General features: G+C 40.5%; 1 protein-coding gene across 2 annotated transcripts; it reads left to right on the top strand.

Moving 5' to 3' along the window:
• The first annotated feature begins 30142 nt into the window (after nucleotides 1–30142).
• On the top strand, nucleotides 30143–140489 carry SMURF2 (SMAD specific E3 ubiquitin protein ligase 2). Of its 2 annotated transcripts, XM_055256932.2 has the most exons (19): nucleotides 30143–30679; nucleotides 84403–84441; nucleotides 92809–92917; nucleotides 98034–98167; nucleotides 100458–100523; nucleotides 102322–102406; nucleotides 105126–105209; nucleotides 107652–107854; nucleotides 110048–110132; nucleotides 116490–116648; nucleotides 122287–122482; nucleotides 123641–123744; nucleotides 127524–127638; nucleotides 129244–129422; nucleotides 130238–130375; nucleotides 134123–134243; nucleotides 138034–138235; nucleotides 139508–139583; nucleotides 139889–140489. In XM_055256932.2, the coding sequence occupies exons 1-19, from the start codon at nucleotides 30628–30630 to the stop codon at nucleotides 139986–139988; spliced, it is 2247 nt and encodes a 748-aa protein (XP_055112907.1). In that variant the 5' UTR covers nucleotides 30143–30627; the 3' UTR covers nucleotides 139989–140489. The 2 variants fall into 2 exon arrangements, with proteins under 2 accessions (XP_055112907.1, XP_055112908.1); XM_055256933.2 differs by lacking the exon at nucleotides 84403–84441 and having other exon boundaries at nucleotides 30156–30679.
• The last annotated feature ends 3690 nt before the right edge of the window (nucleotides 140490–144179 follow it).

The following is a 144179-nucleotide window of genomic DNA, read 5'->3' as shown; positions in this document are numbered from 1 at the left end:
TGACAAATATGGTGAAACCCCATCTCTACTAAAAATACAAAAATTAGCTGGGCATGGTGGTGGGTGCTTATAATCCCAGCTACTTGGGAGAAGCTGAGGTAGGAGAATTGCTTGAACCTGGGAGACAGAGGTTGCAGGGAGCCGAGATCACACCACTATACTCTAGCCTGGGCGACAGAGTGAGACTCCGTCTCCAAAAAAAAAGTTTAAATCTGCATATATAGTATATTTTTCTGTTAAGACATGAATTTATACAGTAATACTATGTCATAAAGGTTTTTTTCCACTTAACAGCATGTTGGAAGCATGTTTTAGAGAACATTTAGTGAACTGACTCTGTATGTTTTTACATTGTGAAGATTTACTCTGTAAGACTATTATTTAGAGAATTCTATTCGCCTTTATTTAGAGAAAGTCGCTTGTTTTGGCAATCTCTCTTTTGTAATGAGCATTCACATGAGCCAAGTTCCACTTTCAGAAATGCTATGGGCCAAGCTTCATGCTGTTCATGAATTAATACATAAAGACTATAAATTTCAGCCGAGGGCAATGGCTCATGCCGATAATAGCTACTCAGGAGGTTGAGGAAGGAGGATCGTTTGAGGCTAGGAATTAGAGACCAGCCCGGGTAACACAGCTAGATTCCCTCCATCTTCTCCTCTAAAAATAAATAAATAAATAAATTAGTGTGGTGGCATGTGCCTGTAATCCTAGCTACTAGGAAGCCTGAGGCGAGAAGGATGGCTTGAACCCAGGAGATCGAGGCTGCAATGACCTATGATATGCAGTTGCACCCCAGCCTTGGCAATAGAGCAAGGCCCCACTCTCTGTTTTTTAAAAAAGGCTGTAAATTTCTGAATGAACTCGTAAGATGAAATACAACTTACTTGTGCCCACTGCCTTTTCTTAGAAATTAACTCCAAAGGCCAGGCGCAGTGGCTCATGCCTGTAATCCCAGCATTTTGGGAGGCCAAGGCGGGTGGATCACCTGAGGTCAGGAGTTCGACACCAGCCTGGCCAACATGGTAAAACCCCATCTCTACTAAAAATACAAAAATTAGCCTGGCATAGTGGTGCATGCCTGTAATTGCAGCTACCCAGGAGGCTGAGGCAGGAGAATTGCTTGAACCCGGAGGCAGAGGTTTCAGTGAGCCGAGATGGCAACCCTTCACTCCAGCCTGGGCGATCAAGCAAAACTCTGAATCAAAAAAAAAAAAAAACAAAAAAGAAAGAAAAAAGAAAAGAAATTAACTCCAAAATGTAAATGCCTACATACAGTATTTAAACTGTGTTTTATTTTGTTTTGATTTTCTGAGATAGAGTCTTACTCCTGGTGGCACGATCCCAGCTCACTGCAGGCTCTACTTCCTGAGCTCTGGTGATCTCCCACCTCCACCTCCTGGAGTAGCTGGGACCACAGGTGTGCACCACCACACTCGGCTAATTTTTTGTATTTTTTGTAGAGATGGGATTTCGCCATGTTGCCTCAGCCTCCCAAAGTGCTGGGATTACAGGCATGAGCCACCACGCCCAGCCTTTAAACTGTTAGTGATAGCAGGGAATTAGTTCAAATGAATTCAGAAAAAAGACATATAGATTAGACCACAGTGTTTCTGTTTTTGTTTTGAGACGGAGTCTCACTCTGTCACCCAGGCTGGAGTGCAGTGACCGTGATCTCAGCTTACTGCAACCTACACCTCCTGGGTTCAAGCAAGTCTCTTCCTCAGCCTCCTGAGTAGCTGGATTACAGGCGCCCACCACCACGCCTGGCTAATTTTTGTATTTTTAGTAAAGACAGTGTTTCACCATCTTGGCCAGGCTGGTCTCGAGCTCCTGACCTCGTGATCTGCCCACCTCGGCCTCCCAAAGTGCTGAGGTCACAGGAGTGCGCCACTGCGCCAGGCCAGTGCCACATTTTCTACTATCCTGGTAAAGTAAATATTTGTATCAAACCCCACCAAACTCGAAATGAATGGAATGTTCTTAATTTTCAAGGTGCTAATCTTTAAAGATCTTCTCCAGAATGACTTGTGATGTCTTTATAGGGGCCAGGGGGTTTCCCCTCAATATCAGAATTTCTTTACTTACAAGATAATAATCTTGTAAGTAATTATGGAATCTTGTAAGTAATTAAAAGATTAGAATCTTGTAAGTAATTATGGAATCTTGTAATTGTAAGATTATAATCTTATGAGATTATAATCTTGTGAGTAAAGAAATTCTGATATTGAGGGTAAACTCCCTGGCCCCTATAAAGATATCACAAGTCATTCTGGAGAAGACCTTTAAAGACAGCACCTTGAAAATTAAGAACGTTCCATTCATTTCAAGTTTGGTGGGGTTTGGTACAAATATTTACTTTACCAGGATAGTAGAAAATATGGCGCTGGCCAGAAGTGGTGGCTCACGCTTGTGATCTCAGCACTTTGGGAGGCTGAGGTGGGCAGATCACCTGGGGTCAAGAGTTTGAGACCAGCCTGGGCAACATGACGAAACCCTGTCTCTTCTAAAAATACAAAAATTAGCCGGGTGTGGTGGCGTGGGCATGTAATCCCAGCTACTCAGGAGGCTGAGGCATAAGAATCGCTTGAACCCAGGAGGTGGAGGTTGCAGTGAGCAGAGAGATTGTGCTACTGCACTCCAGCCTGGGTGATAGAGTAAGACTCTGTCTCAAAACAAAACAAAACGTATTTATATGTGTATGTTTGTATATATATGCTTCGGTCTCTTGATTGCCATATGGAATGTGTTTTTTGGTTTTGGGGCAGGCACAAACAGACTGGGTGGAATCTTGTCTTAGGGTTTAAATATTTGGCTTTCAGATGCTCTCCTTTTGTGGCCCTATCCCAGTCTCAACGCATTGACCATGGTGCTGCTTTCCACCTCTCTGTACTGAATCCATGTCCTATTTCTTAGCCTCATCTTCTAGCTCTGGTTAAGAGTACTTGTCCCTGAGGAGCCTAGGTGTTGTTGGCTGTGAAACAGACCAATCTATTGAACACCTCCCTGAACTGAGAACATGGGAATGGGGCATTTAACATTGTTGCATCTGTCTTTCTGTAGAATGAGAGAATAAAATTCTTTTTTAGTTCAGTCCTTATTTGAAAAGTAATTTTTCCTAGCTCCAAACAAGGCCTCAAGAGGCCTTAGGCATTTCTTTTTTTTTTTACTTTTGAAGTAGAATCTGGCTCTGTCGCCCAGGCTGGAGTGCAGTAGTGTGATCTCAGCTCACTGCAACCTCCGCCTCCCGGGTTCAAGCGATTCTCCTGCCTCAGCCTTCTGAGTAGCTGGGATTACAGGCCCGCATCACCATGCCTGGCTAATTTTTGTATTTTTAGTAGAGATGGGGTTTCACCATGTTGGCCAGGCTGGTCTCGAACACCTGACCTCACATGATCTGCCCTCCTTGGCCTCCCAATGTGTTGGGATTATAGGTGTGAACCACCATGTCTGGCTGCCTTAGGTATTTCTCTCCCACTCTTGGCACCCTGCCCAGCCTCCATATGCACAAGCACAGCCTAACCTGCTGACGGGTGACAGACCATGTGGAACCAGCCCAGGTGTCCACCAGGGGCTACCTTAGACCAGCCAGTCCCTAGCCGACCAAAGATGCATGAGTGAGTCCAGCTGAGACCAGAAGCCCAGCCCAAATTGCTGAGCCATATAATTGTAAGCTAAAGGAATTATCGTGCTTTTACTCGCTCCATTATGGGGTTGTTTGTTCTACAACAAACCTAAACGATACACCCTGCTAGGGAGGCTTGGTGACATCACAGGATTTTTGTTTGTTTGTTTTTATTTTTTATTTTCGAGACAGGGTTTCACTCTGTCACTAAGGTTGGAGTGCGGTGGTGATTATAGCTCACTGCAGACTTGACCTCCTTGGCTCAAGCAATCCTCCTGCCTCAGCCTCCTGAGTAGCTGGGACTACAGGTACAGATCACTATACCTGGCTAAGTTTTAATAGAGACGAGGTCTCACTATGTTGCTCAGGCTGGTCTCTATCTTCTGAGCTCAACCCATCCTTGCGCCTTGGCCTGCAAAATGCTGGGATTACAGGTGTCAGCCACTGTGCCCAGCCTATTTGTTTTTAGAGATGGGGTTTGGCCCTGCTGCCCAGGCTGGAGTGCAGTGGTGTGATCATAGCTCACTGCAGCCTCAAACTCCCGGGCTTATGTGATCCTCCCTCTTCAGCCTCCTGAGTAGCTAGGACTACAGGTGCAAGCCGCCGTGCCCAGCGACATCACAGGTTTTATAAGTGGCTCAAGTTTACCTGATTTTGAGGCAAGCTTTGGAGCTATTCTGTTCTTTCCTGACTTCAGCTTTCCCACCATAGCACTTTAGTGCAGTGGCTGAGGGAGTGGGCACTGTAGTCACAGACCTGGGCCTGAATCTAGTCTCTTCCATTTAGTAGCTTTGTGACCTTGACCTAGTCACTTTCCCCTCTCTGACTTATTTTCTCATCTCTAAAACCTGGAAACTACTATCACCTGGTCATGGTACTTGTGTTATGGTCATATCACTTGGTTGCTTATTCAATATCCATTTCTGGCCCCCATGTTTTCTTCCTACCAGAGCCCTGGCTTTATTCAGATATTCATACAGCCTCTACAGACACACCCTTCCATCCCCCATATCCTCTACATAGCCAAGATCAGGAGAGGATTCCTGATTACTCAACTAATCTTGGAAATTCCATTCCCCTTTCTAATAATTGAGAGTGAGCCCATGATCAAATTCTGACCATTAAGACATGAAAGGAGGACGGGTGTGGTGCCTCATGCCTGTAATCCCAGCACTTTGGGAAACCGAGGTGGGAGGATCGCTTGAGCCCAAAAGTTCAAGACCAGCCTAGTCAACATAGTGAAACCCTGTCTCTAAAAACAATTTTTAAAAATTGGCTGAGCATGGTGGCACATGCCTCTAGTTCCAGCTGCTTGGGAGGCTGAGGCAAGAGGATCTCTTGAGCCCAGGAGACCAAGGCTGCAGTGAGCTATGATTACACCACTGCACTCCAGCCTGGGTGACAGAGCGAGACTCTGTCTCAAAAAAAAAAAAAAAAAAAAAAACAAAACAAAAACAAAAACAACTACTTGATATGTGAGATGTTCTATGAGATGAAAGCATTCTAAATGATACATCCCTTGGCATAGCCTCTGGCACATAGTAAGCCCTCAAGAAATATGAGCGCTTCTTCTAATTATATTGGCTTCTTTCTTTCAACTATTAAATGGTTTCAGATTTTATAAATTTTGGAAAAATACTTTACTGAATCTTACTGACCCTTCCAGGTTTGGTAGTTTTCTCTTTGCTTATGGCTCTAGTTCTAGAGCAGGGGTGGGCACCATGCCAGTGAGCCAAATCTAGCCCACTGCCTGCTTTTATAAACAAAGTTTTATTAGAACACAGCCACACCCATTCATCTATGGCTGCATCTACATTACAGTACCAGAGTTGAGTAGTTGCCACAGAGACTCTATGGCACACAAAGCCTAAAATATTTACTATCTGGCCCTTTACAGAAAACGTTTGCTTTTTGGTTGTCCCTGTTCTGGAACAAATTCTTCACCTCTTCAATGCAGATTCACATGGGAGGCCAGGCACAGTGGCTCATGGCTGTAATCCCAGCACTTTGGGAGGCCCAAGGTGGGCGGATCACTTGAGGTCAGGAGTTTGAGACCAGCCTGGTCAACATGGTGAAACCCAGTCTTTACTAAAAATACAAAAATTAACAGGGTGTGGTGGTACGTGCCTGTAATCCCAGGTACTTGGGAGGCTGAGGCAGGAGAATCACTTGAACCCAGGAGGTGGAGTTTGCAGTGAGCTGAGATTGCACAATTGCACTCCAGCCTGGGTGACAAAGCAAGACTCTGTCTCAAAAAAAAAAAAAGATTCACATGGGGACCTAGTTAACAATGCAGATTGCAGCTTCCACCCAGAGACTCTGCTTCACTGGATATACTAATTAGTTCTCTCTCTGTCTCTCTCTCTCTCTCTTTTTAGACAGGGTCTTGCTCTGTCACCCAGGCTGGAGTGCAATGGTATGATCAGGCTCACTGCAGCTTCAACTTCCCATGCTCAAGGGATCCTCTTGCCTCAGCCTCCCAAGTAGCTGGGACTACAAACATGTGCTACCATGCCCCCCTAATTTTTTCTATTTCTTGTAGAGGTGGGGTCTCGCTGTGTTACCCAGGCTGGTCTTGAACTCCTGGGCTCAAGTGATCCTCCTGTCTCAGCCTCCCAAAGTACTGCGATTACAGGCATGAGCTGCTGTGTCCAGCCTAGTTGGAACTCTTATGGGCTAGTGACTGAAAACCTGACCCAAACTAGGTGGAGGCTTTATGAATGGCTTCCTACAGGGCCTCCCACTGGAAAATCAAGATCAGAGTTCACTCTCTCCATCTCTTGGCCCCTCTTGGTCTGTGTTGACGCCACTCTCAGTGTCCGCCACAGAGTACAATGACCCAGTAGTGTCCGTCCTTCTTCGTCCATGTCCAATGCGAAAGGGGTATAATTTTTGTCTCAACATATTCTTTTTGTTTTTAATTGCCTACAGTACCTGTTTCAACATTTTCAGTAAGGCTGGAGAATCACTGTGATTGACAACCTCAGCACTGAAAATGCATCCTAGAAAGCAATGGAAAATTCTCTTCTTACCTTTCGCATTTTATGTATTGTCTCTTTGTTGGTTATCTGTCTTCCTCCACTAAATTACAAGCTCTAAGAACAGCGCTCAGCAACTAGTACTTTTTTTTTTTTTTTTTTTTTAGATGGAGTCTTGCTCCGTCGACCAGCCAGGCTAGAGTGCAATGGTGCAATCTTGGCTCACTGCAACCTCCGCCTCCTGGTTTCAAGTGATTCTCATGCCTCAGCCTCCCGCCTGGGATTACGGGCGTCTCCCACCACGTCTGGCTAATTTTTTTGTATTTTTAGTAGAGACGGGGTTTTGCCATGTTGGCCAGGCTGGTCTCAAACTCCTGACCTCAGGTGATCCACCCACCTTGGTCTCCCAAAGTGCTGGGATTACGGCCATGAGCCACTGCGCCCAGTACCTAGTATATTCTTTTTTTTTTTATTTGCGTCCCTGTCTAGTCACCTGTCTGTATGTAGATCACTGATGATTACACAAATGAGGATAAGCAGTATTTATTGAGCTCTTTCTCCCTCTCATGTTTCTCATCTCTGTGGTGGAAAAAGGGAAAAAAGAGGCTCTGATGGGAAGTTGTCATCATGCCTGAGGAAGCTGAAGGCAGGGTGACTGGAAGAAGGGCATCCTATGTGACACTCCCATACCCGGGCACCCTAGGAATGCATCTCAGTTTTTTTTGGGGGGGGTGGACAGAGTCTCACTCTGTTGCCAGGCTGGAGCACAGTGGTGCAATCTCAGCTCATTGCAACCTCTGCCTCCCAGGTTCAAGCGATTCTCCTGCCTCAGCCTCACAAGTAGGTGGGATTACAGGTGCCCGCCACCACGCCCAGCTGGTTTTTGTATTTTTAGTAGACACGGGGTTTCACCATGTTGGCCAGCCTGGTCTCGATCTCTTGACCTCGTGATCTGCCCGCCTCGGCCTCCCAAAGTGCTGGGATTACAGGCGTGAGCCACCGTGCCCAGTCGCATCTCAGTTTTATAATGCTGGGGCTGCCTGTCTACCCTGTCCGTCAACCCACCCCGCCTCCACCCCCAGCAAGAAGAGCACGGTCTGGGGTGGTCCAGTCTTGTCCCATCTGGTCCACCCAGGCCATTTGGTGGAACTCTCGCTGGAGGATTTGAAAGCAGCCTCAACGCGGTTCCCCTGGGGTCACCTCTCAAAGGCCAGCCTGGGGAGGGTGGCGGGACGTAAGAGGGGACTTCCATCCAAGAGCTCCCTTGAAGGTGGCAGGCAGCCAGTGGGGGACACTGAGCCAGAGACATCTGCCAGGATATGGATCTGGGAACCTGTCAGTCCCCATGCGTCTCCCATGGCAGGGCTTGGAAATCCCAGAGCTCCTAGTATATTCTAGGATATTCTTTTTTTTTTTTTTTTTTTTGAGACGGAGTCTCGCTCTGTCGCCCAGGCTGGAGTGCAGTGGCACGATCTTGGCTCACTGCAAGCTCCGCCTCCCGGGTTCACACCATTCTCCTGCCTCAGCCTCTCCAAGTAGCTGGGACTACAGGCGCCCGCCACCACGCCCGGCTAATTTTTTGTATTTTTAGTAGAGACAGGGTTTCACTGTGGTCTCGATCTCCTGACCTTGTGATCCGCCCGCCTCGGCCTCCCAAAGTGCTGGGATTACAAGCGTGAGCCACCGCGCCCGGCGGATATTCTTAATAAACATCATTTTGAATGAATAAATGTACGGGTATATTTATTTTTAAATTGGGGTTGGGATCATTTCTCACATATATTTTAGTTTTGTAAAAAATTATATATATATATATTATTAACATTCCCTTATGTCACTGAATGAAGTATGAAAACCTGCACAGAAAGAGTACATGCCAAATTTGTGGTAGTTCTTTTCTCTAGGGAGCCTAGGAAGAGACAGAGGGAGGGGAATTCTCTTCTTATTTTTTTCATATAGAAATATGTGAAAGGCCGGGTGCAGTGGCTCATGCCTGTAATCCTAGCACTTTGGGAGGTTGAGGTGGGAGGATCACTTGCAGCCAGGAGTTTGAGACCAGCCTGGGCAACATAGTGAGAAAGAAAATTTAAAAAGTAAAATAAATAAAATTAGCCGGGCCTAGTGGCACATGCTGGGAGCCCTAGCTACTTGGGAGGCTGAGGCAGGAGGATTCCGTGAGCCCAGGAGTTCAAGGTTACAGTGACCTGTGACCATGCCAGTGTTGTCCAGCCTGGATGATGGAGCGAGATCTTGTTTCTACTAAAAAACAAACAAATAGGCCGGGCGTGGTGGCTCACGCTTGTAATCCCAGCACTTTGGGAGGCCGAGGGGGGCGGATCACGAAGTCAGGAGATCGACACCACGGTGAAACTCCGTCTCTACTAAAAATACAAAAAAAAAAAATTAGCCAGGCTTGGTGGCGGGCACCTGTAGTCCCAGCTACTTGGAGAGGCTGAGGCAGGAGAATGGCGTGAACCCGGGAGGCGGAGCTTGCAGTGAGCCAAGATTGCGCCACTGCACTCCAGCCTGGGCGACAGAGTGAGACTCCGTCTCAAAAAAAAAAAACAAACTATATATATATATATGTTTGTGTGTATATTTTATATGTATATTATATATGTATATATGTATATTATATATTATGTTATATATATAATATATACACACATATATGAAGAAAAAATGTCTTTGGGAACATTATTTTCAATGATTACATAATAGTTTTTCAGGCCGGTGCAGTGGTTCACACCTGTAATCCTAGCACTTTGGGAGGCCGAGGTGGGTGGATCACCTGAAGTCAGGATTTCGAGACCACCCTGGCCAACGTGGCGAAAACCCATCTCTACTAAATACACAAAAATTAGCTGGATGTTTTGGCATGCACCTATAATCCCAGCTACTCAGGAGGCTGAGGCAGGAGAATCGCTTGAACCCCGGGTGGGGGGCGGAGGTTGCAGTGAGCCAAAATCACGCCACTGCACTCCAGCCTGGGCAACAAGGGCGAAACTCCCTCTCAAAAAAAAAAAAAAAAAAATAGTTTTTTATACAAGTATACCATATATTTTAAAACCAATCTCCTTTTGTGCATTTAAATTGCTTTCACTTTGTTGTGCTTGTAAACAGTATTGGATGAATATCCTTGTATATGTCTGTATTAGTCTGTTCTCACACTGTTATAAAGATAGTATCCGACAGTGGGTAATTTATAAACAAAGGAAGTTTAACTGACTCACAGGTCTGCATGGCTGTGGAGGCCTCAGGAAAGTTACAGTTATGGCAGAAGGGGAAGCAGGCACCTTCTTCACAAGATGGCAGGAGAGTGTAAGTGCAGGAAAAACTGCCATTTATAAAACCATCAGATCTCATGAGAATTCACTCACCATCATGAGAACAGCATGGGGAAAATAGCCCCCAGGATCCAATCACCTCTCTCCCTCCATACGTGGGGATTACAATTCGAGACGAGATTTGGTTGAGGACACAGAGCCAAACCATATCAGTGTCTTTGTGCAGACCTCTGATGATTTCCTTAGAATAGATTCCTAGGAGTGTAACCTTACCACGTGCTTTGATATTTATTTATAAATTCCTTTCCAGTAAGGTTGAAACCAACTCAGTGGATAGGATTTTAAACACACAATGACAAGTTTTAATAAAGGAATGGCCACTGGGAGGTCTAATACCAAAAACAATTACTTAGAAATCTAGAAATTCTAGTCCGAGTGTGTTTATGCACCTCCGTAGGTAAAGGGGCCTTCTTGCTTCATAAATGTCTCCACAGTTACAGCATCAGCTTTCCCAGATAATGGATGCAATTAAATATTCTCCTCTGTCACTTGGAAAATATGAAATGACATTGCTTTGTAATGATCTTGACATTCATTGATTCGGCTGTTAGTGAATAGCAGGGGGAGTTTTCTTCTTACTCAACTCCTGAAGTTTCCTTACATGTGCAAGGATATTAATTATTGGAATACTTCTGACCTCTCACCGCCCCTTAGTTCACTCAGGCCTTGGAAAGATAGAACAACTTTCCCCACTGTGGATTTTAGAGTTTCTCTTGGTACCCAGTTGCTTACAGAGCACTTTGTCTTTTCTTTACTTCCTCCACGCCATTGGTCTTATTGGGATGAGCCTCCATGATAGAGGCGCTGGGGAAGTCTAGCCTTACCTCAGGTGAGGCCTCAAGTTTTTATCTGGAATTTGGTGGGGGGTGCTACCTTAAAGACCCTACTAATGAAAAGGGTGTATTCCAATAATTGACTTTATTGTCAGAGTCTGTGATGATCACAATTATACACACTCTAAGAGGCATCTGAGTGTCTTTTCTTTTCTTTCTTTTTTTTTTTTGAGACAGAGTCTCACTCTGTCGTCCAGGCTGGAGTGCAGTGGCACGATCTCTGCTCACTGCAAGCTTCACCTCCCAGGTTCAAGTGATTCTCGTGCCTCAGCCTCCAGAGTAGTTGGGATTACAGGCACCCACCAACATGCCCAGCTAATTTTTGTATTTTTAGTAGAGACGGGGTTTCATCATTTCAGCCAGGCTGGTCTCAAAACTCCTGACCACCCATCTCAGCTTCCCAAAGTGCGGGATTACAGGCGTGAGCCACCATGCCCTGGCCTGACTGTTTTTTTGTTTTTGTTTTTTTTGAGACGGAGTCTCGCTCTGTCGCCCAGGCTGGAGTGCAGTGGCGCCATCTTGGCTCACTGCAAGCTCCACCTCCCAGGTTCAGGCCATTCTCCTGACTCAGCCTCCCGAGTAGCTGGAACTACAGGCACCCGTCACCACACCCAGCTAATTTTTTTTTTTTTGGTATTTTTAGTAGAGACGGGGTTTCACTGTTTTAGCCAGGATGGTCTCAATCTCCTGACCTCGTGATCCGCCTGTCTCAGTCTCCCAAAGTGCTGGGATTACAGGTGTGAGCCACCATGCCTGGCTTTTTTTTTTTTTTTTTTTTTCTCTTGAGATGGAGTGTCACTCTGTCGCCCAGGCCAGAGTGCAGTGGCGCGATCTTGGCTCACTGCAACCTCCACCTTTTGGGTTCAAGCAATTATCCTGCCTCAGCCTCCCCAGTAGCTGGGATTACAGGCATACATCACCATGCTTGGCTAATTTTTGAATTTTTAGTAGAGATAGGTTTTCCCCATTTTGGCCAGGGTGGTCTTGAACTCCTGACCCCAGGTGATCCACCTGCCTCGGCCTTCCAAAGTGCTGGGATTACAGGTGAGAGCCACCGCACCCAGCCCTGTCTTTTTTTTTTTTTTTTTTTTTTGAGACGGAGTCTTGCTTTGTCGCCCAGGCTGGAGTGCAGTGGCGCTATCTCTGCTCACCGCAAGCCCCGCCTCCTGGGTTCATGCCATTCTCATGCCTCAGCCTCCCGAGTAGCTGGGACTACAGGTGCCCGCCACCACACCCGGCTCCAGCCCTGACTGTCTTTTAAGATGTTAAAAAATAATAGCCTAATTTTCTTCATCTAGAGGGAGGTGAACATGGTAGATGATCTCTGGTGGTTCTCCCTTTTAAAATTCTATCATTAATTAAAATGAATGAGGCCAGGCACGGTGGCTCATGCCTGTAATCACAGCACTTTGGGAGGCTGAGGTGTGCAGATCACCTGAGGTCAAGAGTTTGAGACCAGCCTGGCCAATATAGTGAAACCCTGACTCAACTGAAAAAAAAAAAAACCCACAAAAATCAGCCAGGTATGGTGGCAGGTACCTGTAATCCCAGCTACTTGGGAGGCTGAGGCAGGAGAATCCCTTGAGCCCAGGAGGCAGAGGTTGCAGTGAGCCAAGATCGCACCACTCCACTCCATCCTGAGCAACACAGTGACACTCTGTCTCAAAAAAAAAAAATTAAAATTAACAAAAATGACAAAACTCTAAGTAATACATTATCATACACATTCACACTACAATATAATTTATGAATCAATCAAGTAGTCAATTACATGATGTAAAATACTTATATTATATGCTTTCCTGTTTGGATAGGCCAGACAGATGGGAAAGCAGGTGCCTACTTACTGTCTGAAGGTGAGAGGAGAAACTGACCTCGATGAGACAAAAGGAACCTGAAAGATGAGTCTTGAGTTCTTTGGTACAGGCGGGACAGAGGAGGAGGAAATAAGGCTAGAGGTGGGCAGGAGCCCGGCAATGCTGGAAATGCCACACAAAGCTCTTTGGACTGGGTCCCGAGGGCAATGAGCAGCCATTGAGGAATTTTAAGCAAAGTGGTTTGACATTGACCCACAGGCTTACGAGTCATGTTGATCTCATTCTGGCCCATATTCTCTGCATTACCCATAAAGACTGCATCATACAAATATTTCCACTTCTCCGCCCATCTCGCCCTTAGAGAATTGTGTTGTAGCTACTACAGTTTGTATTTTGAGGATGATTGGATATGACTTTTTTTTTGAGCCTGTTCATGTTGCTCAGTCGTCCAAAGTAGTTGCAGTCGAATGATGTCCCAGCTCCCTTCCCCCAGGGCTGGAGCTGCTACCTCATGCTGAAAAGATGTGTTGCTTCATGCTATCGTCTTACAGCAAAACATGCATAGATAACTTTTCAAACATTTAATTGTAATACTTCCGTGCTTAAATCACCAAATTGGCTTCGGAAAATATGCAATCTCTTCAAATTACATTCTCTTTTATCTCAGAATTCACAATATAACAGGCTGGTGTGTATACTTAAAATGAGTGCATAAAATGGTCTAGATTTACATGATTTTCTATTTTTAAAAAAGTGCAGCATTATAAATGCAACAAAAAATGAAAACCTGTTGCAGAATGTGTTTTGTTATCTGTATCGTATGTGATAAAGTATGGAAAAGACTTAGAAGTATTCATTTCCCAGGGCTCCTGAGACAAAGTACCACAAATTCGGTGGTTTAAAACACAAAACAACATGGTTCTGAAGGATAGAAGTCCAAAATCAAGATGTCAGCAGGGCCATGCTCCCTCTGAGACTTTGGGTAGAATCTTAGGTTGCCTCTTCCTGGCTTCTGGTGGTGGCTGGCAATCCTTAATATTCGGTTTGCAGCTGCTTCACTCCAATCTCTGCCTCTGTCATCAAATGGCATTCCTCCTGTGTGTCTCTGTCTTCACATGGAATGTTTCTCTTCTTAAAAGGACACAGGGCCAGGCACGGTGGCTCACGCCTGTAATCCCAACACTATGGGAGGCCAAGGCAGGCAGATCACTTGAGGCCAGGAGTTTGAGACCAGCCTGGCCAACATGGTGAAACCCTGTCTCTACCAAAAATACAAAAATTAGCTGGGCGTGGTCGTGGGCGCCTGTAATCCCAGCTACTTGGGAGGCTGTGGCAGGAGAATTGCTTGAACCCAGTAGGCAGAGGTTGCAATGAGCCAAGATCGCACTACTGCACTCCAGCCTGGACAACAGGGTGAGACACTGTCAAAAAAAACAATAAAAATGAATACAGTCATATTGAATTAGGACTCACTCTAAAAGCCTCATCTTAACTTGATTACATCTCCAAAGGGCCCATTTCCAAATAATGTCACATTCACAGGTACTAGGAATTAGGACTTCCACATATCTTTTTGGAGGTCACAATTTAACCCATAACAGAGGTCATCTAGCCCACCTCTCTACTGCACACATGAATCTGCTGTACAATCTCTGTCTAGTTATAAGACTTAGGCACAGGACATGATGGTCAATGTAAGGCAAAACCGGGTAGGTGTGGTAGGGGCTGAAAGAAAATCTTAACACTAGATTGTTTCATTTTCACCACAGTGAGATAGTTGCTGTTGAACTGACCTCACCATAGGAATTAATTAGAGAGCTGGGTGGGTAAGGTAAGGCCTGAGGGGTGAGGTAGTCAAAGTCCGACGTTGGGCAGAGTGCAGAGCCAGCCAGTGGCAAATCCAGCTTATGTAAAACATTCTGGAGGTATATACGTGAATGGTCATTACCTCTAGGTTGCCACAGTCCAAAAGACATATAATGAGAGTCACATTTGTAATTTCAAATTTTCTAAATGAAATGAGCTTTAATTACTATGTGTGTATATATATATATATATATATATTTTTTTTTTTTTGAGATAGCGTCTCACTCTGCACTCTGTCACCCAGGCTGGAGTGCAGTGGCAAGATCTCGACTCACTGCAACCTCCTCCTCTCAGGTTCAAGTGATTCTCATGCCTCAGCCTCCCGTGTGGCTGGGACTACAGGCATCCACCACCACACCTGGCTAATTTTTTGTATTTTTAGTAGAGACAGGATTTCACCATGTTGTCCAGGCTAGTCTCGAACTCCTGACCTCAGGTGATCCACCCTAGGCCTCCCAAAGTGCTGGGATTACAAGTGTGAGCCACTGCACCTGGCCAATATTATATTTTATTTAACCCAATATAGATATATTCAAAATATTATTTTAACATGTCATCAATATAAAAAATATTAATAAGATATTTTACTTTTTTCTCCATACTGAGTCTTCGAAATCCACTGTGTATTTTACACTTGCAGCCCGTTTCAAGTGCACACTAGCCATATGTATTAGGCTGCTCTAGATTGTAGAAGCATGGCACCTGGGTGGTGGGATCCAAGCCATGGGCTGGGTTGCAGGTGAGAGTCCAGTTCTGGGGAAGAACATGGGCAGGAGCAAGACAGACAATCAAGGATCTTTGAGGATGAGCTTAGGACAGATCTGAAAAGGAAAAGGGGTTTCAAGTGGAGACAAAGTAAATGCAAGGAACAGGGGCCCACTTAAACCTGCTTAAGTAAGGGACAGGGTGGTTATTCACTGGGGGACCTCTTGGAAATGGAGTGTGAGAAGTACACCTGAGCCAGGAGAACTGGCAGGGAATCTGTCAATCACTCTGCTTTGTCAGTCTCTTTCTATGAATTCGTTTCCTTTTTTTTTTTTTTTTTTTTTTTTGAGACAGGGTCCTGTGATGATGTTGCCCTGATTGGTCTCGAACTCATGGCATCAAGTGATCCTCCCACCTCGCCTACCAAAGTGCTGGGATTACAGGCGTGAGCCACCATGCCTGGCCTTCAGTTCATCATTTATTTAACTACTTGAAAAGACCTGGGCCAGGTGCGGTGAAGGGTAGGAAGTCCAAAATCAAGATGATGAAATCATCCAATCACCCAATCACAGAAGCTAGGGTCACATTTCCTACCTGTGTCTCTGCAGATACGGGCTCCCCTGTGCCAGTTGCCTTCTGCCTTCTCAGGTGGTAAGAAGGTAGTCCCTACACACATCCCTTCCTCAGGAAATCTGCCCTCGCCTATAGCTCTCATACAGCGTCCTGGGCTCCATCCCTAGAGATGCTGATTCTGTAGGTTGGGGTGGGGCCCGTGAATGTACATTTCTAATGCCACTGGTGCAGAGAACCCACCTTGAGAACCACTGCCTTACAGCAGGGATAAGCCCAGGTAGCTGTGTTTGTACTAAGGGAGCTTGGCCTCCACTGACTGAGCCAAAGGTGTGTGGCTGACCAAGAAGCCAGTGAAATTTTCTCTCCTTAAAACATGAGATGGGGACACTGGGAGATTGAACTAGACATGAGGAGCTGAGTTGAGAGGTCCTAGAGTTGGCAGCTGAGAAAGCCACTTTAAGACTACAGGCCAGGCACAGTGGCTCACATCTGTAATCCCAGCACTTTGGGAGGCCGAGGCGGGCGGATCATGAGGCCAGGAGTTCAAGACCAGCCTGGCCAACATAGTGAAACCCCATCTCTACTAAAAACACAAAAATTTAGCCAGGTGTGGTGGCAGGCACCTGTAGTCCCAGCTACTTGGGAGGCTGAGGCAGAAGAATTGCTTGAACCTGGGTGTCAGAAGTTGCAGGGAGCCAAGATCTCGCCCCTGCACTCCAGCCTGGGTGACACACTGAGACTGTCTCAAAAAAAAAAAAAAAGACTACAATAAGATCTTTTCATTTTCATTTCTTCCTTTCTTTTTTTTTTTTTTTTGTGATGAAGTCTCTGTTGTCCAGGCTGGAGTGCAGTGGTAGAGTCTTGGCTCACTGCAGCCTCTGCCTCCCAGGTTCAAGTGATTCTCCTGCCTCAGCCTCCAGAGTAGCTGGGATTACAGGTGCCTGTCACCACACCTGGCTAATTTTTGTATTTTTAGTAGAGATGGGGGTTTCACCATGTTGGCCAGGCTGGTCTCAAACTCCTGGCCTCAAGCAATCTACCCACCTCGGCCACCCAAAATGCTGGGATTACAGGCATATGCCACTGCACCTGGCCAAATTAGTGATATTTTCAGAATGAAAGAAAGTTAACTTTTAAGCAGTGGTATAAATTGCTGAGCACTTAATATTAGCCTCTTCTATGGTGGATAAGCTGTATTAAATTTGAAATTTACACTACAAAAATAGCTTTGCAGGAGTACAAATATTAATATAACCTTACCTCATACAGATTTTTTATTACTGGAAACAACTCTTGTATGTAAAAATATATATTAATGGCTGGAGCAGAAGAAAAATACCAACCACAGATGGTAAGCATTTTCTTGCAGAGTCACATCAAATTTTGACATTAGCCCTGGAAAACAGAAAAATGTTTTAAACAAAAGCTTTGACATATTCTGATAACCATGTGTAGATTTTCACTTATGGTCTCGGATGCTATCATAAAGAATACAACTTTAAGTGATTAGTAAAATACATTAATGAAAAAGTTTAAAACTTTTGGTTGGCTGGGTGCAGTAGCTCACGCCTATAATCCCAGCACTGTGGGAGGCCAAAGCAGGAGGATTGCTTGAGCCCAAGAATTTGAGACCAGCCTGGCAACATAGTGAGACCCTGTCTCAAAAAAAAAAAAAAAAAAAAAAAAAATCAGCGTAGCATGTTGCCATATGCCTGTAGTCTCAGCTACTCAGGAAACTGAGGAGGTAGGATTGCTTGAGCCTGGTAGGTTGAGGCTGTAGTAACCCATGATCATGCCACTCCAGCCTGGGCAACAGAGTGAGACCCTGTCTCAAACAAACAAAAAACATTTTCTTAGAAAATGCTATTGAATGAGTTGCTGTTATAGCATTTCATTGGACAGTTATATTAAATGTCATTTATGGGAAAGGATTAATTTTATTGGTATAAAATAGGTGGTGTCACTATATTTGAGACAGATACCTAAAACAATGATTTGATAAAATGCGAACAAGTCTCCTGAAAATAAATTAGAAGTCATAAGGGAATAAAAATGATTTGAAAAGATTTTCTGCAATTTTTATACCCATCAAAGGCATGTGCATGCAAAATTTACTTTCGAAGTAGATTTCCATTTTAGGGAGAGAGTAAAGGGTGAATTCCCTAAGAATTGTTATCTCTCCCATTTTTTTTCTCAAAAATATATCTAAAAGTGTTGCTGTGATAAAGCAATTGGGTGCATTTAATGCTGAAAGTTTAGCTTTCCTTAATACTGTAATTTAGAAGAGTGCAGTTCATTTTGTTGTTGTTGTTGGCTTAGAACAACACACATTTATTTCCTTTACAGTTCTGGAGGTCAGAAGTTTGAAAATGGGCCTCACTGGGCTAACATCAAGGTGTCAGCAGGGCTGCCTTCCTTCTGGAGGTTCTAGGGTACAATCTGTTTCCTGCCTTTTCCAGTGTATAGAGGCCACCTACATTCTTTGACTCATGTCCCGTTCTTTCACCTTCAAAGTCAGCAGCATAGCATCTTAGTATCTTCCTTTTTTTTTTTTTTTTTTTGAGATGGAGTCTTGCTTTGTTCCCCAGACTGGAGGTGCACTGGTGTGATCTCAGCTCACTGCAACCTCTGCCTCCCAGGTTCAAGCAATTCTCCTGCCTCAGCCTCCGGAGTAGCTGGGATTATAGGCGCACGCCACCATGCCTGGCAAATTTTTGTATTTTTTTTAAATAGAGACAGGGTTTCACCCTGTTGGACAGGCTGGTCTTGAACTCCTAACCTCAAGTGATTTGCCCGCCTCGGCCTCCCAAAGTGCTGGGATTACAGGCATGAGCCACCGCGCCTGGCCAGGAGTGCAGTTCTTAAAGCGTGGTCCCCTGATGAGCAGCATCATCTGGGACCTTAGATACTCAATTCTAGAGCCCCACCCTAGACTGTCCCTCTGAGAAACTCTGGAGCTGGGACACAGCAATCTGTTTAACAAGCTCTCCTGGTGATTCTGATGCAGGCTGAAGTTTGAGAACCGCTGGGATAGCGGTTCCCAAACTTGGTTGTTTGTCAGAGTCCCCTCTGGAGCTTTTATAAATACTTCTCAGCCTGACCACAGAAAATTTGGATGCAGTAGGTCTGGGATGGGGCTAGGAACCTGCTTTTTCAACCACAGATGACCTGGGTTTGGGAGCCATTGGTTAAAAAGCATCATTAATGAAATTTAGTCCAGGTTGTTAATGAGTCCTTCTCCCTCCCTTCCTCTTTTCTTTTCCTTTCCCTTCCTGTCTCCCTCCTTCCCTCCCTTTCTTCCTTCTTTCTTATAAAAATTCTCTTTCACAAGACTGTCCTTTAATTATTATAATTTTTCCATCTCAGTAATCAGTAACTTCAAGGCCTAGTACAGTGCCTCAAACATAAATTAATAAATGCTAGTGCTCATGCTTGTAATCCTAGGACTTGGGGAGGCCGAGGTGGGCAGATCACCTGAGGTCAAGAGTTCGAGACTAGTCTGGCCAACATGGAGAAACCCTGTCTCTACTAAAAATACAAAAATTAGCTGGGGGTGGTGGCAGGCACCTGTAATCTCAGCTACTTGGGAGGCTGAGGCAGGAGAATCTCTTGAACCAAGGATGCGGAGTTTGCAGTGAGCCAAGATCAAGCCACTGCACTCTAGCCTGGGTGACAGAGCGAGACTCTATCTCAAAACAAAACAAAACAAATCAAAATAAAATGGTGATTGAATGAATCTCATAGTAATATTTTGATGTGTAAAGAATGGTCCTGTTTCCATGTCCAATGCTATTTTCCTTTTCTCAAAGACTTTTACACCTGAATGCATATAATTGATTTTATATAAGATTCCCATCTGTTAATTTTCTGCTTTATCTTTCCCAAGTTCCAGCTATTAATTTGGTAGTTCCCTACATGTTGTCATTATAATGTACATATATCCCCATTTGGGGACATAATCATGTCCCCAAGGGAAGAGAAACATATACACTTTTTTTCTTTTTTTAAAGATGTCTAACGCAATCATCTGAAATCTGAGCCTGGACTAGTTGAGGCCATTCACCTAAGAGAGGCCTTCAAAATTACTTTCTTATTAGCAGTATTCTCTGTGTGTGTGTGTGTGTGTGTGTGTGTGTGTGTGTGTGTGTGTGTGTTTTGAGGTAGTGTCTCACTCTGTTGCCCAGGCTGGAGTGCAGTGGCACAATAATGGCTCACAGCAGCCTTGACCTCCTGAGCTCCACAATCCTCCCACCTTGGCCATCCAAAGTGCTGAGATTACAGGCATTAACCACCACACTTAGCCCCTATTCTGTTTTATTTTTTCTTTTCTTTTACTTCATTTTATTATTTTTTTAATTTTTGAGACAGAGTTTCACTCTTGTTGCCCAGGTTGGAGTGTAATAGCTCGATCTCGGTTCACCGCAATCTCTGCCTCCTGGGTTCAATTGATTCTCCTGCCTCAGCCTCGTGAGTAGTTGGGATTACAGGCATGCGCCACCACGTCCAGCTAATTTTGTATGTTTAGTAGAGACGTGGTTTCTCCATGTTGGTCAGGCTGGTCTCAAACTCCCGACCTCAGGTGATCCGCCAGCCTCAGCCTCCCAAAGTGCTGGGATTACAGGTATGAACCACCACATCTGGCCTAATTTACTTCATTTTAAACATTTAGTTACTTAAAAAAAATGTCTACAGTCAATGTCAAATAATATTTAACATGGCAAGAAAAGATGAACATCCATGTACCTGCTTTAAAAAAAAAAAATCATTACCAGTATATTTTCTTCCTTTTTTTTTTTTTTTTTTTTGAGATGGAGTCTTGTTCTGTGGCCCAGGCTGGAGTGCAGTGGCATGATATCGGCTCACTGCAACCTCCACATCCCGGGTTCAAGCGATTCTCCTGCCTCAACCTCCTGAATAGCTGGGATTACAGGCACCTGCCACCATGCCCGGCTAATTTTTGTATTTTTAGTAGAGATGGGGTTTCACCATGTTGGCCAGGCTGGTCTTGAACTCCTGACCTCAAGTGATCTGCCTGCCTCAGCCTCCCAAAGTGCTGGGATTACAGGTGTGAGCCACTGCACCCAGCTTTCTTTCTTTTCTTTTCTTTTTTTTTTTGTTTTTGAGACAGAGTCTCAGTCTGCTGCCTAGGGTGGAATGCAGTGGCGCTGGAATGCAGTGGTATGATCACGGCTCACTGCAACCTTGACCTCCATGGACTCAGGTGATCCTCCTATCTCAGCCTGCATGTTTTGTAGACATGGGGTTTTGCCATGTTGCCCAGGCTGGTTTCAAACTCCTGGGGTCAAGTGACTCCTCTGCCTCGGCCTCCCAAAGTGCTAGGATTACAGGCATGGGTCACCATGCCCAGCCCTTGAACAGTTTTAAAGTGTTATTCTTATCTGAATATTTGTTTTAAACAACAGGATTTAAACTTACAGGAAAACCTAAATACAAACCTCTGCACGTTAACCCTATATACATTTTTCTATGCTGTCACTTACATATTTGAATGTACTGCTTTCAACTTTAAAACAAGCAGCCTCCCCTGGGTCTCCCATGACATTCTGAAATCCTAACTTCTATTACCTAATACAAGGCTACAAATTATGTTAGTTGGATGGTTGGGAACAAAGCGTGTGCCATAAAAATAAGGCAAATGTGAATGTGTACATTTGCTAAGTTTTTTGCCACTGTCTGGCCTCTTAAATTGTGGTAGCAGCTATTGTTCACATTGATATATTACATTGATATTGATATTGTTCACATCGTATGGGCGTGGGGGAAAGAGAAAGGGAGGCAAAGAGAGAAAGAGACAGAGAGAGAGAGACAGAGACAGAGAGAGAGCCAGAGAGCGCGCGAGTGCCCAGGAGGCAGGAGAGAGGTGCGTCCCATTGCCCCAGAAGGAAGCTGGGAGCTTCTAACAGAGGCTGTACCCCTCACTCACGTATATATTTGTAGTACAAGGAAGCAGTTCTAAGGGCCCTTGTTCATTGCTTTGCACAAAATAGCCACTTAATATTTGAAATCATGCAGACTGTGTTGTCCGGTCACAATGGAATCAAACTAGAAATCAGTAACAGAAAGATAGGAAAATATCAAAACACTTGGAAATTAAACAACACACTTCTAAATAATCCAGTGGTCAAGGAGGAAGCTTCAAAGAAGAGCAAAAATACAGAATTTGTGGGACATGGCTAAGGGGAGCTGAGAGGGAAATTTATAGCAATTAAGGTGTATATTAGAAATAAATAATCTAATAATAAATAATAAATAATCTAAGCTCCTGCCTCAAGAACCTAGAAAAAGAAGAAAAAAATAAATTCAAGGCAAAAAGAAAAAAGAATATAGTAAAGACAAGTGAATATATCAAATAAACTGAATATAGAACCTAATTCATAAAATCAATACAAAAATTTGATTTTTTAAAAGGATAAAATAATTGGTAAACTTCTCACAGGGAGAAAAAAAGACACAAATTACTAATGTTACAAAATAAAATGAAATGTGCTGGTGCAGTGGCTCACGCTTGTAATCCCAGCACTTTGGGAGGCTGAGGCGGGTGGATCACTTGAGGTTAGGAGTTTGAGACCAGCCTAGCCAACATAGTGAAACCCTGTCTCTACTAAAACTACAAAAATTAGCTGGGCATGGTGGCGGGCGCTAGTAATCCCAGCTACTTAGGAGGCTGAGGCAGGAGAATTGCTTGAACCTGGGAGGTAGAGGTTGCAGGGACCTGAGATTACGCCACTATATTCCAGCCTGGGTGACAGAGTGAGACACCATCTCAAAAAAAAAAAAAGAAGAAGAAATGGGGGATATATATTCTACAGACATTAAAGAGATAATTAGGAAATACTAAAACTAATTCTACATAAATTCAACAACTTAGATGAAATGGACCAATTCCTCAAAAAAATGAAAATAACCTACCACAATCTATCCAATATGTAATGGATAATAAGAACAGCCCTATGATTATTAAGAAAATTAAGTTTGTAATTAAAAAATTCACAAATAAGAAGTCTCCAGACCCAGATAATTTCACTAGAGAATTCTACCAGTTAAAAAATAATTAACACCAGCTGGGCACAGTGGCTCACGCCTGTAATCCCAGCACTTTGGGAGGCCGAGGCGGGCGGATCATGAGGTCAGGAGATCGAAACCATCTTGGCTAACATGGTGAAACCCCATCTCTACTAAAATACAAAAAAATTAGCTGGGCGTGGTGGCATGTGCCTGTAATCCCAGCTACTTGGGAGGCTAAGGCAGGGGAATCACTTGAACCTGGGAGGCGGAGGTTGCAGTGACCTGAGATCGCACCACTGCACTCCAGCCTGGAGATAGAGCAAGACTCCGTCTCAAAAAAATTAAAAAATAAATAAATAAATAAATAAATAAAAATAATTAACACTGCTGGGCGTGGTGGCTCATGCCTGTGATTCCAGAACTTTGGGAGGCGAAGGTGGGCAGATCACAAGGTCAAGAGATCGAGACCATCCTGGCCAACATGGTTAAACCCTGTCTCTACTAAAAATATAAAAATTAGCTGGGCATGCTGGCATGCGCCTATAATCCCAGCTACATGGGAGGCTGAGGCAGGGGAGGCTGAGGCAGGAGAATCACTTGAACCTAGGAGGCGGAGGTTTCAGTGAGCCGAGATCATGCCACTGCACCGTAGCCTGGGTGACAGAGCGAGACTCCATCTAAAAAAAAAAAAATTATTATTATTATTAACACCAATTCTACCTAAACTCTTTCAGAAAATAGAAGAGAACACCATTGCTCAATCATTCTAAGAAGTTAGTATTTACTCTGACACCAAAACCAAAGAAAGCACACACAAAAAAGGAGAAAACTGCCAACCAATACACATCATAAATAAAGATGCAAAATCCTTAACAAAATATTAGCAAATATAATTAATCAATATATAAGAATTACACAGCATGACAAAGTGGGGTTTATTCCAAGGATGCATAGCTCATTGATATTTGAAAATTAATCAATGTAGTCTACCATACTAAAAGGCTAAAAAAAAAAAAAAGTCAATTAATTTCAGAAAAAAAGTATTTGACAAATTTCAACACCAACTCATAATAAAATTGAGATAAAAATAGGTATATGGAGAGAATTTCCTCAATTTGATTAAAAAAAAACTGCCAAAATATTACAGTTAGCATTATAAAGTGCTGGGATTACGGGTGTGAGCCACTGCACCCGGCCTTCTTTCTTTTTTTTTTTTTGTTTTCGAGACAGAGTCTCAGTCTGCTGCCTAGGATGGAATTCAGTGGCGTGATCTGGGATCACTGCAACCTTGACCTCCATGGGCTCAGGTGATCCTCCTATCTCAGCTTTCCGAGTAGCTGGGTCTATAGGTGCATGCCACCACTCCTGGCTAATTTTTTGTAGATATGGGGTTTTGCCATGTTGCCCAGGTGGGTTTCAAACTCCTGGGCTTAAGTGATTCCTCTGCCTTGGCCTCCCAAAGTGCTAGGATTACAGGCATGAGTCACCATGCCCAGCCCTTGAATGGTTTTAAAGTGTTATTCTTATCTGAATATTTGTTTTAAACAACAGGATTTAAACTCACAGGAAAGCCTAAATACAAACATCTGCACGTTAACCCTATATACATTTTTCTATGCTGTCACTTACATTTTTGAAGATACTGCTTTAAACTTCCAAACAAGCAGCCTCTGGCTGGGCGCAGTGACTCCTGCCTGTAATCCTAGCACTTTGGGAGGCTGAGGCGGGTGGATCACAAGGTCTGGAGTTCAAGACCAGCCTGGCCAAGATGGTGAAACCCCATCTCTACTAAAAATACAAAAATTAGTTGGGCATGGTGGTGGGTGCCTGTAATCCCAGCTACTCAGGAGGCTGAGGCAGGGAATTGCTTGAACCTGGAAGGTGGAGGTTACAGTGAGCCAAGATTTCGCCACTGCACTCCAGCCTGGGCAGCAGAGCGAGACTCCGTCTGAAAAAAAAAAAAAAAGAAGCAGCCTCCCCCAGGTCTCCCATCACGTTCTGAAATCCTAATTTCTATTACCTAATACAAGGCTACAAATTATGTTAGTCGGGTGGTTGGGAACAAAGCATGTGCCATAAAAATAAGGTAAATGCTAATATGTACATCAGTTTGCTAAGTTTTTTGCCACTGTCTGGCCTCTTAAATTGTGGTAGCAGCTATTGTTCACACTGATATATTACATTGATATTGATATTGTTCACATCATATATATTTGTAATACAAGGAAGCATTTCTAAAGGATCTTGTTCATTGCTTTGCACAAAATAGCCACTTAATATTTGTTGAATGAATTGCTGGCACTATCTCTGGTGTTTTAATTTTTATATATTATGTATTTATTTTTGATATGGAGTCTCAGTCTGTCACCCAGGCTGGAGTGCAGTGGCGCCATCTCGACTCACTCAACCTCCACCTCCTAGGTTTAAGAGATTCTCCTGCCTCAGCCTCCCGAGTAGCTGGGGATACATGAATGCGCCACCATGCCTGGCTAATTTTTTTGTATTTTTTTTTTTTTTTAGTACAGACGTGGTTTCACCATGTTGGTCAGGCTGGTCTCAAACTCCTGACCTCAAATGATCTGCCCACCTCAGCCTCCCAAAAGTGCTGGAATTACAGGCATGAGCCACCGTGCCTGGCCTATCTCTGACATTTTTAGTACGATGTCAAGAACTTCATATATTTTTTGGATCACTTTAATTGTAAGGTCGTATCCAGACTGATGAAATGCTCTTGGAGGTAACTATCCTGAGAAGTGACTTCACTGATGCATTAAAAGCAGTGACTGGCATGGAATAAGGATTAAAGTATATTAATCCGAAACACGTAAAATTGCATTAATGTTATAACAACCTAAAGCAAAACTAATAAATCACATAAAAAAACTCTCACGTTATTTTCCTTAGTAGTTTACATTGTGCTAGATACTTTTGCATGTACATGCATACAACTTTTCTTCTGTTTTTAAACTTTGCATCACATATAAATTCTTCCATATTATATGATCCTCATAAAAATTGTCGGTTAAATGGCTGCATAAAAAACCATGCGGTTGGCCGGATGCAGGGGCTCATGCCTGTAATCCTAGCATTTTCGGAGGCCGAGGTGGGTGGATCACGAAGTCAAGAGATTGAGACCATCTTGGCCAACATGGTGAAACCCTGTCTCTACTAAAAATACAAAAAATTAGCTAGGCATCGTGGTGCGCGCCTGTAGTCCCAGCTACTCGGAGGCTGAGGCAGGAGAATCGCTTGAACCTGGGAGGCGGAGGTTGCAGTGAGCCGAGATGGTACCACTGTACTCCAGCCTGGCGACAGAGTGAGACTCCGTCTCAAAAAACAAACAACAACAACAATAAAACCTCAAAAGACCATGCAGTTTATGGATCATTATGCTATTCTCTCATTTCTTTTTTGTTATTAATGGAATTTAGCAAAGAATATCTTCTGTACTATTACTTATTTTTCAAGAATAGGGCCGGGCGTGGTGGCTCACGTCTGTTATCCTAGCACTTTGGGAGGCCTAGGAGGGCGGATCACCTGCGGTCAAGAGTTTGAGACCAGCCTGGCCAACATGGTGAAACCCCACCTCTACTAAAAATACAAACATTAGCTGGGGGTGGTGGCAGGCGCCTATAATCCCAGCTACTCCGGAGGCTGAGGCAGGAGAATCACGTGAACCTGGAAGGCAGAGGTTGCAGTGAGCCAAGATCGCACCACTGCACTCCAGCCTGGGTGACAGAGTGAGACTCCAACTCAAAAAATAAAATAAAATAAAGTAAAAATGGTGGTTGAACGAATCTCATAGTAATATTTTGATGTGTAAAGAATGGTCCTGCTGGGCACGGTGGCTCACGCCTGTAATCCCAGCACTTTGGGAGGCCAAGGAGGGTGGATCACAAGGTCAGGAGTTCGAGACCAGCCTGACCAACATGGTGAAACCCCCGTCTCTACTAAAAAAAAAAAAAAAAAAAAACAATTAGCCAGGCATGGTGGTGGGTGCCTGTAATCCCAGCTATTCAGGAGGCTGAGGCAGGAGAGTCACTTGAACCCAAGAGGTGGAGGTTGCAGTGAGCCGAGGTTGCACCACCGCACTCCAGCCTGGGCAACAGAGTGAGACTCCGTCTAAAAAAAAAAAAAAGAATAGTCCTGTTTTCATGTCCAATGCTATTTTCCTTTCCTCAAAGACTTTTACACCTGAATGTATATAATTGCTTTTACCTAAGATTCCCATCCCTTAATTTTCCTTCTTATCTTTCCCAAGTTCCGGCTATTAATTTGGTAATTCCCTACATGTTGTCATTATAATGTACCTATATCCCCCCTTGGGGACATAAACATATCCCCAAGGGAAGAGAAACACATAAACTTTTTTTTTTTAAACTTTCTAACCCAATCATCTCTGAAATCTGAGCCTGGACTAGATGAGGCCACTCACTTAAGAGAGGCCTTCAAAATGACTTTCCTATTACGAGTATTCTGTTTTTGTGTGTGTTTGTTTTTTTGAGGTAGGGTCTTACTCTGTTGCCCAGGCTGGAGTGCAATGGCATAATCATAGCTCACTGCAGCCTCGACCTCCTGGGCTCCAGTGATCCTCCCACCTTGGTCTCCCGAAGTGTGGGGATTACAGGTGTTAGCCACCACGCTCTGCCCCTGTTCTATTTTTTCGTTTATTTTACTTCATTTTAAACGTTTAGTTACTTTTAAAAAAATAAATGTTTACAGTCAATGTCAATATTTAACATGGCAAGGAAAACAATAAAATGAACATCCATGTACCTGCTTAAAAAAATCATTACCAGTATATTGATTTTCTTTTTATTTTTGTGATAGTCTCAGTCTGCTGCCCAGGATGGAATGCAGTAGCACTGGAATGCAGTGGTGTGATCACGGCTCACTGCAACCTTGACCTCCATAGACTGAGGTGATCCTCCTATCTCAGCCTTCTGAGTAGCTGGGCCTATAGGTGCAGGCCACCACTCCTGGCTAATGTTTTGTAGATACGGGGTTTTGCCATGTTGCCCAGGCTTCAAACTCCTGGGCTCAAGTGACTCCTCTGCCTCGGCCTCCCAAAGTGCTAGGATTACAGGCATGAGTCACCATGCCGAGTCCTTGAGCGGTTTTAAAGTGTTATTCTTATCTGAATATTTGTTTTAAACAACAGGATTTAACCTTACAGGAAAGCCTAAATACAAACATCTGCACGTTAACCCTATATACATTTTTCTATGCTGTCACTTACATTTTTGAATGTACTGCTTTCAACTTCAAAACAAGCAGCCTCCCCCAGGTCTCCCACGACGTTCTGAAATCCTAATTTCTATTACCTAACACAAGGCTACAAATTATGTTAGTTGGGTGGTTGGGAACAAAGCGTGTGCCATAAAAATAAGGGAAATGTGAATGTGTACATTAGTTTGCTAAGTTTTTTGCCACTGTCTGGCCTCTTAAATTGTGGTAGCAGCTATTGCTCACATTGATTTCTATATGTCTGTAGTACAAGGAAGCATTTCTAAAGGACCTTGTTCATTGCTTTGCACAAAATGGCCACTTAATATTTGTTGAATGAATTGTTGGCACTATCTCTCCTATTTTTATTTTTATTTATTTATGTATTTATTTTTGATATGGAGTCTCGCTCTGTCACCCGGGCTGAAGTGCAGTGGCGTGATCTCAGCTCACTGCAACCTCCCGTGTTCAAGCGATTCTCGTGCCTCAGCCTCCCTAATTGCTGGGACCACAGGCATGCGCCACCATGCCCGGCTAATTTTTTTGTAGTACAGACGGGGTTTCACCATGTTGGCCAGGCTGGTCTCAAACTCCTGACCTCAAATGATCCGTCCACCTCGGCCTCCCAAAGTGTTGGGATTACAGGCGTGAGCCACTGTGCCCGGCCTATCTGTGGTATTTTTAGTGTGATGTCTAGAACTTCATATACTTTCAATTACTTTTAATTGCAGGGCTGTATCCAAACTGATGAAATGCTCTCGGAGATAACTATCTGGAGAAGTGAGTTCACTGATGTATTAAAAGAAATCACTGGCATGGAATAAGGATTAAAATATATTAATCCAAAACATTTAAAATTGCATTAATGTTATAATAGCCTAAAGCAAAACTAATGAATCACGGAAAAAATCCCCCACGCTGTTGTCCTTAGTATTTTACATTGTGCTAGATGCTTTCGCATGTATATGCATACAACTTCTATTCTGTTTTTAAACTTTGCATTACATATACATTCTTCCATATTATATGATCTTCATAAAATGGTTATATGGCTGCATAAAGAACCACGCGGTTCCTGGACCACTATGCTGTTCTCTCATTCCGCTTTTGTTATTAATGGAATATAGCAAAGAACATCTTCTGTACGATTATTTGTCAAGAATAGGGCCGGTGCGGTGGCTCAGGCCTGTAATCCCAATACTTTGGGAGGCCGAGGCGGGCGGATCGCTTTAGGTCAGGAGTTCGTGACCAGCCTGGGCAACACGGGAAAACCTAAATGTCTCTACTAAACATGTCTCTACTAAAAATACAAAAATTAGTGGGGCGTAGTGGTGCACACTTGTGGTCCCAGCTACTCCAGAGGCTCGGGTGGGAGGATCACCTGAGCCCGGGAAGTTGAGACTGCAGTAAGCCGTGTTCGCACCACTGCACTCCAGCCTGGGCGACAGAGGGAGACCCTGTCTAAAAACAAAAAAGAAAAAATAATTTCTAGCAGTACATTTACAATGTCAAAGCATAAGGTACACATTTTTAAACTTTTCTTTCTTTCTCCTCCTGAGATAACGAAATACAGTAGCGTATGAACAACTCTTCAGATTTATCTTGTTAATCCTTTAAGACGTATCATCTCCCTATCCTTGGCTGCACCTGAAAAGAGCGGGAGTCGGCAGGTAACCCAATCTCCTCCACCAGGTGAGTCCCGGATGGAGGTGTCAACTACAAGACCAGGAGCAGAGCACTCCTGGGGCTTTGCTGGAACCATCGGCGTGGGAATGCTGTCTCTTCCCTCGCCCGAAAGACTCCAAGTTCCCGGCAGGCAGCGGACTCGGTTCTAACCTTCCTCGCCCCAGCCTCTCGGAGCGCCCTGCACGCAGTGGGCGTCTAATAAATGCAGTCGGCCCTGCTTGGACAAAAGTTCTCCCTTAAGTGGACCGGACACTAAACCCCTCCAGGTGCCACAGAGCTGCCGCGCCTGCCGCCACTTTGCTCCCTGCCTGCTCCCTCCCAGCGTTCCGCGTGGGACCCTCGGCGGCAGCTCACACCCTCCCTGACTGCCGGTGCCCGCCCGGGGCACCCTGCGCGCGCCTGCCGGCCCCGCCCCGCTCTGCTGGCCCCGCCCAGCCCCGCCCCGCCGGCCCCGCCTCCCGTCTCCTCCCCGCCCCCCGGAGCCGACGAGTGGCGGCGGCGGCCCCAGGTCCCGGGTCCCTCAGACAAGAGGGCGGGTGGAGGAGGAAGCGGCCGAGCCCAGAATCCTGCTCCGGCGCCGCCGAGCACCGCCCGCCTCAGCCGACCAGCCCCGTCGGCTACTGAGCCTCGCCGAGACGAGAGGAGGGAAAAGCCTCGGAAGCCGCGAGAAAGCGGCAGGGGCGCGGGCGGAGGCGGCGCGGGCGGCCGCGGCTGCCGCTTTGTTGTGCGGCCCGGGCCGAGGAAGGAGAAGTGGGAGGAGGGGGAGCTCGGCGTCCTGCTCCCTCCGCGGCTCATGGCGACGACTCTCGGCACATCCGGGACCCTCCGGCCGTGGCGGCCGCGGCGCCGGCTGCTCGGGCCCCAGCCCCGGCCGCTGTGGTGACTCCGCCGCGCCTCGCCGTCGCCCCCGTCCCCGTCCCGCCCGCCGCCCCCGCCGCCGGGGACATGTCTAACCCCGGAGGCCGGAGGAACGGGCCCGTCAAGCTCCGCCTGACAGGTGAGGGGGGGCGGCGGGCCGGCCTGGGCAGCCGCGGGGTGGGCGAGCTGGCGGGGGGTGCCTGTGGCCTTGGGAAGGGCCAGGGTCGCGATCAGTGGTGAGTTGGGGGTCGGAGGAGTGGGAAGGCCTAGTTCAGGGAGAGTAATTGGAAAACTACTTGCTCCGGTTTGGACATTCTTTAAAAAGCCGAGGATGACTCGGGGCGGGGGGTGGTCTTTTGTGGAGGGGAGGATACACCGGTTCGCATCGCAGGCGGATTTCAGGTCGGAAAGTCTTGGTCAAGGAGCCAGACGCTGCCTCCCAGGGCTCGGGGAGCAGTCCCTGGGCTACCGCCCAGGTGAGACCGTGAAGGGGATGAAGAGCTCCCGTGGCGAGGATTATTGAATCCGGTTGCTGACTGCGCGCAGTAAACACTCCTTAAAGATGGAGCGCTTAACGGGAGGGTGTGCGTGTGTGTTCCCGGGTTGTTACCTTACACACCCAGTTATGCCCGCATGAAAAACCTTTACTCCCCGCCGCCGGCCACCGCTGCCGGGGCCACACACCTTAAACTCACGTCTCTGAGGAGAGGAGACAGGTTGACTTTTCCGGTGTGCCTGTCTGATCCGACGGCTCGGGCTCATTGTACACTGTGTTTTGGAAGTGTCTGATTGTAGGGTGGCATGTTTGGGGTTGTTACTTTTAGGCCGCATAACTTGTGTCTAACTTCTAACTCCAGACCTGCTTTAAAAACACACTTTTTTGGGGGGAAGGGGTACATTTCTAAGTATGTGCTCATACAAACTTTCGAGCAAACTTTCTGTTACTTTCCCCACCCTCCTCCTTCCTTTTTCTAAATGGAAAAGAACGTCCGGAGGGGTTGCCAGATGGAAGACTACACTTACAAAGTGTTTATGATTCCAGGTGCATGAAATCTTTAACATTACAGGTATGTTTTGCTTACAATGCCATTTTTGGTATTCTTACATGGACCTGCCACCCCCGTTTTAGGAAAACTTGTATTTGGTTTGAAAAGGAATTGGAATCACGGCGTTATCCTACCTTCACCATTTACCCCTGATAAATTGTCCACGTTTATATTTGGGTGAGTGGTGAGAAAGATAATTTTCCCTAGAGGATTTGTGTGTGCGTGCACGTGTACGGATAAACTGTAATTATGTTTGCCCACACTAGACTTTGAGATTTATTTGGACTAATTTTGTAGTTGAATGCCTGTGTGTCACATCCCAGTCCACTGGCTGAACTTGCTAGATGAAAACTTGCAGTGAATTTGGTATTTGAGAATTTAGCTTGAATGTATGTTGGCTGCAATTTAAATAATATATTACCTTCATGACAGTTTTCCTTTCCCAAGGGAAAATTACAGGGAATCATTAACTGAGTGGTTCTTAATGGAAAACCTGGATTGGAGGATACTTGTATTCCACCCCCTCCCCACCATTCAGTGTCCTTATATTGGGAGGAGTCAGTGGAAACCTTTATAGGGGATCTTTGTTGCTTTAGAGTTTATCTGTTGCTGTTGCTATCTGGAGTCAGTGATCGTGGAAAGAACCTGTGATCCCAGGTGTGCAGAAAGCATCAGAAATAGGCTGTTTCCATTTACTTTCCTCTGGGCTATGTAGAGAAAATGAGGGAAAAAATAGGGATTTTGATTTTCTGCAGATAAGGTTAGTTGAGGTCTTTAGTATGACTCAATAGATCTTAAAGTGTTTATCTGTGGTTTCCGTACTGCCTATGATACGTTATAAAAATTTATAATTAAAGTTTATTAAGAGGAAAGATTATGCTTATATTTTAGGGGAAGGGGGAATATTGAACTACATTTATAGTGATTTTGTTTCAGGTTTTTCTGAGGAATTTTAAATACCCTGTGTCCTCTTAATAGTAAAAACAGTTTGAGGTACTCTGAGTTTCGTACAACTATTTGTCTCTGAATAGTTTTCTCTTAAAATTTGACAAATATTAAAAACATTGTCCTTCCTTCTTTGGTTACAGTGGAGTCTCTTCTGTTTTGCCAGGAAAGTTAACGTTATTTTTTTTTCCATTTTTGTTCATCATTTATAAATTAGATGGTATAGATTTTAGCAAATAGATCTCAAGAGCTGGATTCAATTAGCAGCTTTTTAGGACATAAACATTAAAGGGTTAGATGGAAAAGATTGTTTTGACTGACTGGATAAATGACAGGGCTGTGTTTGATGTGCGTCCAGGAATTGGTCTGGAGCTGGTGCCCAACTTCTCAGTCCATCTTGAGAAGCCAAATAAAATATTTAACCTAGGCCTCATTTTGTTTAAAAAAAAAAAAGTTGATTCTTTGTTAAGACCTTAAGAAATGTTTGGCATACCTTTAGACTAAGTGTTTAACAGTTCATTTAGATCTGGGTTCCCTAATAGAGGAAAAAAAATCACTTATAAAAAGATCCCACAGTGAATTTATATTTGGTTTCCAATACACTTGGGCTATAAGGTGTTTTAAAATTATTGTTCTTTGCTTTAAGTTAATACCATATTACAATTTTAAATTTATAGAGTACCTTTGATTTCAAGATGCTGTATAAACTTTAGTTACTTGATAATAATAACCTTATTGTGGAATTGCCCCTTTACTGAAAGGTATAAATATTTCTTACACGGTGACACACACACACACACACACTCACACACTCATACACACTCTTTCTTTCTGAAGAAGAGGAAATATTTGAACCATGAGATCTCTGCCCACAATTGATATTAGACCTTTCCACTTATTATTCTTAAAACCACAATCAGTGAACTGTTTGGTATTTGTCAGTGCTAAGAAGGTGGAGCTGATTTAATAATTTGATCCCAAATTTTAGATTCCTCAGGCAATTGGGGGTTAGAATCTGATTTCATCCATCAAGCTACTTCTGTTCTTTATGACACATTAACATATGATCATTGAAATGGGCTGTATGGTAACACTATCAACTTCAACTACTATTTCTATAACAAATTGATTACAAAATGTATAATGTCTATATCATTATACTTATATCTGATACAGGCTTTTCTTCCAATGATTTGGATAGAAAAATATTCTTTACAGTAAAAATTTTGGGATAATTTTTTATACCATTATTGTTTCTGAAAACCAAAGGCTGGAAAAAGTTTAGTGTAATTTCTAATATTTTAAATTCTTAGGTATGGAGAAGTAGAATAAGATTACTCCTCCAGAACATTTGTTTCAGACCTTTTTATACATTTAATGTTTTTGTATGCTGCTTCTCATATTATTAATTTCAAAGCCCTTGGCAATAAGGAGAATTAACCTTGTCTATAATGTAAGGAGATTTAACTTTAAAAATCTCCCTTTAGATATGCTAGCATCTTAATCTTGTTTCACTACGTATTTTATCGATTCAAGGCTTTAAAAATTATAGCTTAATTCTATTTCTCAGGTTTTTAAGTATGCCTATACACCATAATGACTTTATTTATCTTTTGAGTTGGAGTTTCACTCTTGACTGGAGTTGAATGGCTCAATCTCGGCCCACTGCAACCTCCACCTCCCGGGTTCAAGTGATTCTCCTGCCTCAGCCTCCCGAGTAGCTGGGATTACAGGCGCCCACCACCATGCCTGGCTGTTTTTTTTTGTATTTTTAGTAGAGACGGGTTTTGCCACGTTGGCCAGGCTGGTCTCAAACTCTGGACCTCAGGTGATCTGCCCACCTTGGCCTTCCAAGGTGCTGGGATTACAGGTGTGAGCCACGGCACCTGGCCCATAATGACTTTTATATACTAGAGGTGTTAGTGATTTGAATGTCCCCAGTTCGTTTTATTTTCTTGGTTTCTGAGGAGGAAGCCAATCTAGCTGAGCTCCTTCCTTTTCTCTTAAATTCTGTCTTCTGGTCTAACCCTCTTCAGGCAGGCAATAGAACATGCCAAGGTCCTTTTTGTAGTTTGGTATTCGTAATAAAGTCTGTGTATTTTAGTCATCACTTTTACTTTTTTCTTGTTGGTTGAGCTGTTACTATCACAACATACTAACATCTCATTTAATATAACTCAGTTTTAAAGATAAATGAAGGGTCATACTTAGGCATACAAGATTTTTATTTTAGCCCTTTTTTTTTTGAGGCAGAATCTCATTCTGTTGCCTACACTGGAGTGCAGTGGCAACAGCGTGCAGTGAGTGATCCGGCTCACTGCAGCCTTGACCTCCTGGCTCAGGTGATTTTCCCACCTTGACTTCCCAACTGGCTGGGACTACAGGTCCGCGCCACCGTGACTGACTAATTTTTTTACCTTTTTTTTTTGTTTGTTTTTCCAGTACAGATGGGGTTTCTCCAGGTTGCCCAGGCTGGTCTTGAACTTCTGTGCTCAGGAGATCCTCCTGCCTCAGCCTTCCAAAGTGCTAGGATTACAGGTGTGAGCCACCATGCCTGGCCTATTTGAGCCTTTTTTGGTGAGAGTCTTAAAGACGTAATATGTCCTCCTCTTTTCAAATAGACCATACTTAGTAGAACTTAATGTTTTATTCATGATTTCAATACAATTATGAATATAAATTATTGTTTTGTTGTAATATGTAATGTGAGGATTTCATTAGGGCCTGTAGAGAGAAGTATTTCACCCTGGCTAAATGGTGATGGGTCGTTTGTTTAACTTTGTTCTTACTAGTTTTCCTCTTTGCCTTCATTTTTGTTTACTGATAACTTTCTTTGTCTAGGAATGCTGAACTCTTGAAATACGCCGTTGTAATCAGCATTGTTATGTGTTTCTGTATGATTGACATGTATTGAAAGTTTACGTGCCAGATGCTATGTTAAGTTCATATCTATTATCACTTTTAATTTTCATAGTAGCTCTAAGTGGTAGGAGAAACTGAAAGTTGGAGAAGTACATGTCACAACCAAAGTTGTCTAGAAAGCTTATTACAAGTTTATTAGAATTTGTGTGGAAAAATAAAATTGACATACTCTGTTCACTTCGAATTGCCCTCGCCCCTAGCAATACTTGCCCATCTTTTAAGGCTCAACTCAAAGATTACTGTTATCCCTAGAACTTTCCCTGACCTGAGTTGAACTGTCCTCTGTGACTCTAAGAAGCTCTTCTTCTAGTACCAGACCTAACCCACTGGTAGGCGTTTATTGTTCCTATGCTTTAAGTGCAATGAAGCCAGGATCCTTGTGTGAGTATGGATTAAGACCTTTTTGGCATTTTATTTAATGAATGCTGGAGAGCTATAAATAGTTCCGAATAGTTCTGCATGTGTTCTTGTGTTCTTTTTTTTTTTTTTTTTTTTTTTTTTTTTTTTTTTTTTTGAGACGGAGTCTCGCTCTGTCGCCCGGGCTGGAGTGCAGTGGCGCAATCTCGGCTCACTGCAAGCTCTGCCTCCTGGGTTCACGCCATTCTCCTGCCTCAGCCTCTCCGAGTAGCTGGGACTACAGGCGCCCGCCACCATGCCCGGCTAATATTTTGTATTTTTTAGTAGAGACGGGGTTTCACCGTGGTCTCGATCTCCTGACCTCATGATCCGCCCGCCTCGGCCTCCCAAAGTGCTGGGATTACAAGCGTGAGCCACTGCGCCCGGCCGCATGTGTTCTTTATGGCTAACGCATTGGGTATGAGTGGCAAGAGGTGAGGCTCTAGACAGGGACCAACCTAGTTAGGACCTTACTGTAGTTTTCCAAGATGTTCATTTTTTTTAAGGTGGTGGGAACCATTGCAGGATTTTAAGCTTTGATATATTTGCTGTTTAGACACAATGTGGGAGCAATATGGAGGATGGACTGGAATGGGAACCGTGAAGACTGGTTTTAGGATAACTGTTAAGCAGATTCAACAGCAACCATCGTTCAGATTTTTTTGTTTGAATGTTTATTTCCAAATTTTTTATTACAAATAATTGCTGTGAACATCTTGGTGTAGGTAACTTTGATTTTCTTTTTAAGGATTTTTTTTTTTTAGAATGCTTCCATAAAAATACTGTTACTGAGTTCAAGTGTGTGGATATTTTTAAGGTTTCATGAGTAATTTTTCCTTTAGGCTGCTTCTTTAAAGAGTTGGGCCTATTTAGAGCAGCAGTAAATAAAGATGTCCCTTTTTACTATTCTGTTATAAGTATTAGCTAATTGCGTTTTACATTTTTTGCTAATTTCGTGGCATGTGCCATTTAAACATTCATGAAGCAGAATATTTTCCTGTCTGTTTACTAATGATGTTTATTTTCATTGACTTGTTTGGCCTTGTCCTAGTTACGTTAGAGCCTTAGTGTTTTTCTTATTGATCTACCTGAGACTTACAAATATATTAATCTGTTGTCATATTTGCTACAAACATTTCCGTGGTGAATTATTTGTCTTTTAACATTGGTCATTGTTTGGACATGTAGAAATGTGTTATCTTAGGAGTCAAAATCTGTCCAACTTTTGTTTTTCCTATTCTATACTTGGAAGAACTTATTCTTCAAGAAGTTTGATAAATAAGTACATTATATTTAATGTTTTTTAAAAATGGTTTAATAAACTATTTCCCCTTCAATTGCTATTTAGCCATCTTGTCATTATTTATTAACCAATTCTTCCTTTCCACAGTGATGTAGTATCTTTTCAGTTATATTAGTTATAATAGAGTCAGATATAGTTCTTGTTCAGTGCCATACTGTTTTTATTATTGTAGCTTTATAATTTAGTTTAGTATTCTCACTAGGCCAGTTTTTTTAAGAGACGGAGTCTCACTCTGTCAATCAGGCTAGAGTACAGTGGCGTGATCTTGGCTCACTGGAGCCTCTGACCCCTGGGTTCAAGTGATTCTCCTGCCTCAACCTCCCTAGTAGCTGGGATTACAGGTGCATGCCACCACTCCCAGCTAATTTTCTTTTGGGTGGAGATGGGGTTACACCATGTTGGTCAGATTGGTCTCAAACTCCTGACCTCAAGTGATCTGCCCACCTTAGCCTCCCAGTTTCTTTTTGTTTGTTTTGGTATTATTTTTTTCTTCCACATAAATTTTAAACTTGTTAAGTTTAATAAGAAATTTCACTGGGGTCGGGTGTGGTGGTCATGCTTGTAATCCTTGGACTTTGGGGAGGCTGAGGAGGGTGGATCATCTAAGGTCAGGAGTTTGAGACCAGCCTGGCCAACATGGTGAAACCCTGTCTCTACTAATAATACAAAAATTAGTTGGGCGTGGTGGCACATACTTGTAATCCCAGCTACTGGGGAGGCTGAGTCACAAGAATCACTTGAACCCGGGAGGCAGAGGTTGCAGAAGAGATCATGCCACTGCACTCCAGCCTGGGCAACAGAGTGAAACTGTGTCTCCAAAAAAAAAAAAAAAAAAAAAAAGACATTTCATTGGGATTATCATTAGAATTGCTTTACTTTGGGAAAAAGAAGTATCTAAGTTTATTTAGTTTTCTCACCCAGGAACATGCTATGTTTTTACATTTATGTAAGCTTTGGCCCATATTGTTCAGGATAGCTTTATAATTTTCTTCCTGAGTTTGAATTTAATTTCAGATAATTTATATTTGTGTGATTTACATTGTGTTTTCTAATCCTAGTTATTGCTTGTATTTAGGAATGCAGTTATATGTATTTTTGCTTGATTAGAACAATTTTGGCTGGGCGTGGTGACTCACGCCTGTTATCCCAGCACTTTGGGAGGCCAAGATGGGAGGATCACTTGAGCCCAGGAGTTCGAGGCCAGCCTGGCAACATAGTGAGACCTCATCTCTATATTTATTTATTTATTATTATTATTTTTTGATACTGAGTTTTGCTTTTGTTGCCCAGGCTGGAATGCAATGGCGCCATCTTGGCTCACTGCAACCTCTGCCTCCTGGGTTCAAGCGATTCTCCTGCCTCAGCCTCCTGAGTAGCTGGGATTACAGGCATGTGCCACCACACCCGGCTAATTCTGTATTTTTAGTAGAGATGGGATTTCTCCATGTTGGTCAGGCTGGTCTCAAACTCCTGACCTCAGGTGATCCACTTGCCTCGGCCTCCCAAAGTGCTGGGATTACAGGCATGAGCCACCGCACCCAGCTGATGGCTAGTTTTCTAGGTGTCAGTGTTTGGTACTTGTTACAGTTGAATGTTAACACTTAAAATTTTTCTTTTCTCTTGGATTTCTCTCCAACATATAAGTAGTTGAACAAAGTGAGAAATTTTATTTCATTAAAAATTTTTAAAATACGTGCACTCTTCTGAACAAGAATAGTTTCAGACCGACTTCTGTTTTAGAATAGCTTCTGATGGCATTGACTACCTTTTTTTAAAACCATATTTGATATTATATTAAAAAGTGTCAAAAGATAATCTTAAGTTTGATTGGCAGTTTGGTTTGGTTTTGTACAAAAATTGATAGCAGACATAAAGTTTAAATTTTTAAATAAAACTTGATGATTCATTTTTAGGGAGGAATTACCACATGGATGATTGCAATCATGCAATGCTCTTCCCATTTCTTCCCAAAAAGTTTTTTCCCAAAACATTTTCTCTTACCTCTTTGTAGCCAGTTGTCTTCTTCAATACCCAGAACTTGTCAACCACTGATCTGTTTTCGGTCACTATAATTTTGCCTTTTCTAGGATTTTGTGTAAATGGAATCATACTGTCTGCAGTCTTTTGGGTGAGGCTTCTTTTAGCATAATGCTTTTGAGATCCATTCATGCTGGGTATCAGTACTTTGTTCCTTTTCATTCCTGGGGAATATTGCATTGTACACCAATTTGTTTATCCGTTTATAAATATCTGCAGACATTTGTTGTTTCCAGTTTTTGGCCATTACGAATAAACATTTGAGTACATGGCTCTTTGTGAACATGTTTTTCTTGCCCTTGGGTAAATGAGTGGGATTGTTGCATCATACAGAAAGTATGCATTTTAACTTTTTAAAAATCTGCTGGGCGGATTGCTTGAGCCCAGGAGTTTGAGACCAGCCTGGGCAACATGGCAAAACTCCATCTCTACAAAAAATACAGCAATCGGTCGGGTGTGGCCTGTGCCTGTAGTATCAGCTACCCGAGAAGCTGCGGGAGGACTGATTGGGCCTGGGAAGTTAAGGCTGCAGTGAGCTGTGCTCACACCACTGCATTCTAGCACGGGTGACTCTGTCTCAAAAAAAAAAAAAAAAAAAAAAATTTTTTTTTTTTTCAAAGTTGTACCATTTTGCATTTCTACCAGCATTGTATGAGTTTCAGTAGTTCCTCATCCTAGTCAGCACTTGATACTGTCTGTCTTTGATCTTAGCCATTCTAATTGGTAGGTACAGATATTTCATTGTACTTTAATTTTTACTTCCTTAATAGCCTACAGTTTCTTTTTTTTTTTTTTTTTTTGAGACGGAGTCTTGCTCTGTCACCCAGGCTGGAGTGCAGTGGCGCAATCTCGGCTCACTGCAAGCTCCGCCTCCCGGGTTCACGCCATTCTCCTGCCTCAGCCTCTCTGAGTAGCTGGGACTACAGGCGCCCGCCACCACGCCCGGCTAATTTTTTTGTATTTTTAGTAGAGACGGGGTTTCACTGTGGTCTCGATCTCCTGACCTCGTGATCCACCCGCCTCAGCCTCCCAAAGTGCTGGGATTACAGGCGTGAGCCACCGCGCCCGGCTCAATAGCCTACAGTTTCAAGCACATTTTAATGGACTTACTCATTGTCCATATAATCTTTGGTGAATATCCAAATCTTTTGTTCATATTTTAAAATTGGATTGTTTTCTTATTGAGTTTTGAGAATTCTTTATGTATTCTGGATATAAGCCTTTTATGAGATATATACTTTGCATATATTTTCTCCCGGACTGTAGCTCCCCCGCCGCCCCCCAGATGATGTCCCAAAGAGAAGAAGTTTTGAATGCTGATGAAACCTGTTTATCAGTGTTTTTATTTTGTGGTTCATGTTTTTTGAGTCCTAAGTCTTTTTCTAACCCAGAGTTCTAAAGATTTTCTCTGTGTTTTCTTCTGCATTATTTATAATTTTAACTCATACATTTAAACTTATTTTCAAGTTAATTTTTTATTATGCTGTGAGAAGTGTCATGATTTTTTTTCATATGGATATTCTATTTTTGTAGCCCTATTTGTTGAAAATACTTTTGTTTCCACCATTGAATTGTCTTGGCACCTTGGTAGAAAATCAGTTGACAGGCTAGGTGCGGTCGCTCCTGCCTATTCTTTGGGAGGCCGAGGCAGGAGGCTCACATGAGGTCAGGAGTTCTAGACCAGCCTGACCAACATGGCGAAACCCTGTTTCTACTAAAAATAAAAAATTAGCCAGGTGTGTGGCAGGTGCCTGTAATCCCAGCTACTGGGGAGGCTGAGGCAAGAGAATCACTTGAACCCAGGAGGTGGAGGTTGCAGTGAGCCGAGATCGCGCCACTGCACTCCAGCCTGGGCGACAGAGTGAGACTCTGTCTCAAAACAAACAAACAAATCAGTTGACAGTATACATAGAATTCTATTTCTGGACTCTCTTGTGTTTTCTTTATGATTCTACCCTTTAAGTTTATTCTTTTTAACACTATGCTGTCTTGATTACTATAGCTTTAAAATAAAGCAGCTTTCAAACAAATTGAGTCTTTGATTTAGGATCTTGTAGTGCTTTGGAGCGATTGTTTAATTTGTTCAGCCAATAAGTGTTTATCATTTTTGATCTGTGACAGATATTATTTTTATTATGTGGTACCATGAATGGAGATATAAGAAATCAGAAAAAGCCTAGACTGGGCCCTGTAGTTTTCCTTTCAGAATTTCTATTATGAACCTTACATTTTAAAATTATTAGTCTTTTTCATCTCTTACTGATGTGATGAAAGAGGATTGCAACAACCATGACTTAACATAAGTTTGCCTCTTTACCAGCTATTAGTCCCCTCAAATCATTTTTGGAAAAAGGTGGAATATAAAGAATAAACATATCTAAAATGTGACCATAGAAAAGAAAGGAGGTGATTGGTGTGTTAAGTGTGGGTTGGATTATAAGTATTTGTCATTTTTACTTGTATTATTATTTTTGTGACAGGGTCTCTGTCACCCAGGCTGCATTGCAGTGGCACAATCAGAGCTCACTGCGATCTTGAACTGGGCTCAAGTGATCCTCTCCCCTCAGCCTTCTGATAGCTGGGTCTACAAACATGCATCACCGTGCCCAGCTAATTTTTTTATTTATTTTTTATTTTTTGTGGACATGGTGCCTCACCGTGTTGCCCAGGCTGGTCTTGAACTCCTGGCCTCAAGTGATCCCCTGCCTTGGCCTTCCAAAGTGCTAGGATTACAGGCCTGAGCCATTGCTGCGCCTGGCCTGTTTTTGCTTGTATTATTTTATGTGTATATTTTTTCTTTTTTCTTTTTTTTTTTTTTTTTTGAGGTAGAGTCTCGCTTTGTTGCCCAGGCTGGAATGCAGTGGCACGATCTCAGCTTACTGCAACCTCCACCTCCTGGGTTCAAGCAGTTCTTCTGCCTCGGCTTCTGGAGTAGCTGGGACTACAGGCGCGCGCCACCATGCCCGTGTAATTTTTATATTTTTAGTAGGGACAGGGTTTCACCATGTTGCCAGGCTGGTCTTGAACTCCTGACCTCAAATGATCCACCCTCCTCAGCCTCCCAAAATGCGGGATTACAGGCATGAGCCACTGCGCCCAGCTTTATGTGTGTATTTTTTCTACAAGGCAAAAGAAAGGAAGAAACTTAATTTTATTAAAATGTAAGCATATATATATTACAAAAATATATATATTTCTGAGACAGCCTTGCTATGTCGCCCAGGCTGGAGTGCAATGGCGCAATCTCAGCTCACTGCAATGTCCACCTCCTGGGTTCAAGTGATTCTCCTGCTTCACCCTCCTAAGTAGCTGGGATTACAGGCACCCACCACGATGCCTGGCTAATTTTTGTATTTTTAGTAGAGACGGGGTTTCGCTGTGCTGGCCAGGCTGTTCTTGAATTCCTGACCTCAGGTGATCAGCCCACCTCGGCCTCCCAAAGTGCTGGGATTACAGGCATGAGCTGCCGTGCCCAGCCAGCAGATTTTTTTTTTTTCTTTTTTAACCACCGTGCATTCCTAGGCACTGTCACAAAGCAGAAATCCATAATGTAGATCTCATTTTCTATGTAAGATGTACTTGGCAATTTTTTTTTTTTGAGACACAGTCTCACTCTGTTGCCCAGGCTGGAGTGCAGTGGCATGATCTCTGCTCACTGCAACCTCAGCCTCCCAGGTTCAAGCAATTCTCCTGCCTCAGCCTCCCCAGTAGCTGGGATTACAGGTGCCTGCCACTACACCCAGCTAATTTTGTATTTTTAGTAGAGACGTGGTTTGACCATATTGGTCAGGCTGGTCACGAACTCCTGACCTCAAGTGATCCGCCCACCTCGGCCTCCCAAAGTGCTGGGATTACAGGCATGAGCCACCGTGCCTGGTCATTTTATGAGAGGTCATTTTATGAGAGATAGTCAGAATGTTGTGGAGAGTATAGAATTGGAGGCAGAAAATGTGAGTTCATATCCTAGTTATGCCACGTATAAGCTTTGTACATCTAAGCAAATCACTTATTTTCTCTGTGCTTGTGCCTTTAGTTATAAATGCATGCTTAAAATGACAGCGTTAAAACCAGGTGTGAAAATACCAAAAAAAAACAAAAACAAAAAAACCCATGTGATGGTGTGTGCCTGTAATCCCAGCTATCTAGGAGGCTGAGACTGCAGGATTGCTTCAGCTCAGGAGTTCGAGACCAGCCTGGGTAACATAGTGAGACATGGTCTCAAAAAAAAAAAAAAAAAAAGACAAGTCTTATTTATTTTAGCAGTATGATGGAATAATGTACATGAAAGATACCGTTCAAGGTGTAAAGTTTTTTGTAAACATACTTTGTCATTTTTGACCACAGATTTTGTTTTAAAGAAATTAGTCAAAACCAATTATATTTTATAAGAGCAGGTACGACATTAATAATGATTAATATATATTTATTTAAATGATACATGTCTTTTAAAGTAAGCATTTTGGATTGAAATCCTAGCTAGGCAAGAACACAAAAGGCATAAATGTCTTGTATCAGCATATCATGAAGTATTCATATAATGAAATATAATTAGGTATTTATATTTCAATATTTTATTTTTGAGATGGTGTCTTGCTCTGTCACTCAGGCTGGAGTGCAGTGGTGCAATCTCAGCTCACTGCAACTTCTGCCTCCCTGGTTTAAGCAGTTCTCCTGCTTCAGCCTTCCCAGTAGCTGGGACTACAGGCACACACCACCATGCCTGGCTAATTTTTTGTATTTTTGGTACAGACAGGGTTTCACCATGTTGGCCAGGTTGTTTCTCAAACTCCTGATCTTAAGTGATACGCCTGTTCCAGCCTCCCAAAGTGCTGGGATTACAGGCATGAGCCACTGCACCCGGCCTCAATATTTTAAATATTTAAAAATATATTTTTATAAACCATTTTTATCTTAATATGGCAGCCATTTAACCGATTAACTGTACTTCTCTGTTCCTTCCATCCCCCAATGTTTGGTAAGAAGTAGAAGATGGCTGAGGATTTTGGGAGTTGGATTGTAGATGGGGGAGCTGTTTGGATGAACTCTTCATGACTTGATAAATTCCCCTGTAGCATGCTGGCGCTTTCAAAAGTAGCCTGTAGCATCACCTCTTGCCAGTAGATGGGGGTATTTCTGCACTGATAGATGTCAGGGTATGTAAAAACCTGTAAAACTGAAACCCAAAGTCTAAATGAGTGTGCTTGGAATAAATTGTGTTGAAGAGTTAGAAACTGAAAATTTGACTCCAATGTGTAATGAAAAATCATACTTAGTGTGAGCTTTCTTAGGTAAACTCTTTAAATGCTACATGTTGTAGGAGTAGATAGTAGAGTTGCAAACATTAGTAATTAGTTCTGTTTTTATTTTTGTGTCATCAGGCTTTACATATAACTTTCTTCCTCCAGTGAAGAAGAAAACACTGATTGGTTGGTAATATTATTCAGAATTATATGAATCTAATACCATAAATAAGGTTGATAGAGATTTTTTACAGTTGAACTTGGGGAATTTTGTAAAGAAAGAAGGATGGAAAAAAAACTTAAAGAAAAGTAAAACGGCATTTGATACATTCAAAATACCATCTCTAACATGGTACTGCATACGTAGTACTTCAATAAATTGTGTGTGTGTGTGTGTTTTGTTTTTTGTTTTTGTTTTTGTTTGAAACGGTCTCACTCTGTCACTCAGGCTTATGGCTCACTATAGCCTTGACCACCTGGGCTCAAGTAATCCTCCTGCCTCAGCCTTCTGAGGAGCTGAGACTACAGGTATGTGGCACCATGCTGGTGTAATTTTTAAATTTTTTTGTAGAAATGGAGTCTCATTATGTTGCCCAGGCTGGTCAAACTCCTGGCTTCAAACAGTCCTCCAGTCTTGGCCTCCGAGAATGCTGGAGTTACATGTGTGAGCCATTTGTGAATTAAAGAATGATGAAATTGAAAATAGGCTTTCGTGATCTCAGGGACCTCAGTTGAAACAAGTAAGATCTCTCTTTGTGATGTCATTATTGAATTAACTAACATTTATACCTTAGTAATTTCAACAACATTAAGTTATAAAGATATAGGACTGAAGTGTTCATTTGTTAATATTTGACTTGATGGATAGAACTGTTTTACCACACTCTGCAAATTTTGCTTCTTAACAAAATGAAGATCACTAACATTCACTGGAATAAAATCGTTGCTGGATTATCATCTAAGAAAAGTCACATGTAAGTAGTCTGTCAATGTTAGGAAGATAATTTAACATTTTTTTCAGAGTTCTATTGTTTTAAGATATTCTCATTTATTGTCTCATTTAATTACTATTGAGATCCTGTTTTGTTTTTTTTTTTAAGAAATAGGGTCTCACTGTGTTGCCCAGGCTGGAGTGCAGTGGCATGATCGTAGCTCACTTACAGCCTGGAACTCCTAGGCTCAAGCAGTCTTCCTGCTTCAGCCTCTTGAGTAGCTAGGACAATAGGCGCTCACCACTGTGCCTGGCTAATTAAGAAAAAAAGTTTTTAAGGACTGGGTCTCACTGTTGCCCATGATGGTCTTGAACTCTGGGTTTCAAGCAGTGCTCTCACCTTAGCCTCCCTGATAGCTGGAATTACAGACATGAGCCACTGTGTCTGCCAAGGTGTCTTTGTAGGTAATCTGAACCAGTGAAAGTGAAATGAGCACCTTTTATCTGACGAAATTTGTTCCCTAAATCTTTTTTCTTTTTTTAGACAGAGTCTTACTCTGTCACCCGGGCTGAAGTGCAATGGCGTGATCTCAGCTCACCACAACCTCCCCCTCCTGGGTTCAAGCGATTCGCCTTCATCAGCCTCCCGAGTAACTGGGATTACAGGTGCCTGCCACCACCACGCTTGGCTAATTGTTGTATTTTTAGCACAGACAGCGTTTCACCATGTTGGCCAGGCTGGTCTCAAGCTCCTGACCTCAGGTGATCCACCCGCTTCAGCCTCCCAGAGTGCTGGGATTACAGGCATGAGCCACTGTACCCAGCCTCTATTCCAGTTCTTTAGAAATGAGGATAGATGTGCCAAAAGTTCATTGTGATAAAATTTGAAGCTTCATATATTTTAGTTTTCTCTTTCCCAGTTTCTTCTGATTTTTTTCTTTTTTTTTTTTTTTTTAGTTTCTTCTGATTTCCAGCTTAGTTAACCCCTAATTATGTTTTTTCTAGCAAGGAAGAAGACTAAGAATAATGAAGAAATATGCTCATATTTACAATTCATTCAGTAAACATTTGCTGGGAGTCTTACATGCACCTAACACTGAGAGGTAGGCTCTAGGATTTTAAGAAGAGGTTAAGACTTTTATCTTGCTTTCAGGGAACTTGGGGGTAACCAAACAAATAAGACTTGATGGATGAAATAACCACAGTCAGTGCTAGAGTTAATGGTGTACGCAATGAGGGTGAAATAAAATAATGAAAGCCCATAGGTATTTCTAAGGGGGCTTTCTAGATTCTGCAATTGATCTGTCTTTCATATTTTCTACCTTCCACTTTACAAAGAAAGGCACATTGGCCAGACATCCCAAATAGTACATTGTGGTGAGAGGCCTTCCACCCCACCAGAGAGACAAATCAGAATGTTGGTGGGAAGGCAGTGATATCAGTGACTGGGTACCATCTTTTTATAAGTCAGGCATATTTCACTCTGTAATTTTCAACAAAATTGAAGGACTTGATCAAGTTTTAGCTGATTACTAAAAATAATTTTTATAGGGCCAGGAGTGGTGGCTCATGCCTGTAATCCCAGCACTTTGGGAGGCTGAAGGGATGGATCGCTTGAACTCATGAATTCGAGACCAGCCTGGGCAACATGGTGAAGCTCCATCTCTACAAAAGCTACAAAAATTAGCCTAGTGTGTGGTGCATACCTGTAGTCCCAACTACTTGGGAGGCTGAGGCGGGAGGATGGCTTGAGCCCAGCAGGCAGAGATTGCAGTGAGCCGAGATGGTGCCACTGCACTCTAGCCTGGGCGATAGAGCCAGACCTTGTCTCAATTTTAAAAAAAGAAAAAAAAAAGAAAAATTCCAGTGGCTCATGCCTGTAATCCCAGCACTTTGGGAGGCTGAGGCAGGCAGATCACTTGAGGTCAGGAGTTCAATACCAGCCTGGCCAACGTGGTGAAACCCTGTCTCTACTAAAAATACAAAACTTAGTTGGGCATGGTGGTGCGTGCCTGTAATCCCAGCTACTCGGGAGGCTGAGACATGAGAATTGCTTGAACCTGGGGACAGAGGTTGCAGTGAACCGAGATGGCACCACTGTACTCCAGCCCAGGCAACAGAGCAGGACTCCATCTCAAAAAAAAAAAAAAAAAAAAAAAAATTGTAAGAAATAGTGAAGTCAAATGCCATTTCCCAGAAAATTTTTAAAAATTATAGATCTTGGTAATTTTTTTTGGCATCTAACTCAAAGAATTTAATGGCATTGCTATAACAAAAATTCTTTCATTCTTATCTACCTATTTGTGTGAATAGGTTTTCTTAGCATTTATATTTATAAAATGAAAAATGGGATTAGAATTTATGTTGTACCCTCATTCCAGCAATAAGTAATAGTCATTAATAGACACATGAAGTAATTGAAAGTAAGAAAACCCCATCCATCTCATTAAGAGATGCATTTCCACCTGGGTGTGGTGGCATATGTCTGTAATCCCAGCTACTCAGAAGGCTGAGGCAGGAGGGTTGTTAAGCCTAGGAGTTTGAGACCAGCCTGGCAACATAGCGATACCCTGTCTTGAATTAAAAAACAAACAAACAAACAAACAAGCAAAAGACATGCATGTCCAATTATTCTCTTGCTTGTCTTCCTACCCACTTTTCTATTTTTCTTGATTATTATTTTTTTAGGGACAAGGTCTCACTATGTTGCCCAGGGTGATGTGTACTAGCTATTCACAGGTGTGAACATAACACATTGCAGCCTCAAACTCGTGGGCTCAACCTATCCTCCTGCCTCAACCTCCAGAGAAGCTGGGACTACAGCTGTACACCACTGTACCTGATACCCCTCTCCCTTTTTGAATAATTGGTTTGTTTAATCAGAATCCAGAAGAGGTCTACACATTGTATTGGGTTGGTATGTCTCTTAATTATCTTTTAAACTGTAGCTTTCTCCTTTCTTCCTCTGAATTTTCTTTTTCTTCAAATTTATTTATTATAGAAAACAGATTTATTAAATACCTCAGCATCTCAAAGCTCTTTATCATTTGGCCCTAGCCTTCCCATCATACCAATGTGTTCTACCACTCTGAACTCCTTGTCTTTTCTTAAATTTCATAATCTCTTGTATCTCTAAGTTTTTGACAGTGCTGTTGCCTTAGATGATGCTGTTACCCATCTTCCTCCTTCCCCACCTAGTCTTCCTGCCTAATCTACTCAGCACTTTTTTTTTTTGATACAGTCTTGCTCTTGTCATCCAGGCTGAAGTGCAGTGGTGTGATCTCGGCTCACTGCAACCTCTGCCTTCTGGGTTCAAGCGGCTCCTGCCTCAGCCTCTTGAGTAGCTGGAACTACAGGCACCTGCCACCATGCCTGGCTAATTTTTGTGTATATGTATATTTTTGGTAGAGATGGGGTTTCACCATGTTGGCTAGGCTGGTCTCAAACTCCTGACCTCAGGTGATCTGCCTGTCTCAGCCTCCCAAAGTGCTGTGATTATAGGCGTGAGCCACCATGCCCGGCTACTCAGCATTTTTTCTTTTTCCTTTTTTTTTTGAGACAGAGTCTTGCTCTTGTCACCTAGGCTGGAGTGCAGTGGTTTGATCAGGGCTTACTGAAGCCTGGACCACCCAGGCTCAAGCACTTCTCCTGCCTCAGCCTCCTGAGTAGTTGGGGCTATAGGTATGTGCCACCATACTTGGCTAAATTTTTTTTAATTTTTATTTTTAGGACAGATGAGGTTCTGATGTGTTGCCAAGGCTGGTCTCAAACTCCTGAGCTCAATTAATCTAACTGCCTTAGCCTCTTAAATTGTTGGGAGTACAGGCATGAGCCACCAAGCTTGGTCCTCCAGTTTTAAGACATAGCTGAGGCTGGGCACGGTGGCTTATGCCTGAAATCCCAGCACTTTGAAGGCTGAGTCAGGTGGATTGCCTGAGCAACATGGTGAAACTCCATCTCTACAAAAACTACAAAAATTAGCCTGGTGTGTGGTGCGTACCTGTAGTCCCAACTACTTGGGAGGCTGAGGTGGGAGGATGGCTTGAGCCCAGCAGGCAGAGGTTGCAGTGAGCCGAGATTGTGCCACTGCACTCCAGGAGTTTGAGACCAGCCTGGGCAATATGGTGAAACCCTATCTCCACTAAAAATATAAAAATTAGCCAGGCTTAGTGGCGCGCACCTATAATCCAGCAACTTAGGAGGCTGGGGCAGGAGAATTGCCTGAACCCAGGAGGCAGAGGCTGCAGTGAGCCGAGATCACACCACTGCACTCCAGCCTGGGCCACAGATTGAGACTCAGTCTCAAAAAACAAACAAACAAAAAACGTAGCTGAAGCATCATCTCCTCTGAGAATTCTTCCCAGGCTTCCCCAGGCTGAGTTAGGTGTCCCTCTCTATTAGTATCCTGATAGGAAACAAGCAACACTCTTTTTTTTTGGAGACGGAGTCTCACTCTGTCACCCAGGCTGGAGTGCAGTGGCGCGTTCTCGGCTCCCTGCAAGCTCCGCCTCCCGGGTTCACGCCATTTTCCTGCCTTAGCCTCTCCGAGTAGCTGGGACTACAGGCGCCCGCCACCACGCCCGGCTAATTTTTTGTATTTTTAGTAGAGACGGGGTTTCACCATGGTCTCAATCTCCTGACCTCGTGATCCGCCCGCCTTGGCCTCCCAAAGTGCTGGGATTACAAGCGTGAGCCACCGTGCCCGGCCACAAGTAACCCTCTTAATTAGGTCAAAGAGTGGAATGAAGGGAGTATTTACAATGGGATGGGAAGGGTTACGGTAATCCAGCAAGGAATAGTGCGGCACCTAGGGACTAGCAATGATAGGAAGTTGCACCATATTTGGCCTAGCAAGGGCAAAGGGAGAGAGTAGTTGTGGGAGTCCAGAGAGACCCTGGTTGTTGCTTCTCATTTATTGAACTCAATTTAAAGCCAGAGAACAAAGAGCCCAGTTTATGTAGTACATGACAGCAGCCTCCTAGGGCACAGGGTAAAGGATGGAGAATAGATCTGGAGGAGTAAATAGAAAACAAAACATCTAGCACATCTTTATTTATTCTCCTGTATTACTTTAGCATAATTCTCATTGTATTACTTAATATATCGATTTAAAATTCAATTTAGGCCGGGTGCAGTGGCTCATGCCTGTAATCTCAGCACTTTGGGAGGCCAATGCAGCTGGATGGCTTGAACTCAGGAGTTCGAGACCAGCCTGGACAACATGGCGAAACTCCGACTCTACCAAAAAAACAAAAATTAGCTGGGCATGGTGGCGTGCCTGTGATCCCAGCTACTTGGGAAGCTGAGATGGGAGGGTCACTGGAGCCCAGAAAGTTGAGGCTGCAGTGAACCGTGATGGCGCCACTGTACTCCAGCCCAGGTGATAGAGCGAGAACCTATCTCAAAGTAAAAAAATACAGGGTAAAATTCAACTTAAGCCTGGATAACATGGTGAAACTCCGTGTCTACAAAACATACAAAAAAATTAGCCAGGCGTGGTGGTGCATGCCTGTAGTTCCAGCCACCAGGGAGGCTGAGGTGGGAGGATCTCTTGAGCCTGGGAGGTCGACGCTGCAGTGAGCCATGAGTGTGCCACTGCACTCCAACTGGGGTGACAGAGGAAGACCCTGTCTCAAAAAATAAATAAATAAATAAAATTCAACTTAAAATTGGTTGGTTGATGTTTTCTCCATAGCACTGTGAACTTCTTTATAGCTGTAGACTCATTCATACTAATATTTGCATACACACAGTGCTTAATAGATATGTGTTAATTAAATGAATACAAGTTTTAAAAAGGGATGGCTGATAAACATAATTTATTATGTCCTTCTTAGTGGTAATATGTGATAATTCTTGGTTCAAAAGAGAGTAAACTTAATTTTGGCTTTGTTTGGCAGTTTTGATGCTTCTGCAATAAATGGCTCACTCGTTTTTTTTCAGGAGAGGCCAGGGATTAATTTAGGCCATAATAAATAACTATTATATTTAGTAGGATTATATAGTGCAAGGCTCTCAGTTGACTACTCAGTGGCCTCATAAGTATATTTAACCATTCTCTTTTGCTATAGAAGAATCATGATGCAGGTAAAGAATCTGTAGAGATTATAAGGCCAATTATGCTGACTTTAGGGAGAATGTACCTTGCTTTCTGTGAGTTATTATATTACATAGCTTTTCCAGATCCCTTGGAGATACATGGAAGCTGGAAAATGACCTGCATTGCTAGCCAAACAAATTCTTCTCCTCCTCCCAATTATTTACATGAATTATCACATATTTGCTAGAAAAGGCTTATTAGAATTGCTGCATAAAAAATGACCCTAGGGCCAGGCGTGGTGGCTCACACCTGTAATCCCAGCACTTTGGGAGGCTGAGGCGGGTGGATTGCCTGAGCTCAGGAGTTCGAGACCAGCCTGTGTAACATGGTGAAACCCTGTTTCTACTAAAATACAAAAAATTAGGCAGGCGTGGCAGCATGCACCTGTAATTCCAGCTACTCGGGAGGCTGAGGCAGGAGAATTGCTTGAATCTGGGAGGTGGAGGTTGCAGTGAGCAGAGATTGCGCGATTGCATTCCAGCTGGAGTGAGACTAATAGTTTTATTATCTCATGGTTTCTGTGGGTCTGGGATTTGGCAAGGGGCTTAATTGGGTCATTTTGGCCCAGAGTCTGTTGTGTGTTATTCAGATGGTGGCTGGAACTGGAATTGCTGGGGGGTGGCTTGGCATATCTCTCACTTCAGGTCATGTCAGAGCCTCCATGTGGTCTCTCTACATGGGCTGGTTTATGGCAGCTTTACGGCAGCTACACTGCTAACATGACTGACTCAGGGCACCAGCAGGAATTGTCCAAGGAACAAAGTGAAAGTTAAATCTCCTTTTCTGACTTAGCCTAGGAAGCCCTACCTGCATTCTATTGGTTACGAAACAAGTTAGTTACAGGCTATTCTAGATTTAGGGAGAGTGAACATAAACTCCCATATCTTGATAGAAGAAGTTTCAAAGAATTTGCAGCCATTTAAAATATTGTCACAGGTGGTGGCAGTGGCAACAGGTGCTGCTACTTTTTGTTTTTTTGGGGGGTTGGACTATTTATTCTTTATTAATCTAACAGATAAAAATTTTCAGCTTTTATAATTTATTTTGTGTTCTACCTTTGAATTTCGAGGAATTTTATTACAGAGCACTTAACAAATGGCATAAAAATTTCCAGCAGCTTCTAGAAGAGTTATGATAGCTTATTAAAGTATAAAATCCACAAATTATTTTGATAAAGGATCAAAAAGGTCATAGAGAAGCAGATTGGTAAAAAAGCAGACACTATCTGAATAAAATAATTTATATGAATATGTGAATTAACTCTCTGGAATTTTTTTTGGAATGATTTTTGTATTGAAAAAATGATAATTCAAGGTTAAGAATAAAAGGATGTTAGTGCTTCCCTATAGGGTCTACATTGATTTTCTTTTTTTGAGATGGGGTCTTGCTCTGTTGCCAAGCTGGAGTGCTGTGGCACGATCTCGGCTCACTGCAACCTCCAACTCCCTGGTTCAGATGATTCTCCTGCCTCAGCCTCCTGAGTAGCTGGGATCACAGGCACCCACCACCCGCCACCATGCCCAGCTAATTTTCGTATTTTTAGTACAGACGGGATTTCACCACGTTGGCCAGGATGATCTCGGTCTCCTGACCTCGTGATCTGACTGCCTTGGCCTCCCAAAGTGCTGGGATTACAGGTGTGAACCACTGCGCCCAGCCTCATTGTTTTTCTTTAACCCGTCTACAATCCATTCTCCACAGTATAGTTTCATGAATTAAAAAAGAAAAAAGTAAATTGGATGATTTTACTTCCTTGCTTTAACCCTCCAGTGTCTTTCCATTATACTTTGAATGAAATAGACACTATTTATCTAAGACCTTATATAATCTGCCCCTGTTGACTGGGCTTTTCTTTGCTCATTATGCATTAGTCACGTGGATTTTCTTTTAATTTCTTGAAAAGGCCAATCTCTTCCACCTCAGAGTCTTTATATATATTCTTTCTTTTGAAGGAATTTTCTTTCTCTTGTTTCTTCTTATTTTTCTGTGTCAGTTGTATTATCTCAAAGAGTTCCTAAGTAGTCTGTCTAAAGTAGTCTCTACGCTCATTATGCTACCTCCATAATATCCTGTTAACTTCTGAGAACCGAACACAATTTCTTTTAATATTCATTTATTTATCTGTTTACTGTCTTTTTAAAAATAAACTTTTGATTTTAGAATAGTTTTAGATGTATAGAAAAACCTGTAAATCTAAAGCTCTGTAAATCTGAAGATAGTATAGAGTTCTTGTATTTCCGCAACCAGTTTTCCCTATTAACTGATCTTACATTAGTATGGTATATTTGTTATAATTAATGAACCAATATTGGTATACTTTTATTAACTAAAATCCATATTTATTCCGATTAGTTTTTACCTAATGCTGTTCATTGTTTTTTAATCCCTATTAGATGGGGAGCACCCACAGGGCAGGGATTGTGTGCGTGTTTCATTTACCTAATGTAATGCCAAACAGTAACAGGTACTTGGGAAGTATTTCTTGAGTGACTACTGGAAAGAAGTCTTAGAGTTTATAGTCTGACTTAAACTTCCCCATTTTAGGTGAGAAAATTGCTTAGGGAGGCATATGTGTCTTCTCCAAGTCCCATGGGTAATTCATGGTATAGCTGGTATTAGACACCACATCTTATGATATCCAGTTGCTATTATCTCTTTGACACTAACGAACCTTAATTTTCTTTTCTTTCTTTCTTTCTTTTTTTTTTTTTTTTTTTTTGAGTCAGAGTCTTGCTCTGTTGCCCAGACTGGAGTGCAGTGGTACGATCTCAATTTACTGCAACCTCCGCCTCCCGGGTTCAAGTGATTCTCCTGCCTCAGCCTCCCAAGTAGCTGGGATTACAGATGTGCACCACCAGGCCTGGCTAATTTTTGTATTTTTAGTAGAGACGGGGTTTTCCCATGTTGGTCAGGCTGGTCTCGAACTACTGACCTCAAGTGATCTACCCACCTCAGCCTCCCAAAGTACTGGGATTACAGGTGTGACTCACCACACCCAGCCTGAAGCTTAATTTTCAAGACCCAATCTGAGGGTCTGGGAGGGACCCTAGCAATGTGTTCACTTGGTTAATTTTTTAAAAAGTTTTATTGGTATATAATATATGAATGAGAAAATTCATAAATATAAGTGTGTAGTTTAAGATTTTTCACAAACTGAACACACATATATAACTAGCATCCAGATCAAGAAACAGAACATTGCCAGTATGTGGTCACATATCTTTGAAGAATTTGCAAATGTAAGTTATCTAAACCACAGTCAGCTAAGATTGCTGTCTTTTTACCTGACTTCCCCTTTGTTACACTCTTTCTTATGTTGGGTGGCATTGGAATGGCTGTGGGCACTTTTGGGGTCTGGCTATGGGGAAATTGACTTGGAGAGATACTAGTTGGATTTTAGCAGGATATGTTTACATGGTTCATAGCCTCTTTGTGTATAGTCAAGGTATTACTAGCCATCCCAGTATGGCAACGGTTTCTAGAAATACTTTGTTGTGCTAACTCATGGGGCATTGTGACATAAACCTGCATAGCCAGAGGTTGTCTAACAATATGAATGTGTCCTATGGCATCTGGCACCCAAAGTGTGTGGTTAATAGAGGAAAAACAGGTTTGATGTCAAAAGCCAGTCTGGGGAAAATTCTTTAAGATTTTATAGCTTTAATGAAAGAAACTTGTTAAGAATTTTCCCAGGTTTGACCGTAGTCCTAAAAGTTTATATAACATTATTTATTGATAATGTTCCTGTGCTAAAAGAAAACTTTTCTAAGCCATCAATAACAACAACAGGCTGGGCGTGGTGGCTTACGCCTGTAATCCCAGCACTTTGGGAGGCTGAGGCAGGCAGATCACTTGAGGTCAGGAGTTTGAGACCAGCCTGCCCAACATGATGAAACCCTGTCTCTAATAAAAATACAAAAATTGGTCAGGTGCAATGACTCATGCGTGTAATCCCAGCACTTTGAGAAACTGAGGTGGGTGGATCACTTGAGGTCAGGAGTTCAAGACCAGCCTGGCCAACATGGTGAAACCCCATCTCTATTAAAAATACAAAAATTAGTTGGGCATGGTGGCGCGTGCCTGTAATCCTAGCTACTTGGGAGGCTGAGGTAGGAGTATCACTTGAACCCAGGAGGTGGAGGTTGCAGTGAGCCAAGATCATGCCACTGCACTCCAGCCTGGGCAACAGAGTGAGACTCTTGTCAAAAAAAAAAAAAAAAAAGAAAAAACTCATGGGAAAGTGTGGTATTGGTGTAAGGATTGAGATATAGATCAATGGAATAGAATAGAAAGTCCAGAAAGAAAATTACACATTTGTGGTCAGTTGTTTTTTTTTTTTTTTTTTTTTTTTTTTTTTTTTTGACAAGGGCGCCAAAACCATTCAATGGGGAAAGATTAGTCTTTTTAAAAAATGGCGTTGGGGCCGGGTTCTGTGGCTCACACCTGTGATCCTAGCACTTTGGAAGGCCAAGGTGGGTGGATCATTTGAAGTCAGTAGTTTGAGACCAGCACAGTCAACATGGCAAAACCCTGTCTCTACTAAAAATACAAAAATTAGCCAGGTGTGGTGGCACATGCTTGTAGTCTCAGCTACTGGGGAGGCAGAGGCAGGAGAATCGCCTGAACCTGGGAGGCGGCAGTTACAGTGAGCCAAGATCGCGCTATTGCACTCCAGCCTGGGCAACAGAATGAGACTCCATCTCAAGAAAATAATAATAATAATAATAATGGTGTTGGACCAACTGGATTTCCACATGCAAAAGAATGAAGTTGAACCTCTACCTCATACCATATATAAAAATTAACTCAAAGTGGATTAAAGACTAAATGTAACAATGCAAGCCCTAAGACTCTCAGATGGATGGCTGGGTGTGGTGGCTCACACTTGTAATCCCAGCATTTTGGGAGGTCGAGACGAGTGGATTGTTTGAGGCCAGGAGTTCGGGACCAGTCTGGCCAACATGATGAAACCCCGTCTCTACTAAAAATACAAAAATTAGCCAGGAATGGTGGCAGGCACCTGTAATCTAACTTACTTGGGAGGCTAAGGCAAGAGAATCACTTGAACCTGGGAGGCAGAGATTGTAGTGAGCCGAGACCATGCCACTGCACTCCAGCCTGGGTGACAGAGCAAGACTCTATCTCAAAAAAACAAACAAACAAAAAAACTCTTAGATAGAAACACAAGACTTTGGATTGGATTCTGTCAATTTAAACAAAAATCTTATTTATTTATTTTTGTAAAGATGAGGTCTCACTCTGTTGCCCAGACTGGTCTCGAACTCCTGGGCTCTAGAGATCCTCTTGTCTCGGCCTGCCAAAGTGACAGGATTACAGGTATTAGCCACTGCAGCCAGCCTAGACTCTATCAAAATTAAAAATGTTTGTGTCCAAAAGGACACTAACAAGAAAGCTAAAAGATAACTCATAGAATGGGAGAAAATATTTGTAAATTATACCTGGTAAGGGTCTAGTATACAGAATATATAAAGAACTCTTTTTTTTTTTCTTGTTTTGAGGTGGAGTCTTGCTCTGTTGCCGAGGCAGGAGTGCAGCAGCATGATCTTAGCTCACTGCAACCTCCACCTCCTGGGTTCAAGTGATTCTTCTGCCTCAGCCTCCCGAGTAGCTGGGACTACAGGTGCACACCACCATGCCCAGCTAATTTTTTTTTTTTTTTTTTGAGGCAGAGTCTGGCCCTGATGTCCAGGCTGAGTGCAGTGGTGTGCAATCTTGTCTCACTGCAACCTCCACCTCCTGGGTTCAAGCGATTCTCCTGCCTCAGCCTCCCAAGTAGCCGGGATTACAGGTGTGTGCCACCACATCTGGCTAATGTTTATATTTTTAGTAGAGATGGAGTTTCGCCATGTTGGCCAGGCTGGTCTTGAACTCCTGACCTCAGGTGATCCACCAACCTCAGCCTCCCAAAGTGCTGGGATTACAGGTGTGAGCCACCACACCCGGCCTTAAGGAACTCTTAAAACTCAACAATAAAAGGACAAACAATCCAGTTAAAAAATGGGCAACTAGCCAGATTATAGGCACATGCCTATAATCTCAGCTACTTGAGAGGCTGAGGTGGGAGGATCCCCTGAGAACAGCCTGGGCAGCATAGTGAGACCACATCTCAAAAAAAAGGGCAAAGGGTTTGAATAGACAGTTCTCCAGAGAAGATATATCAGTGGCCAAAAAGCACGTGAAAAGATGCCCAATATCTTGAATCATTAGGGAAATGAAAATGAAAACCACAATGGGATACTACTTCACGCCCACTAGAAGGACTATAATAATGGGAAAATAACAAATGTTAGCAAAGATGTGGAGAAATTGGAACCCTCATACATTGTTGGTGGGAATGTAAAGTAGTTCAACCACTCTGCTAAACAGTTTGTGGCAGTTTTTCAGAAAGTTAAACGTAGTTACTATATGACTCAGCAATTCCATTCCTAGGTACATACATAAGAGAACTGAAAACATATGTTCACACAAAATCTTGTGCATAGTAGCATTATTCATAACAGCAAAAATAGTTGTGTGGAAACAACTCAGATGTCTGTCAACTGAATGGATAAAATATGGCATATCTATACAATGGAATATTATTCAGCCATAAAAGGGAATAAAGTGCTGACGATGTATGCTATAGTATGGATGAGCTCAAAAAATTAGGTTGATTGAAAGAAGCCAGACACAAAAAGCCATATTGATAATTCCAGTCTGCAAATCCATAGACAGAAGGTAGATTTTCAGGTTGCTAGGGGACGGGGGAGGGAAGATGGGGAGTGACTGCTAACAGGTAGTATGGGGGTTGTTTTGGGGTGATGGAAATGTTCTGGAATTAGATGTTGGTGATAGTCGTACAGCACTGTGACTATGCTAAAAATTATTGAATTATACAGTTTAACATGGTGATTTTCATGTTATGTGACTTTTATTTTTTATTTATTTATTTTGAGACCTAGTCTCACTCTGTTGCCCAGGCCAGAGTGCAGTGGTGTGATTTCGGCTCACTGCAACCTCCACCTCCCTGGTTCAAGCGATTCTCGTGCCTCAGCCTCCCAAGTACCTGGGATTACAGCTGTGCACCACCACACCCAGCTAATTTTTGTATTTTTAATAGAGATGGAATTTCACCATGTTGGCCAGGCTGGTCTTGAACTTCTGGCCTCAAGCGATCCACTCACCCTGGCCTCCCAAAGTGCTGAGATTACAGGTGTGAGCCACCATGCCTGGCCTTACGTGACTTTTATCTGGAAACAAATGGGAAAAAAACTTGTCATAACAAATATTATTATTAGGTTATGATGTTTGTGGCTTTTGCCAGTTAAAATTTATGATTTATTTTCTCATTCTAAATTGAATATTGGCTGTCAATACCCAGTTCTGTGCTCTTAAAGTGGAGCCTCTAAACTCTGTAAACTCCAGGCTTCATGAAATCTGAATGCACCCAGGATATATATATTAGCATCAGATAAAAATCATTCAAGGACTGAGTCTTCTTTTTAAGCATGAAAATTTAAGCTTGAATTGAACAAATATGTTTATTTCTGCTCTGTCCCCAAGCCCCATTCACAGTGAGTAAGAGAATAAAAACAGCATAAATCTGCAAGAGCAGAAAGAACAGGAGACAGCAAATAAGTGGTATAAAAAAACTTCAGGGAAATGGAAGGTGGTTGGAGTAGATTAATTAGCTGAGAAAGTGGAATATAAAATATCTGCAGAGGCGGATACCAATTCCTTGCATGATTCTGGCCAGTTCATATCACCTATCTCTAGAAAGACTCAGGAATTGAAGGTGCCAGGTATCTCTGAGGGTGCAAGCAAGATGTGAAGCTGAAAGCAGGAAATGGTTTAAAGTCGGTGGAAAGTTCTATACATGCCTCATCCTAGGCAGGCAGATGAGTGTTCGTATCCAACCTCACAAAAAGTCAAAGATTTATCTTGTGGAGAAAGCCAGACTGCCTGTAGACCCAGGAATACCTGGTGCTGTGGAAGGTGGTAAAGAAATGCCCAGCTGAAAATGAGGGGATTTGCCACATCTTTAAATGGTGAAACTCCTAGCCCCCTTGTATTACTTAGCTCCAAGAATGCTAGCAGCCAGTTATTCTCTTTTTGTTTGTTTTTGTTTTTTGTTTTGAGACAGTCTCACTGTCACCCAGGCTGGAGTACAGTGGTGGGATCTCAGCTCACTGCAACCTCCAGCTTCTGGGTTCAAGCGATTTTCGTGCCTCAGCCTCCCAAGTAGCTGGGATTACAGGTGTGCACCACCACACCTGGCTAATTTTTGTATTTTTAATAGAGACAGGGTTTCGCCATGTTGGCCATGCTGGTCTCAAGCTCCTGACCTCAGGTGATCTGCCCACTTCGGCCTCCCAAAGTGTTGTGATTACAGGCATGAGCCACCACACTCGGCCTATATAAATTTTATGTTTTTACAGTAACTTTGTATGGAGAGTATAAAACTCTTCACAACATTTTTTTGGGGGGTGGGGGGCTAATCTCTTGGTAGTTGCCTGTGTTAATAAGTTACCTCTAAAGTTTAGAATTGAAAGTTGTTTGGTGTTTTCAGCATATTACTGAAGGCTCAGAATTGTAGGGACCAGAATTTTACTGATTCTCTAATGCCTCTAATCAACTGAAGTTGAGATAATTCATGTTATGTGAAAGACAAACCAATGATGCTAGTTGAATCCTGGAATTTAAACTTGCAACAAAGTGAATATGATATGACATATTTAATGGTTATTCTTACTATATTGTATTGTAAATATATGGTAAAGGGATTTATGTATTTATTTTTACCCAGCTAATAAACATTTTCACCTGGGATGGAATGATACTGGGTTGGGTATGGAGGGTTTAAGTGGAAAGGGAGTGTTCTTTCTCTGTTTTTGTTTTTATACTCTGCTTTCTCTTTGAAGTTGTTCTTTCCTCTATTTGATTTTGAGGGACCCTGATTGACTCCCAGTACCTGGATATAGAAGAATCTATAGGTAGAGATCTGTTTTTTTGTTTTGTTTTGTTTTGTTTTTGAACAGGGTCTTGCTTTGTCACCCAGCATGGAGTACAGTAATATGATCATGGCTCACTGCAGCCTCAGCCTCCTGGGCTCAAGCCATCCTCCCACTTCAGCCTCCCAAGTAACTGGGACTATAGGTGCATGCCACCACGCCTGGCTAATTTTTGTGTTTTTATAGAGACAGGGTCTCCCCAGGTTGCCCAGGCTGGCCTCGAACTTCTGGGCTCAAGCTGTCTCCCTGCCTTGGCCTCCCAAAGTGCTGGGATTACAGACTTGAGCCACCACACCCGGCCTCTACCTTCTGTTACAACAGTAAATACTGTGTATCCCTATTTGCAAAGTTTTAAGAAACTCTTTACCTAAGTCATCTCACTTAATCTTCAAAATAATACTCTGAAGTAGGCGAGTACAAATACTATCATATTGTCATCAGAAAACACTGATCTTAGAGAGGTTAAGTCATTTGTCCAAGGGTTCACAGCCCTTCTCTTTAAGTGTGGGAAGCTGGAATTTGAAACCAGATGTGTTTTATTCCTGTCTCTAAGCTCTGTGTTACACTGTCTTCCTAAATCGTTTAGGTCTCTTGACAGAAGTCTGGAGGCCTTTGAACAGTTTTTTTCCCCAAGATTTGTCTCATTTTCCCCTTCAGCTGAAAAAAGGATATAGGAAGCATTTGTAACTTCCTTAAGACCAGGTTTTAGGTCAAATAGGCTGAGTATGTGTTTGAATTAAGAAAAGTTTTTTTTTGTTTGTTTGTTTTTTTCCTGTCCTGCCCATCTCTCTTTCCCACAGCTGCCCTGAGTTAAGTCAATTGGAAATGGATTTGGTTTAATAGACACACATTTCCTGGGAGGGTTGATGTAAAGAGTGTGTAGGGGCATGGTCAGTTATTAACCATGCGGTGTGGATTGCACGACACTTTGGCCAGTCTAGCTCCGGACATCTGAGCTGATGTATAAATTTGTGATTGATGTGCCAAGTCAAAACTTCTAGAGATTAAAATTTAGCTTTGCTTCTTCCCACCCACCCCTTTTTAAAAAGACAGGTGGTGGCTTATGCCTGTAATCCCAGCACTTTGGGAGGTCGAGGTGGGCAGATCATTTGAGGTCAGGAGTTTGAGACCAGCCTGGTCAACATAGTGAAACCCGGTCTCTACTAAAAATACAAAAATTATCTGGGTGTGGTAGTGAGCGATTGTAATCCCAGCTACTTGGGAGGCTGAGGCAGGAGAATTTCTTGAACCCGGGAGGCAGAGGTTGGCAGTGAGCCGAGATTGCAACATTGTACTCCAGCGTGGGCAAGTGTGCCTCTGTCCCCCCACTCCCCCCCCGCCCCCGCAAAAAAAGAGAGTCTTAGAATAATATTAGGGTGGTGGGTGGTTAATAGATGTTGAGAGGCAGATGTGATAGCAAAGTGCAGCTTTGCTGACCCTATATTTCTGATTCTCTCAGGTGTTTAATGAGCTAATCCATATAACGTGCATAAGCACCATGTCTGAGAAGTGGTAAATGCTCAATGAATATTAATTATTGTGTAAATATTTCTTATATCCAATAAAAAGTGTGAAAATGAGGGCAGAGGTGGAATTAGGGTCATGTCAAATTTCTGTTTTTTGTTTGTCTCATGGTGTTTTGTTTTTTGGGAGGGGGTGTTTAAGTGCTTTTTGTGTTCTGAGAGAGGAGATTTTAGGAGCTGGGCTGGTTTTCAAAGATGACCAGTCAAGGTGTGTTCCTCATCTGTGAAGCTTAGTTAATTCTCCTCTGTGGACTCTGGAACTTTGTCTTATTAAGTACTCTTTTTATCTTCTTTCAGAATTTAAATATCCACATGTGTCTCTCATCTTTAAAGGCCTTTCTTAGCCCATTTCCTTTAACCCCTGCATTTCTTCATTATAGGTCTGACCTTTACAAAGAGTAGTCTACTCTTGTGATGTGTATCCTTGTTTTCATATCTCTCTCTCTCTATCTCTCTCTCCCCCTCCCTTCCTCCCTCCCTCTCCACCCCGCCTCACCCCCGTCCCTCCCTCCCTTTTCTTGACCCGAGTAGCTGGTACTACAGGCACGCGCCACCACACCCTGCTAATTTGTAAATTTTTTGTAGAGATGAGGTCTTCCCATGTTGCCCAGGCTGGTCTTGCACTCCTGGAGTCAAGTGATCTTCCTGCATTGGCCTCCCAGAGTGCTGGGATTAAAGCATGAGCCACTACACATGGCCTTCACCTTTCATTTATGCACTAACCCAGCCTTTGCCCACTACTCTTATGAAGCTGCTCTTAGGGAGGATACTAGTGCTCTAACTGATGACCAGACTTTTCTGACTTGACCTCACCACCGCATTTGACTAATAGTTGCTTTTCAACGACTCCCTAGAGATAATTGAGTGCTGGTTGAAAAGTAGGGCCTTCAAGGATGTGTTTTAAGTTCTCCACAATCATATAAAGGACAGCCCTTAGCTGGAGCCTTCAAGAAGTTTGTATAGGAACTTGTTCTTATCCTTATCAGTTCAGCTAATGAGAGGCAAATTCTGAGAGGCAAAATTCTTATAATTTTCTAAAGATAGTTTTAAAACCTTTTTCTGCTAAATTTGTTTCAACTCTGGGTGGACTGTCATTTGTCCCCTTGCCCCCCAGTAGTTGTCCCCAGTAGAGCCTTTAAATATAAGGTTTTAGGTTTCACAATATTATAGTTCTGCCTTACTGCTTACCCCTAACCTGTTGCACCAGTTTGGGTGTGATGGCAGAAACTAATTTCTTGTGTTTTGGCCAGTGTTTTAGCTCTCTGCACACTTGTGTTTTAGCTCTCTGCACACAATTTCTTGTGTTTTAGCTCTCTGCACACTTGCAGAATAACACGCTCTTTTTCTTTTGTGGCATTTAATTTGAGTAAGACCTTATATTTTTAGAAATTCCCAGTTAGCTGGTAATCTCTCAAATGAAGTGGTTTTTTACTTGATGAGGGCATGAAGACTTTTAAAAATCAGAAGCCTCTTATAAATAAATATCTTCTAGGATTTTTGCTAACCGCTTAATTTGTATTAACTTTTTTTTTTTTTCCTTCTGAGACGGAGTCTTGCTCTGTTGCCCAGGCTAGAGTGCAGTGGTGCGATCTCAGCTCACCACAACCTCCACCTCCCAGGTTCAAGCGATTCTCCTGCCTCAGCCTCCTGAGTAGCTGGGACTACAGGCGTGCACCACCATGCCTGGATAATTTTTGTATTTTTAGTAGAGACGGGGTTTTACTGTGTTGGCCAGGCTGGTTTTGAACTCCTGACCTCGTGATCTGCCCACCTCGACCTCCCAAAGTCCTGGGATTACAGGCGTGAGCCACCGTGCCCGGCCTCCTTTCTCAGTTCTTAAAGGATGGTTACTTTTCTAGTACCTGAATTATTTATGGATTTAACATCCCCCCAGGACAGTTCTTTCCTCTACCAGTCATAGGAGGTATCGTTAGACTTTGAATGAGTTGTTTAATTTGAAGAGACATATTGTTTTTAAAAAATTTGTTTAGAGTTCTTGGACAATATTCTGTTGTAATTCATGTAAATAATCTATTTGCCAATCCACTGACATTCTTCCCACTAATTTATTTCCGGTTTTAATCCATTAAAGGAGGCTGAAAAGGCCATTTAGCTCTACCTCTAGGTCTATAAAAATATTGCCTAAAAGTTTCCAGAATCTTCTGATTACAAATGACTTTGCTTGCAATTTAGGATTTTGGTGTAATCTACTTTGGTAAGAAAGACTTCGGGGATGGTGTGAAGCAGATACTTTTCCTTCTACTTCTTTTATTTTAGAGACAGGGTCTCTCTCTGTTGTCCAGGGTGGAGTGCAGTGGTGTGATCACAGCTCACTGCAGCCTCAAACTTCTGGGCTCAGGCTATCCTTTTGCCTTAGCCTTCCAGATAGCTGGGACTACAGGCACGTGCCACCATACCTGGCTAATTAAAAAAATTTTTTTTTATAGAGACAGGGTCTCACTATGTTGTTCAAGCTGGTCTCAAACCCCTGGGCTAAAGGGATCCTCCCGCCCTGACCTCCCAAAGTGCTGGGATTATAGGTGTACAGACACTTTTCTTAAACTTTCTTCTGATTAGTGATACCTGATCTGCATTAGGGTTCCAACCTGTTTTTTGGAACCATCTTTGACCTTCTTAGGGAAACTAGTAGTCTGTAAGTTTGTGAGGTTCTGGTGGGCATGGGAGTATTAGATATGTAAAAGTTTTCTAAACTCCTAAAACTTTTGGTCTTTTTAGTGGGTTTAGGGATTTTGCCTGGGGCTAGAGTTTATAAACAACAGCCTGGCTTTCTTTTGAAGGGTGGGGGTAAGTCCTTAATGGAAATTGTGGGGTTGTCTGTTCCATACTACATAGGTGCTCAGTAACAGGGGAGGAGATAGAACCGTGATATCTAAGGCAGGAAGATGTGAGGGAGCCCTGTGATGATCAATTGTGAAAGTAGTATGAGGTCTTCATCTGAAGAGTCAGAACATTAGGATTCTAGCAGATGAGTTAAAGGCTGAGGTTTCAATGCAGGAAGTCACGGAGAAAGAGCTGCCCTTTCTTTGCCTCTTGATAGAGAATCCTTCAAGGAAGTTAATTTTGAGTTATTGAGCCATTAGTTGTCTTAGCGTGAGAATTTAAGAATGTAGACTATTGCTTTGGGGGTTTTACCTCCTTTGGTTCTAAGGCATTGTGGGAATGTAAGCCCTCGTTGAAATTGCAAGTTCCCCAAAGTGGCCACAGTAATTTACAAACTATTCTTGGTATAATTTTGCCATAGTACTTATTAGACATGTATATGAATTTGGACTATAATGAATAACATATAAGATTCAGGAGTCCTGACAGGATTTGACTCTTTTACTTAGCAGAGCCCCATAACAAATACCAAAAAGGAGATTTTTTTCACTATTTGATAGAAAATGTATACATAGAATACTTAGTCAGTTGAGGCAGACCCAGTAGTCTAGGACCTCCAGCCTTTGAATCTGGTCCAAACAATGAGTTTTCTCAGTATTCTCTTAGGACATAGGTGGACTAACAATGGAACATACACAGAATAGACCCAGTCTTTTTGTATCACTCACAGAAGAGACCAAATTTCCTCTCCATGTCTACCCGCAAGAAACCAGAAGGCTTCAAACAAACTTCTGTTCTGTGAGACAGAACAGAACAAACTCATAAAGTCAGCAGAATCACCATCAGAAGGTGATGGAAAACCAGGGCTTACTATGTTCTCAAGTGTTGGTGGCTTGTTGGCTTCATTGGATGGCTCAGTCATATGATTTGTGTGGGACTTCCAAACTGTTAAAGTACAAAGACTGTTGGAGACCAAAGATTGTGTACTGAGTGAAAAAATTTTATTGCCAAGCAGGAAACCTAATCCAGCACAAAGTCTAAGCAGGCTTTCAGGGATGGAGATCCTTTAAAGCCAAAAGATCATGAACTGTCCTTTTCCATATTAGAAAAGCCAAATTTTTGAGTGTTCTTGATTGGTTGGTGATATCTGGGTTTGTTGGATGGTAAGCAGGGAACTGGCTGGAGATGGTCTATAGCATACATGTGGTATGAAATTGTGACATCTAACTGCCTCTGTTTTGTATGTGACATACCTGAGTTAGGATTATGTCATCTGCTTACATCTGCACTGGCCGCAGCAGACAAGGTGGCCAGATTACGGTTTATCAGAGTTTAGTAGTCATTTGGATATACTACTACACGTACTACAAATGTGGCCACACATCACTTATCCTCTATGGCTCATACTCTCTATAAATGATATTTTATTGAGGCAATATTGTTTTCTTTCCCCCTCCCCTCCCCTCCCCTCCCCTGTCTTGCTCTGTTGCCCAGGCTGGAGTACAGTGGCATGAACACACAGCTCAATGCAGCCTCAACCTCCTGTGTTCAAACGATCCTTCCGCCTCGGCCTCCTGAGTGGCTGGGACTACAGGTATTTGCCACCACACTTTGCTAATTTTGAAAAGTTTTTTGTAGAGATGAGGTCTCACCATGTTGTCCAGGCTGGTCTTGAACTCCTGGGCTCAAGCAGTCCTCCAGCCTCAGCCTCTTGAGTAGCTGGGTCTACAGGCATTTGCCACCAAACCTTGCTAGTTTTTAATTTTTTTTTTTTTTTTTTTTTGTAGAGGCCTGGCGTGGTGGCGTGCGCCTGTAATCCCAGCTACTTGGGAGGCTGAGGCAGGAGAATGGCTGGAACCTGGGAGGCGGAGGCTGCAGTGAGCCGAGATTGCACCACTCCACTCCAGTTTGGATGACAGAGCAAGACTCCATCTCAAAAAAGAATTTTTTTTTGTAGAGATGAGGTCTCACCATGTTGCCCAGGCTGGTCTTGAACTCCTGGGCTCAAGCAGTCCTCCCGCCTCAGCTTCCCAAAGTGATGGGATTACAGGTGTTGGCCACTGTGCCTGACCTAAGGCAGTATAATTTATAGCATTTTGATATCCTATTAAGGTTGAAGGAGGACTCTATTGTAGGATTATCAGACTTGCTTTTTAGTCAGTAGTGAGTCATTTGTTGTAGCTTTCTTTTTGCATGCGGTAACTTTCTCTGAAAAACAAGCCATCACAAATTAGTGAATATTGTAATTATTTCATAAAGTTGTTTAGTAGAACCACCCCATTATAATTTTAGCTTATTTTGCATATGTATGGATAAGCTATGGAGGGAACCATGTCTTCACATTATCAAATATGTATAGACAAGACAACTTATGTTTAACTTAAGCTTTTTCCTGTGTACATATAGATTTGTCAAGGAATATTGGTAGGGTTTAGATGCTTTTACATACATACTAACTAGGTGTTTTGAGGGCATTGTGTCCAACTTGGTATCAGTAGATTTTTGTCAGTAATTTTTCTTCTGCTGCTAATGTTGATAAGGATTTGGCATTATGCCTTTCATTTAAACTCTACATAGCAAGTTAAAAATGGTAATTTCAATAGAACTCGGAAAAGGATGATGTAAATGGCAATATGCCATTATAGAAAGAATCTAGGAAATGTGATGTATATTCCTTTGCACTGGAAATTTTACTGGGGAATACTTAACAAAACTTCTGGTTTGCAATGGAATAAAAGGGAGGAGCAGTGGAAAAAGGAAGCTTTTTGTTTACTGTAAAACAATGCAGTGAATTAGACATAGTGGTGTTAGAACAGGAGTCTAAACATGAGAAATCTAGGCAGATTCCATTGGAATGATGAGTTATGTTATGACTCAATCCGGAGCCACCTTCTGGAGTCTCAGAGGTTCGGTGTTTATAGTAGTTATTGAATGCCTACTGTGCACTTTTTTCTAGACTCTGGGATACAGTGGAGATCAAAGTTAAGTTCTTGATATCATGGAACTTAATGATCTAGTGAAGGTAGACATTAGGAGCTGAAGGGTTCATTGGCTCAACTGTTTATATTTGAAAATTTTGAGTCTTTATGGATGTTTAAATTTGGTAATTCCTAGGGTTGCTTGGAGAAATGACTAATTCTGAGGCCAGGGTAGGGAACTTAAATGAGCCTAGAGCATTTTCCATCAGTAAGAAAGAGCTCTTCCTTTCCCCTCAATGATGGAAGTACGTCAAAGGAACACATGAACCAATGGAAAGAGCTCCCAATGGCCAAAGCTGGAAAAATTTGAGCAATAAAATAAAGTAGTATTGGATTATAACCCAAAGTACAAAACAAATGTTTGTGAGTCCATACTGATATAAATGATTAGATAGAGGATAGACAAATCTCCCATGCAGAATAATTCCAAACAATTTATGTAGATATCCCACTCTTAAGGAGGTATATAGTATAACTCTCTAGTCCTTATGTGTGGGTTTTGCATAGTGACTTCCTTCCAAAGAGTACAGTATAGAAAGGGGGAAAAAAGAGGAACTTTACAGTGGAAAAACTTGACAAACACTGCTTTAGCTAGGTCAAGGTTAATATCAACAGTGATAAATCATGTTGATAGTATGTACCCTTGTTATGATGTTATGAGAATGGTACCTTTACCTTTGTGGTCTTCCTCCCAACAACTCATAAACCCCATCTAATCATGAGAAGTTAGACAAATCCCAGTTGAGAGGCATTCCACAAAATACCTTACCAATATTATTCCTCAAAACCATCAAGGCCATAAATAACAAGTCTGAGAAACAATAGGAAAGCCAGAGAAACTATTACAGCCACAAGGAGCATTAGGAGACATGACTAAATGTATTACAGTGTTCTACAGTATGTAAAAGTAAGGAAATCTGAATAAAACATCAATTTTAATTAATGTATAATATTAATGTATAATGTATAATAATGTATTGGTTCATTAATTGTGACAAATGTCCTATATTAATGTTAGATGTTCATGCTAGGATAAATGAGTGTGGATATATGGGAACACTGTACTAACTTTGTAACTTTTCTGTAAATCTGAAACTATTCTAAAATAAAAAGTTTATTACATTTATGAATTCCCTATTAACCCAGGAATTATTTCAAAAATATGTAGTTGTATAGAAGTATTTTCTTATAAATTACACTGCTTTTTATTTTTTTAAATTTTATTATTTTTATTTATCACTTATTTTGGGGACAAGGTCTCACTCTGCCACCCAGGCTGGAGTGCAGTGGTGCGATGATAGCTCACTACAGTGCTTTTTATTATTATTTATTTATTTATTTATTTATTTATTTATTTATTTATTTTGAGAGAGAGAGTCTTACTCTGTAACCCAGGCTGGAGTGCAGTGGCTTGATCTCGCTCACTGCTACCTCTGCCTCCCGGGTCCCGGTTCAAGCAATTCTCCTGCCTCAGCCTCCTGAGTAGCTGGAATTACAGGCACGTGCCACCATGCCCAGCTAATTTTTGTATTTTTAGTGCAGACAGGATTTCACCATGTTGGCCAGACTGATCTTGAACTCCTGACATTGTGCTGTACCCGCCTCAGCCTCCCAAAGTGCTGGAATTACAGGCATGAACTACCGTGCCCGGCCTATTATTATTTTTTGAGACGGAGTCTCGCTCTGTCACCCGGGCTAGAGTGCAGTGGCATGATCTCGGCTCACAGCAACCTCTGCCTCCTGGATTCAAGCGATTCTCCTGCCTCAGCCTCCCGAGTAGCTGGGACTACAGGCACATGCCACCACGCCTGGCTAATTTTTGTATTTTTAGTAGAGACGGGGTTTTGCCATGTTGGCCAGGCTGGTCTCAAACTCCTGACCTCAGGTGATCCACCCACCTCGCCTCCCAAGTGCTGGGATTACAGGCGTGAGCCACCGCTCCCGGCCTACAGTGCTTTTTATAGTTGCAGTCTTCTTTCCTATTTGTGCTTGTGGCCTGTGTTTTCAAATGGAGCATATTTGGTAAGCTAAATACCTTTGCACTTTGTTCTCTTAGTAGATCATCAGGTATTTGAGTGACTACAGTTTTTCAGTCTGGAAGAATGCAGAAGATGTGGAAGTTTACCTTTGTTTACATTGTTGCAGAAACAAGGCAAATATAATTTTAGAACATTATGGAACAATATACTTTTCTACTGTGAATGAGAGAGAAGACTCAGTGAGATCTCTTATTAGATGAGTAGTTGGACCCTAAGGAATGGGTAAGCAAAGTACTTATGAATAGTTAAGGAAGCCATCCTGATTTGAACATAAAGACTTACTAGGTTAGGGGAAGCAAGGAGTGAGCTGCATGTATCCTTTACCTTTTAGTTCGCATATCCTTATAACTCGTCAGTGGTTTTCTGAGGATTTTATTTGATTCAACAAGTATTTGCATATTATGTTTAAGATATTATATAATAAACTGTAGGAGAGCTTTATAGCTTAATGAGACAGAGGTAAGACATCACATGAATAACTTTAACAAGCAAAATGAGAAAGCACTATAATAAAACAAGTAGAATCCAAGTGTTGTTGGAGGTTCACAGGAAGAAAGAGACCAAAATCAGACTGAAAAAGGAGAGTCAGAAAAGGCTTCACAGAAGTTTGATGAATGGATAAGATTTTGAGGGCCAGTGGTTGGGATAATAACATTTAAGGTGGGAAGAACATTATGAATAAAGGCAAAGGCAGAAAAGTCTTGGGCTTATTTGAGGGAAGAGGATAAGCTTGTCAGTCTAGGGGTTAATGAGAGAGAAAACAGGAATCATTGACACTGTTTATAGAAGAATTTATAGAAAAGTAGGATGGAGCCTGAATTCACAATGCCTAAACTCTTTTCCTAGGTGGCATTTAGGGGTGAGCCACAACATTCACTTACAGTTTTTCTGTGGATATTAGATAACTCACAAGCTTTAGGGGTTAAAGAAAATAATCTATGTAGAAGTTTTTTGGCACATTGTAAAATACTCTAGATGTATTATTTAAATGTGAACACTGGAAATGGAGATAAGCAGAGGTATGTGATAACCTGGTATAATCTGGCAACTGCTTTAGATATGTGAGGTGGTCAGGAAGAGGAAGAGAGATAAAGACATTGCTTTCTGGATGATTGGAAACGTGGTGCAGTTCACAGCACTACGGAGGTCAAAAGGAAGAGCAGGTTCACTAGGGAAGCTGATGAATTCCATTTTGAATAAGTATAATTTGAAGTGATGGTGAGGAATCTAAATGGGTGTGTGGGTTTGGAGCTTGGGAGAAGAGTGAGGCTAGAGAAACAGATTAGGACTCAATTAACAGCATTTACTGAAAGCTTGCTAGGTACATAAGCTTTGCTATGAATGGAATGTGTTTCCCAATATTCTATGTTAAAGCCTAATCCCCAATGTGATGGTATTTGGAGGTGAGGCATTTGAGAGGTAATGAGGTCATGAGGGTGGAACCTTCATGAATAGGATCAGTGCCCCTATAACAAGAGACATGGGAAAGGTGATGGGGGTTATGCAAGCATACAGGGAGAAGGTGGGAGTATGCAAACCAGGCAGACGGCCCTCACCAGACATTGACTCTGCTGGCACGTTGATCTTGGACTTCTCAGCCTCCATTGATTTGTGAGAAACAAATGTTTGCTGTTTAAGCCACCTAATCTATGGTATTTGTTTTGGCTAAGGCAAACGTCTTGCCAAATTATATTCTTCCTTTTTTTTTTTTTTTTTTTTTTGAGAGAAGAGTCTCGCTGTGTTGCCCAGGCGGGAGTGCAGTGGCACGATCTTGGGTCACGGGAGGCTCTGCCTCCCGGGTTCAGGCGATTCTCCTGCCTCAGCCTCCCGAGTAGCTGGGGAGTAGCTGGGGCTACAGGCACGTGCCACCACGTCTGGCAAATTTTTTGTATTTTTAGTAGAGACGGGGTTTCACCATGTTAGCCAGGCTGGTCTCGATCTCCTGACCTCATGATCCGCCCGCCTCAGCCTCCCAAAGTGTTAGTATTACAGGCATCAGCCACCGTGCCCGGCCATATTCTTTTTTAATGTGTTTGCAACCTGGTGGGTTAATGTTATGAGAAATTTTAGAGTTGAGTGATAATAATAGCCAATGTTTATTGAGCACTTGCTGTGTACCAGGTACTGTTCTCGTGTTCTCTGTGTTTCAATTTGCTTAATCTTTAAAACAACATCATGAGGTGGCTCTTAGTATCCTCCTGTCCTCATTTTTACAGATGAGGTATCTGAAGCAAAGAGAAGTTAAGTAGTTTTTAGCATCACAGGTTCATAAGGGATAGCACCAGGTTCAAACCCATGCATTCTGACCCTAATTATTTAACTCTTTTATAGTGCTTATAGCTTAACACACTATATTACACTGCCTCTAGAAAAAGAAGGTAAAGGAAGGAAACTTGGGAGTGGCCAAAAAGTGATGCAAGTCTTTTTCTACATATAAAATAATGTTTAGGCTTCATTGCAAGTATATACTTGAACTTTACAATAAGGTTTCCTTCTCTCGGCATCCTTATGAAGAAAGTAAATTGTGTGGTTTAATTTAAATATACAATATTCATCTCTTGAACAGCCATCAGTTATGAGTGGGTCTGTTTGAATGAAGGCGTCCAGTAGAGAAGGTGGCGATTGAGTCTCCAGCAGCAACAGACAGGATGTTTGGTCTGCACACAGCATAGGTCTTTAAGTCATGGTGAATTTTTGAATGGAGAACGGTACTTTTATGTATTTTCATCCTCATATAGGAATAAAGAATTCACAGAAATACTGGTTTAAGATATATAACAAATCCTTTCAGATAGTTTCTCAAAATAATAGCTTTCATAGAGTGCCTGCTATGTACCAGATACCTAGACCAAGGACCAAGTGTTTTACATTTATCTCATACTGAATGTGCTGCTTGGCTTTAGCTGAGCTTTTACTTTATTTATTTATTTATTTATTTATTTATTTATTTATTTATTTATTTTAGAGGTGGAGTCTCACTATATTGCCCAGGCTGGTCTCTAACTCTTGAGCTCAAGTGATTCTCTCACCTCAGCTTTCCAAAGTGCTAGGATTATAGGCGTAAGCCACCGCACCCAGCCCTTTTTTATTTTTAACATGTGAACTTACACCAGAACTTGATTATTATGCTTGTTAAGATAAGCTTTACTTTAAAATTACCTCTGATCACTGTAAGTAAAAAAATTATAAGTGTGACTAGAATAAAATTTATAATTCTGACTAGATTTCTTTAAAATCTGCATTTATTATTAGATCTATTATTGATAAACTTGCATTCAGTGTTTAAAAAGCTTATTTGTATACTCTCATCTTATTTTATTAATGTAAAAAGTACTCATGTTTGTGAGAACTTTACCAAAATCTTCATCTTTGTTGAAAAAAAATTTTTAAGTAGTTACTTAAAAGTTGTTTGATATGAGTGGACTAGAAAGGTCATTTTAAATTTGTTAACTGAGGCTGGGCGCAGTGGCTCATGCCTGTAATTCTAACAGTCTGGGAGACTGAGGCAGGAGAATTGCTTGAGCCTGGGCAACATGGCAAGACCCCATCTCTGCAAAAAAGTTTTAGACATTAGCAAGGCATGGTGGCGTGCGCCTATAGTCCCAGGTACTCAGAGGTTGAGATGGGAGGATCGCTTGAGCCCAGAAAATTTAACTGGAGTCTGCAGTGAGTCGTGTTTGTGCCACTCCATTCCAGCCTCAGTGAGGAGTGAGATCATCTCAAAAAAATAAAAATAAATTTTCTAACTGAGAACCAATTTTGCCTTGTGGAAATGTTTAAATAGTGATACTGTTCTTAGTAAGGATAATTACCTCAGAACCTGTAATTTTTAATACGTCATCAAACATACTAATTAGATTAACTACTTGCCAGGTACTGAATATATTAAGTTAAACTTAAGGGCCTAGTTTGTTTTGCAGCATGAATGAAATGAATTGCCTAAAATTCCTTCATTAAATGACAAGATATTTAGTTAAAAGCAGGGCTAATATGATTGTTGAGGTAAATTACTATATCTATTGAAAGAGGAGGATTCTGAATCTTTTGCAGAACACCCTTCTCTAACCTAGTTTTCAATTAACTGTTTTGTGAACCTGTGTCACCAGTAATTGCTTTAACTGGACTAAGATTTTTTTTTTTTTTTTAGGCAAGGTCTCACTCTGTTGCCCAGGCTGGAGTGCAGTGGTGTGAACATGGCTCACTGCAGGCTCAGGTGATTCTTCCACCTTAGCCTCCTGAGTAGCCTCCTGGGACTACAGGCACACACCACCATGCCGGGCTATTTTTTTTTTCTTTTTTTGTATATTTTTGTAGAGATGGGGTTTTGCCCTGTTGCCCAGACTGGTCTTGAACTCCTAGGCTCAAACCACCAGCCCGCCTAGACCTCTCAAGCTGTTAGGATTACAGGCATGAGCCACTGTGCCAGCCTAGAGTAAGATTCTTTAAAAGGAAGTACTAGCCTGAGAGAGTATGTTTCACTCTATATGGTAGTTGAGTTTGGGTTCTAGAATTAATCTACTTGAGTTGGAATCTCAGCTCTAATTCTTCTTTTTTTTTTTTTTTTTTTGAGACAGTCTCGCACTGTCGTCCGGACTGGAGTACAGTGGCGCGATCTCAGCTCACTGCAACCTCCGTCTCCTGGGTTCAAGTGGATTTTTCTGCCTTAGCCCCCTGAGTAGCAGGGACTACAGGCACCTGCCACCACACGTGGCTGATTTTTTGTATTTTTAGAAGAGACAGGGTTTCACTATGTTGGCCAGGCTGGTCTCAAACTCCTGACCTCATGATCCGCCCACCTCAGCCTCCCAAAGTGCTGGGATTGCAGGCATGAGCCACCGTGCCCAGCCAACTCTAGCTCTTAAAAGCAAAATCATTGGTAAATCTCTATGCCTGAATCTCAGTTTCCTCATCTCTAAAATGATGGTAGTACTACTACTTATTTCACAGGGTGGTCGGTGTACACTTGCACATAGTAAATATTTGATAAATGTTATCCAATATGTTTATATTCTTTACTAAAAATATATTTTGTTAAATATACTACATGTAAAAGGACTTTTAATAGCATATTAAGAAAATATTTTCTAAGCCGGGTGTAGTGGCTGACGCCTGTAACCCCAGCACTTTGGGAGGCCGGGGCAGGTGGATCACTTGAGGTCAGGAATTCGAGACCAGCCTGGCCAACATGGCGAAACCCTGTCTCTACTAAAAATACAGCAATTAGCCGAGTGTGGTGGCGCATGCCTGTAATCCCAGCTACTCCAGAGGCTGAGGCACAAGAATTGCTTGAACCTGGGAGGCGCAGATTGCAGTGAGCTGAGATTGCGCCATTGCACTCCAGCCTGGGCAACAGAGCGAGACTGTCAAAAAAAGAAAAAAAAAAGAAAAATCAACTATTTTTTTACCCATCAATAAATAAATACATTTACATAATCTTTAATGGCTATGTAATATTTCAACTTGCTGTTTGCTATCATTTACTTAACTGATCATTTTTATGCATATAGAATTATATGTGATATATTTGCTCATTTTAACATTTTGTAATAACACCTTGAATGTGAATCTGTGTAATACTCTTGTTTCAAGCAACAATAACTAAAACACATACAAAAATTGTGTAGAAGTTTTCTGTAGTACTTAAATTTCATTTTCATTTCATGTTTAGGGGTTGAGATAGAGGCTATTTCTCAGAGCAGAAAGATGTAAATTGCTGTCATGTGCCACTGGTCAGGAATGGTGTACATCAGTTGATACTTCTGAAGCACTGGGCCACCTGCTGGAATTTGTATAGGAATGTTATCCTGAATTTCAGTTTTATTTTACAATGATAACATAAGTTTAAAGAACATGCAGAGAAATCTGTGTTCAAAAGCATTTACGCTACTTTTGAGTTGCAGGAACAGTATTATAAAATCTTTTTGTGGGGTGAAGGAAGATGGGATGTCTGAGTATTTTTTTTTCTTTCTCTCAAGCAGTCTCATTCCAATCAGCAGTGTAATTGGAATGCAACTCCAATCTGGAGGAGGAAGGGGAATTTTTGGCAAGGATATACTAAGTAGTTGGGAGCTTTATTCACATTAAGCATAGATAGCCATTCATTATGAATACAACTCAGTAAGAACAAGCATAGCATTCTCTTTCTACAGCTGCGATTTACTCTGATACTATTACCTGGTTTGTTGCATATAGATAACTCCTTTCCTACCAGAAAAATAAATTATTGACCTAAATGAAAATGGTAGTATTTACTGTCATCTGTACTTATGCAAATGGTTTTCTCTAATCGCTGCCTCAAATGAAATATAAGATTTCCATAAAGTTTAAAACCATATCTTGAGAAAACAACAATAAAAGACATTTATGACATGGTATTTGAATTATACCTGACCTGTGAGCTCTGAGAGCAAAGGACTATGTCTTATTTTTCTTTGTATCTGCAGAAACTGTCATAGCACTTGGCACAAAGTGAGTGTTCAGGAAATGTTGAATGAGAGAGTGAATGATGTAGAAGTATTCCCTTCTCCCTAAGTATCTCAAGATGATCACACCTGCATCTGTGTGAAATACAGAGGCTTTATCCAATATGGCTGATGTCAACTTATTTTGATCATCTCTGCTAATCATTTCAAACCATCTGTCTGAAAAAGGAGTGAGTACAATAGCTAGAACAAGCTAGGTTCTGGTAGTGTAGACTTAAGAATGAGAAACGCTTTGAAGGAATTTGAGAAGGGTAGTAACATGATAAAGTAGTATAAGCAGACTTAATCTAGTACAATTATATGGGCTGTTTGAGACATTGTCCCTAGTGGATTCTGTAGCATGGTACTGTGGTGGTGTAATGCTACGTTTGTAGTTAGCACTAATAAAAATTGTCTTGTGCCTACTAAGTATCTGTAGTCCAGTATAATGTTTTGCTTTAACACAAAAATTAGTGAAAATTAATTGAATTAATTCACATACTTCAGATTTTTGTGCCTTTCTGTATATATAATTTCAATTCCATATATATAAGCTTACTAAACATTAAAGATATTGAAATACAGCTCTCTAGGCCAGGGGTCCTCAACCCTGGGCCACGGGCTGCACAGCAGGAGGTGAGCCAGTAAAGCACCATCTGTATTTACAACCACTCCCTATCGTGTATTACCACCTGAGCTCTGCCTTCTCTCAGATCAGCAGTGGCAATAGATTCTCATAGGAGTGTTAATCCTACTGTGAACTGCGCATTCGAGGAATCTAGGTTGCCCCTCCTTATAAGAATCTAATGCCTGATGATCTGTCAGTGTCTTTCTTCACTCCCAGATGGGACTGTCTAGTTGCAGGAAAACAAGCTCAGGGCTCCCACTGATTCTACATTATGGTGAGTTGTATAATTGTTCTATTATATATTACAAGGTAATAATAATAGAAATAAGTGCACAATAAATGTAATGAGATTGAATCATTCCCAAAACCCCCTTGCCCGCCCCCCCCCACCCCCGCACCCACACTGGTCCATGGAAAACTTGTCTTCCATGAAGCCAGTCCCTGGTGCCAAAAAGGTTGAGGACTGCTGGTCTAGGAGAAAGTCTGTACCCCATAGCCTTTGTTCTGGCCTCGCCCACCTAACAAGATTTCTCTCCTGTTACTCCCTTACTGCCCAGCATTTATCAACATTTTTACCTATTTTCTTTAAGAAACATTCAGAAAGCAAAAATGAAACTTCTCCCACACTGCAACTCCTCCCTAGTCCCATGATTCCTAATCTTAGTTCTACTTCCCATAGTTTCTGTTACAAAAGATGATAGATTAATTTTTTTCTAACATAAAATTATAATATTGTGTATACATTCTCTGGGGGGGATTCTGATACATACCTCCTTAGTTGAGAATTTGCTGTAGTGACATAATCAGGAGTTTGTCATATTGAAATTCGTGGATTCTTTGAGCATTTTACCAATCTTCTGTGATTAGAACAGAGAATGAAAAGAGCAATGGGCTGTGGTTCTAGTCCCCAAGGTACATTCCCAAGAAACAAGAACAGTGAAGTAAAGCCTCCAGGATGTGAAAACAATTTATTTTTACAGATAAATAACATTACCAGTTCTCAGGTCATGTTTTGACAATCTTCCTTTTAAAAGTTACAAATCAGAGTTTTTGCTTCCAGGGCAGAAAGTAATTTAGTCAAGAGCTGGCTGGAACTGCTTAGATCCAGCATGACGCATAGCGGTCTGACCAATCCTGATATTATTTCTTTGTTTTAAGTTAATCTTGTTTCTTCTAGAACACTAATGTTATTTTCCTTAATCTCTTGATTACTAAAATGTAATTTCTTCTCATAAACTTTGAACTTGATTTTAAAGTTCTTTGTTCTTTTGATTTTTCAATTGTTCTTTGAAACTGAATGTTAAACATTTTGTGATTTTTTTTTTTTAAGAATTGGTTAAACACGACCGGATAAGTATGTTTTGAGTAAAGAGAAATGATAAAAATAAGATTTTTTTGAGGAGTGGAGGGGGACAGTGTCTCACTCTGTTGCTCAGGCTGGAGTGCAGTGGTGTGATCTCAGCTAACTGCAACCTCTGCCTCCCAGGCTCAAGTGATTCTCATGCCTCAGCCTCCTGAGTAGCTGAGACTACATGTGTGTGCCACCACACCTGGCTAATTTTTTTTTTTTTTTTTTTTTTTTGTATTTTTAGTAGAGATGGGGTTTTGCCACGTTGCCCAGGTCTCAAACTCCTGGCCTCAAGTGATCTGCCCGCCTCGGCCTCCCAAAGTGCTGGAATTACAGACATGAGCCACAGTACCTGGCCTAAAATAAGATTTCTTAAATCAAAATTATGATTATGTGAGGATTGGCCATTGTTATATAGTATAAAAAGCCCTCTTTTCAGTGCAGTTATTTAGATTATTTTAGGATCTATTTCATTCATTCAACAGATATTTATTGAGTACCTATCAAGTGCCAGGCGTAATGTGTGCTTGGTGCAGGAAGAGATGAGGCAGGCATGATTCGTGCTGTATGGAGTTTACCACCTCCGCAATTATAAGCAACATTCCAAACTTAAACGAGAACAGTAAAATGTGATAAGTGTTTATGGTAAGTATGAGCTTCTGTGAAAATACAAGCGGGGAAAGCTTGAGAGAAACATGTTCTAAAAGGCATCCTTCCCTTTTGAGACCAGGAGATGAGTAGGTGAAGAAGCCTAGGAAGAATGTTTCAAGCAGAGAGAATGGCATGTGAAGGCTGTGTATGAGAGATTTACTTTTGAGAAAGTAAAGGTTGGTGTGGCTGGATCTTAGACTTGAGGGCCTGGAAGGGAGCTGTGGTGTTGAAAAATGAGGTCAGAGAGGTGAGCGGGAGCCCAGGACTTGAAGGGCATTGAAGCCAATATAAGTTTGGGCCAGAAGACCTTTGGAATGTTTTAAGGATCTTGGAAGGGGAAATGGATGGAAAGACTTAATTAGATTTTTAGATCACTTCAGGTCCAGCGTGGAGAACTGGAAGGAAGTGAGGCTTTGAGGCAGGGGAATGTTGTAATTACCTAGACAGTAGATGGTGGACTAAGGTGTTGGCATCGGTAATAGAGAGAAGTAGACAGATGAAGGATATTTCCGAGGTAGAATTGCTGAGAATTGTAATTGTCAGGATGTCAGGAGGGAATACAGTGAAGGTTGCTATGGAGATTTCTGACTTGGGTAGTGGAGTGGAAAGGAAGGCTATTTATTGAAAAGAAAGTCAACTGGAGGGAGGAGCAGGTTTGCGGGGAAGACGTGATTTTTTGGGGGAACGCATATTTGGTTTGTGGACCTGGAGTTCAGGAGAGAACTAAGGATCGGGTTTTAGGAATTTAGGTATCATCATAACTATAGAGTAAATGGTAAAGACCAGAGAGAATATATGGAAAAGTGGCTTTTCGGATTCTATTTTTTGAGAGAGAGGAAGAGTTCTGTCAATCTGTTAATCTATGAACTCTCTCCCAGGAAAAATGTGGATTCTCTCCCCAGAAAATAAACATATATGTAACAGTTTACATATAATTGCAAGGTTTACAAAAATGGACACTGTGATCCTCAGGTTACAGAGTGAAATAAGAGAACCTAGGGCAAAACCCTGAAGAACTTCAAGTTTTATAGCATAGCAAGATCTGGCAAAGAGAACTTAGGATGAGTTTTATGCCGTGTAGAACCAGGTGAATGTGGTGTTAAACAGAACTGGAAGAGAGGGGTTCTAGAAGAAGGAGTAGTCAGCAGTGGCAAATGCCCATGAGGGGGTCAAGTGCCATAAAGAATGAAAAATGTCCATTGTATGGACTTGGTAATTAGGTCTCCAGGGCTTTGTAGCAGCAGTTCAGAGGCAATGGTGAGGGAGGAAGCCAGATTGCAGTGGATCAGGGCATTAGTGGGAGGTAAAGAAGTAGAGTCAAAAAGTGTAGGCAGTTCTTTTTTAAAATGTTTTAAAATTATACTTTAAGTTCTGGGGTACATGTGCAGAATGTGCAGTTTTGTTACAAAGGTATACATGTACCATGGTGGTTTGTTGCACCCATCAACCCATCATCTACATTAGGTATTTCTCCTAATGCTATCCCTCCCTAAGCCTCAACCCGCCGACAGGCCCCAGTGTGTGATGTTCCCCTCCATGTGTCCATGTGTTCTCATTGTTCAACTCCCACTTATGAGTGAGAACATGCGGTGTTTGGTTTTCTGTTCTTGTGTTAGTTTGCTGAGAATGATGGTTTCCAGCCTCATCCATGTTCCTGCAAAGGACATGAACTCATCCTTTTTTATGGCTGCATAGTGTTCCATGGTGTATATGTGCCACATTTTCTTTATCCAGTCTATCATTGATGGGCATTTGGGTTGGTTCCAAGTCTTTGCTATTGCGAATAGTGCCACAGTAAATATACATGTGCATATGTCTTTATAGTAGAATGATTTATAATCCTTTGGGTATATACCCAGTAATGGAATTGCTGGGTCAAATGGTATTTCTGGTTCTAGATCCTTGAGGAATTGCCACACCGTCTTCTACAATGGTTGAACTAATTTACACTCCCACCAACAGTGTAAAAGCGTTCCTGTTTCTCCACATCCTCTCCAGCATCTATCACCATTCTAACTGATGTGAGATGGTATCTCATTGTGGTTTTGATTTGCATTTCTCTAATGACCAGTGATGATGAGCTTTTTTTCATATGTTTGTTGGCTGCATAAATGTCTTCTTTTGAGAAGTGTCTGTTCATAATCCTTTGCCCACTTTTTGATGGGGTAGTTTTTTTTTTTTGTAAATTTAAGTTCTTTGTAGATTTTGAATATTAGCCCTTTGTCAGATGGATAGATTAGAAATTTTTTCTCCCATTCTGTAGGGTGCCTGTTCACTCTGATGAGTTTCTTTTGTGTGCAGAAGCTCTTTAGTTAGATCCCATTTGTCTATTTTGGCTTTTGTTGCCATTGCTTTTGGTGTTTAGTCATGAAGTCTTTGTGCATGCCTGTGTCCTGAATGGTACTGCCTAGGTTTTCTTCTAGGGTTTTTATGGTTTTAGGTCTTATGTTTAAGTCTTTAATGCATCTCAAGTTAATTTTTGTATAAGGTGTAAGGAAGGAGTCCAGTTTCAGTTTTCTACATATGGCTAGCCAGTTTTCCCAACACCATTTATTACACAGGGAATCCTTTCCCCCATTGCTTGTTTTTGTCAGGTTTGTCAAAGATCAGATGGTTGTAGATGCGTGGTGTTATTTCTGAGGCCTCTGTTCTGTTACATTGGTCTATATATTTGTTTTGGTACCAGTACCATGCTGTTTTTGTTACTGTAGCCTTGTAGTATAGTTTGAAGTCAGGTAGTGTGATGCCTCCAGCTTTGTTCTTTTTGCTTAGGATTGTCTTGGCTATGTGGGCTCTTTTTTGGTTCTGTGTGAAATTTAAAGTAGTTTTTTCCAATTCTGTGAAGACTCTCTTCACAGAATGGTAGCTTGATGGGGATAGCATTGAATCTATAAATTACTTTGGGCAGTATGGCCATTTTCACAATATTGATTCTTCCTATCCATGAACATGGAATGTTTTTCCATTTATTTGTGTCCTCTCTTATTTCGTTGAGCAGTGGTTTGTAGTTCTCCTTGAAGAGGTCCTTCACATCCCTTGTAAGTTGTATTCCTAGGTATTTTATTGTCTTTGTAGCAATTGGCTCTGTTTGTCTGTTATTGGTGTATAGAAATGCTTGTGATTTTTGCACATTTATTTTCTTTGAAGAAGTTTCATTATGAGAGGGAAGAGGTAGATGATGGCTGGCTGAAGGGAGGCTTGGGTAAGACTTGAGTATGTTTAAATGCTGACAAGGTGGTTAGAAAAGGGGACAAGATAGAGGATATGTTTAACAGCTATGAAGATCCCCAAGAACATGGTGGTTTAGATATGAGATAGAGGATAGTCTTAGGAGAGTAGACATTGTCAGTGGAAGGAAGGAAAAAAAGAATGAATATGTAGGTTTGGTGGCAGTGAGTTGGAGGAGATCTCATGTTTTCTCTTTCTCTGAAGTCGGATGTGAAATCATTTCACTTCATGAATCATAGGATAGTGGTTTGTTTAAAAAAATCATCCTTACCTCATTAAAACTGAAGATTGTAATTTAGATTTTTGTGTGTGTTACATGTGTATTGATCCTGAGTATTCTATTCAATTTATATTATGACAAAAGTTTGGGGAGGAGTTCTCTAAATCTAGTTTGTGATTTGTTATTCTTAGCTATGGCCCTAGTTTTCATGATTGATTGAGTTTTTATGTTTTTAAAAACAAAACTCTAAGACATGGCCTAAGGGACTCTGCCTAGTATATCAGTATCTTGTGCTTACTTAATAATTTTATTTATTTAGTGATGACATCTGTTTTCAAAAGGTTTTTTTATGTGAACCCTTAGAGTAATTATATTTATTTAGATTCATTCCCAAGTTTATGTCAAACGAGCTTTTATACACTAAACTTCCAGTAACTGTAATTCATTTAAACTGTTAGTAGAAGTGGATAGAAATACCAAACATTACATTCATAGGTATTTTATGAACTAAAATTTACATATATGAAAATTGGTGTTTTTCTTTCTCTTGTATCAAGTTTGAGTTAAAGAAGTTTTAAGTTTATGACTCTATAAGCAGATTTATTTATTTATTTATTTATTTATTTATTTATTTATTTATTTATTTATGACAGAGTCTTGCTCTGTCGCCCAGGCTGGAGTTCAGTGGTGCAATCTTGGCTCACTAGTGCAGTGGTGCAATCTTGGCTCACTGCAGCTTCCACCTCCCAGGTTCAAGTGATTCTCACACCTCAGCCTCCCGAGTAGCTGGGATTACAGGTGTGTGCCACCACACCCAGCTAATTTTTATATTTTCATTAGAAACACAGTTTCACCATGTTAGCCAGGCTGGTCTCAAACTCCTGACCTCAAGTGATCCACCCACCTTGGCCTCCCAAAGTACTGGGATTACAAATATGAGCCACTGTGCCCAGCCTGTAAGCAGTAATTTTAAAATTGATATGTAACTCATATACTATAAAATCTATCCTTTTTTTTTTTTTTTTTTTTTTTGAGACAGAGTCTTGCTCTGTAGCCCAGGCTGGAGTGCAGTGGCGCAATTTTGGCTCACTGCAACCTCCGCCTCCCAGGTTCAAGCGATTCTTCTGCCTCAGTCTACCGAGTAGCTGAGACTACAGGCACACGCCACCACGCCCAGCTAATTTTTGTATTTTTAGTAGAGACGGGGTGTCACCATATTGTCCAGGCTGGTCTCGAACTCCTGACGTCGTGATCCGCCTGCCTTGGCCTCCCAAAGTGCTGGGATTACAGGCGTGAGCCACTGCGCCTGGCCAAAATTTATCCTCTTTAAAGTGGGCAATTCAGTATTTTTTAGTGTGTTCACAAGGTTGAGCATCCATCCATGTAAGTAATTTAATGCATAGTAACTTGGAAAATATGGATTTGGGATATCTAGTTTTAATATATTAACTTTAAATTCTTAAAAGATATAGTAGACATATCTTGTCATTTAACTGACGATTTAGGAGAAGGTAATTTGATTTCTCCCATGAAGTTTCTGTGGCATTTAGATGGAGAAGAGAATGTTATTAAAAAAAAAAAAAAGAAAAAAACTCATCTATATCAGGAAAGCTTTATCTTTATTTATGATCCTCTTCAGTATAAAATTATTTCATCCTTAAAATAGATACAACAACCTGACTTTACATATCTCCCTTGAACTTTTTTTCCTATTGCCACTGAGTTTCTCAGAGAATAGATCTTGATGGAAGATAGGAATTGAATTTCTATCTTATTATTAGAATATCAGATTTATAAACTTTCTTGCCCTCAGCTATTACTGGTGATCATTGAAAGTTGCAATCACTGGTTCAACTGTCTTTTGTTTGCTGGTTCGAAAGTTTGTGGTCATGTTTCATACCTTGCTATAGTTAGGGTTTAACTATTCACTGCTGTTTTCAGTGTTTTAAAATGTAACAGTACACTCTTAACATTTTAATTTTTCCCATGTATTTTTTGTTTTTTTTTTTTACAGTACTCTGTGCAAAAAACCTGGTGAAAAAGGATTTTTTCCGTAAGTAAATTAACTTTAAATCTTGTGTATTGTATGTAGATCTTTGGGAACAGCGTTTTCAGAATTCTCTGGTTTAGGGGTTTTTCTATTCAGAAATATCGTCAGTGTTATTTTATTGTGAATGCTTTGGTTCAGAGCCATTTGGCATCACATTTTTTTTAGAAGGTTTTGTGCCTTTTAGGCTTAGCCCTTTCCTTTTATTCACCTCTCCCACATATTTATGAGAATGAGTGTGTATGCAGGTGTGTAGATGCAGATGTGTATAATGTATATTGAAGGTGTGCATACTACTAGAATTCTAGAAAAGGTTTAAGGGATTATTTTGTGAACACTTTCTTCCTTTTGAAAATTTCATGGGAAACTTAACTCATTCAAGATTCATTGGAAGGTAGAAAAGTCATTGAGCCTGCTTGGAATTTCCAGAGTGTAGGAAAGAAATCTCTGCCACATTTGATCCTAGATGCTCTTACCTCTCCGATTCCAAAGCAGATGTTTGGTTCCCATATGTGCGTTATACTTACCAATCTGTTGCGATTTTTTTTTTCTGGCTTTATTTAGTGCTAAGTTTTATGAGAGGGGATTGGGAAGTACCCAGCATGTATATTAACAATCTTTATTCTGTTGTAGCTTTAAATTATTGGTTAAAAATGATACAATTTTTAGTAAAAAAACAAAACAAACAAAAAAAAACTTCTTCAGCCAACAAAATTTTTTATGTAAAACATTTGAAATTAGAATAGAGATGATTCATTAAATTTTTAAATTCAAGTCACGGGCTGTGTGTGCTGTTTGATTTCATGTGATAGTAGATGATTTTCAGGAGTTTGATTAAAAGAAATAGGCTACATATATATATATTTTTTCTTTTTAGAGACAAGATCTTGCCCTGTCACCCAGGCTATATATAGTACAGTGGCACAGTCATAGCTCACTGCAGCCTCAAACTCCTGGGCTCAAGGGATCCTCCTATCTCACCCTCCTGAGTGGGTGGACTGCAGACACACTTCACCACACCCAGCTAATTTATTTATTTATTTATTTACTATTCTTTGTAGAGGCAGGGTCTTGCCATGTTGCCCAGGCTGGTCTCAGACTCCTGGTCTCAAGTGATCCTCCTACCTCAGCCTCCCAAAGTGCTGGGATTACAGGTGTGAGCCACTGTGCCCTGCCAATATAATTTAAAATTATACTTAATTCATTCCACTTGAAATTTTATTATTTTGAGTTTTTCTAGAGCAGAACCTGAATTAAGTTTATAAAATAACATCTTATAAAACTATATAGTTATAAATGTTTGTGGTTATCTTTCTGCTTATATGAGAAAGCAAATAGGATAATTTGGAACATAGGACGAAAATTATAAGCAGTTTAAATTTATGTACCATGTGCCTTCTCCCCAGAAGCTTGTCACAGTGGAAGGTCCCAATGGCCACAGAACTCCCCATCTCTCCCTGTTGCCGCCAATCACTGTTGTCTCTCTCAGGCTGCTGCTCACTTCCTACCTCATCCCTGTTGCTACTAACTGAGGTGTACTTTTTTTTTTTTTAACCTTTGATAAGGTTGATCTAAGGTGGGATTTATACTAGTGGGCCTGCAAAGTGGCAGATAGGGTTGGACAAGGAGAAAAGGGAGAGAAGTAAGAGGAGCACTTTTCCTTTTTTTTTTTTTTTTTTTTTTTTTGACGGAGTCTCACTCTGTTGCCCAGGTTGGAGTGCAGTGGTGTGATCTCGGCTCACTGCAAACTCCATCTCTCGGGTTCAAGCAATTCTCCTGCCTCAGCCTCCTGAGTAGCTGGGATTACAGGTGCACGCCAACACGCCTGCCTAATTTTTGTATTTTTAATAGAGATGGAGTTTCACCATGTTGGTCAGGCTGGTCTCGAATGCCTGACCTTGTGATCCTCCTGCCTTGGCCTCCCACAGTGCTGGGATTATAGATGTGAACCATCACGCCCAGCTGAGAGGAGCACTTTTACAGCTGCTTCTGCACTCTCCAAGACATCTGCTCTGGTTTTGAAGATAAAATCTTCAGTTTTGTCTCCCATCTTTCCTTTTCAAATTTCCTTCCTCTGGAGTCCCAAGACACAGCTTCTCTAATAAAATATCCAGATATTCTTACCTCACTTTTCCTAGGATATCTAGAGGAATCATATATTAATGTTTTATAAACCTTTGAGAACTGATTGTTATCCCTTATATGATCTTTGTCCTTAAATTGTAAGTGAAAGAAAGAAGGAACTCTTTTCCCTTTTTCATTGGTGTAGGCAGTAAAAATTGATAAAAATTCTAAGAGTGTGAACTTGTTTTAGGGATAAGATTAGGGGAAACAGTGTGATTATCTTTAAAACTTAGAATTGGAGACTCTTGATGGCCTGAAAAGGGAAACAGCAACAGTAATCCTTAGGGCTTCAGAAGGGAGTTAGCCAGGGATGGAAGTTACCTCCCAGGTTCACACTGGCCAAGGTCCCAGGTCCATTCTGTGGTAGATTTACATGTATACTTATACAGATTTTTGACCTATTAAGGGTTGCCCACGTTAATTTCAGAGACAGTAATTCCTAAATTCTTCAATTAAATATAAATGAATGTGTTTATTGATCAGTACAGTTATTAATAGTAAAATATAGTTAAGTTTTTGCTTGTGATTGAGTTAAAATTGTATTGAATGAGAAAAGCAAATTTTAATACAAAGTATGACTATAGGGTGATGAAATAGATATATATTTTTCATCGCAGGAAAAAATACACTGCCATGTGTTGTCTTTTGAAGAGTAATTTGTATGTGAGGTAATACGGTTTATTGGGTGCTATCCTTGTTGAGAAAAGTTTTATTAACTCATGTTTTTGAACTGTTTTCAAGCTTACTGGCTTTTAAAAATAAGTCACTTGCCCTTTCCCCCAGAATTTTAGCAGGAAAAATTTCAAACATAAAAGCAACAGATAAAAGAATTTTATAGTAAAGACGCACCATCTAGATTCTACCATTAACATTATCACATGTTTACCCATTTATTCATTATCTGTTTTTTTGTTTTTTTTTTTTCTGACGGAGTCTTGCTCTGTCCCCAGGCTGGAGTGCAGTGGTGTGATCTCGGCTCACTGCAACCTCTGCCTCCTGGGTTCAAGTAATTCTCCTGCCTCAGCCTCCCGAGTAGCTGGGATTACAGGCATGTGCCACCACACCCAGCTAATTTTTGTACTTTTAGTAGAGACGGGGTTTCACCATGTTGGCCAGGCTGGTCTCGAACTCCTGACCTCAGGTGATCCACCTGCCTTGGCCTCTCAAAGTGCTAGGATTACAGGCATGAGCCACTGTGCCCTGTCTTCATTATCTGTTTTATGTGTATTTTTTATATGAAAAGGAGTGTTTTCATTAGTGTGAGATTTGTTCTTCTGCAACATTTTTAAAAAGATTTCTGTGTAAGGTAATGTATTAAGGTGTTTTATAGGGGGCCAAATTGAAGTCATTTAGAACCAAGATGGGTTGGCTAAATGTTGTGTTTTTTTTTTTTTTTTCTTGGCCCAATTGAAAATAAAGCTGTTTTCTTTGGAAGGTAACACACTTTTGAGTTGAAAATGTTATTTTATTATTATTTGTAGCTTTTCAAGTGCATTTGTAGTAAGGAGGTTTTTGAGCTTTAGCTATTTTATATGTCTCAGAAATGATGGGGGAGAATTGAGACAAAATTTTTTTTTTTTTTCCCTTGAGACAGAGTCTGTCTCTGACACTCAGGCTGGAGTGCGGTGGCCCGATCTCGGCTCACTGCAACCTCTGCCTCCCAGGTTCAAGCAATTCTCCTGCCTCTGCCTCCCGAGTAGCTGGAACTACAGGCGTGTGCCACCACACCCGGCTAATTTTTTGTATTTTTAGTAGAGATGTGGTTGCACCGTGTTAGTCAGGGTAGTCTTGAACTCCTGACCTCGTGATCTACCCACTTCGGCCTCCCAAAGTGCTGGGATTACAGGCGTGAGCCACTGTGCCTGGCCAAGAAATTTTTTAAAATGCAGAAAGTTCTCTAGCCACTTTATGTTTACCACTAGATGTCTCACTAACTTCGGAAAACCTGATAGCTTTTGACCACATTAGAGTAACTTGGCTCTCAAGTTAAATTTTTGTGGAATAATAAAATCAGGTTAAGTTGAAACCTTTGTATTTTTTTTTATTAAGGTATTGAACTTGTGTTTTTGTTTATTGTGTTATTTAACAGAAAGGGAACATAAAAGGCTGTGACTTTCCTACTTAATTATCTGGAAGCCACATTTCGTATGGAAAAAGTTGTTTTTCTTTTATTATGTTATTTTTTTATTTCAATAAGTTTTGGGGGAACAGATGGTGTTTGATTACATGGGTAAGTACTTTAGTGGTGATTTCTGAGATTTTGGTGGACCCATCACCCAAGCAGTGTACACTGTACCCAGTGTATAGTCTTTTATCCCTTGCTACCCCCCACCCTTTCCCCCAGTCCCCATAGTCCAGTATATCATTCTTACACCTTTGCATCCTCATAGTTTAGCTCCCACATGTGACTGAGAACATACGATGTTAGGTTTTCCGTTCTTGAGTTACTTCACTTAGAATAATAGTCTCCAATTTTATCCAGGTTGCTGTGATTATTTCTTTTTAATGGCTGAGTAGTATTCCATGGTGTATATATGTATATGTGGTGTGTGTGTATATGTATGTGTGTGTATATATATATATATACACACACATATATAATATATAATTATATATAAATATATACATATATAATATATAATTATATAATATAAATATATATATATTAGAGTCTGGCTAGATTATGCAAAATATGTCTTGAGTTAATCCACAGGATTGAATTTAAATTTAGTATACACACACATACACACACACACACACACACACCACATTTCTTTAACCACTCATTGTTTGATAGGTATTTGGGCTGCTTCAGTATTTTTACAGTTGTGAATTGTGCTGCTACAAACATGCGTGTGCAAGTATCTTTCTCGTATAATGACTTCTTTTCCTCTGGGTTAATACCTAGTAGTGGGATTGCTGGATCAAACAGTAGATCTACTTTTAGTTCTTTAAGGAATCTCCACACTGTTTTCCGTAGTGGTTGTACTAGTTTACATTACCACCAGCAGTGTAAAAGTGTTCCCTTTTCACTGCATCCATGCCAACATCTGTTATTTTTAAATTTTTTGATTATGGCCATTCTTGCAGGAGTGAGGTGGCATCGCATTGTAGTTCTGATTTGCATTTCCCTGATACTTGGTGATGCTGAGCGTTTTTCAATATGCTTGTTGGCCTATCTTGTTGGTATATGTTTTTTTGAGAATTGTCTATTCATGTCCTTAACCCACTTTTTGATGGGATTGTTTGTTTTTTTCTTGCTGATTTGTTTGAGTACTTTGTAGATTCTGGATATTAGTCCTTTGTCAGATGTTGTTTTTCTTAATCCTTAATTTTTTTTTCCCTGAGATAGGGTCTTGCTGTGTCAACCAGGTTGGAGTGCAGTGGCATGATCATGGCTCACTGCAGCCTCAGCCTCCCAGGCTCAAGCGATCCTCCCACTTTAGCCTCCTGAGTAGCTGAGACTACAGACTTATGCCACCACGCTTGGCTAACTTTTAAATTATTTTGTGGGGGATGGGGGGTGGTCTTACTATGTTGCCCAGGCTGGTTTCAAACTCCGGGGCTCAAGTGATCCTTTCGCCTCAGCCTCCCAAAGTGCTGAAATTACAGGCATGAGCCACTGTGTCTGGCCAATCCTTAATTCTTTTTAATTTTATTTTTTTTAAAAAGCAAGAAACCAGAGAGACTAAATTTTTCAACTAGTTTAATAACACCCAAAGGGAAAGTTTAGAAATGTGATTTTTTTGTTTTTGCTTATAAATATACATTTATATGTTTATTTATTTAAATAGTAGAGTGAAAATAACAAGATAGAGTGAATTCTTCCTGGGAGGAAATACTTCATTTATTGAGGGTGGAGGTAAAAACATTCTTCCATTGAACACATTTATAAATCGTTAGGTGTTATTGAAATACTATGCATAGCACTCAGTTTCAAGAACAATATAGTCAAATAGATTTAATACCCTAACTTACCAAGTTTCTTTGAAACTTAACCCCTAAATTTTGGTCCTCCTTTATTATTTGAAGGCGATAGATCACAGAATCGTAGAATTGGGGAACTGATAGGTGATTTGTCTGTCCTTGAAACTGGGCAAATTAGTATCTTAAAAAAATTAGCATTGATACCAACATGCAAAATTTCTCCAGTCACCAACACTTAACGCTGTTCTAGTATTTTCAGCTGTCCACAGGAAATCTACTCTATCCCAATATGTCTAACACGTGAAGTGTCATTTTTGTCTCTCTAACATTTTTAGTTCCACCTTTTAAATTTTTGTCAAAAGAATCATTTTCATTATTGCTTTGGGCTGAAAACTGTATTGTCATCTTTGATACAAGTTTCTTATTAATTTGTATTAGATCTTTCAGAATAGCTCTCTTGTCATTTCCTTTCCCTTTCCATATGACTTCCCTCATTTAGGGTCTTTTCATCTTACTGTTGGATAATTACAACAGCTTCATATATGGTCTGCCTGTAGTCTTTCTTTCTTCTAGTGGGCCCTAAATACCACTGATAGAAAAATATGACTGTAGTTACGGCCATGCTCAAGAACCTGAAATGGCTCCCTGTTACCTACCTCAATCAGTCCAAGCCCTGTTGCCTGACTTTTAAGCCTCTCTTACTGGATTGGATCAGTCATATTTCCAACAGTATTTACTTTTACACCTTAGCACAAGCTCTTTGGTTAGACTCTTCAAAGTCTTTCAAATATTGTATTGTCATACCCTCCTTGGTGCTCTTCCTATTGCTAGGAAAGTCCTCCTCCTCCTGTATGTCCTTTAAAGCAGCAGCCCCCAACCTTTGGCACAGGGACCGGTTTCATGCAAGACAGTTTTTCCAAGGACATGGGGAGCAGGGGATGTGTTGGGATGCAACTGTTCCATCTCAGATCATCAGACTTTAGATTCTCATAAGGAGCGCACAACCTAGATCCCTTGCACGCGCAGTTCACAATAGGGTTCCAGCTCCTGTGAGCATCTAATGCTGCCGCTGATCTGACAGAAGGTGGAGCTCAGGCTGTAATGCTTACTCTCCTGCCGCTCACTTCCTGCTTTGTGGCCTGGTTGTAACAGGCCACGAACCTGTACCGGCCCATGGCCCAGAGGTTGGAGACCCCTGCCTTAAAGCCCAGATGAGTTCCCTCCTCCCTCAAAGCCCTTTCTTTACTGTTCGGATTCAAACTTTTTCTCCTGTTTTTCTGAGCTCATACTTGTACGTGTTGGACCACGTAGTAAATAAGAGGTAAAATACAGCATAGTGGTTAAGAGCATGAAGTCGAGAGCCAGACATGGGTTTAGAATCTACACTTGAGATTCTGGCCCTGCCATTTGCTACTCTGTGACCTTGGGCTAGTTAATTGACCCCCTTGTGCCTTAGTTTCCTCATCAGTAAAATAGGGATAATAACAGTGTCTACCTCATAGGGTTATTGTAAGGATTTAGGATGAATGTATAAGGATGAATGTATTTAGAATACTACCTAACATAGTGATATAAGTGTTTGCGTTATAATCAGTGTCACTAAGCACTTGTTTATTCTCAGGTATTTTTGTTTTTGTTTTTCATGTATAGTATTTTTATTTTTCCAATTAGATAGTAAGCTCTTTTAAGGCAGAGTGTTACATCTTTTGTTTCAGTCTCATTTTTCCTGGTAGTTATTCAGCAAAACTCATTTGCTAATTTGATTTCTCTGTAGCCTGTGTTCCTGTATAAAAACCTTTAATAAGCTTTTTCTTTAAATGAGCTGCTGAGGGAGACATTTGGAAAGAAAAAGCCATGAATGGTTACAAGAATTCACCTTCCTGGGGTCAGAGGGCTGGTAACAACCTATTAAAAACTTCCACATTATATACCTAGTGCTAAATGACGAGTTAATGGGTGCAGCAAAACAACATGGCACATGGATTCATATGTAACAAACCTGCACATTGTGCACATGTACCCTAAAACCTAAAGTATAATAATAAAAAAAATAAAAATAAAGCTTCCAAATTATGAGGTAACCTCTAGATTTCGGTAGTTTAAACTGGGAATATTTTGAGACAGAAACAAGAAAAAATATGGTTTTGGTATTTAATGTAGAAGTAACTTTAGTCTTTTTTTTTAATGGACTATTCATTTATAGCTAAATGTTAAACTTTTTTAAAAGAATGGAATACTCTTTTGTAGCAAATGGAATGCTTGTATAATTAATCTTCTGTCTTAAATGTCAAATTATTAATTTTAAAAAATCTTTTTTCACAGGACTTCCTGATCCATTTGCTAAGGTGGTGGTTGATGGATCTGGGCAATGCCATTCTACAGATACTGTGAAGAATACGCTTGATCCAAAGTGGAATCAGCATTATGACCTGTAGGTTTAAATAATTAGTTTGAAATGAAACATATAATGAATATTACTTGATATAGTCTTTGAAAATAATCATGGGAAATGATCAGAGTTTCATCTGTGGTATAATTTGGTCTTCACAAAAAGGGGTAAAGAAAAGCCCAGTGGGAATGTGCTTTGGCTTATAGACAGGTTTTGAAAGATGAGGTATCCCTAAAATTCTATGAAGAACAAAATGAAACTGGCTCACAGTAGAGCAGACCCCCACCTCTTTCTTCAATTAAATAAAGGTATTAATTTACCACTTTAGACCAATTATAAAACCAGAAATAAGAATTTGGGTTGCACTGAATAGGCTTCTTTTTGCCTTCATATGGATGGTTTCTTTCTTTTAAATTTTATTTTAAACCATTGGAGTATATGCACCTTTTTAAAAAGGCAAATGATACTATAAAGCTTTTACTGGAAAACAGCAAGTTCCCTGCTCCATTGTCATTCCTGATTCCCATCCTCAAGGCAACTGCTTTAATAACTTTGGCTGTTTATTCTGGTGTTTTCATCTGTTTCTAGATATGTTTTTTATTTTATAGCATCACAGTTTTCTTTTTTTAGTTTTAGGTAATTTTTTTTTTTTTTTTTTTTTTTTGAGACAGAGTCTTGCTCTGTCAGCCAGGCTGGAGTGCAGTGGCACCATCTCGGCTCACTGCAATCGCTGCCTCCTGGGTTCAAGCATTTCTCCTGCCTCAGCCTCCCAAGTAGCTGGGACTACAGGTGCCCACCACCACATTCAGCTAATTTTTGTATTTTTAGTAGAGACGGGGTTTCACCATGTTGGCCAGGCTGGTCTCGAACTCCTGACCTCAAGTGATCCGCCTGCCTCGGTCTCCCAAAGTGCCGGGATTACAGACATGAGCCACTGCGCCCAGCCTAGTTTTAGGTATTTTTGAATTTCCTACCTAGAAGATGATTTGGCTTTATTTTTTATTATTAAAAATTCTTTTAAAATTAGAGATAGTCTCACTCTATTGCTCAGGCCAAAGTGCAGTGGCATAATCATAGCTCACTGCAGCCTCAAACTCCTGGACTCAACTGATCCTCCCACCTCACCTTCCTCAGTAGCTTGAACTACAGGTGCATGCCACCATGCCCAGCTAATTTTTTTTTTAAGGTAATTTTTTGGTAGAGATGGAGTCTTGCTATGTTGCCCAGTCTGGTCTTGAATTCCTGGGCTCAAGAGATTCTCCCTCCTTGGCCTCCCAAAGTATTTGGATTACAAGAATGGGCTGTGATGCCCAGCCCAGTGGTTCAGCTTTTAAAATTGGTATTCGACATCCCCATTCTCATGACACAAGCCCCTTCCTTTCTTTAGTCTTCCAATATAATTATATGAACTTTTTTTGTTAAATCATTGTTCCATGTTTACATTATTATGATTATGTAAATATCCATAGTTGGGTCACATGGGTACAAGAATTACATTTTCTTTCTTGACAACTTTTGTTTTTTCTGAAGTTAGTAGCTACTTTTCCCATTTGTTTAGTTATCTATTTATCTCCTAGATAGAAATGAGATATCTATCTGTGTCATAATCCTCAGACTCTCCTGTAGAACTAAAGATCTTTTCTCCATATATTCAGTTCTGTCAGTATTCCATTGGCTTTGTTTCTTCTTAGAGATACCCCTCCTGGGAGTCTGTGTTCTCTTTCTTCAGTCTGGTGTGATGGTTCTCTAAGACCCGCTGCGCAGTTGTCCTGGGACTTGCCTTCATTGTTATGTTGGCAATTTCCTTTGTCTCTTCTAGGTTTAGTGACTTCCTCTTTTTTTTTTTGTTTACTCTCCTGTTTTGGTGAACTTTATCTTCCATTGTCATTTTGAGAAATAATACAAAGATGGGAAGAAAGTTGAGATCTTCTCAGAAGATATATTTTGACTTCTTATCTTTTGATATGGTTTGAGTATAGGCTTCTAGGTGAAATATCACTTTACCTCCAAATGTTGAATACATTGCTCCATTATCTTCTACGTTTAGATCCGTACTGTTAAGTAGAAATATAATGTAAGGCACAAATGGGAGCTCATCTATAATTTTAAATTTCCTAGCACCCACATTAAGATAAGTAAAAAGAAACAGATGACATTAAGCATAATAAACTGGGCATAGTGGCTTGCACCTGTAATCCAGCTACAACATAACGAGACTCTGTTTCTTAAAATGAAGCATAATAATATATTTTATTTAATTCAGTACATCAAAAATACTTTCAACATGTCAGTATAAAAATATTGAGCTACTTACACATATATGTATATATACATATTTACTATGTCTTTAAAAAATCAGCGGTTTTCAGGCCGGGCGCGGTGGCTCACGCTTGTAATCCCAGCACTTTGGGAGGCCGAGGCGGGCGGATCACGAGGTCAGGAGATCGAGACCACGGTGAAACCCCGTCTCTACTAAAAATACAAAAAATTAGCCGGGCGTGGTGGCGGGCGCCTGTAGTCCCAGCTACTCGGAGAGGCTGAGGCAGGAGAATGGCGTGAACCCGGGAGGCGGAGCTTGCAGTGAGCCGAGAGTGCGCCACTGCACTCCAGCCTGGGCGGCAGAGCGAGACTCCGTCTCAAGAAAAAAAAAAAAAAAAAAATCAGCGGTTTTCTCATTTTATGTTAAGAAAAAAAAATCAGTGATTTATTTTGCAGCTTGCCTCAATTTGGACTAGCCACATTTGAAGTCCTCAAGGGTCTCGTGGTTGGTGGGTACCATTTTGGAAATTGTAGGTGTAGAGTATTCCTGATGGCATCCTGATTTTGATCTTTCATGACTGTTGTTTTCCACTGGAAGTTTCTTTATTCCTCTGTCACTTGTTATTTTCTTTTAAAAAAAATTGTAGCCACCCTAGTGGGTGTGAAGTTGTATCTGGTCATGGTTTTGAGGTGCATTTCCCTCATGACTAATGATGTTGAACATCTTTTCTTGTGCTTATTAGGTTTTATCTTACAATTAATATTAATTGGCTATCAGAGGCTTCTCTCGTGATTGTTTCCAAAGTCATTTTGCAAAACCCTTGCCTTTATTTGGCTAAGTATACAAACAAAATCTAATAATTAAATTTTAGTCCAAAATCCTGAGTATATATTTTGGTCTATATGGTAACATTATATTCACCTATAGAGGTGTCTCTCTCTCCCTTTCAACAAAACATCCTGAAACTTGTTTATAAATCATGTATTTGTTAGTAAGTCAAAGTTTTAATAGAAGCTAATAGAGCCCTCTTTTAACTTTCAATTGCAAAAGGAATTTACTGTTTATGTTGCCATGTATATTACATGAGGTTTCATTAAAGTGAGAGCATGTACTTCTCTGTGTATAAGAAAAGGTAATATTTCGGATTCATTTCTGGCCCAGGAATATTTGGACAGAATGTTTGTGACATGTACCCTTAAGTAATACAATATATTTCATAATTTTTAGTAATTCAGAGTTAGGCTATCTTCCAGAAGGTCTGTAATTAGCAATTTCTTATTATGATTTAATGTAGAGCTTCCCAACCTTTTCATATCATGGTACACATAAAAACTATGGCACATTGGACTACACAGATGAAGTTGCTTAAGCCAGTGGTGCGTTGCCCTAAGGACTGAGGTAGTCAATGTATGTATTTCAGCATACCTGTAAACCAGGCTTACTAGTTGGACAACTGGTTTAATGTAACTTTTTTTTTTCTTTGAGACGGAGTTTTGCTCTTGTTGCCCAGGCTAGAGTGCAATGATGCGATCTCAGCTCACCACAACCACCGCCTCCCGGGTTCAAGTGATTCTCCTGCCTCAGCCTCCCAAGTAGCTGGGATTACAGGTGCACGCCACCGTGCCCAGCTAAGTTTTTTTGTATTTTTAATAGAGACGAGGTTTCTCCATGTTGGTCAGGCTGGTCTCAAACTCCCATCCTCAGGTGATCTGCCTGCCTCAGCCTCCTAAAGTGCTGGAATTACAGGCATGAGCCACCGCGCCTGGCCTAATGTAACTTTGTAAAAAATGTTTAGCTTGGGTAATTCAGCTACTTAATACTTGATTCTGGCTCTGGAATTACATGCCAGTAGATACATGCCAAGGTAGAACTGGTAGGTGTATTTGAAAATTGGTACATGCATACTGAACAATATTTTAATTCAGATTTTTTCATTTGCAAGCAACAGAGACCAAATTCAAATTGGCTTAATTTTTTTAAAGGGAATGTAGTGATTTGCATAATTAAAAGCCCGGGGTGGGCATTTTTTAGGCACAGCTGGATCCCGGGGCTCAAGTGTACCTTCCATGTCACTTATTTAAAAGCTTTAGTCCTTACTTAAATGGTTTAGGCTTTTCTCTATACTAGGTGAATTTTTCTGATATTGTAATTTATTGAATGATACTTTAAGATCAAGGTTGCTGGACCAAAAATTTGACCTCTTATTGTCATTGAAATAGACCTAGGATTCTACTGACATGTTATTTTATTATCTTTTTGCATGGGTTGATGCCATGTTAACAGTTGGCTGTGGTAGAGCTTTTACATACTTGCAGGTATATGCACAGAAAAGTACTGTAACGCTTTTCCCTGCTCTGCTTGTCTGCAGGCAGTGAAGTGAAATCTGCAAGAGTCCTGCTCGCTCAAGGCCTGCATACAGGAAAGAAGCAGGGGAAAAGCGTTACAAACAGCTTTTGTTCTACAGCATTTTAAAATATAACAGGTAGGTCAGATTTTTGGTCTGTCAGCCTTGACACTATCCCTTGAAAAGTAGGTCATGTCATCGACATGTATTTAAAATGTGACTGTGATAAAAGTTTTTAAGATTCTTTTCCTTGGGAAGAAGTTATTTAATAAACTCCATTAGTGTTATTAGACACTAGCTACTAAAATAGCCTTTTTACTGATTAGAATTATAGCCCAGCTTGAGAGTGGCAGATGTGATAAAAATATACTAAAATTTTCAAGATTTTTAAAAATTTAAATTCAATCCTGTGGATTAACTCAAGACATATTTTGCATAATCTAGCCAGACTCTGAAGCATATTAGTAACTTTAGAATATAAACAGAACAAAAGAAAAATTGTATGCCACTGCCTGTAACTACCAAGTTACTCATGCAGCCGTTTTGTTTTTTAGGTATATTGGAAAGTCTGATTCAGTTACGATCAGTGTATGGAATCACAAGAAGATCCATAAGAAACAAGGTGCTGGATTTCTCGGTTGTGTTCGTCTTCTTTCCAATGCCATCAACCGCCTGAAAGACACTGGTTGTGAGTAGATACGAGTGCTTTTCAAATTAAAAAAATATATATGTATGTGTATATGCATTTGTGCATATACATATATACATGCACTATATATGTATCCTCAAATATATATTTAAAAATAATATATATATTTGAGTATGTTGGTAGGGCTTCAAACACAACTTCTTGTGCATGTCTGAAACATTGGTAAAAATTCCTGATCTAAATTTATTTTGTAGACTTAAAAAAAAAATGAAACGTTTTAAATATGTGAAACTTACAGCCAAATCAGAGCTGATGCTTCATTTCCAGCTAATTTAAAAGTATTAAGAAATGATTGATATCTAGAACGGCAAAAAGAAAGGTATCAGGATGTATATGCCTTTTAAAATTTCTTAGTATCCTTTTCTGGTTTTGGTGGATTTGTGGATGAAATGTTTTTATTTAGGTGATTGGAGTGTTTAAGCTGGCAGTTAAAGGACAATTACAAAGGGGTAAGAATAGTATAATACATAAAACTGCTGTGACAGAATTAAAAGTTAAAGATTAAACGTTATTTTGAGTGTACAACAGCTGTATTAACTAAACTGTAGCTGAGTTTATCATCAGCCTGAGGATTTAGAAGATTAGACCAAGATCAAGACATTAGAAGTGGTTTTCATAATGGATTTATAAGTTGACTTAGCATAACCAGGTGAGTCTTTTGGATGGGTCTTTCCGTTAGAACATAAATGGGAATTCCTTTTTCAACAGGTTTTTTTTGTGTGTTTGTTTCTATAGAATTCTTTTTTATATAATGTAAAAAATACCATTAGTCATTATCATGGGATTTTAGCCCAGATGCATATGCTAAACAAACTCACATAAGATCTAAGGAAATTAATCAACAAAAAACAGAGTAAATTTAGCATTGAATATTAAATATATTAAGAGACTATCTCTTTTAATGTAGTGTGATACCACAGCATAGGTATATATTGACCTTGTGAAAAAGAAAAAGGCAGAAAATTGAGCTAGAAGGTCTTAGTCCAAGATATTTAATGGCATCTAAGAAATTCTTGTATTTCTGGGCTGACAGGGTAACCAACAGTAGAGAAAAGACACTGAGATTGGAAAAAACGAATTGCATATAAAAGTGAACTGTTTTATTACTCAGCAAACTGAAAACTTATAGGTCAAATGTCTGACATTATCCCTAGTTCAATTTACCCAACATTTATTGAAGATTTAATGTGCTACTGTTCTAAATCCTGGCTGTATAAAGGAGAAAAAGGCATGAATCTGTCCTCTGAGAAGGAAGGGCAAAGGCCTGCTGGCAAAGGGAGCATGCCACATTGGAAGGACTGAATAGGAGAGGAGGAGTTAGTTGCTCTGCAGAATCCACTGTGTAGCCAACTTAGTAGCACCCATTTATTTTGCAAAGATAAAAATGTCTGTATTTTTGGTTGGATAAGTAGGGACTGTAGTTTAGGGGCATGGATTTTTCTTTCTGTTTCTTGTGACTGCTTCATTGTATTAATTTATTTGACTTTTTCGATGTGCAGTAATATTGAATTTATCAAATATTTATTGAGCACCTACCTGATGCAATGTTCTACCAGATTGGAGTGGAAAATACAAAAACTAAGATATGGTCTCCTCCATTTATCAATTCACAGATAAGTAGGCAGATGGCATACAGTTGTAAAAGCATTCAGCTATAAGTACTGTAATCAAAGTAAAACCAGCGTACTTTAGGTGACATTGTTCCTTACTGTAACTTTCAGGGTCAGGCCAGTGTTATATCTCTTTTACAGATGAGGCATCTGAGAGAATAAACGAGTTGCTCCTAAATGAATGAGTGAAGAACTGATGCAAACTCAGATTTTACAGTTCATTCTTGGCTTCTTATTAATACTTTTTTGGGTCCATATCATTTGAAATGGTTAGTTAAAAAATGATAATGACAACTAGCATTTGTTGACCACTTATGTGCCAGGCACTATGCTGAGAGTTTTGCATAATTATCTGATTTAATCCTCAAAAAAATATGAGGATTCACATCTTGTCATACGTGGGAAAACCAAGGCTCAGGGATAAATTCCTTAAGACCAACAACTATTAAGACTCAGACTAAAGTGGTCTAAAAGTTTTGGAGAGAAAGTGACTGCATGTTGGCAATGTAATACACCAGTGTTTGGTTTTTGAAATCTGAACTCTCTAAATGATAGATTTGATTTCTAATGGATTGTGGAAATTTATTGTCACTCTATAGATGTTAGAACCTCTGATACCAGCTAATTTTTTCATTGCTTTCTTTGTTGACTTCAAATAGATCAGAGGTTGGATTTATGCAAACTTGGGCCAAATGACAATGATACAGTTAGAGGACAGATAGTAGGTAAGTGTGGAATTTAAAGTTACATGAATTTTGGTTTCATTCAAACTGACCTAAAGTGTAAAATACCTTTTAAATTGAAGTATAATAACTGTCGCTTCATTGTGTTGGCCTGAATTAAATGAGCCAGGTAAAATGTTACAGTGAATCCAGGATCCAGGTGAACTTAATTTAAAAAACGTTAATGTGAAAAAAAAAGTTTTGTGAAGAACCGTTGATCCTTCAGGAAATAATTCTTTCAAAGTATCCTAATATAGTAGAGCACTAAGTTCAGACAGTGCTAAACTAGTTACTAGAGCCTGCTCTGGAATTCACATCTCTTACTTCTTCTTTCTTTGTGGTGGTTTTATACTACACTGGATAATGGTGTCCTGTTAAAACTCCATCAGTCCAAAGATTACTCTCTTGCTGGAATACCAGGATGGCCCTCTTGCTAGAATACAGTGTATTTTTATTTATTATTTGTTTATTTTATTTTATTTTATTTATTTATTTATTTTTTTTTTGAGGCGGAGTCTCGTTCTCTCGCCAGGCTGGAGTGCAGTGGTGCAATCACGGCTCCCTGCAACCTCTGCCTCCCAGGTTCAAGTGATTCCCCTGCCTCAGCCTCTCCAGTAGCTGGGACTGCAGGCACGCGCACCACCCCCGTAGTTCCTCACCCGGCTAATTTTTTGTATTTTGTAGAGACGGGGTTTCACCATGTTTGCCAGGCTGGTCTCGATCTCCTGACCTCATGATCCGCCCGCCTCGGCCTCCTAAAGTGCTGGAATTACAGGCAGAAGCCACTGCGCCCAGCCCAGTGTATTTTTTAGATGGTCAGATGATCAAGTATTAAAGTCAAATTAATGTGGACTTTTCAAACTTCTTTGTACATGAATACACCCTTAATATGTTATGCCTCTTCGTTTTTTTGTTTTTTTTTTTTTTTGAGACAGAGTCTCGCTCTGTCGCCCAGGCTGGAGTGCAGTGGCACAATCTCGGCTCACTGCAAACTCCGCCTCCCGGGTTCACGCCATTCTCCTGCCTCAGCCTCTCCGAGTAGCTGGGACTACAGGCGCCCGCCACCACGCCTGGCTAATTTTTTGTATTTTTAGTAGAGACGGAGTTTCACCGTGGTCTCGGTCTCCTGACCTCGTGATCCGCCCGCCTCGGCCTCCCAAAGTGCTGGGATTACAAGCGTGAGCCACCGCGCCCGGCCTTTTTTTTTTTTTTTTTTTTTTTTTTTTTTTGAGACAGAGTCTCGCTGTGTCACCCAGGCTGGAGTGCAGTGGCGCGATCTCGGCTCGCTGCAAGCTCCGCCTCCCGGGTTCAAGCTATTCTCCTGCCTCAGCCTCCCGAGAAGCTGGGACTACAGGTGCCCACCACCACACCTGGCTAATTTTTTTGTATTTTTAGTAGGGACAGGATTTCACCCTGTGTTAGCCAGGATGGTCTCGATCTCCTGACCTCGTGATCCACCCGCCTCGGCCTCCCAAAGTACTGGGATTACAGGCGTGAGCCACCGCGCCCAGCTATGCCTCTTCTTAAGTACAGTAGTGACTCTGCTATGCACCATTACTATGGTGGAAAAGGAATTAGGCTTCTTCCATGAACATAATAAAGTGTAGAAAACCTTAGAATTCTAATACTACTCCTGAAGGGAAAAATCTATGGGAAGAGAAATTACAAATTTTAGTAGAAACCAAAGAGTTCATTCTAAAGTATTAAAATAAGCTAAGCCAGATGTCTTCTAAAGATAGAAATTTTTGATTATAATAGTTCTATTTGTACGAATCTTAGTAATATTTCTGTCATTTAATAGTAAGTCTTCAGTCCAGAGACCGAATAGGCACAGGAGGACAAGTTGTGGACTGCAGTCGTTTATTTGATAATGATTTACCAGACGGGTAAGCTAACATCACTGAAATCATTAGAGAAATATATAGATAATATCCTTAAAAGAATAGAAATAAGTGGGTGTTTATTGTATATTAAATGGTGTTTATCGTATATTGAATGTAGATTTTCCTTCTAATTGTAAAATTAATGGAAGATCTTGTCACGACAAATTTATAAAGTGAGCCACAAATTAGATGTGTTAAATTTGGTTATTAAGAGTTTTGAGTAGGAGACATGAAATTTCTTGACAAATGTAACTCTCTTGTAAATATTACCTAGTTAAAAAAAGTTGCTTGATTAAATTATTCAAAACAGGCCATGCAAGTGCTAAATTAGAAACATTGCTATATTTAAGAGGGATGGGATGGATAAGTTGTGTAATAGTAATTAAAATAACATAGTAAGATTTAACTGAGCATGTATATGGCAGATACTGTTATAAGCACTTTATGTACATATAATTTAATTCTCGTAGCATCTTGGAAGGCAGTATATAGCCATGCTTCTGGAATCAGACCACCTGAATTCTAATCCTTACTCTTCTGTGTACTGGCTTTATGATCTTAATTTATTTAACTTCCATGTGCTTTGGTTTATATTTATTTACAAAAGAGTATGAGTGATAATAGCATACTCATAAACTGTTGAGAGGATTAAATAAAATAATTCAGGTAAGGCACTTTAGCACAGTTCTTGCATAAAATAAGTGCTTAGTAAATAATTAGCTAGTATTATTTCTATTGCTACTACTATTGTTACCCTCAAAAACTAAGAGAGAAGTTAAGTAATTTGCCTAAGGCCACATAGTAAATGGCAGAGCCAAAACACACAAACCTGTCTTGATTCTAAAGTCATGATTTTTATCATTGGTCTCTTTGATACTAGTTCTCTTTTCTGATTTTATTTTTAACATTCAAAGTATTTTTAATTAACTTCGATGAGATATAACTTACATGTAATAATTGCATCCATTGAAGTATATAAATGGTTAAATTTTAACTCCAATTATTTTTTATACAAAATTTTATACCCAGGTTATGGTATTTACTCATTTTTTAAACTGTTAAAAATCACTATAATTTACTGTTCGTAGATCACTTTAGCTTCTAGGTATGTCTGTTAGCTCTTTTATAGATATGAGGTAGATTGTGGTATTTTTGAAAAGGAAATTTAGGATGAAATAACTAATCAATATTGAGAGAGTGCCAGCAGTAATAAAGCTTATTGTTCTAAACTTGCCCTACATTTTTTTTTTTTTTTTTTTTTTTTTTTTTTTTGAGACGGAGTCTTGCTCTTTCGCCCAGGCTGGAGTGCAGTGGCGCAATCTCGGCTCACTGCAAGCTCCGCCTCCCGGGTTCACGCCATTCTCCTGCCTCAGCCTCTCCGAGTAGCTGGGACTACAGGCGCGGGGGAAATACCCTAGCATCTCTTTATTTTCTGTCTTTTAGAGCCCTTCAACCTCTGCCAGTATCTTTGTAGAAATATTAGCATTATCACATTTCTGTAGTCATTTGGCTCTTTTTCATTAAATGAATTATGATAAAGAGTTGATAGAAAGTAGCGGTCTTGGCCAGGCATGGTGGCTTACGCCTGTAATCCCAGCACTTTGGGAGGCTGAGGCGGGAGGACCACAAGGTCAAGAGATCGAGACCATCCTGGCCAACATGGTGAAACACCGTCTCTGCTAAAAATACAAAAAGTAGCCAGGCATGGTGGTGTACACCTGTAGTCCCAGCTACTCAGGAGGCTGAGGCAGGAGAATCGCTTGAACCCGGGAGGCAGAGGTTGCAGTGAGCTCAGATCGCACCACTGCACTCCAGCCTGGCGAAGGAGCAAGACTCCGTCTCAAAAAAAAAAAAAAAAGGAAAGAAAAGAAAAAAAGAAAGTAGCTGTTTTGATGTGGGTTTTTTGTTTGTTTGTTTGTTTGTTTTTTTAGCGTGGGGGGAAGGAGTTTCACTCTTGTCATCCCGGCTGGAGCGCAGTGGCACAATCTTGGCTCACTGCAACCTCTGCCTCCCCGGTTCAAGCAATTCTCCTGCCTCAACCTCCCGAGTAGCTGGGATTACAGGCACATGCCACCACGCCTAGCTAATTTTTGTATTTTTAATAGAGACGGGGTTTCACCATGTTGGCGAGCCTGGTCTCAAACTCCTAACCTCAGGTGATCTGTCTACCTTGGCCTCCCAAAATGCTAGCCTCCCAAAATGCTGGAATTACAGGTGTGAGACACCACGCCGGCCAATAGTCTTGATTTTTAAAAAATTAGTTTGGGTAGGCTAAATGCTTTGAAAAGCTTTTGGCCAGATGCGGTGTCTCACACCTGTAATCCCAGCACTTTGGGAGGCCGAGGCGGGTGGATCACGAAGTCAAGAGACCTCGTGATTTTATGGCTAAATATATTTTTAGCATAGCCATTTTCCATATTCTGGAGTAATTAGTATGAATTTAATTGTGTATTATTGACATTATTAAAAATTCTCAGAGTTTGGCTGATAGAAAATATTTGTTACGCCTCAGCATAAATACTTTAGAAGCTTCAGAATCCCATAAAATATATTACGGAGTTCTAAAATAAGTTGAAAAAATTCTATATTCTGTGAATTGATACTTCAGGTTGGCATTCCCGATTTGTAACAGCAGATGTCTTACTGGCTTGCTTGTTGCACTGAAAACATTCTGTGTCCAAGTTTCCTATTAATGCCTTATCACTCAATATTTTTATTTAAGCTGGGAAGAAAGGAGAACCGCCTCTGGAAGAATCCAGTATCTAAACCATATAACAAGAACTACGCAATGGGAGCGCCCAACACGGTAAGAACATACAAATATTTTCTCATGATCTATGCCAGCCACCCTCTGTCAGCTTTACTAGATTTTTTTTCTTGGTTTTTGCTGTTGTAGATCAGTAGATCTTGTAACAGGTGCCATTGTTATTTTTTAAAAGTGATCTTCAACAGTTTGTTTGACAGGTTATGCTGTCATTGTAGCTCCAGGGCCTGTAGTGGTACTCAATAAATATTTATTGAATGAGGCCGGGCGTGGTGGCTCACGCCTGTAATCCCTGCACTTTGGGAGGCCAAGGCATGTGGATCACTTGAGTTCAGGAGTTTGAGACCAGCCTGGGCAACATGAGGAAACCCTGTCTCTACCAAAAAAATTAGCGGGGCACGTGGCATGTGCTTGTGGTCCCAGCTATTTGGGACGTAGAGGTGGGAGGATTGCTTGAACATAGGTGGTGGAGGTTGCAGTGAGCCAAGGTCGTGTCAGTGCACTCTAGCTTGGGTGATAGAATGAGACTCTGTCTCAAAAAAAAAAAAAAAAAAAAAAAAAAAAAAAAAAAAAAATTGACCAGGCATGGTGGCTCACGCCTTTAAGCCCAACACTTTGGAAGGCCAAGGTGGGCAGATCACTTGAGATCAGGAGTTCGAGACCAGCCTGGCCAACATGGAGAAACCCCATCTCTACTAAAAATACAAAAATTAGCTGGGCGTGGTGGTGGGTGCCTGTAATCCCAGCTACTCAGGAGGCTGAGGTAGGAGAATTGATTGAACCCAGGAGGTGGAGGTTGCAGTGAGCTGAGATGGCACCACTGCACTCCAGCCTGGGTGATAGAGTGAGACTCAGTCTCAAAAATATAAAATACAATAAAATAATCGAATGAATTAAGTTGATAAGCAGAGGAATCTCTGAACTAAATCTTGAAGAATGTCAGGTATAGTCACTTCATGGAGCTTACTGTATAAAGACATAGGGATGCAAGATAAATTTTGGAAACTGCAAAGAGGTGCTTTTGAAATAACTGAAAACAAATAGTCTGTGTGGCTGAATCCCCTTCTCCCCACTCTTTTAAGTGAGAACAAAATTTGCCATCTTGTGCAGTGTTTTGTTTTGCCTGTTTTCCCCGTCTTGAGCAGGACTGGCACTAGGCATAAAATACCAAATTCTTTTCATTAGCTGCGCCTACTTTTATTTATACAGAACTAATTGCTTAACTCATTGGATCACAAAGTTTTCTCTTTTACATTATAACTGTCAGGTAAAAGCTTAGCTCATGTTGCCAAGTTGCATTTCTAGTATTAAACTGCAAAGGAATTTATTGAAGTACCCATTTTTATTATATCTGAGCACAAATGAATATGTACTTGTGTCAGTGTTCAAGGTTTCACTTGAACACCCATTTCCTTTTGACTCATTTAACCGGTAAAATTAACTTGAATTTCTACATATATAAAAGGATGATTGTTGTTTTAAATGTAAATTTTTTTTTTTTTTTTTTTTGAGATGGAGTCCCACTCTATTGCCTAGGCTGGAGTGCAGTGGTACGATCTTGGCTCACTGCAACCTCTGCCCACTGCAACCTCTGCCTCCCGGATTCAAGCAATTCTCATGCCTCAGCCTCCCGAGTAGCTGGGACTACAGGTGCCCGCCCCCACGCCCAGCTAATTTTTGTATTTTTAGTAGAGGTGGGGTTTCCCTGTGTTGGCCAGGCTGGTCTCAAACTCCTGACCTCAAGTGATCCACTCGCCTTGGTCTCCCAAAGTGCTGGGATTACAGGTGTGAGCCACTGCACCCCGCCATGTTAATTTAAGAATGAACTCTTGATTATTTTTTTATTTTGAAAGATCTGCAATAGTAGACTGGAAGCCCCTTAAAGAGACAAACTGTCTTCTTTCCTCTTGTGATGTATTGTCAAATGACTGGGTGACTTTTTTAGATTGGGAGGTCTGAGGGACCTCTTAGGAGGCAATAATAAACTGATTTGAATGACAAAAAAGAGCCAGGCCTAGGGAGGGTAGGAGAAAAGAATATGCCAAGTGGAAGGAAGAGCAACTGCTCTTAGGTGGAATGACCTTGGCAAGTTCAAGGAACGGGAAGAATATGAGTGTGGCAGAAGCAGAGTGGGAGGGAGAATGGTGGGAAGTCAGGTCTGAGAGAGAGGCTGTAGCTAGATCAAGCAGTGTTTTGTAAGCCAGTCTCACATCCACAGATACATGTGGATTTTATATCAAATGTCATTAAAATAAAGTCATTTAAATACATAGTTGATGACATGCTTTATCATTTGCATTTCTTTGGTGCTTGGAGACTTCAGGTTTGCTTTTACTCAGAGTTCTTGAAGTCATTATACTTGTATTAGTCATCCTGTTTTCAGATATGATAAGTGATTGTTACTGCAGTATATATATATTGTCTAGAGAACTCTACTTTTGATACCTAAATTGATAACGTCTTTTCCTTGTTAATTTTCAATAGACCGGCATCCGAATATTCTAGCCCTGGCAGACCTCTTAGCTGCTTTGTTGATGAGAACACTCCAATTAGTGGAACAAATGGTGCAACATGTGGACAGTCTTCAGATCCCAGGCTGGCAGAGAGGAGAGTCAGGTCACAACGACATAGAAATTACATGAGCAGGACACATTTACATACTCCTCCAGACCTACCAGAAGGCTATGGTATGACAACTAGCAAAGGAAAAATAAAATGTGGTTTACTGATTTCAGCTTGCTGAGGAAGTCACAGTATATATTTTCAAAAAGTTATTAATCTGAGCTTAGGGATTCTGCATGAAAATAAATATAAAACCTCCCAACTTTGAAAAGTCCTTGAAGTGGTAGATGACTCCCTAACCAACAGTTTGACCTTGTGTTCATCATTCAGCCTCAGTGTTTGTGCTCTTCTATAATGAAGTGAGATGACTAGTTTATAACAAAAGTAGTGTGAAAAGCATACGAAATGAAGTGAGACTATTTTGTAAATAAGCACTGTATAGAAAGGAAAGATGGTATTGTTACTGATAACAGTAATCTGAAGTTCAACCTATGATGTAATTTTTTAGACATATATTTAGAAATAATTTCAAAGGCATATTTCTGATCATATATTTGTATTGTCTGTAATTTTGGATTATCTGATTGGATTGTTGTAAATGACTGAGTCACTTCTATGTTTGCATAAAATGATTACAATCTTATATAAAATCCTAGATTATAAAATTTCATGTGGAAGATAACATGAGTCTTCTCCTAATAGAATACAGAAGTTTCTAATTTAATACCATCTTGTGAATCCTCGTATATAGTCTGAACTTGACTTCCTCGCTCACCAAGGTTACTTACATCTTTGCCTTCTTAACAGACTATAGATAAACCACTTTGGATTGATGTTGACACCTAATGACCAACATTGGGAATTGCCACATCTAAGTTTTATTTTACTGAAGAATATATTTTAAAACTCTTCTGCAAATGCATGATTCTCATTTTAGTTTTAAATGTATTTTAGCTCTTTAATTTGAAAAAATTTGTCCATTAACTGTGCTATGACTCAAAGGTTAACTTTTAGCACAGTCATTAACTTATAGGCTTGAGTGACAGGCAGACCTAGGACCTAGGTTCATATCCTGGCTTTGCCATGTAACACTGAGCACCTTATTTAACCTCTTTGAGCCTCAATTTTATCCTCTATAGAGGAAAATAGTAGCACCAACCATCTAGGTTTGTTGCAAGAAATCAATGATATCTAATCTCATGTGAAATGCTGGCACAGTGTCTGGCATAGTAAATTTTAACTGTCATTATCAATGTTCAGACCTGAGAAGAAATTCTCTCTTGCCATTTCTCTTTGAGATTATAAGGCAAGCTCTTTAGAGTGGGAGTGGTTATACTTTTACAATATTTCTGTGATTTGAATTTAAAAAATTGTACAACCAAAACATAAAAATAAAGTGGATACCAAGGCTGAAATTATTATAGCTGTCCTCTATAATAATATGATTTTGTTTATAATTTGTGAAAGTTTGAAGTTTAAATTTATTGACTTTATATGTTTATAGACAAATTAGATTTATACTAATAAGTATTAGTAATAGTTTTATTGTTTTATGTATTGAAGTTTCTCATTAGATTTTGTTTAAAGAAAAGTGGTTCTGTTATTTTAAAAAAAAGACAAAACAAAACCCACCATAAAGAAACCCTTTTATAGATTGTTCTCTTCACCCTGGCCTTTCCTCTGTCTTCCCCAGGGCTTTGAGTTCATTTTGTCCTTGACTTTTTTCTCCCCAGTGTGCATGCTTGCTCTTTAGTCCTCTTCTTTCTAATTTGGCTATTTTTCCATCTCTAACTGTTTATGACATAGAATGTCTCCCCAGTATCTCATCTGTTTTGCTTCTCTTTGAGCTCAAATGTAATCTTGAGAATACACCTTTGTGTAGCAAAGAGAAAACTTTGGTATAAAATTAGGCATAATAAGCATTATCAGCCTCCAAACTCTTTGAAAATTTCTGGAAGTTCCTCCTCAAATCTTCCCAATGTTGGCCAGCCTCTTTCTCAGAGCCTTTTATGCATCATTTAAAATTTTTTAGTTATTAGTATTGTGACAGTCTTGATTTATTTTCCATTGCAACATATTTAGTATTTGAGCCACGTTGTAAGTTTAGTTTGCTTGTAGATAGCTGGCCTGTGGCCCTCAACATTTGTAAAATTGTTTCCAAGAGACAGAACAAATGATTTGTAAAGCCCTTTTTTGATAATAAAATAGATTGGTAATTTGGAGATTTTTCCCTATTAGTATATCATCTTAGTGTATGTAACTGTCTTTGATCTGGACAGTCTGAATGTTTTTGTTATCAGTGTTTATTAATTTTACAGAACAGAGGACAACGCAACAAGGCCAGGTGTATTTCTTACATACACAGACTGGTGTGAGCACATGGCATGATCCAAGAGTGCCCAGGTAAGAACGTATTTTAAGCATGCTTTAGACCATCAAAAAGCCATTTCACCTAGGATTTCTTTGATTTTTAAGAAATTTTTGCCTTTTAAAAATAGTTGATGTAAAAGTTTGACTCTTCTGATAGTTATTTCAGTTTTGACACTTAGTAGAAAGTCCTGCCTACTTCTCTGCAATCCCACCTCAGTTCTCCCCTCCCTCACCAGTTCCTAGCCACCCTCCCCTGCTTCCCCTTAAAAAAAAAGTGGAATAGGCCGGGCGTGGTGGCTCACGCCTGTAATCCCAGCACTTTGGGAGGCCGAGGTGGGCAGATCATGAGGTCAAGAGATCGAAACCATCCTGGCCAACATGCTGAAACCCCATCTCTACTAAAAATACAAAAATGAGCTGGGCGTGGTGGCATGTGCCTGTAGTCCCAGCTACTCAGGAGGCTGAGGCAGGAGAATTGCTTGAACCCAGGGAGGTGGAGGTTTGCAGTGAGCTGAGATCACGCCACTGCACTCCAGCCTGGCCACAGAGCGAGACTCTGTCTCAGAAAAAAAAAAAAAGTGGAATGAAAACATGGATCTTTTAGGAGTTTGAAACTTGTCCTAGGGCACCAAGCAGGGTGGCTCTTACCTGTATTCCCAACACTTTGGGAGACTGAGGTATGAGGATCCCTTGAGCCCCAGGAGTTTGAAACCAGTCTGAGCAACATAGACCCGATCTCTACCAAAGATTGAAAATGAGCCATATGTGGTGGAGCACATCTGTGGTCCCAGTTGCTTAGGAGGCTGAGGCAAAAGGATTGCTCAAGCCATGGAGGTTGAAGCTACAGTGAGCCTTGGTCACGCTATAGCACTCCAGCCTGGACGGCAGAGCAAGACCCCATTTCTCTCTTTTTTTTTTTTTTAAGTGTTTTATTTATTTATTTATTTTATTATACTTTAAGTTCTAGGGTATATGTTCACAACGTGCAAGTTTGTTACGTATGTATACATGTGCCATGTTGGTGTGCTGCACCCATTAACTCGTCATTCACATTAGGTTTATTTCCTAATGCTGTCCCTCCCACCTCCCCCTACCCCACAACAGGCCCCGGTGTGTGATGTTCCCCTTCTAGTGTCCAAGTGTTCTCATTGTTCAATTCCCACCTATGAGTGAGAACATGCGGTGTTTGGTTTTTTGTCCTTGCGATAGTTTGCTGAGAATGATGGTTTCCAGCTTCATCCATGTCCCTACAAAGGACATGAACTCATCCTTTTATATGGCTGCATAGTATTCCATGGTGTATATGTGCCACATTTTCTTAATCCAGTCTATCATTGATGGACATTTGGGTGGGTTCCAAGTCTTTGCTATTGTGAATAGTGCCGCAATAAACATACATGTGCATGTGTCTTTATAGCAGCATGATTTATAATCATTTGGGTATATACCCAGTAATGGGATGGCTGGGGCAAGACCCCATTTCAAAAAAAGAGAAAGAAAATTCATGTAGTCCCAGCTGCTCGCGAGGCTAAGGTGGGAGGCAGAGGTTGCAGTGAGCTGAGATCACACCACTGTGCTCTAGCCTGGGTGACAGAACGAGACCCATCTCAAAAAAAAAAAAAAAAAAAAAAAGGACAGGAAAAGAAAATTGACCTGGGGAAAAACATAGAACACATACCCTTTAAAAAAGGCAGGTTGATGTTCTTAATTATGGTTCAGCTTAAAAAAAAAACCTTTAAAAAATTTAACCTCATAAATGTATTCAGTGTTCTTTTATGTGTTCCTTAATAAAATTTCATTTTTAGAAAACAACGTAATTTAATTAATTAATTAATGTTTTTGAGATGGAGTCTCATTCTGTTGCCCAGGCTGGAGTGCAGTGGTGCAGTGTTGGCTCACTGCAACCTCTGCCTCCCGGGTTCAAGTGATTCTTCTGCCTCAGCTTCCTGAGTAGCTAGGATTACAGGCACCTGCCACCACACCCAGCTAATTTTTGTATTTTTAGTAGAGATGGGGTTTCGCCATGTTGTCCAGGCTTGTCTTGAACACCTGACCCCAGGTGATTTGCTTGCCTCGACCTACCAAAGTGCTGGGATTACAGGCGTGAGCCACTGTGCCTGGTCCTAATTTAATTTAAATATCCAAAGTTGTGTATTTCAGCTGCAGATACTGCATTTACTAACCAAAATGTCAATTACTTTTAACTTCAAGAAGATGAAATGACACACAAATGAATTTAGTGATTTACCATAATTTTTGGAACATTGTTTTCTCCCTCCCTCCCTCCCTTTTTTTGAGATAGGATCTGGCTCTGCTGTCCAGGCTGGAGAGCAGTAGTGCAGTCCTGGCTCACGACAGCCTCTGCCTCCTGGGTTCAAGCCATCCTCCCACTTCAGCCTCCTGAATAGCTGGGACTACAGGCATGCGCCACAATACCCCGCTAATTTTTGTATTTTTAGTAGAGATGGGGTTACGCCATGTTACCCAGGCTAGTCTTGAACTCCTGAGCTCAAGCAATCTGTGCACCTCGGCCTCCCAAAGTGCTGGGATTACAGGCATGAGCCACTGTGCTTGGCCCTATTTTGAGTTATTTTTTAATGAACAGATGCAAAGTACAAAGTAGTCCAATTGAAACTGGAAAAAAGCTTGAATTCTAAATTGAATTCTATATTAAATTCTAAATCAACTTTATATGTTGCACATACAAAGGATTTGTAGGATGTGGATATTTTATGTTAAGCACAGCATCCCCCCTCCTCCAAAACAAAACAAACCCCCAAAACAACCCACAGAAGGTTGTTTTTTTTCTGCCTAAAGCTTATGCTCAGGACTCTATTGTGTATTTGAATAAAAAACAGATGTGACTAGCTAGTCTTGGGTTGCTTTGGTATTCTCTATTTATAAATAAAACTATGATTATGAAAATGTCTTACTTTGTGTGACAGAGCTCAGAATTCTTCGAGGGTGGCAACCAAGGGAATGTGCTATTCTTCATTACTTTATCAAGGTTGCCATTTCCATGTCTTGACAATATAAGCTGTTAGTTTTTAAAAAGTAGTGGGGGCTGGGCACGGTGTCTCACACCTGTAATCCCAGCACTTTGGGAGGCTGAGGCAGGAGGATCACTTGAGGTCAGGAGTTCGAGACCAGCCTGGCCAACATGGTGAAAACCTGTCTCTACTAAAAATACAAAATTAGCCAGGCATGGTGGCATGTGCCTGTAATCCCAGCTACTCAGGAGGCTGAGGCAGAAGAATCGCTTGAACCTGGGAGGTGGAGGTTGTGGTGAGCCAAGATCACACCATGGCACTCCAGCCTGGGCAACAGAGCAAGACTCCATCTCTAAAAAAATAAATAGATAAAAAGTAGTGGGGAGGAAATTTTACTTTTTTTTTTTTAAGCTTACTAAAAAAAAAAAAAAAAAAAAATCCAAGGGCCTAACTTTTCAAAATCAGTTTTATTATATAAATTGTAAAAAGCTTTTTGGATTCTGTTTATCTAGTTGAAGGTCAATAATAAGCTTTTCTTTAAAATAATTAGAAATTATTTGTTGGAAATGTATAGAATAAAAATGATCTTTTTTTTAACTAAATGATTTATAATAGTGAAAAAGTTGACCTTGAGTTATATGTTGAAAGACTAGTATGTAAGCTGGCAACAGAAATTGAAATTGAGACAGATTTCAGCACCACTGTTGGTAATAGGCTCTTATTCCAGAGGAAACATGTCAGTTTGTTATTAATGAGTAAAGGATTTTTGCGAAGCTTTAAGAATATCTCATGTTGAGTATTGACATGTATTTTGAATGATGATTTTATCAAATAACACTTGGGATTATTTTTCTTATTCTGTATCCCCCAAATTACCTTAAAAACTTACATCTTTTGTTTTGGAGGATCCTCTAGCATTTTGTATGGAAGATCTTTTATGAAAGTATACTATAAATATTTAGATTCTATTAGAATATCACTATTCAAAGATATTTATAAAATTGTAAAGTCAGACTCTTTAAAACAAACTTTATTGAAAGATATCCAGGATACCTCGATTTATCCAAGAAGTCTCATGTCATCATGTTTTGCATTTCTCTTTAAAACAATGATTAATGACTTGTTATTTGTTATAAATGCATACTGAGTGACTGTAGTCTTGAAATACAGATCTGTATTACTTTGTACGACTGTATAACATTCCATTTTTCTTCAACCAGCTCCCAGTGAGACATAAAGATTATTTCTAGTGTTTTGCTCTTTTAATCAGTGTTTTAGCGCTCTCCCATGTATGACTGTAGATTTATAAAATTCTAAATAAAATGACATGAAACTCTACATTTTATCAGTGTAATTGTTCATTTTTTTATTTTAATTTTTTTTTAACTTTTAAGTTCAGGGGTACATGTACAGGTTTGTTATAGGTAAACTTGTGTCAAGGGGGTTTGTTGTACAGATGATTTTGTCACCCAGATACTAAACCTAGTACCCATTGGTTATTTTTGCTGATCCCTCTCCCTTCTTCTACTTCCACCCTCTGATAGGCCACAGTACCTGTTGTTCCTATGTGTCCATGTGTTCTTATCATTTAGCTCCTACTTATAAGTGAGAACATGCAGTATTTGGTTTTCTGTTCCTGCTTTAGTTTCCTAAGGATAATGGCCTCCAGCTCCTGCTTTTCATTTCTGAACCATTAAAAAATCTATTTGGGGCCAGCACAGTGGCTCACACCTATAATCCCAGCACTTTGGGAGGCTGAATTTGGGAGGCTGAACTCCCTCTTTGAGTTCTCAGCTTGGGGAGGAGGCTTCAGGTTTCCTATCCCAGTCTTGCTGCTGGCCTGCCCCTCTGCCTACCTGCCACTCAGGTCCCATCTTTACTCAGTCCCCCGAACTCCCCCTTTTTTTTTAAATTTGAGGAGGATTCTTGGAACTTTCCCTTGCCTCTTCTGAGACTAGCAGTGTTTCAAATAGTGTTTTTTCCTACACTTTAGCTGTTCTGTAGCAGGAGTCCCTTGGAACACCTATAGCAGAAGTCAGAATCATTGCTTCGGCAAACATAGGTCCCTGTGTGCCCATCATTGGTTTCACTGCGACTAAGGAGGGGTCATCTCAGGAAAAACATTTTTCTGGTTTAACTTTTAAAATGTGATTTTGATGAAATTTGTGATTACTTGTAATTAACTGTTAGAATTTAAATTTACATAAACATGCTGCTTTTATTTTCTTCTTCTTTTTTTAATAAAAAGAGGACCACAAAAACTGTTTTACTGTCTAGATGCTTGAGTTTGCTTGGTCACTTTCAGAGTATGTCATTTCTTTGGTATCTACAGATGGCTCTGGTAGCCTAAAGTATTCATTTAAGGCAGGAAATGACCTGAGCATATCATATATTATTACACGCAGTCTCAATTATGTCACCAAGGGCAGTGACTCTTCTCTTCTGGTGGATGACAACAGCAATTTCAACACTTTGGAAGCTTCACTGAAAGATTTTTTTCTAATAGTGTAGAGGATAAGAATTTGCAGTTCTATTGCCAGTTTATTATAGAGGATACAACTCTGGAACAGCCAAATGGAAACAATGCTTAGGACATAGTATGGGGGGAAGGCAAGGAGCTACCATGCCCTCTCTGGGCAGGCCACTGTCCAGTACCTCAGTGTGTTCACCAACCTGGAAGCTCCTTAACTCATTCTTTAAGGCCCTATAAATCCTCTATATATACTAGTATTTTAAGAATGTGTAATATAATAACAATAGTCTTCGGTCCATTAAAAATCTTAGCTTTTCTTATGCAGTGGTAACCCTTAGAGCCCTCTTGGTAATGTATCTTAAACAGGTTCTTCACTGACTAACTTTACAGATTTTAGAATTGCAGTTCGTTCTTTAAAAATATGCTGTCATTATTTTCAGGATCATAATTTCAGTAACATTTCCAGTTTTGCTTTGTTGGCGAGCTTAATATTATGGGATGGACATTTTATACAAATTTTATGGTATAGTAAAGAAAGAAATGAAGGGAAATTTTAGAAAGCATTTAATTCTTTATATCACTGACACTTGTAAAATTATTTCCTGTCAAACATGTATTGAAATACAGTTTATGTTGGCAAATATTGTGATTGATTTTATATTAATTTAAATCTGTATTACATTAAAGCCGAGGAAATTACTAAAAAATGTAGGCTATGTGATAAGTTTTTCTGAGCCATTTATGGATTGGGCTTTGAAGATGCGAGTTTGTTAAACCGTTGGGAATTAAAGATTCCAGCTGAACATCTCAAGTTTCTGAAACAATACATTTTCTCAGACTTTGTGGAATTGTTCTGTGTCATTTACACTTGCTTGGTTCAGCAGGGCGAGCAATGAGGTATTTTTTATTTTATATTTGTTTTTGCAGGGATCTTAGCAACATCAATTGTGAAGAGCTTGGTCCATTGCCTCCTGGATGGGAGATCCGTAATACGGCAACAGGCAGAGTTTATTTCGTTGACCATAACAACAGAACAACACAATTTACAGATCCTCGGCTCTCTGCTAACTTGCATTTAGTTTTAAAGTAAGTTTTTGAAACAATACATATTAAAATGGGAGTTAAACATGATGAAACGGATAGATGCTTTTAATAATAAATGTGAGTCTCGATACAGTGGCTCACGCCTTTAATCCCAGTGTTTTGGGAGGCCGCGGCAGCAGGATCACTTGAGGCCAGGGGTTTGAGACTAGCCTGGTCAATATAGTGAGACCTTGTCTCTCCAAAAAGAAAAAAGTTTTTTAAATTAAAAAATTAGCTGGGTGTGGTGGTATATGCCTGCAGTCCTAGCTACTTGGGAAACGGAGGCAGGAGAAACACCTGAGCCCAGGAGTTTGAGGCTGCAGTGGACTATGATCACACCACTCCAACTCCAGTCTGGGTGACAGATGGGGACCCTGTCTCTTAAAAAAAAAATGAAAGAACATCTACTTTCATCAGTTATAATTTACTTTTATTGAGCAAAATTTATGTAAGAGTGTGACAAGTTTTATTCTGATATGAGTATTTTAAACTTACTATGCTTTTAAGTAGGAACCTGTCTTGGAATGTTAGAAAAAGGGTTATCAGAGGTGCTCAAGATGGCCTTTTACAGAGGCAGTATCTTGACAGGAGAAGTAGGGGTTGAACAGGCTAATTTTGTGTTGCCATTGTAATATAAAATTATTAATAATTTATATTAATGGCTAACACTTTAGTAGCACTTATTGTGTGCCAAGCATTGTTCTTCATACTTTACATATGTTAGTAAGGCCAGGCGTGTGGCTCATGTTGTAATCCCAGCACTTTGGGAGGCTGAGGTTGGAGAATCACTTGAGCCTAGGAGTTCAAGACCAACCTGGGCAACATGTGAGTCCTATTCTCTTCAAAAAAATTTTTAAAAATTAGCTGGTCATGGTGGTGCACACCTGTGGTCCCAGCTACTCAGGACACTGAGGTGGGAGGATCTCTTGAGCTCAGGAGGTCGTGGCTGCAGTGAGCTGTGATTGCGCCACTCACTCCAGCTTGGGCAACAGAGTGAGACTCCATCTCAAAAAAAAAAAAAAAAAACCAGAAAGCTTAAGCATTTCTACATCCGTTTTTGTTTTGTTTTGTTTTGTTTTGTTTTGTTTTGTTTTGTTATTCTTAAGGGTAGGATTTCACAACTCCAGCTACTAGTTCCGTAAAGTCTCTAACCTGATAGATCTTCCCTGGGGTTTATATTTGTGTTACATTATATAAAATATATAAAAATTATTTGCAGCATTAAAGTTTCTATCATAAATTAACTTTAAAGTGATAAATTAGTTTTTATTCAGCTATGTAATGTACATAATTTATATGTGAAACAATTTATTGAGATATATAAGAAACAATTTTAACCTTAAAATTGTAGTTTTAAAAAGATTCATAAGGCACTAATTTTAAATTATAATGGTTAATTAATCTTTACATATCAGGATATGTTGGATAGAAGTATCTTTTTTCTATTAATGTTTTCTATTTTTTAAAGATTTTTAAATTCGGGGGTTTTTCTTTAGACGGGTGTTAACGGAGTTTTGAATCTATGTCTATGAGCTGTCAAATATAGTATTACCTTATTTGGTAGATCTATTATGGTTTTTATTGTTTTTCTCTCGGAAAATTTTTTGGCAAAAATGTCATTAGAATGTAGATTATTGTTATTAGGCTAATTCTGAAGTGATGAAATTAGCCCTTTTTTTGAATTTTAGGGTGCTATGCTGTTTGGACTATATTGTTATGTAATCCAAAATATTTTTAGATGACTTTTTTTAGCTAGTTGTTTTTACTGTTTCAGCATTTAGGAAATGAGAAAGGCAATACATTATAATCAGATAGAGGAACTGGGCACGGTTGCTCACACCTGTAATCCCAGTGCTTTGGGAGGCTAGGTAGGAGGATCCTTTGAGCCCAGGAGTTGGAGGTTACAGTGGGCTATGATCGTCACACTGCACTTCACTTGACTTCATCCTAAGCAACAGATTGAGACCCTGCTTATCTGAGCCGGATAAAAATATCGTGGGACAAATCGTGTTTTAGAGAGGAACATGGTATTCAAACTGAGAAGAATTGAGAATTAATATTTTGGGAGGAAGCAATAAAAGAAGTTACCTTTTCGAGGTGTATCCTGGGCCTATTGTATATAAATGCACATTTTTAGGATATCCGGTTTGACTTAAAAAAAGCTTTTCTTGGCCGGGCGCGGTGGCTCACGCTTGTAATCCCAGCACTTTGGGAGGCCAAGGCGGGCAGATCACCAGGAGATCGAGACCACAGTGAAACCCCGTCTCTACTAAAAAAAATACAAAAAATTAGCCGGGCATGGTGGCGGGCGCCTGTAGTCCCAGCTACTCGGAGAGGCTGAGGCAGGAGAATGGCGTGAACCCGGGAGGCGGAGCTTGCAGTGAGCCGAGATTGCGCCACTGCACTCCAGCCTGGGTGACAGAGCGAGACTCCGCCTCAAAAAAAAAAAAAAAAAAAAAAGCTTTTCTTACACAGATGCATTAATCTTCCTTAGCCCTTTTATACAAATCCCTCCTGCAATATTACTGCCATTATTCTCTTCCAAGGGGGGCATTTTTCATGTTCTGAAGATTGTGTAGTTTCTGTGAGACCTCAGTATCTAATCTGTCAGTGACAGGATACAGTGTTGTTAAACTATTGCAAAGCATTGTCATTGGGGTTTAATAAATAACTTTGCCAAGGAAGCATATTCTTCTAAGAAAGCATTTTAGTCCGTTTTTTTTTTCATTTCCTTTGCTTGAAAAGCATGTTTTTGTAATTCAGTAACTATCTTAATAGTAGCTATAGTAACTGATATTTATTTTGCACTTACCATGCTCTGAGTGCCCATGTCATCTTCATTGCAATCCTGGGCTACCTCCTCCTCACCAGTGAGAAAAGTGGGGCCTCAAGCAGTTACAGAACTTGTCCAGAGGTGCATAAAATGTGCTAGAGCTGGGATTTGAATCCACCCAGTCTGACTATGGAGGGTTTTTTTTTCCCTTCCTGTTTTGATTCCTGTAACACTAATTACTTATTTCCCTTCCTTTGACTGGCATTGCATGAAGATATTCTGCCTTATACCCTTAAAGGAAGCTTTTCTTTTTAAAGAAAAAGATGACTTATGGGCAAGGGCATTACAATTTGAGTCTTTTCCCTCCTTATCAGATCTACTTGATTTCAAGAACATCATTTGCTTGTTTGATAAAGTCTTTAGACATTGGCAGAGGCCCTAAAGGATAGCAGACCAGCACCCCCACTGTTTCCTGGCCTGCACTCTCACATCAGCCCTTACAGAACTGTCCCTTGCACCCTAGCACACCTGAAGAGACAGTTATTGGGTAGTTAGATTTTTTTTTTCCCTGAGTGGTTAAATTTTTTTTTTCCCTGAGTGCATCAGAAACAATAGTTCCAGGCTAGCTGCCCACATCCCAGAAGGATTTTCTCCTGTGTCCGTTTTGTCCTTCACCTCTAAGCCACCTTTCCATTTGCATGGCTTGGTCTTTCACAGGAGGCTTTGTGAAGAGGCCTGATGTCTGCTGGATTTTTTAAAATCAGCCTTATTGAAATATATTGACATACAATAAACTGAATATTTAAAGTGTACAGTTTAAGTTTTGATATACACCATGAAACCATCACCACAGTGAAGATAGTGAACATATCCACCACCCCCAAAAGTTTTCTCTTGCCCTTTTGTGATTTCTTCTGTCCCTCCCCGTGGGACTTCCACCCTGTGTTAGTTTCCCAGGGCTGCTGTAACAAAATACCACGAACTGGGTGGCTTAAAACAACAGAAATTCATTTTCTCACAATTCTGGAGGCAGAACTACAGGGTAAGGGGCTGACTCTAGTAAGTGATAATGAGCTCCTTCCAGAGGGTTTGAGAGAGAATCTGTTCTATGCCTCTCTCCTAACTTCCAGTGGTTTCTGGAAACCTTGGTGTTCCTTGGCTTGTAGACAAATTGCTCCAGTCTTTGTCTTCTGTCATCCCATAGTCTTCTTTCCTGTATGTATGTATCCTAATTTCCCTCTTCTTATAAAGACATCAGTTTTTGGATTTAAGGCCATCCTAATCCAGTATGATCTTACCTTACCTTGATTTTATCTGCAAAGACCTTATTTCCAAATAAGGTCAAATCCACAGGTTGACCAGATGTTGAGCCTTCAGCATATCTTTTGGGGGACAGACACACAGTTCAACCCATAACACCCCATCTCCAGCCAACTACTGACCAGCTTTCTGTCAGTATATTAGTTTGCATTTTCTAGATAAATGGAATCATGCAGTATGATTTCTTTTACTCACATAATATTGAGATTCATCATTGTTGTTACATAGTTCATTTCTTTTTATTGTTGGTGGTATTCCATTGTATGGGTATATCACAGTTTATTCGTTTATCTACTGATGGACATTTGGGTTGTTTCCAGTCTTTCGCTATGACAGATAAAACTATTATGAACATTTATGTGCAAGTCTTTGTATGTATATGCCCTCATTTCTCTTGGTTAAATAAATAACCTAGGAGTAGAATGGCTTCTTTGGCAGAATCTTTTGCCATGCCCCCAGCCCTCCCAAATCGAGCAGCTCAGTTTTTTGTTGAGTTTTGAGCTTCTTTAGATATTTACATATCTGATATATGCTTTCCAAAGGAATTCTCCTAGTCTGTGACTTGACTTGTTTTTTTGTTTTCCTAAACAGTGTCTTTTGAAGAGCAGCAATTTTCTTGAAGCTGAGGGCGGTATTGGGTGCCTGTAGTTCTAGCTGCCATGAGGCTGAGGCAGGAGGATCACTTGAGCCAGGAGTTCAGGGCCAGCCTGGGCAATATATATAGCAAGACCCTGCCTCTTTAAAAAAAATTTTAAAATGGATGTTCTGTTTATCCATTTGTTCTTTCATAGATTGTGCTTTTGATGTTATATCTAAGAAATCATTCATTGCCTAATGTATGTCATAACAAATTTTCTCCTGTGCTTAGAAGTTTTATGGCTTTATGTTTGCAGTCCATTTTGAGTTACTTTTTGTATCTGATGTGAAATATACCTAAGTTCATTTAAAAAAATAAGATTATATAGTTGTTTATGGAATGCATTTATGTACACAATCTATTTTGATTTTGTGTGTATGTTAAAAAATCTTTATTATAGTATTTGTAAGAGTAGTTAATATTGACTTGGCATTTTTAACAAAGGTATATTTTCTTTGTATGGCCATATGTTTAGGTATAATATTTGGCCTGGTGTATAAAAAGAAGGGATCCCTGCCAAGCTGCCATTCAGACTCCTGTTTGGCTCTTCCAGAAAGAAAGATTCTAGATAACAAGCAGTGTTTGGCACATGCCTGAATTTTAAAGTGGGTGATGGTAAACTCTATAGGGGAAAATGGAAGCTATATTGGAAAAATTTGTCCTCAGAAGCTGTATAAAGCTTTATGGATAAACTTCCATTATCCAATTCTGTCAGTTTATGTGGACTATGAGAAATAAACTTTGTAGCTGGTTTATTGCTGCCAAAAAATGTCAAGCCAAGTATATGTTCTACTAAGGCTTGGAAAATGATAGAGCTAGACTTGCTTTATAATATGATGCTATTTTAAATCTATAATTGCAATTTTTAAAATTTGATATACTTTAATAATAACATCTATGTTTACTTCTAGTCGGCAGAACCAATTGAAAGACCAGCAGCAACAGCAAGTGGTATCGTTATGTCCTGATGACACAGAATGCCTGACAGTCCCAAGGTACAAGCGAGACCTGGTTCAGAAACTAAAAATTTTGCGGCAAGAACTTTCCCAACAACAGCCTCAGGCAGGTCACTGCCGCATTGAGGTTTCCAGGGAAGAGATTTTTGAGGTAAATTTACGAGCCTTATTTTGTTTTATTATTTTTTTTCCAGAAACTCATTGCTTGCTAATACAAACCTTATTTTAAATTAGAGAGAAATTGGCCGGGTGCAGTGGCTCACGGGTGTAATCCCAGCACTTTGGGAGGCTGAGGTGGGCGGATCACCTGAGGTCATGAGTTCGAGGCCAGGCTGACTAACATGGAGAAACCCCATCTCTACTAAAAATACAAAATTAGCTGGGCATGGCGGCACATGCCTGTAATCCCAGCTACTCGGGAGGCTGAGGCAGGAGAATCACTTGACTCTGGGAGGCGGAGGTTGTGGTGAGCCAAGATTGTACCATTGTACTCCAGCCTGGGCAATAAGAATGAAACTCCGTCTCAAAAAAAAAAATTAGAGAGAAATTAAATTTGTTTTATGCTCTTTTCCAAGAATACTGAGAATGCTAATTTGTCTTTCTCTCTTTTTTTTTTTTTTGAGATGGAGTCTGTCACCAGGCTGGAGTGCAGTGATGCAATCTCAGCTCACTGCAACCTCCGCCTTCTGGGTTCAAGCGATTCTCCTGCCTCAGCCTCCTGAATACCTGGGACTACAGGCACACGCTACCATGCCCAGCTAATTTTTGTATTTTTAGTAGAGATGGGGTTTCACCATGTTGGCCAGGATGGTCTTGATATCTTGACCTCGTGATATGCCCGCCTCGGCCTCCCAAAGTGCTGGGATTACAGGCATGAGCCACTGCACCTGGCCTCTTTTTCTTTTTTTAAAAGAGACAAGGTCTTGCTCTGTCACCCAGGCTGGAGTGCAGTGGCATGATCATAGTTTACTGTAGCCTTGAACTCCTGGGCTCAAGCAGTCCTCCCACCTTAGCCTTCCAAGTAACTAGGACTACAGGTGCATGCTACCATGCCCAGCTATTTAAGAAAAAATTTTTTTGTATAGACAGAGTTTCACTATGTTGCCCAGACTGGTCTAGAATTCCTGGCCTCAGGTGATCCTCCCGCCTCAGCCTCCCAAAGTGTTGGGATTACAGGTGTGAGCTACTGCACCTGGCCAAATTTCACCTTATTTAGACTTGAGTTTTTTGGATGGATTGGCAGGGAGAGATTAAGTAATAGGCTAAAAGGACCTAATAGTAATAGTGTATTAAAAATTATTTTTTTCAGGAATCATATCGACAGGTCATGAAAATGAGACCAAAAGATCTCTGGAAGCGATTAATGATAAAATTTCGTGGAGAAGAAGGCCTTGACTACGGGGGGGTTGCCAGGTAAGGACTTGCTTGCCAGCTTATGACATACGGATCTTTGTACTTACAAATTTAAGATACTTCCTGTGGTGTAACTTTCTCATTGACATTTATTTTTTGGTATTATATTCCCTAATGTTTGTATTACTGAGGATATCCTAATAGATATATTCATAATGAGGTTAGGGTGGCACTGCTACCGGACAGGTATTTTAGAACTCCCCAATGGATCATCTGAGTCCTGTGAGACTGCAGGCACTGTGTTTTCTCCATCTCTCTCCTTAAGTACATTATTGCCTCTGCTTTACATTGTCAGGAACAGTTTTGAGATTTAAATGATGTATAACCTGAACTGAATACTGGTTCTCTTTGCTTCCATTGTTATGCCTTTTTACCTTGTTAAATGAATGTTTATGCGTGCATGTGTGTATACACATGTACATATCATGATGGTCCTCAGAATGTTTCAGTACAGAACGTATAATGCTTCTGCTACATTTGTAACTCACGGGTCAAGTCAAATTGATTTTCTTGTTTTTTTTTTTTTTTTGGAGACAGGGTCTCCCTCTGTCACCCAGGCTGGAGTGTAGTGGCGCGATCTCAGCTCACTGCAACCTCCCCATCCTGGGCTCAAGAGATCCTCCCACCTCAGCCTCCTGAGTAGCTGGGACTACAGGTACAAGCCACCACACCCGGCTAATTTTTGTATTTTTTTTTGTAGAGATGGGGTTTTTGCCATGTTGCCCAGGCTATTCTCGAACTCCTGAGCTCAAGCAATCTGCGTGCCCCAGTCTTCCAAAGTGCTGGGATTACAGGTGTGAGCCACCGCACCCAGCCAGTGATTTATTTCTGATATTATATTTACTACAAGAATTCTTTTCTAAGTGTGAAAATTCGTTTTATATAAATGTAGGAGAAACACTGTAGCTCTGTATTGAAATGTTCCAAGGATCATTATAGTAATTCTGCTTTCCCTAATCTTCAACCAAAATTATGTTTTCAATAATTCCTACTAATTGTTATTTAGCATTACATGTGTGTATTTGTAGACTTATTTTCGTTCTGTCACCTTTTAAACCTATGGATGGTTTCTTTAGTGTGGATTTTTTAAAATAATCCCTTGCACATCATACTTAGGACTTGATAGTTTCTGTGGAATTTGTATTACTTACTCATAACTAGAATGAATGTTTATTGGGAAAACATCATCATCATCAACTACTGGTGGCATCTGAGTACTATAATTATATATATAGATCAAATAAGTAGTTTATTTTATTTATTTAGTCTTTTAGAGACAGGGTCTCACTCTCTCACCCAGGCTCCATGGAGTGCAGTGGTGTGATCATGGCTCACTGCAGCTTCGAACTCCTAGGTATAAGTGATCCTCCTGCCTCAGCCTCCTAAAGAGCTAGGACTATAGGCACGTGCTTCCATGCCTAATTTAAAAAAAAAATTTGGCCAGGTGCGGTGGCTAATACCTGTAATCCCAGCACTTTGGGAGACCGAGGTGGTCAAGAGATTGAGACCATCCTGGCCAACATGATGAAACCCTGTCTCTACTAAAAACTAAAAAAAAAAAAAATTAGCTGGGTGTGGTGGCGCACACCTGTAGTCCCAGCTATTCAGGAGGCTGAGGCAGGGGAATCACTTGAACCCAGGAGGCAAAGGTTGCACTGAGCCGAGACTGTGCCACTGCACTCCAGCCTGGTGACAGAGCGTGACTCCATGTCAAAAAAAAAAAAAAAAAGTTTTTTTTTTTTGTTTTTTTTTTTGGTAGAAAGAGGGTCTGTGTTGCCCAGGCTGGTCTCAAACTCCTGGCCTCAAGTGATCCTCCTGCCTCAGCCTCCCCAAGTGCTGGAATTACAGGCATGAGCCACCATGCCTGGCTCATGTAGTCAGTTTTTTTTGTTGTTGTTTTTGAGATGGAATCTCACTCTGTCGCCAGGCTGGAGTGCAGTGGCGCAATCTCGGATCCCTGCAACCTCTGCCTCCTGGGTTCAAGCAATTCTCCAGCCTCAGTCTCCCGAGTAGCTAGGACTGCAGGCGCGTACAACCACGCCTAGCTAATTTTTGTATTTTTAATAGAGACGGGGTTTCACCATGTTGGCCATGCTGGTCTCAATCTGCTGACCTCGTGATCTGCCCACCTTAGCCTCCCAAAGTGCTGGGATTACAGGCGTGAGCCACTGCACCCAACCCAGTTTTTTGTTTTTTAACCTTACTACTGTCAGGGTTTGAGCAGAATAAATGGAATGTGACAGTGATCTGCTTTTTCTGAACTTTATTCCATAGTAGAATCTCAAAGTAGTTGAGTTCTGCTCTTATTTGTGTTCTAAATACTTGGTAAAACAAAACAAAAATTTGGATTTTCTTTTTAAAAAACACATACACACACCAAAAGCACAAGACACATCAGATGAGTGTTATGTTGGGAAGGCTGCTTATGTGGAGACGTTACTTCTTTTTTTAATCTCTAGAGTAGTTTTTCAAATGTTACATAATGGTAGTAATTTAATTTAGACTCCATCACATAGAATTTTGAAACATTTTCCTTTAACTAGTTTTAATACTATTCTGCATTTGCTCAAAAATATTATTCAATCTGTTTAATCCATAATACCAAGATATATCATTTAAATAACCTTCCCTAGCCGAGGAATGACAAGAATTAAGACTAGAACTACATTTCTTAAGTCCTAGACTAGTGAATTTCCAAAGTGAGTAACAAATTATCTTTTATACTTTGAAAAATTTGAAGGATTTAATAAATTCAAGGTGGAAGTACTTTTTATTCCAGGTTTTAAAACCATTGATTTACATTTGAAGTCAAGAAGTGGTATGGAACATACCCAAAGAATGCAGGTTTGCCCTTGAGTCCATACCTACACCAAATGCCTTGCAATCCTTACCCACTTATATTTTTATCATGGTATGTTTTAGGGTTTATACAGTGAATGATAATGAAATGGATAATGAAATGTCCGTACTCAATACTACAACAAAATATACCCTTGTCCAAAATGAAGAGTAAATCAATACTATATTATATGTCTGTATAAACTGGTCATGATAGGAGTAGACCAGGATAGTATAGATGACGTGGACTCTTTTTTTTTTGTTTGAGACAGGGTCTCACTCTGTCACCCAGGCTGGGGTGCAGTGGTGCAATCTCAGCTCACTGCAGCCTCGACCTCCAGGGCTCAAGCAGTCCTCCCACCTCTGCCTCCCAAGTACCTGGGACTATAGGCAAGTGCCATCAACCTGGCTAATTTTTGTATTTTTTGTAGAGATGGGGTTTCGCCTTGTTACCCAGACTGGTCACAGACTCCTGAGCTCACGCAAACCACCTGTCTTGGCCCCCCAAAGTGCTGGGATCACAGGTGTGAGCCACCGTCCCCAGCCTCACATGGACATTTTGAAATAAAACCATATTCTTGCTTTTGTTTTATGTTTATTATGGATTACAAATTTATTTGGCAATTAAAAGTAACAGACCACTGGACTATATCATCTCATGAGTAGCTGAACTGTTGGATAATACTTTTATACTCTTTGATGCTAAAATATAGTAAAATTGCCTAAATTTTGAGTGAGATGTTACTTCAATATAATAGTTTTTATATGCTATTTGGGTATGGTAGATTTTTCCAGTGTGTTCTTATATAACTGTAGTTAGTGCTTTTTTTTGCCTTTTATTAATTTAAAACATTATTTGCTAAAATGATGAATTAATGACATATCTTAATAAAAATGTATACGTTAACAAAAAAATTCCTTGGTCATATCTTGTTTTCTAGGGAATGGTTGTATCTCTTGTCACATGAAATGTTGAATCCATACTATGGCCTCTTCCAGTATTCAAGAGATGATATTTATACATTGCAGATCAATCCTGATTCTGCAGTTAATCCGGTATGATTTGAAGTTATGATGTGAATTGTGACCTATAATGCTTTTTGTGTTTACATGTTAATGTAGTTTATTATATAGAAATTGTTTGTCCTTGTCTTAGTTGTGCCCTTTGACTCAGCAATTCCTCTTCTATAAAATTTTCCCGAGCAGATGATTATGGATATATGCACCAATTTGGAAACAGGGATGTTTATTGTTTATAGTAGCACTCAACTGAAAACAACATAGTTGTCTTCAAGAGCCAGGGACTGATTAAATTATGACATGAAGCAGAATAATGCAAATGATTAAAGGCATACGTTCTGGAATTAGAAAGACATGTCGTGGTCTCATCACTTACTAGCTTTGTGACCTTTCAGGGCAAGTTCATGGACTTAAGCTTCAGTTTTGTCATTGCTAATAAATACATTTATACCTCAAAGAGGAGTTATGAGAATGAAATGGGACCCTGCACATTAAGCACTTAGCATAGTGCTGTATGTTATTCACTCTACAACTCTATCGACTACATTATTAAGCACCTGACAGAAGTTAGCAGTTATTACTAATGTATTGTTTTTATAGTCTTTCCACATAAGGGCATACTATACAGCCACTAAAATGATAATGTGGGATAATAGTTAATGATATGGAAAGATGGTGTTTATGATGTGTTAAGTGAAAAGAAGGTTATCAAACAGTATAATGCAACTTTGGTAAATATATATGTGTGTGTGCGTGTGTGTGTGTGTTACTTTTAAAAAATAAAAACTTAAAAGGTTTAAAGATGAGCTTAAAAGATTACTTAGTAAATAGAGAGGTAAAAGAATTTTAAAATACAAACATCTAACAAAACAATGTGTGACCAAAGACCAAATATATATAAAAGGGTAGAAATGTTAGATTTGTTTCAGGAAATTATTTAGGGAGGATTTTGAGGTGAAGGTTCTTTTTGGAGGGCCCACTACTGCCCCTGTAGTAACAATAGCCCACATTCATTGACTGCTTACAACATACCAGGTCCAGTTCCAGGGGTTTCAAACATCACCTCATTTTACTCCTCATAGAGATGCTTTTTAGATACTGTTATTATCCTCATATTTCCAGATGTGGACAGTTAGTCCTACAGGGGTTAATTTGTCCATATGCCATTGACTAGCAGAATCATGATTCTAATTCAAGTCTGACACCAAGTCTGTGCTCTTAAATCTATGGTGTTTTGATGTTTAATTTCTGGTTAGATCAAGGAAGTAGGGAGGTTTAGGATTGAAAGATTTTTTTTCATGACAGAGGGCTCAGCAGGAGGTGAGAGAAGGAAGAGCAAAAGATCTGCAAGTAGTTGAATGAAGCTCTGGGACCATAGTTTGGACTTAATTTCTAAAAGATAAAATTTACAAAATGACTGGCCCCTGCGAGAAGGGCATATTACCCTGTGTAATATGCTGTTCTCTGGTGATCTAGAGACTCCTGAGCATGCCCTAGAGAAATACTCCCTCCTGACTATATTGAAGAGTAAAAATTTTATGCTTATTCTCAAAAAAATTAATGTTGCTGAAATATTTCATTTTTATTAAAATTTTCCTGGATAATGTCTAACTTGAGTATATACACTGTTTTCAATTTCAGGAACATTTATCCTATTTCCACTTTGTTGGACGAATAATGGGAATGGCTGTGTTTCATGGACATTATATTGATGGTGGTTTCACATTGCCTTTTTATAAGCAATTGCTTGGGAAGTCAATTACTTTGGATGACATGGAGTTAGTAGATCCAGATCTTCATAACAGTTTAGTGTGGATACTGTATGTATTGAGTCTTCTATCTCTTCATTATAGTTAAACTCTGAGCTTTAAAAAAAAATATGTTTCAAAACTGATGTGCTTAAAAAAATTACACAGAAAATATTGAGTGGTTATTTGAGTGATAGGATCGTATATGATTTCCCCCTTTCTGTAGCTTCTTTATACATTTCAAATTCCTTAAACTTAGCAAGTGTTACTACTTTAAAAAGGAAAAAACAACTAGTATATTCTATTTTTAAAAGTACTTTATATAATTATTTCCTCAATGTGATGCAAATTCTGTTCCAAACCTGCATGTGTTAGAATAGCAAATTCTTGCTGCTGTTGATTTTAATGAAGTGGCGATTGTTGGAACCATACTTTTAGATTAAGAACTAATTGTTGAATTTAAGCTAAGAACTGATTCTGTTTTTCAAGAGGTCATTGTTTTATGAAGATACACTGGCAATGTTTATTTTTTATAAAGTATACAGTAGCTTTCTCACTAGGGATACACAGGCACTTGGCCCCTTGGAGTACAGTACCGAGTAGGGCTCTTCAGAATGCCAAATATAACTGAAATTGTCCTATATTGGTGGTTCTCGCAAGGCCCAGCTTTGACCAAGGTTCGTTCTCATTACTCATTTTCTGTGTTTATGAAGGTTAAAGCTCTTTGACTTTTCTGTCCAGAAAGAACTAGGTGGTATGGAAGCAGAATCTGACCTCACATTTGTTATATTATAAAATGATCTTAGTTTTATCTCACCAATTAATACATCTATAGGGTCTGTATTTTAGGTTTCCCAGTTACATATCTTTTCCTCTTTCCTATCCAGTGAGAATGATATTACAGGTGTTTTGGACCATACCTTCTGTGTTGAACATAATGCATATGGTGAAATTATTCAGCATGAACTTAAACCAAATGGCAAGAGTATCCCTGTTAATGAAGAAAATAAAAAAGAATATGTCAGGTAAACACTCCTGTGTTCTCAAGGCTGAATTTTTTTAAATGTTCTAGAATGTTAGTATGAACAAACTTAAATATTTAGATAGTACTACTTAGTGTTACAAAATCCGCTTCAGGAGAATTTAGTGGCTTATTTAGAATAGACATTTTATTATTTCTCACAATTCCATGGGTCAGGAAATTGGGCAAAAGAACAACATGGATGACAACACTGCTGTTCCACAAGATGTCAGCTAGGCCTGCAACACCAGGATGGCCTCTTCACTCATAACTAGGATAACTCAAATGGCTGAGGGCTAGCTGGCATGGCTGTCAACTGGGGTCACTGTCTGGGGCCTTGTTCTCATTGTTAGCTGAGTTCCTTGGTCCTCCCTGTGTGATATCAAAGGCCATTCCCTCTTTCCATGACCACTCCTTCTCCCCATAGCCACTCTCTCTCCCAACAAGATAGCCAGACTTCTTATGGGATGGCCAGCTTTCTAAAGCTCAAAAGCAGAAGCTGCTAGATCTTTTTTTTTTTTTTTTTTTTGAGATGGAGTCTCGCTCTGTCACCCAGGCTGGAGTGCAGTGGCGCGATCTCTGCTCACTGCAAGCTCCACCTCCCAGGTTCACGCCATTCTCCTGCCTCAGCCTCTCCGAGTAGCTGGGACTACAGGCGCCCGCCACCACGCCTGGCTAATTTTTTGTATTTTTAGTAGAGACGGGGTTTCACCCTGGTCTCGATCTCCTGACCTCGTGATCCGCCCGCCTCGGCCTCCTAAAGTGCTGGGATTACAAGCGTGAGCCACCGCGCCCGGCCAGAAGCTGCTGGATCTTTTTAAGGCCTAAGCCTGGTCCTGGCCAACGTGACTTCTGCTGTCTACTTCTGGTTAAACTGAGACAGCCAGCCCAGTTTCATCATGGAGGAGGAGCTGTACAAAGGTGTGAATACCAGGAGATGTGGGCACTGGGGCCACGTGTGGTGTAGCTACCACAGGTGGCAATTCAGAAGGGCTTTTGTGCTGTATCTTACTAACACTTAGCCTGTTTATAAATGAGCACATTGTGAGTTTAGGGATAAATGTAAATAAATGTTTTTCAGATTTCATAAAGTAAAAATTGAGGAATTTTTATGTATTGGGCTAATTTGGCTTATGAGAAATAAAAAGTCCTCTAAACATAGAACTATGGTAATCAGTTTTGGGAGTTTGAACTTGAACTTTACTGTATATACACAGAAACTTGCATGATATACTTTTTGTGTATAGATTATGTTCCCAAATCTTACTAAAATGTTTCCTAGTTTAAATATGAGGTCCACTTGATTGGAGTGAACACTGGCATAGCTTTTCTGGAAAGCAGTTTGATACCAGCAGCATGTGCCCTTTAACTAGCAGCTCTGTGTTTAGGGCTCTTCTGCAGAAACACACATGTAACTGAACAAATATGGGGAAAGACGGTCAATTAAATGCTACTTGTGGAAAAAAAGTTACACTACTAAAATGTTTTTAGAGAAGAATGATTATATTATACATTCAACAGAATATTATGTGGATATTTAAAAGTGCATAAGCTGTCAAATTTTAAAAGTAAGTCTTAGAAGAATTATATAGGAACAAAATCCATGGTTTTTTGGTTTGTTTGTTTGTTTTGGTTTTTTTTGAGGCGGAGTCTCACTCTGCTGCTCAGGCTGGAGTGCAGTGGCACGATCTTGGCTCACTGCAACCTCTGCCTCCCGGGTTCAAGTGATTCTCCTGCCTCGGCCTCCCGAGTAGCTGGGAGTACAGGTACGCACCACCACGCCCGGCAAATTTTTTTATTATTAGCAGAGATGGGGTTTCACCATATTGGCCAGGCTGGTCTCAAACTCCTGACTTCATGATCTGCTTGCCTCAGCCTCCCAAAGTGTTGGGATTACAGGCATGAGCCACCGTGCCTGGCTGTTTTTTTATAATTATACTGAAGATGTTCAGGAGGCTGCAACCAAATAAAGTTTTTGCCTAGGATGAGGGAGTGGAGGTGATGCGACTGGAAATAGGGAGGAGAAAGAGGGTAAAAGAATGGACTTTCATATTTTACTGTCTCCATAGTTAATGTTTGATTTTTTTTGTTCTATACATAAAAAGTATGTATTACATTTCTACTTAAAAAAATGAAAGAACAGGCTGAGTGCAGTGGCTCGTGCCTGTAATCCCAGCATTTTGGGAGGCCAAGGTGGGTGGATCACCTGAGGTCAGGAGTTCGAGACCAGCCTAGCCAACATGGTGAAACCTTGTCTCTACTAAAAATACAAAAATTAACCAAGCATGTTGGCAGGCACCTGTAATCCCAGCTACTTTGGAGCCTGAGGCAGGAGAACCGCTTGAACCTGTGAGATGGAGGTTGCAGTGAGCTGAGATCGCACCACTGCACTCCAGCCTGGGTGACAGAATGAGATTCCATCTAATATAAATAAAAAATAATAAAAAAAAGAACAAATGAGAATTTCCTAAGTCTTAGCAGTGTCTCCTTTTCAAGACCTCATGTGTCCTACTCAGTCCCTGGATCCCACTCTTCAGGGTTCAGTCGTGGTTACAGCACACAGTAATAATCCCTTGCCAACTACAGTTATGAGATTAAAAATTACAAATAAAAACTTTTACAGTTATACAGTTTTGCTGTCCCCTTAACCCAGCAAACAAAAATGTGGTCCTCCAAAGGATGCAATGTTAAGTAACTTATTTCTTAAAGTAGAGAACCATTTATCCAAATTTGGAAATGTTAACAAATTTGACAGATGAGTAAGTTCTGTGGTGCATGAGATGGAGAAGTTTTCTTGGGTAGATAGATAAATAAAAACAATTCACTTATAAATCATACATTCACACAATAGATGTAGTTTAGTGCATTTTTTATTGGTAAAATTACATCTTCCAGAATTTTTATATCCTCTAGAGAACAATGATTATTTAATCAAAAAGTGCTTGCTATGGCTTTTACCATTTCTTCTTCTCATTTTTAGTATGAGGGTTCTCTACCTCCTGTTCTCCTGTAGGCCTCCCTCAAATAGAAACAAAACGCTCAACACATTCAAATTACATTTGCACGTAAAATCAGAAAAATAAGTCATTTTTGAGTGAAAGAGCTCTTTATTCTAGTTATTTGCATGTATGCTATAAGTTTAGAAAGAAATTTCATCAAGACTCAGCTCTAGGCCGGGCGCGGTGGCTCACGCTTGTAATCCCAGCACTTTGGGAGGCCGAGGCGGGCGGATCACGAGGTCAGGAGATCGAGACCACGGTGAAACCCCGTCTCTACTAAAAAAAAAATACAAAAAATTAGCCGGGCGTGGTGGCGGGCGCCTGTAGTCCCAGCTACTCAGAGAGGCTGAGGCAGGAGAATGGCGTGAACCCGGGAGGCAGCGCTTGCAGTGAGCCGAGATCGCGCCACTGCACTCCAGCCTGGGTGAAAAAGCGAGACTCCGTCTCAAAAAAAAAAAAAAAAGACTCAGCTCTAGTAGACGTCCTGTTTCCTGGGAGCTTCTCTGATTTGGAGGGTTGCCCTGCTGATGCTGCTTTTGTTGGTAGTTTACCGCTTTTCATCAACATTGAACTGTGTCACACCTCAGGGTTCATTTATCCCCATTAGTCTGAGATTTATTTTTAGACTTTAGGCTAAATCGTTAATGTTAGATGCTTGTAAAATGCAGTGTTACTAAAGTAGAGATTTATAATAATAATTACCAGATCTGAAAATATATGTGATTAAACGAAATCCTGCCTAATGTTTACAGGCTCTATGTGAACTGGAGATTTTTACGAGGCATTGAGGCTCAATTCCTGGCTCTGCAGAAAGGATTTAATGAAGTAATTCCACAACATCTGCTGAAGACATTTGATGAGAAGGAGTTAGAGGTTAGTGCATTAGTATTATAACATCACTAGTGTAACAAGGAAGGATTGGGAATTATTTTGTTACTTAGTTTTAGAGGAAAGTCATATTTCTGGTGCTTTCTAAGTTTCATGGTTCTATGCTTGAGAATTCTTATTCACAGGAAAAGTCTTTCATGCTTTTGAAGATCTTTCATGCTTTGGAATTTCTGTGAGTGAACAATCTCTCTCTCTCTTATTTTTTCTGAGACAGGGTCTCACTCTGTCACCCAGGCTGGGGTGCAGTGGTGCAGTCATGGCTCACTGCAGCCTTGACCTCCTGGGCTCAAATGATCCTTCCACCTCAGCCTCCCAAGTAGCTGGGACCACAAGCATGCACCAGCATACCTGGCTAATTTTTTTGTTTTTGTTTTTTTTTTTTTTTGGTAGAGGCAGGGTTTTGCCGTGTTTCCCAGGCTGGTCTCAAACTCCTGAGCTCAAGTGATCCGCCTGCCTTGGCCTCCCAAAGTGCTAGGATTATAGGCTTGAGCCACCGTGCCCGGCTGTGAGCAATCTCTCTTATATTGTGAAAATTTTTAATTTATTTTTCTATCCTGTACTTTCTTATTTTAAACAGATTTCATGACTTATATGTACATTCTTCCAATATATGTTTATTCCCTAACTTAGTGGTTACTGATTTAGTTAAGTAAAACCTCATTAATCTACCATATTGAAATTTATTTGGGTAAGAGCCTACTCTGAATTGGTTTTACACTAAGCTTGCAAGAAAGCATTTGATAGACAAGATCATCAAGAAAATAACTAAAACACCTGGGATAAATTGAATCTAAATGTCTGTCTCTCTCTTTTTTTTTTTTTTTTTTTTTGAGACAGAGTTGCCCAGGCTGGAGAGCAGTGGCACGATCTTGGCTCACTGCAACCTCCACCTCCTGGATTCAAGTGATTCTCCTGCCTCAGCCTCCTAAGTAGCTGAGACTATAGGCACCCGCCACCACGTCCAGCTAATTTTTGTATTTTTAGTAGAAATGGGGTTTCACCATGTTGGCCAGGCTGGTCTGGGACTCCTGACCTCAAATGATCCACTCACCTCGGCCTTGCAAAGTGCTGGGATTACAGGTGTGAGCCACCGTGCCTGGCCTCTAAATGTCTTTAGATTAACAGCCATACTAAACAGTTAATAGTTTTTTGTTTCCTTTTAAAGCTGGCCCTTAAACACCTCAGGTCTGGTTTTGTAATTAAGACCTTAAACAAATACATCTGAATTTCCTACTGAACTACTAAAAAACATGAGGTTTAATTCTATTAAAGGTCCCAAATTTATTTAGTAGTTAGGGATAACACAAATATTTGAAGTCTACTAATAATTTGAAACATGATTTTATTCACTGCCTTCAATGTCCTTTCTAAATAAATCTGTTAATAGACCTGTTAGCAAACAAATCTAAAAAGGTTGGTTTTACTTAATACTCTCCCCATTCCTTTTGTGATTGAATTGTTCATAGTGAAATAGCTAGGAGGAAGTAGTTAGATGGAGAAGGAGAACATAGCAGGAATGCTGATAAGGTTGAAATATAATGCATTTTCATCTCTTTATACAATAAATGAGGATTTGGCCTTCTAACTGCCATTCCTCTGAAGAAAAGAATTTAGGAGGTGCCTTTTATGTCATTAAATACACCCATAATCCTTTTTGGATAACCTCCTCCCTGTTCAGTGTGGTGTTAATTCAGTCAACCCTGTAGAAAGCTTTGTTGGAGATTTTATTTCAGAACCCCATAGAAGCCTTACTGGAGACTTTATTTGGTAGGGTTAGGATTTTTAATATAGTATCTACTGCTAATGGGTCATGAAACTTTTTTTTCTTTTTTTTTTTTTTTTGTGGAGACAGAATCTCACTCTGTCGCCCAGGCTGGAGTACAGTGTGGTGCAATCTCCACTTACCACTACCTCCGCCTCCCAGGTTCAAGCAATTCTCGTGCCTCAGCCTCCCAAGTAACTGGGACTTCAGGTGTGCACCACCATGCCTGGCTAATTTTTATATTTTTAGTAGAGATGGGGTTTCACCATGTTGCCCAGGCCAGTCTTGAACTCCTTAGCTCAGGCAATCCGCCTGCCTCTGCTTCCCAAATTGTTAGGATTACAGGCATGAGCCACTGCACCGGGCCTGAATCATTAAACTTTTTATTTTTATTTTTGAGATAGAGTCTCACTCTGTTGCCCAGGCTGGAGTGCAGTAGCATGATCCTAGCTCACTGTTAACTCCTATGCTGAAGTGATCCTCCCACCTCAGTCTCCCCAGTAACTGGTACTACAGGTGTGCACCGCCACGCCTGGCTAACATTATTTTGGCTTTTTTTTTTTGGAGACACAGTTTCACTTGTCCCCCATGCTGACAGGATCTCAGCTCCCTACAACCTCCACTTCCTGGGTTCAAGCGATTCTCATGCCTTACCTGGGATTACAGGTACCTGCCACCACACCCGGCTACCTTTTTGTATTTTTAGTAGATACAGGGTTTCACCATGTTGGCCAGGCTGGTCTTGAACTCCTGACCTCAAGTGATCTGCATGCCTCGTCCTCCCAAAGTGCTGGGATTACAGGCGTGAGCTACCACACCCTACCCATTTTTAAAGACGATATGTATAACATTTATTTTAGCATTGTATATATTAATCCTGGGTTTAATTATATAAAATATAGGATTTGCAAGTTATGTTTTATAGTACACGTGGAATTCACTCCTATAAACATGTTAGATTAGTATGGTGAGTTAGTCTTGAACCCTGGGGAGATGTATTAATAGTATCAAAATGATTTGGATATAGTTCATCTGCGACCCTCTATCAGGATGTGTTTAGCAGAGGTCTGTATCAATGTGCTCATGTATTTTGTGCTTTAATATCAATTTAAGATTATTAAGCAAATGTAGGCCAGGTGTAGTGGCTCATGCCTATAATCCTAGCACTTTGGGAGGCTGAGGCAGGCAGATCACTTGAGGCCAGGAGTTGGAGACCAGCCTGGCCAATATGGCGGAATCCTGTCTACTAAAAATACAAAAATTAGCTGGGCATTGTGGTGCATGCCTGTAATCCCAGCTACTCGGGAGGCTGAGGCAGGAGAATCACTTGAACACGGGAGGCAGAGGTTGCAGTGAGCCTAGATCATGCCACTGCACTCCAGCCTAGGAGACAGATCAAAATTCTGTCTTTAAAAAAAAATTATTAAGCAAATTGTATGAATCACTTATTCAACACCCTTTTCTGAAGTTTCTGTGCATTATCGGTTGCTTCCCAGGATGTAGTGAAATGGATGTTACTGCCATATTACAGCAGAGGAATTGATTGAATTGCCCTCAATCAACAAAGCTAATAGGTATTGAAACTAGTAGATGATGCAGGTCCAAAGAAGGCACATATCAACTGTATTTATTCTTTGGGTCTCAATTTCTGTCCTTTTTTTTAAAGCTTTATAATTTTATTATGAACTTATTGAAACATTCACAATTTTTTACCTGGTCAAGTCTATCACAGCTGTGGTTCTCAGACCCTGGGGCGGGAGTTTGCAATAAGTAGATGTCTCTGGAGCTTTTTAAAATATAGATCCCAACTGTCACCCCAGATGCACAGAATTAAAATCTCTGAGCCTAGGACCTGGAATGTCAGTTTGAGAAGCTTTTCAGATGATTCTGGTGTGCATCTTTAATTAGGAACCACCAAATGAGAGCCAGCAGTACAAACCTAAGTTCTCTTTTGAGGAATTTTTGGCCTGACTATGGTTTCCACAGGTTTATTACTGTGTACTATTTTCACAGCTCATTATTTGTGGACTTGGAAAGATAGATGTTAATGACTGGAAGGTAAACACCCGGTTAAAACACTGTACACCAGACAGCAACATTGTCAAATGGTTCTGGAAAGCTGTGGAGTTTTTTGATGAAGAGCGACGAGCAAGATTGCTTCAGTTTGTGACAGGATCCTCTCGAGTGCCTCTCCAGGGCTTCAAAGCATTGCAAGGTAACAGCCTGAGGGGCAGGCAAGCTGGGCGGCAGGTGGGCCGGGGTGGGGGCGGGGCTGTCAGCATGGGCTCTGTGGAGGTATTTTATAAACCATGTGCTTAGAGATTCTCTTTTTCACTTCTGATCTGTGACTCACATTGTGATACCTTCTTCTCCCTCCTTTCTCTTGTTCCCCTCCCAAGAGCCTTTTCTGCGGGCTTCTCTGAGTGTAGTGAGTGCCGCATGCTAGAGACCGTACGCGGTGATGCTCTGCCTTTTGTTTTCTGGTTCACCTTACTTTTAATTCTGTTGCACATTCCTGTAGGAAAGTCGTTCACTTCCATGTTCACATCTCGACCTGGTGAAACGTTTACCTGACTGGGGTGCCTTTCCCCTCCACTTTGCAGTTCTTTCTTTTATTAGACAGAAGCAGCATGGGTCATGGAAAGCATCTGTTCGGTCAGAGCATTTTAATTACTGCATGGCATCAGACCATTTGTTTACAACCATATTCCTTCTTTAAGAATGGTTTTCCGTGGAATAAGCTGGTTAATTTTGGGAGGAGCTGGTATTATTGCTAATGATTGTGGCACTTCACTGGGTGGCACTTGCTTCCTTTACCTCTTAAGCACTTCATTTTCAAAGCTGTTGGTGATGAAGAAGGACATACAAAGCGAGACTGGTACCTAATTCGACAGTGCTGCCCACAGCGCATGCGCTGAAATCCCTTGTGGGGGAGAGCCTGCTTTCAGCTGTGCTGCCCTTCTCTGTAAGGAAAGCTCCTCATCCTCACACTTCCCAGATGCATAAAGTGAAGTTGTATTTCTGCTACATGCATTTATATGGGGTGCCTGTGCAACTGAAATGTATTCTATAGACGGCTCTTTTGCTCTCAGTCCAGTTTGAGTCATGAAATCTAAATTTGCATCAGGTCGTCATCTTTTTGAATGTGTGCCTATGTATTTTACCTTGGATTTGCCTGATTACTTTCCTTCTCATGCTTTTGGGATATTGACTTTCTATAAAAGATAGAAATTGGGAAAGGGATTTCAATCTTGAGTTTTTTCTCAAATGGAAACGTGAACGTATTACGGAACCTAAGCCTTATCTAAGGTTAATTCTGGCTCTTAAAACCCAGATGCTTTTCCTGCTGCCCTTTGGTAGTATGTGTGGATTCATTAGCATTCCCCTATCCCCAGATCCTGTGGTTTACTTACCAGTTTTATTCTAAGATTTTGGAGACTAATGCATGCACCTGCAGTGATTTCACCCACATTTCCTTCATTTGCAGGTGCTGCAGGCCCAAGACTCTTTACCATACACCAGATTGATGCCTGCACTAACAATCTGCCGAAAGCCCACACTTGGTAAGGTATTTTTGTAGCTTTATTCCCCATTCCATGTACATAGGTGTTCCAAACAGATTTGACTTTTTATTTATTGTACTTACTAGTGTTAAATGGGCCTTTAAAGGGAATGATAAGCAACTTAAGTGATTTAAAAGTTAAGATTATTTGGAAATTGGTAGGAAAACCCAAAAGTGGTCATCTCTGTTTTAGAGAAATACCTTTTAGTTTTCTGTGTGACAGAGTGATGTGGCTATACTGGTATACACTTGCTAGGCCAGTTTATTTTGAATGAACTGTATACAATTTGATTTGCTTATTCACAGCTTCAATCGAATAGACATTCCGCCCTATGAAAGCTATGAAAAGCTGTATGAAAAGCTGCTAACAGCCATTGAAGAAACATGTGGATTTGCTGTGGAATGATGAGCTTCAAGGATTTACCCAGGACTCTATTTATACAACCCTGACTGACAGCCTCCTTTCAGCAGAGTTTCAAAGAATATGCTGAAATACAGGAAAACACCCCCCCCCCCCCTTTTTTTTTTTTTTTTTTACATTTTAGGACACTGTGAGGGGAAAGGACAATTTTGAAATTCCTTTTCAAGGAAAAAAAAGGTCTTTATGCTTTGCCATGAGGCCACATTCAGCTGCTATTTAAACTTAATATCTTGAACCTAAAGAATGCTGACTTTTCCTACATTTCCAGAGTTAGGCAGTATTCTACACTTAAAGACTACTACTATTTTTATAAAAGGTGATCTATTCAAATTGCTTCACAGATTTCAAGTCTCTCAAACATCAAGACAACTTCAGCAGTCGGTACAAGTCACATTTCATTTTGATTGAATACATGATTTTGAACAGCTCCTGTACTTGCTCTTTGTAAAAAAATAAAATTATTTTGAATTATTCTACCTTTGTAAACAATTGGCTAAAAGAATCATCTTTAAGAAATTAAGCCATTTACATGTTTGTGTTTTTCTATAGCAGAGCATTATATTTTGCATTATATGTTTCAACCTAGTCTAAGTGGGTCTTTTTTACATTTTTCAAGAACGGATTTCCTGGAATACAGCTATATAATTTTGGTTGTCAAATTCCTAATGCAACCATTTAGTCTAAACTTAGTCATTTATTTGTGACAATAAGATGTGTTCAGGGGCTCCCTGTTTTTAAGAGACTCTTTAAAAAAAAAAAAACCTAATGTTTTTATCTTGAGTCAATATGATTAGGTATTTTGGATTTACTTTTAATCTTAAAATACTGCATTTTTATAGCTTCTCAGAGCATGTGGATGGGATGGGATTTTCGTTATTTTGCTGGGTCAGCTTATCTTTAATATATGGACTATTCCTATAAACCAAAGTCTCTGACAAGTACACCTAATTTATATTGTATTTTAACTACAATGTAAGTTTCCATTAACAAAACCATCCTAAAGCATTAACTGCTCATAATTTTAATCAGCTAAAATTATGAAAAAGGAAGAATTTTGCTCTAAAGATTATTAATAAGCTTAGAAAATCCTGCTTTTACCTAACAGAATGAAGTGGGGTTGAGGGGGCAGTAGTATGAACAGTGATTCCAACTCTATGGCATAAATTACTTTGAAGAGTTCATTTTGGAAGTAAGGGAATCCCACTTCCCTTGGTGTTGAAGATCTGCATCTGATTTTGAAACGTCCAGATTTAGCTTTCAAGGTGTGTGGCATGTTGAATGATCCAGAAGCAACAAAAACTCGGGTGAGGAATTGAAAAAATCTGAAATCACAGTTGGATTTTTAAATTCAACCATTAAAAATATGCACTATCAGTTTTTTTTACATTGATGTGAAATAAGCAAATTTTCATGAGATAATTAAGCTGCAAAATTTAAAGTTATCAAGTAAATAGGTCCTCTGTGTTCTGTTTCATGTGATGGAGTGGGTTTCAGTCTGTGTTCTTGGAGCCAAAGGGTTCCTCAGGGGTGCCTCAGGAGTAATGGTTTAAGAGAAGAGGGGCAATGAGAGGGAGCGAGGGGGAAGGCCTAGTTGGTATTTGAGCAGGAGCCTTAGGCTCCATATCCCCACCCCCTTTACCCAGAACAGCCCATTTTTCTGTTATGTATATTGGAATTTCAAGTAAGTTTTCATGGGGTACAGCGGGGTGGGGAGGAATGGATGGGATAAAAGAAGTGGAGATTTTGCTGCTTTAAAAAAGTTGAGAACTACTTGTGTAGTTTTTAAGTATTTTAATGTATTTCATTTGGCCAAATTCAACTGCCACAAGCAAGCTAGTCATAGTTGTAACTGTGCAGTAGTAATATGCTTATGCCTACCTTTTTCCTCTCAAACAATTTGTTTTTTTACATTGCATTCTGAGTACTGAAGAGCATCTTGAAATGTATGGAAGTGGTTTCTATGCTATTTGATAATCAGTAATGTTCAGCTGTCATGATAGTACTTTATTGGTTGCAGACCCATCTATCTCTCTTTTATATTAAAGCACTAGTGCAGTTTATAATTGTGCCTACTTTAAAAATCTTTCAGTAAAAACTAAGTACATAATGAATATAGAAATCATAACTGACAGGGATGCAGTAATAATGAAATGCTACTATCACTTATTTTAATATACAATATAAAGCAGGCAAATACCATTGCTTTTTGAGTGCCTTTTTAACTTTATACTAATGACTTCATAGAGCTTTAAAAGAAAGAAATTGGCTGGGCATGGTGGCTCACGCCTGTAATCCCAGCACTTTGGGAGGCCGACGTGGGCGGATCACCTGAGGTCAGGAGTTTGAGACCAGCCTGGCCAACATGGTGAAACCCTATCTGTACTAAAAATACAAAATTAGCGGGCATGGTGGCACACTCCTGTAATCCCAACTACTTGGGAGGCTGAGGCAGGAGAATTGCTTGGATATGGGAGGCGGAGATTGCAGTGAGCCGAGATCGCACCACTGCACTCCAGCCTGGGCGACAAGAGACTCCGTCCCCGCCCAAAAAAAAAAGACTCTCCATAACAGTCTATGTTATCACCAATATATATAAAAACATGATTTAGATTTCCATTTCAAAGTTACATTACCCGATTACTTCCAAATAGGTGCTAAGCAAAAACCCCCAATGTGTTATTGAACCATGGACTTGCACCTCATGTTTAATGTGAATATTTATTTCCATGTCCCTCTTAACTGGTTTTTTCTTGTCTTCCCTCTAGCTGTATTGTTATTTCAGATATGTGATATCTGTTTTCATACTCTTGCCTTTCCATCATGAATGCTTAGTTATGAACAGAGATTCCTTTGTGTAGAGCTCATAGGCAGTACAGAGAGGTAAGTCTTGTCTCAGAGGGCCTTGTATCTTGGTGTAGTTTTTAAATAGTGCTGTGTATGGTGTACATTTTGTTTTGCACATAGTTTGTTGCCCCGAATGGGTTTTTTACCAAGCCTTTTTTTCTTTCATGTATTTACAGTCCGGAGCACAAGATTCTCTTCTTTCAAATACAATGTAATTCGCTTTACTTTACAACACTAAATCTGGGCTTTGAATTTCCAGTGCATTGGACTGATTGCATTGTTGGGAGTTAGAGGCTGTTCCAACCATCCTTAGTTTGGTAGAGCGGCTCCTTCTGCTTGTTTTCTAAGCGTACAGTCAACGGGTGCCATTTGTGGTATTTAACATGTTAGGATGATTGTTCCAAATGCTGAGTTGTTTTATTTCTAGATGTAATTAGTTCACTTTATGTAATATTCTTCTCTCAAACTGACTTTAAAAACAAAGTTTTATCATTTTCATTGTATTTGTATTTATTACAGAGTGTTTTAGCTTTGATATTCTTTGTATTTTCACTCATTTGTTACATGAGCTTTATCAGTAACATCTGTATAAATGGTTTTTAAAAATTAACTATGTATGTGCCCATGCCGAAGTCGAGCAATAAAATCAATGCTGTTTGCACTGTCACAGCATCAACATTTTTAAAGAATATTGAGTTTGTAATGAATCGTTTTGAAAAAACATTTATGATTGGCTCTATGGAGGGTGACGTGAGTCACAAAATGAAAAGTTCAAGAACACATGCCATCCTGAGTTGATGCCTCTGTCATGTTGCAGAGCTCAGGCCTCCTTTCTGTCTCCCAGCAGAACAGGGAAGGCGCCTGTTTTCTCCGGCCGTGGTGACTGCCTAGTTGGTAGTACCTGTTGGGGGTACTGCATAGGTGGATTTCTGAGGGGGGTCAGGGGCTAGTGGGGAAGAGCATCTTGGTCCTGTCACCAGTCTGCAACCATCTTTGCTATAATACATCTCTGCTCTGTAGGGCAGGGCTATGATAGGGGCTCACATTTGCCAGCCCTACCTTGGTATGTCGAGCAGTAAAATTCTCATATGAAAAGGAGAAATCAATTGTATTTTTTCTAGAAGCCGTGGATTTTAAGGTTTATAATTCACTACAGTATTAATGATAGTGGACTGAAGTCCAGCTAACTGTATGGATAGAAAAAGAATGAATATGGTCTGTGTAAGTCTACGCAGCATAGGGTGCAACAGAAGGGAACACCTGGGAAACGTGTAAGTAGTAGCAGTGTATTAAAGTTCAAAGGGTGAGCATGCTTTTGTTTATATACTTTTT

This window comes from Symphalangus syndactylus, chromosome 20 (assembly GCF_028878055.3).
Source record: "Symphalangus syndactylus isolate Jambi chromosome 20, NHGRI_mSymSyn1-v2.1_pri, whole genome shotgun sequence".
Taxonomy (NCBI): domain Eukaryota; kingdom Metazoa; phylum Chordata; class Mammalia; order Primates; family Hylobatidae; genus Symphalangus; species Symphalangus syndactylus.
This window is presented reverse-complemented; position numbering and strand designations above follow the sequence as displayed.

Coding starts and splice junctions, on each gene's coding strand:
- SMURF2 (XM_055256932.2), top strand. CDS start 30,628: ATGTCTAACCCCGGAGGCCGGAGGAACGGGCCCGTCAAGCTCCGCCTG. Junction 105,210..107,651: donor CAATGGGAGCGCCCAACACG/GTAAGAACATAC, acceptor AATTTTCAATAG/ACCGGCATCCGAATATTCTA. Junction 107,855..110,047: donor AGACCTACCAGAAGGCTATG/GTATGACAACTA, acceptor TTAATTTTACAG/AACAGAGGACAACGCAACAA.